The sequence below is a fragment of the Centropristis striata genome, chromosome 15, assembly GCF_030273125.1.
Source record: "Centropristis striata isolate RG_2023a ecotype Rhode Island chromosome 15, C.striata_1.0, whole genome shotgun sequence".
Classification (NCBI taxonomy): Eukaryota; Metazoa; Chordata; class Actinopteri; order Perciformes; family Serranidae; genus Centropristis; species Centropristis striata.
Window position 1 is genome coordinate 16743576 of NC_081531.1, and position 133971 is coordinate 16877546.

The 133971-nt window shown below is 38.1% G+C and overlaps 6 protein-coding genes across 11 annotated transcripts in view; 3 read left to right on the plus strand and 3 right to left on the minus strand.

Annotated features, from left to right (window-relative positions):
• Window positions 1–3090, plus strand: part of lrrc32 (leucine rich repeat containing 32) — a 9585-nt gene extending 6495 nt beyond the window's left edge. The window contains 1 exon segment of the mRNA XM_059351356.1: window positions 1–3090. This exon segment is cut by the window's left edge and continues 766 nt beyond it. Within this exon segment, the coding sequence (XP_059207339.1) occupies window positions 1–1076 (1076 nt within the window). The 3' untranslated portion in view covers window positions 1077–3090.
• A 12832-nt stretch (window positions 3091–15922) lies between these two features.
• Window positions 15923–32260, minus strand: emsy (EMSY transcriptional repressor, BRCA2 interacting). 4 transcript variants are annotated; one of them, XM_059351339.1, is made up of 21 exons: window positions 32049–32260; window positions 30095–30203; window positions 29846–29945; window positions 29641–29715; window positions 29071–29246; window positions 28828–28983; window positions 27681–27940; window positions 27373–27601; window positions 26707–26922; window positions 26407–26556; window positions 26138–26311; window positions 25918–26054; window positions 25663–25737; window positions 25180–25353; window positions 23489–23669; window positions 22899–23066; window positions 21199–21354; window positions 20655–20821; window positions 19003–19551; window positions 17604–18005; window positions 15923–16988 (listed from the first exon to the last, which is right to left on the minus strand). In XM_059351339.1, the coding sequence occupies exons 1-21, from the start codon at window positions 32049–32051 to the stop codon at window positions 16806–16808; spliced, it is 3840 nt and encodes a 1279-aa protein (XP_059207322.1). In that variant the 5' UTR covers window positions 32052–32260; the 3' UTR covers window positions 15923–16805. The 4 variants fall into 4 exon arrangements, with proteins under 4 accessions (XP_059207322.1, XP_059207323.1, XP_059207321.1 ...); XM_059351340.1 differs by having other exon boundaries at window positions 15923–16976; window positions 17604–18008; XM_059351338.1 differs by having other exon boundaries at window positions 17604–18008.
• A 1582-nt stretch (window positions 32261–33842) lies between these two features.
• On the plus strand, window positions 33843–68405 carry LOC131986403 (rho guanine nucleotide exchange factor 12-like). Of its 2 annotated transcripts, none has more exons than XM_059351336.1 (38): window positions 33843–34516; window positions 42987–43078; window positions 45694–45792; window positions 46102–46151; window positions 46497–46554; window positions 47739–47929; window positions 48517–48594; window positions 48727–48846; window positions 48951–49073; window positions 49784–49909; window positions 51653–51751; window positions 51948–52058; window positions 52473–52571; window positions 52704–52746; window positions 53557–53662; window positions 54154–54291; window positions 54389–54421; window positions 54789–54903; window positions 55185–55299; window positions 55475–55711; window positions 56002–56152; window positions 56973–57142; window positions 57221–57367; window positions 57932–58017; window positions 58899–59024; window positions 60293–60407; window positions 60523–60623; window positions 60796–60873; window positions 61029–61104; window positions 61286–61453; window positions 62416–62503; window positions 62584–62667; window positions 62755–62849; window positions 63545–63838; window positions 63994–64227; window positions 64759–64952; window positions 65738–65810; window positions 65891–68405. In XM_059351336.1, the coding sequence occupies exons 1-38, from the start codon at window positions 34485–34487 to the stop codon at window positions 65902–65904; spliced, it is 4359 nt and encodes a 1452-aa protein (XP_059207319.1). In that variant the 5' UTR covers window positions 33843–34484; the 3' UTR covers window positions 65905–68405. The 2 variants fall into 2 exon arrangements, with proteins under 2 accessions (XP_059207319.1, XP_059207320.1); XM_059351337.1 differs by having other exon boundaries at window positions 56976–57142.
• A 1260-nt stretch (window positions 68406–69665) lies between these two features.
• tlcd5b (TLC domain containing 5b) lies at window positions 69666–73161 on the minus strand. Its single transcript, XM_059351372.1, has 4 exons — window positions 73068–73161; window positions 72518–72543; window positions 71282–71477; window positions 69666–70661 (listed from the first exon to the last, which is right to left on the minus strand). Exons 3-4 carry the CDS (start codon window positions 71469–71471, stop codon window positions 70114–70116), a joined length of 738 nt encoding a protein of 245 aa, XP_059207355.1. The 5' UTR covers window positions 71472–71477; window positions 72518–72543; window positions 73068–73161; the 3' UTR covers window positions 69666–70113.
• Window positions 73162–74362: 1201 nt separating this feature from the next.
• Window positions 74363–87554, plus strand: rcc1l (RCC1 like). 2 transcript variants are annotated; one of them, XR_009395697.1, is made up of 12 exons: window positions 74363–74554; window positions 75456–75741; window positions 75955–76084; window positions 76194–76322; window positions 77004–77070; window positions 77478–77532; window positions 77806–77890; window positions 78345–78526; window positions 79941–80028; window positions 81425–81598; window positions 84269–84446; window positions 85899–85992. XR_009395697.1 is itself a non-coding variant. In XM_059351361.1 (12 exons), exons 2-12 carry the CDS (start codon window positions 75457–75459, stop codon window positions 85974–85976), a joined length of 1359 nt encoding a protein of 452 aa, XP_059207344.1. In that variant the 5' UTR covers window positions 74363–74554; window position 75456; the 3' UTR covers window positions 85977–87554. The 2 variants fall into 2 exon arrangements, 1 of the variants encoding a protein (XP_059207344.1); XM_059351361.1 differs by having other exon boundaries at window positions 84269–84354; window positions 85899–87554.
• A 5606-nt stretch (window positions 87555–93160) lies between these two features.
• On the minus strand, window positions 93161–115563 carry castor2 (cytosolic arginine sensor for mTORC1 subunit 2). Its single transcript, XM_059351367.1, has 9 exons — window positions 115182–115563; window positions 108312–108382; window positions 105533–105726; window positions 99109–99241; window positions 98861–98984; window positions 98097–98207; window positions 97071–97153; window positions 96126–96220; window positions 93161–95343 (listed from the first exon to the last, which is right to left on the minus strand). Exons 1-9 carry the CDS (start codon window positions 115292–115294, stop codon window positions 95281–95283), a joined length of 987 nt encoding a protein of 328 aa, XP_059207350.1. The 5' UTR covers window positions 115295–115563; the 3' UTR covers window positions 93161–95280.
• Between the last annotated feature and the right edge of the window lie 18408 nt (window positions 115564–133971).

Genomic DNA, 133971 nt, shown 5'->3' on the forward strand with positions numbered 1-133971 from the left:
CTGAAAGAAAGACAAATGTTTATTTTTATCACCTTAGATACCTGGACATGAGTTACAACCAGCTCAAAAGCATACCAGAGTCCTTTTTTTACTGTATGGGATCAATTGAGGTCCTAAATGTGAGCAACAACTGTATCAGCTCATTCTCTATCACTAATGAAGGCCTTCTGCAGACAGTGAAGATCATCAACCTGAGTTATAACTCCCTGCAGAGCCTGACATTTGGGGAAAACACTCTGCAGTCCCTGGAAAAGCTCTTTTTACATGGAAACGACCTCACCACTCTAGACCATCAAATATTTCAAAGACTTCCGAGCATCAAATACCTGCATCTCCAGCAGAACAATCTGGAAATCTGTTCCTCGCACCAAAACCACGAGGATCCTCCAGGTTGTGTCTCCTTTTCTTCAATAAGAAGCTTGCAGTTCCTTAACCTGTCTGAAAACAGTCTGAGGACTCTGCCTGCAAACTCATTTGCTGACACTCCTCTGAAGTTACTTGACTTGTCCTTGAACCCGGGCTTAGACATGGACACACACTCCCTCTCAGGTCTGGAGCATTCCCTGGTCCACCTCCTCCTGAAGGAAAACAACATCTCCAGTCTGAACACAGACTTGTCGTCGCTGAGGAGTCTCAGACACATCGACCTGTCCACGAATCAGCTGACCGCTCTACCCATGTGGAACAAGGACTCCTCCATAGAGTCACTGAACCTGCAGAACAACAACCTGGTCACCCTAGAGTACAGCACTATGCACGCTCTGGAGCACTCACTAAAAACTCTCTACATGGGCTCCAACCCTCTGAGTTGCTGCAGCAACCTTGACTTCCTCGACATGGTCCAGCACTCGGCAGTGGTTGTGCCCGACATTGAGACTGTGACCTGCGTTCACGAGGAGTACTCAGAACTGGTCTACATTGCGAAGGTGACCAAGGAAATGTGTCACAGATCCCGTGTCCAGAAATATGTTATTGCTGCTGTACTGATAGTGTTAATTGTGATGATTGTGCTGGGGCTGCTGGTTAAATGCTGCCAGTCCAGGAAACGAAAGCATAACAGGAGCTTTAATGCTTAAAGTGAAACCATGAAGGAATTTTATATTTTTGGACTTGGTTCGTGATTTTAACCAAAGACAGTAAAAAATATGAATGTAGTGTCTTCGATGTCACCCAAAGTCTTCTGAAGGGAGAATTTAAAGCCTTGATTGAAGTTTACCACTACCATCTGTGCCACTAGGGGAAGAAGTCTGGGTGAAGCTGAGATAGGACTTTCAAAAAGCAACCACAGTGGCTGCCTGATACGTGAGACACCTGCCAATCAAGAAAATGTGCCGCAATATTTCCTATATGAAGACAATAGACAAACTGTTGAAACCAGGACTTCTTGTGGAAAAGTTTCTTGCGGTTAGCATCTAGTGTTCATTTCAGGAACTGCAACTTTAAGATCTCTTGAAATCCTTTTTCCTGTTTGTTTATTAAGCCACACGCTAACCAGCAAACGTTTATTGAATGTAAAAGGATAAAACACTTCAACACTGTTGACCATGCCATAAAATGCTATAAGGAATAGTATGACTTTTTGGTAAATATACTTATTCACTTTCTTAATGAGAGTGTTGTGTCTATCCTGGCTCTGTCTAAAGTGAACAAGACCACCTATTGTACCTTTAATGCTCATTAGTTAGTTTTATCTTGTGTGTTTAATTTGTACACGGTAAATCCATGAAGTTACTGTCTCTTGATGACTGCCGCTACTACAGCAGTATGAACCCAAAATAAACTAGACATACGAGTCATATCATCAAACTTTCAGACAGAATGCAAATAAGCATATTTCCCAAGATGTAGAACTGTTCGTTTAAAAAGGCTGAATAAGGTGAATGAGAGATTTAAATGAGTGTCGATGCTGGAACAAAGTCAGATGTCTTCACTCAGTGACGTTCAGTGACGTGTAATAGTATCTGACAGTGGAATTTTCCTTTAAGCTAAAAATAAAGAAACAAACACTACAAAAGGTCATGAAACAAAATGCTCTATTCATGGATGATGAAGTATGATTAGATGAAGTACTGTACGTGTGGCTTGTAAAAAAGAGTTTTTGTAACACAATCCTGTCCCTTTACCCTTTATGTAGTTTGCACTTTAATTGTCCTCTTGTTTGTGTGAGTTTGTGATCTTTTTCTGTGACTTTTAACACTAAGAAACATTTGTGACTATAAAAAAAAAGCTGGACATTTGCAGTATGTTTTCTGTATTGATCCCAGGCCTGTGGTGCTCCCCCTGGACACAATAGCTATTAATTTGACATGAAAATACCCTCTAGGGATGAAGATGAAAGCTGGACTAAGCACTGAAATTAATAACTGTGATGCGCTTAACAAAGAAGTATAACATACATACTGTATATTTTTAGATTTTAAAAAATGAATTCCAGCGCTGTATTGTAGTGGGCTACACTGGGATCCACAGTTTCATATTATCTTAATGTGCTTGATCATAAAATTATTATTAATATTACTATTATTATTGTTATTTTGTACACGTCAAGCTGATTTGTAACTTTTCTCATCCTGTGATGTTATTTTGTAACATAATGTAAGCAATATTTTGTACCAAATGAAGGCAATTTTCTACACGTCAACACTGTGTGCGACATTATTTGTGTACAAAAACATTTTTCTCATTATTCATTATGACTTTAGGGCAAATTTGGCTTGTTTCCTGTTGTCAGAAACACATTATGAAGACATTTCACTTAATGTGGTGGTTATATGACTGTGCTTTTTAGCAGAGAGTTAGATGTGAAGATACAATAGTGTCATTCTTCTTATGTAACTCTCTAAATCACATAAATGTATTTTCCAAAATGTGAGTGCACCACTGTGAGTACACTATAGTGAGTATAATAAACACAGCGTCTAAGGGACTTAAGGAGGTTTATGAGGAAACAACACTTAATGATATAAGATTAAACTGAATGTAATTTTGTAATATGTGTCTCTTGATTATTAAACGAAACCTTTGTCTGCCTCTTATAGTCTAATATGAATATGTCATATATTATTTATTACTTTGTAATGTGTTGTAAGATAATCCATCAAAGATACAGACTTTAGTTTTTATTTTTAATAACTAATTTTGGACTCATCATCATCATATAAACAACGACAAGACAAAAGACAGAAAATAAAGATGGAATTTTTTTCAAACTGTGTGCCACACACTTCCTCATTCCACGGAAATTGTTTAGGCTCACATTCTTCTTTTATCATAACTAAACGTATAGTTTTATATTTCATAGCATAAAAATATTTTAGACATTCCATTTAGCATATTTTGCAAACTCAAGCACAAATTATTATTTTTTATCATATATATATCATCACACTAAAGCCTGTGACAGGGTGGAATGATTCAAAGTCATATGGCCAAAATTATACATTCAAAGGTAAAATAGCACTTAGCAAATGAAAAAAAAACAGGTTTTTTTTTGGTAGTAATCAAATGTGATTTGTTTTCTGGGGACGTCACCGGGTTTTTTTTTTGACCAATGAAAAGTCAGGAATACCATTGAGGGCGTGGCTTTTATTTGACAGATTGTGTGCACTTTGCTGCTCGCCATTGTACTTTGAAGAGTTTGTTGGAAAAAGTACGACTTTGCGCTGAAATTACAGTAAAATGGCTGCTACTAAGTTATGCAGTTGGTTAGTAACACGTTATAAACATGTGAAAGCAAAGATATGTAGTGAAAATTTACTACCTCTCTGAGTGACAAAAGTGGATTAAAAACCAAGTCGAAGTTCCGTTTAGTTTTCTTTATTATCAAACATCAGAATACACCGCCTAGGTACAGCGGAGGAGAACTCAATTTCGAGCCTGCTGAAAAGAGGTGGTCCCGAGTCCAATGGAGCCCTCAGTTCTCTCTGGCTTTTCTGTCTGTGTGTAAGATCATTTAATTTGAATGTTCCAGCCCATACGCAACGCAGCGGGAACGAGCCTGCTGCTAAGTCTACTTTTTAACCTTAAAAGGATACAACCTATACTTGTTTATATTCAAATTCCAACACTTCTACTGTCTGACAACTCCCAGATCTTTACAGTTCATTATTCTGGTTTGAGCCAGTTGTTACAGTTCTGTTCTGAACAAAAGGTCGGACTTTGGCTTCTTTAGTAAAACAACTCTAAAAGTAACATAAAATATACTACAGATATTTAAAGAAACCATGGTTGGAGGAAGAAGAAGTATATGACACAACTGAGCTAGCAAGACGCTAGTTTAAGCTAAAGCAGCCGTGGAAGGAACTGCCAATTTAACGGCCGCCAACCGCCAGCACCAACAACCTACAACCAACGACCAACAACCCTGACGAGCTCGGCTTTACCGCCGCCAGCACATTGGAGATAGTTGCCGAACTCTCTGTCACCTGTTCTTTCATCATGGACGTACTTGACAGTTTAAATAAATGTTTAAAAGTGAGAGTCAAACTTTCAATGACACCTGACAATGTGTTTGTACTATGAACTGGATTAACCCTCTGGAGTCTCCAAAAGCTCCAAATCCACACTTCTTCATCACATCCAGACTAGAAAACAAAGCAGCGTGGAGCCCTACTGTAAATTTACCTCTAAAGTTCTGGCTGTAAACTTCATGAGGCCAGTTTCAGTTTGATGATCATATACCAAGTAAAACTGGAGACTAGACCAAATATATTTTGTATAAAATGATAGAACTGGATCTAACCATCTTATATGTTATATATGCAACCTTTGTTCACATTTGCAACATTTAATTTCTTTCATTGAGCATAATAGTGTTTTGAAAGTAAAAAAAAGATTCAAAATCACATTTTATGTTGGACAAAAGGACTAAAAAAGACATAAAATGACCAAAAAAAGACACAAAATGACAAAAAAAAGACACAAAACGGCCAAAAAAGACACAAAATGACAAAAAAAGACACAAAATGAGTAGACAGAATGACCAAAAAAACCCCACAGAAGACACAAAATGACCAAAAAGACAGGGTTAAAAAATGGTAAAAATAGCCCAAGACTCCATAGAGTAAAAGCCAGTGACCAGAACTCCTCTGAACTACATGAACTACAGGAAGATTCATTGGATGCCACGCCTCCCCTGCAAGACAACCCAAGGTAAGGTAATTTTAAAGCTAGCAGTATATAAATAAGCTCCATCTTTACCAGTGGCATTATTAAAATGATGTGCACATAAATGCTTCAGTAATTAGTCCAGTATTACATTATTCTGAAATGGGCCATTCTACATTCTCTTGGTACTTTAAATATATTTTAATGCTAATACCTTTGTAATTTGTAAAACTGTGTATAAAGAACTTTTACACATAACAAAGTATTTCTACACTGGTATTGCTAACTCTTCCAGCACTGTGAAACAGATCCTAAATTCAGATGGCTTGTTTGAACCCACCTGCTAGCTAAATGTCTGAATACTGTGACCATTAATAATGAATATGATGACAACTCAATGTGCATTGGAGTGTTGAGATTGTTGCATTGTTTGTCAGTATGTGTTGGCTTTGCATTTAGGTGGGTTAGTCCTTGTTGGATGTCATGTGAGATGGTTAGATGCTTGATTGTGTTCATGTTTATTTAGGCCTTGGTGGTTTCCTTTGGCTTTGCTGTTTAGGTCTTTACATCTCAGATGACATTTTTTACTCTGAGAGCTTAACTCTGCCAAATGCATATTGTAGGTCCTGTGCTCATGATCTGCTGCTAATATTGCGAAATAGGTGATAGTAGTAGGGCTGTCACAATATCATCAGATCATTGTGGCCAAAAGCATTCACAATAACAATATTATTGTAAGTACATGACAAAGCGTAAACGGAAAGAAGTTGAAATGAAGAAATGCTGGACTGTTTACACAATATTATCACTTGTATATGACTAACATGATATCAATATTACATGTTTAAAATATCGTGGCTAAAGTCAATAACACAATATGTTGATGCTCGTAAATAGTAGATTTGATGTAGAGGGATGACAACAAAAACTTTAGACATAATTTTCATAGGCCTGACTTCAGACTGGTAGACTACTCTGGAACTATTCCTGTTTTTTTTTTTTAATTATTATTATTTTTTTTTTAAGTCAAGCAACATATTTAGTTAGCATTTTTTAGCAACATAACTTTTTGTGCTGCCACATATGTACCATATTTGAGATTTAATCCCACATAATTCTGAATGCAGTCCATGTAACTCATCAAAAGGAGAAAAAAAAACTCCAGATATTACCCAGATATCAGTAACACAAAAATCAATAAGCTACAAGCAGATGAAATAACAGACAAGTGTAGTTAGAAAGTTTTATGTTTACCACCATTATGTTGATTTAAAACAGTGACCAGTGACTTATATTATAGTTTGTGAGTTTGTATAGTTTGATGAAGTTTATGAATTGTGATGTTTCACTTCGACACATTATGAAGGTGGCCATTTATGGCATCTATTATAGGTCATTATATCAATATAACTTATCCTGTCATGTCATACTGTGTGTAATTAAGTCCACCACCATAAACAGAGCTGCATATCCACACTAACATCTTCTATTCACATTTTACAGTGGCTGTTGCATTATATATTATGATCACTGACCGATAACCATCCACATGCATGCGACAGCTGGTACCATAGGCTGGTATATACGAAGCTGTCATGGTTTATTAATGCAGCAGAATTTGGGCTAGGATAGGATACGATGGTTTTCTTGAGTCCAGCTTTAAAGAAAAAGGTATAAATGATAGGAAATAAGACTTTCTTGTCTCTGACATAAATGGTTATCTTAACTTAGCAATAAGACTGGAAACTGGGGGATGTTATTATTATTACTATTATTATTGTCTTCTATTATTGTCGTGACTATTTAATGTGATAGTTAAATCCCCAAGATTTGAAACCAAGTTTTGAGGGGCTTAAATAAACTGTTCACAACATGGTCTGTTAATTAGGTCTGACACAAGATTTCACCACATTACACTACACTTGGTCAAAGGAATCCATCATAATGTTATCACAATATCCATAGAAAATTTGTTTAACATAATAATAATAATAATAATAATAATAATAATAATTCTATACGTCAAATTCTTCCTTAATTTTGTGCATTGGATTAACATAGTATCATATATGTATTATTAAAACAATATCAATATTTCATTTTTTAAAACATCACAGTTACTGTCAATACCAGTGTATTTCGACACCCCTACTGTTAATTAGACAGATAGCATATTTATTGTACTTTAGGTGAACTGAACCTTTAAATGAATAAATCAATCAAAATCTTTGTAAGTTGAAAGTGTTTTACTGACAAGCTGATGAGAAGAATATTTAAACAAAATAAAAAATAGCTTAAAAAACCAATAACATTTAAAGCAAATGATGAATAAAACAGATAAGAGGTTTCCTTTCATTGTTACATTTGATCAGGTCTTTCACCCAGAGCTGAGGCTTTTAATTTCATACTATTGACCTTTCTCCAGCCTTTTTTACCCCAGCTCCCACATCCCTCCTGTGTTTACATTGGATTAAGGCTTTAAGATTGAGAAAGTGCTGTTCAGCATGAGAAGCAGAACTGTCTAATGAAAGGCCTTTTACCTTCTGTGACTCAGATCCTCCATCCTCTCCTCCCCCCAGGAGGGAGAAACGCACTTACTGAAGCTAATTTGCTGTGCTGGGTGGTACAGGAAGTTCTCCACAAGCTGTCGGCTGTTTTACGTCAAAGGGGAAAATGCCTATTTATCACTTTTGAGACAGACGTGCAAATCTCACAGATGTTTGCCAAAATATTCAGTTAGAAACAGGCTTTTTCTAAAATGAATCTCTAAAATGAGAAAATGAAGTATCAAACTGGTTTACACTTTATTTTCTAGAGTGGCAATAATGTCAACATGTCATTGGGTGTTTGTGTTGTATTTAAATACTGCCCTGAATCACTCTATGAAGCTGTTTAGACACCATGAAGTGTTTAAAGAACAAGATGCTGTTTGACTTGAGCTTGAAGAAGCTCCTCCATGCTGTGAAGCATGTATTTGATAAAATAATAAATATAGTTTTGTCTATATATTTCTGTTAGGACTCTGGAATATAGTGAACAAGACTTTGAAGCATGGAAGTGTTATCCATTAATGCACTGAATCATAACGTACATGTGGCTCAAGCTCTCGTTTTAGATGATCGACTGGAATCTGGTTGGATTTTTAATTGAGAATTTGCTTATTTAACTGTTGCTCAGTATGCAGCAACAGGAAACCCAGATGTAATCTACATCCTTTTTATCTTGTATCTTGAACTGTCTAGACTGTGTTTATGTGAGGGAAAGTTACGTTTACTCACTCCTCTAATTAACAAGTACAGCCCTTCTGCTTCCATGTTGCATAACTGATGATCTAAAGTGAGGTGTACTGTCCCACAACTTATTCCTTTTTATCAGAGGCCTTAGATGGAAAAAATGTGTTTGAATTTACCCATTTTGATGTTAAATATTGATGTGACGCTCTATTAGTGAGATTTTCTGGGGTCTTATCAATTCAAGGAATGGAGCCATAATACTATCTGGATTTCAGTATCGTTGGCCAATTGAAGTTTAAAGACAACCTGCCTATTCTGTATTATTTACAATTTATTTAATTGTCTTTTCTGCCATTTGATCAAATTGGCGTATTCTGTACACAACAACATCTATTGCACAGCTCCGGTCCAGGGAGAGGGATTCCTCCTCTGTTGGTCCTCCTGAGGTTTCTTCCGTTTTTTCCTACTTTCCTAAGTTTTTTAATAATAGTGCTTCCTTGTCCACTTTGAGGGTCTAGAAAAAGTTGATCGTAAAGCCTGTTTAGGCAAATTTGTAAGTAGTGATATTGAGTTATGTTGGGATATGAGATCTTGTGTGCAAATTTGACATTTTGGCCAGATGGTTTCCCTAGAGGAAGGCTGATGGAGTGGCCAAAATGGAAAGTGTGCATCCTCTTGGGAGCATGAATGTGCTCTGTAAATTCATGACATTTTGCCATCACCAGATAAGTGACTGCATAATAGTTTGTTCACAAGATCTTTTAATAATTGACCTATTTGACAATTAAATCGAGACACACAGAAAGAGAAACAGATAAACTTTTTTTCTGTAAGGTGTATTCACTTAAAACAAATCACAAATTACTGAAATTACTGAAACATAAAAAAGCCTTACTTTTTATGGTTCCAGGAAAATCTACTACTGGAAGATCAGATTAGACTACTGCACTCTAACTTTGCTTATTTTCCCAGCATGGTATCACCTCTCAAAGGCAAAGTAAAAAATAGACAGCAGTGGAAGCTCCTCTTCCTCAGGGTGAGGTTCATTCAGCCACTGAATGTGAACTGTGTTCCTCCCAGTTCAAACCTACAGAGTTTACATGTATGCAAAACATTGTAGCTTCACCCTTTCCCGACCCAAAGACAAAACAAAGTGGACTCCAAACTACCAGCCCCTCACAGCTGTACCACCCTGCCGAAAGGCATCATTTCCTTTCAAAGACTTTTCCTCAATTCCACCACATTTTTCCCTCTTGTTTATGAGATGAGCAGAGATAGAATCAGAGGAGGCCTACGGGAAGTATTTGTGGTTCCTTAATTGGAAGCAGACCTCAGTCACTTTTCCTTCTCTCTGTGACCGGGCATTGAGTCATAAATAAATATTATTAACCTGTATTTATCATAGTTTAGTCATGCTGAGATCAAAAAACACTTTTTTATGGGGTGGCATGACCAATGAGGAGAAATTAGTCATATAGTATCGAAAAGAAAGTGAGAAGAAAAAAAAAAAAAGATTTGAGAGGTGATTGTCTAAACACCTGCTGTAAACAAACAACAAGCGGAGTATTTATGGGTTTTTTCAATCAACAAAGTATGTGTATGACTATTCACAGGTGAAAACTTTGTAATTTCCCAAATGAATAATCTTTTGAAATAATCTTTTAAACTAGCGTGAATGATAATATGGTTCTCTATGTGAGGGTCAAAAATGATGTCCTGTTGATTTCATGAAATTCTAGAAAACCCCATTCAGCACAAGATACGTGGCTGCCAAGAAAAGATTGAGCTTAGTGAACCGTCCCTTTAAGATTCGTATTCATTCAGATTGTTGAAGTGCAGAGCAAGCTTTTATTATCTGCTTTAGAAATCAGTAAACTCTTTAGCGTGTGCTTGGACAATAACATGGGAAATTTGGCATGACATTGTGTTTATCTCACAACCATATGTGTAAAATCTTTTTCTGCTCATAAAACAAACAGTCTCCAAACTCACTCAACCTGGACTCTCAAACACAATGTTCTTGGAAAAACCTCAAAGCAAATCAGGTAAATATGCCCTTTAATTTTTTGCAGCAGAGGCAGAACGTTTAATACCATTGTCCTGAGTGTGTGTCCTGTTTCCATTTTGTATGCTGCCCTCCTCAGTGTTTGAACACAGACCAGAAACACAACAGCTGTTCAGCTACACTCGAGATACAACACAGCTGAAAGTTTAATGTAGAATCCACACATCAAATTCATGCAACTACAGGGGAATAAACACAAGTAGGTCACCTCTGACCTTTCCCATGGTCCTTGGTGATAAATCGGGATAGTGAGCGCTGTGTGGGAGCACTGGGATTACTGTGGATGAATAATAGGATGCTCTCAGTTTGCCAGTCAGCGAGCCTTGAGATCATGGAGCAAGGCACAGCCAATCACACACAAACACACAGAGGTCAACACGAACATCCATCTCCAATGAGATACTCCCAAAGACAGTTCCTTGACTTGAAGCAGATGTAAATAGGACTGAATCATCATCACTCACACATTAACATTAGCATTGTCTGGTATGACTTATGAATACCAAACATCATTTCAGTTCCAGCAGAAAAAATGTAAGACCTGGTAACCCGAAGGCAGCAATTCACTTTTTGTTGCCACACTAACAGCTATCTGTTGGTTCAGACTGAAATATCTCAACAACTGTTTGATGGATTCTCTTTAAGTCTTTAAAAGACATTCTTTTTCTCCAGACGATTAATCTTACTGACTGTTATCACCTGACTTTTCCCTGAGCACCATAATGAGGTTCACATTTGTGGTTTTGAGTGTACTATTTCAACAACTGTGGGCTGGCTTGCATTTAGAATTTTGTAGAGACATTTATGTCCCCCTCAGGATGAATTGTGAAACTTTGGTGAACCCTTAACATTTCATGTAGCACCATCATGAGGTCACCAATCTGTTCTTCTTTGGTTCAAATACCTGCTAAAGCAACATTCCCATCAGCCTCAGCTGTACTTTATGCTCTGTGCCAATTATCAAATGTTAGCATGCTAAGCTTTAGCAACGTAGATAGTAAACATAAAAAAATTGTATGATAGCAGTGTTGTGACAATGACCCTGTTTCCATTTAGCAGTAACATGGTCTGAGTGATCTGAACACAAGTGGACAGCTCTAAATACAGGTAAAAAAACACTGTCAGGACGCATTGAGATCGGATGTCAAAAACCACATTTGGAGGTGGTTCAGGCCGCCTGTGTCCACATTCAGACAGTAGTGAGAACAGGTATGTGACTCTTGTCCACATTAGGGACCGCCTACTCAACTGCCGCCCCCTGCCTGAGCGGAAGTATATACTCACCGAAGGCTTTGTCCAAATGGCTGGACATTTCCAAAAGCCCCAAGACAAAAATTACGAGTGCATCTAACTTCTTCGGTGATCTGGTTTGCCTGGAACAAGCCAAAGAATGTATTGTTTTGATTTCTTCTTCTTCTTCTATTGACTGTTATCACCTGACATTTCCCTTAGAGCCATAATGAGGTTCACATTGTGGTTTTGAGTGTAATGTAACTGTGGGCTGGCTTGCATTTGGAATTTTGTAGAGACATTTATTTATTTTTTTAAGATATTTTTTGGGCATTTTGTAGCTTTATTGAGAGTAGAGATATTTAGAGTGAAAGGGGAAGACATGCGGGAAAGGGCTCCAAGCCGGACTCAAACCCGGACTGCCCCCTTACGAGGACTGGGCCTCTGTGGTATGCACTCCACCAGGTGTGCCACCGGGAACGCCCCCAGAGACCTTTATGTCCCCTCTCAACTTTTCATGTAGCACCATCATGAGGTCACCAATCTGTTCTTCTTTGGTTCAAATATCTGCTAAAGCAACATTCCCATCAGCCTCAGCTGTACTTTATGCTCTGTGCCAATTATCAAATGTTAGCATGCTAAGTTTTAGCAAAGTAGACCGTAAACTTGATTAAAAAAATGTGTATGTTAGCAGTGTCGTTGTGACAATATTAGCATTAAGTTCAAAGTACCACTCTGCCTACACCCTTACAGAGCCGCGAGCATGGCCTTACACTCTTCATGGGCTTCACAATTCCTCTTTTTTCACACTTGACCCCAAAGTCAATTTTGTTTGATTTGTGTGAAAACGGTGTACCGTCTGTGTTACGTACTGAAGCATATTTGAATGGTGAGCGACTGCTTAGCTTGAAAAATAGTGAACACACTACTTAGTGATGAAGGTCTAAACGAGAACTATATAAAGCAAACTGAACTCAAGTTGGTGAGATCCAATGGAGGCTTTTTCCCCCCCAACTGATACACTCATACAAGTCTTAAAGGTTTATAGTTGTGGTTCAACACTAAACTGCAGTGACTCACAGAGCTCTCAGGTTTTTCTTTACAAACTGATAAATTAAAATAAAGAACCACTGTGGCTCTTAAAAGCCCTGTGAAGCTTCATAAATGTAATTAACCTGCTACGGTGAAACATTTTCGGACTGTTAAAACCAATACTTTCTCAGCAAGAGGAACCAGTATCTGTAATGACATTGCTATGTAGAACTGAAGGACTCAGCTTGGACTCACCCTGACTAAAGGGCAAAAATAAGAGAAACTGAGTAAACTCAAGATCAAGGAATGTTTATTTGGCCTCCATGATAAACAGCAGACATGTTGGAGGAAACCCCACCCTTTTACACTCATAATTTTTCCGACAGGGTTCAACTGATGTATTGATAATAACTATAGAAACAGACCACCGAAACACAAAGTACCTTAGTGTATTTCAATGATGAGTCATCTATCGAATGTTTACTCTCAGCTGGACTTGTTTAGATTTATTATGTTTCACAGTTCCTAATATATATTTTTTCTTTTTAATACTTTATAGAATGTATTTAAATATCTGAAGAACTCAGTAATACATTTGTCAGATCATCTTTTAGTTTCTTTTTGTGAGTTGATATTAATGTAATTGATAGGATTAAATGGGCACGAAAGCATCCTATAAATGAATCAAAACCAAAATCATATTTTGGCAGCCTTTGTGATACCAGCAAATGTGAAAATGTTGTCCAAATATAATATCGTATCTTGATGTAACTTGATTAACACGCAACAAGTATATCCTGAATGTATGGATCTTTGGCACACTGCACTCCAAGTAGTTCATTCATAAAATGAAGTAATGAATACAACATTATTTTTTTTATTTTTTACATGATTAAGGAAGTGGGATCCTGTGAAACAAGGGGTGACATTATATTGGTAGTATAAATGCTCCAATATTTGAATCTCTGTCTCTTATCTCTGTTGGGAGAAATTAAGTGCTAAATGTAAAGCACCCAGTAAGTACACGGATGGATGAAACCGGTTTGATTAAACTGTTGTTGATGCTATTGTTACCCTGCTTACCACATTGGCTCCTGTAGTTTATCCCTGCAACCTTTGAATTCTATTTTCTGCATTTTCCACCATGCAAACTTGTGCATTTCACATTAACATTGTAAACACTTTAAACCTTTAAATATTTCTTAATGCTTGGTCACACATCTCGTAATTTTTTAGATTAGGCGCCCACTACATATAGGACTTTTTATTTGTTTGAAATTAGATTGACTGAACAAGTATGCATGCACTAGTCTGTATACATCAGACCATAGTGACAGTCAAATGGTCTTAATCCTGTGTTGCTTGTTTTCTTTATTAGCCATAAACACAAGAAATCTTCCTCAGCGTTGAGGAGCTGTATAGCAAAGTGTGTAACCTTGTTTGGCATATGCTGTTTGTCTGGTAACACTTTCTTCTTCACAGGAGGTTGTTTTTGTTTGCCGTTTCGGAGATTACTGCAACTGAGAATGCGTTGAGCTGTTCCTTTGGGCTTGCTCATAGTTGCTGATTTTGGACAGTTACAAAAATGGTTGAATATAGCCTGTAAATACTGGAAAATTATGTGTGTTTGGTACCAGATAACCTCAGAGGCTAAAAGGATTCAAAATGTATTCGCAAAGACTAAAATTTACTTCTCCCTTGTAGTTGCTTCTCAGTCAGGTGAGTCAGCAGAGCAGGGTAAACGGTGTTATCCTGTGAGACTCTGGCAACATTATCCAAGCAGGGGTGCAGGGTGGAGGGACAGTAAGTCAGCATGCTCCTAAACAGAGCCACATGTCTTTAGGTTGAGGCCAACCAATCAGACTATGCAGTCTGGATATGAGCCCCCAGGAGCCTAGTGGATCACTTTCAACAAAAGGAGGAAAAGCGCCAGTGTGGAGCTGGACTTTACCAGGGAGTGTGCATTAAGACTTTTACAAGTGTGCAGAGCCAACAGAAAAAACCTCTAACACCACCACACAGTGTCCAATAAATGCAAAACTTGGCTCAGATGGTCATTATAATGCAATAAATATGTTTTTATATTCGGTAGGAGCCACCATAAATTCCAGAAATGTTTTTTGGCTTGCAGAGCCATTTTCAGGCCAAGTGTGAGTAGATATATAATGATTTTACACAGCCAAAATTTGCTCATAACATGTAATAAGACCTTTTTAAAAAATCTGAATGTGTAACAATGTAACCTGGAAAGTGGAAAAATCACAACAGCAGCAGCAAAGACTCCTGGCAGACTTTTTTTTTAGGTCTTTAAAATGCTATTTGTGGATAAATCTAGGATTTTGAAAATTAATTAAGGGGTCAAACCGCCATATGCTCACTTAACAATCCTCTGCTTTAACCTCAAACACAAGTATCTGTCCCATCGGCACCATGAACCAGTGAAACACCAAAAAGTGAAAACACCAGAGCATGCTTACACAGCCTTCTCTGTGACAGGAAGCTCCTAAAATTTCAGTGTCAAAGTGCTTCTTTGTATTTCAGGAAGGCCCCCTGAAAAGGAACTTCAGTAGAAAGTTGTTTTCTTTATTCTAACTTCTGTTAGGATTTTCTTTGAGTCCCGCAACATGTGCAACTTTTAAAAAATAAACAAAAAAATCACAGCAAACTGCCAGCTTTAGGTGTTTTTAAAAATCCTCCACTCAAAAATGTTTGTGTGCTTGTTGCTACTTTACTCTCACATATTTTAAATATGACTATTCCACAAAACATGTTTGTTTTTATTCACAGTGCAAAAGCCCAGAAAGATCAACCTCTTTCTAAAAAGAAAAGTTGCTTTTCCACTGCACAAGGACAAGTCCAAATATATATATATTGAATTGCTATACGATACATATATTATATTGATTTGCGAATGAATTGAAAAAACACCCCTGTGTGTACCGGCCTTTAGATGAGTGTGTAACAAGCAAAATCTTATGAAATAAGATTGGAAGCTAATTGTGGCCAACTATGCAACTGGATTCATCTTGTGTCCAGCATGTATTTTTAAACTGAACAATACTTGCATATTCTGTCCATATAATTTTTTAAAAATATTTTGCCTACATAGTTTTTATGGAAAAATATCAGGCAGACTATTAATCAAAACAGAATATCATGTCAATTTTAAACACATATGTATCGCTCTGAATGACATCAACACAGCATCACATTGTGACTCCCTCGTTTACAACAAATCAAACTGTATAAACCAACATGTTCTATCAGTGGATTTATTGTGCAGATTAAATGTTTTTTTCTCAACTAGACATCTAGTTTGAAAAGGTATAAAAGAAATGCATAGTTCAAACACTATGCAGAAGCAAATGCATTCTTGGCGAAAATTCTCACAGCAACTTTTTGAACTCCAGAATATATCTTACAAAAAAGGTACATTGCTTAATGCTTGTTTTAAAAAACAACCATTTCATCACTTAGAATGAACAGTAACACATATGTTATCCTTCCTCCAGGACTCTTTTCTGGTTTATGTTCATGCAGCAAATTCAATCTGCTCTAGTTTTGATATCCCTTCTGAAAACTTAAATCCCTTAATGGTTTTAAGAGATTTTTATGTTACAAAGCTGCACCTCAGTCAAATTAAAATACTGTTCATCTGGTGGTTAAACCTTCAGGTCATCAGAAGATGATGTCCATCAACAGGAGATTCACTTTGTACAAAAATCAGGGAACGTATATTTGAAATACTCTGGACAACATAAACGCAGGCTTGCAGTGTTTTGATCTGGCTGTTATGCAAGTTAAATGATGTATAATGGCACAAGGTACAGTGCCAAAACTTCCAAATAATCAAATTCATGAAAGTGTAAGTGTCTTGCAGTTTGTTTGGAGAGGCTGCTTTCCAACACTATTGGGCTGCGCTACAACTAATCCTTTCACTTCGCTCCCACATCCAGCGCTCCTCACTGGCAATAAAACCCACATGTGCCATTAGTTGTGGGTACAAAAAAAAATACTATGAACAAACTAATATTTTACAGGAAACATTTTTGCTCTTTCACTATAAAAATAACAGCCAGAAAGTGTACTGTCCACTGGCTCGTAGGCCACAAACCATTAATGTCTCTAGCATGGAGTGGCTATGGTTGGTCAGGGGGACTGGCTGCTGTGGCCTCGTCATTGCTGCTGTCCACCTCCTGCTCCATGGGACTGTCCTCCTCCAGCTGCTGGCTGGTGTAGTTGGTGATCTCCAGGAAGCCGCTGGGCTCCACCACCACGTTGGACTGGCTGGAGTCCGGCAAGATGGAGTACTGAGGAATTACCTGCATGCGTTAGTCACAATTGGGTTTCAGTCAGATCCAGTATGATAACAAAATATAAACTGCTAATGATTTTGTAATTTTACAATATCAATTAAGTTGCTGTTTCCGTTGAATTACATTTTAAAACCTATTTTGTCATATATTATCAATGCAATCTGATTTATCTGCAAGCTATCCTCATATTTGTTTGTGTTATTGTGTAACTTTGGTGTTTTAAAGGGTTAGTTCTTATTTCACCAAAGGCACACAATATCACAAACAAACCGACAGTTCAAGGAAGCTGTGGACCAGCAACTGCTGTGTTCTGTAAGGCATGGTCAAATTAGTGTTTTTGTCAAAGCAGTCTGGTGGCTTTAAAGGGAGCACAGAAAATGGCTTTAGTTCCATGTTGGAAATGGCTAAGTAAAGGGGTGAGAATATTCTCAATATAACTGATATTGATTTTCTTTTAGGTGTCTACAATAAAAAAAAAACTATCCTTTAATATGTGACTGACATACTCACAAACCTGTCTGCACCTCAAATATTGCATTTAGTTTTCATTACATTTTAGACAACGACTCAACCTTTTTTGTATTGGGGTTGTACATTCATTATTTTGTATCAGTATCTCACCTCAATGACCTCCAGGTCTTCTTTGCTGCTCTGTGCTGTGAGACCCTGCATGCAGCTGAACTGCTGGGGCTTTGTGTGGGAATGATGCATGGAGGCCCCAGAGCTGCTGATGAACTGGCCAGAGTCCAGTGTGCCTGACACGGCCTGGACCTCCAGGGCTTTCCCCAGAGGGCCACAGTCACTGGAGGAATCCACCACCATTGGCTCTATGCTGGGATCGATCTCCGCCTCCATCATGGAGATCTTCAGGATGTCTGACACCGAGGACTTATCTCCTGAGGGCCTGGAGCTGGACTCTGGGATCAGTTTGGCAGTGGCCTCGGCACTGCTGAAGACTGGCGTTGAATGGTGGGAGCTGCCGAAGGTGATCTTGGTGACTGTGGCGCTTTGTGTGATGATTGGCTGCTGAGGTGAAGATATTTGAATGAGGAAAAAACACAGAAAATGGAAATTAAGTCAACTACAACAATCACCCCTTTTGTGGTCACAAACAATGCGTTCTTATGCCTTTGTGCCTGAGACAGCCATGGTGGGATGCATTATGTTTACAGTTTATGTCTGTCCATCTGTCTCATTCTCAAAAACTTTCACTTGGAATCAAGAACGAAATAACACGATTTTGATAGTCAAATGTCAAAGTCACTGTGACCTAACAAAACATGTTTTTGGCCATTACTAAATAATTCCTACTGTAACTATGACAAGATTTCAAATAAATGTGTGATGATGATAATGTTCTCAAAGACACTTTTTTGTCCATTATTTAACAACATAACTCACTGAACGTAATGGGAGCCATTGGGTCGGATGCCGAATTGTTGCCACTAATCTTAAAACTGGATGTAATTTCTATGCTGTCTGGTTAAAGATGTGTCTGAAACTTCCAATATTCAAAATGTGTAGCTTCTTTAGAGCAACATTCAAATTTGAAGCATTGACTTCTACCATGGCTACATACGAGTCTGTACAGACATGGATGTAAAGAGCAACTTGATTGGTTGGCAGAGGCATACAACCACAAGGTGGCAATTTTGTTTTTTATAATTTACTGTTAAAAGAAAGAGAAAATGTATTTTGGGGAGAAATAAGAGGCGGGAGGGCCTGAGGCTGTGCCCTGTTCAAAGTAACCATGGCAAATGTTTTGTTGAATTTGACAACAAAGGTAGGAAAAACCCCGGCACTAAAACTTGTACAGGTTTTGCAGATGCCTTGAGACAAATTCATTCAGATGAGTGACAGAAGTTTGGCCAGGAATTTCAACCTTAGGGCATTTTATCTTTATATACAATTAGGCACCTAAAAGGCGTGTCTTGTGCTTAAATGAAACAAACAAATGCCCCAAGCTGTTTTTTTCTTGCTCCTGGTAGTGTGGCACAGTGCCAGGTGTAAAACCACTCACCTGGCTGGAGGCAGTCTTTTCAGTGCTGACGGGGTGGTGAGCCTGCAGTGGAGGAGGGTGGGACATTGCTGTGTGCAGCGGTCTGTGGTGGGATGTGGGTGCTTGCTGGAGCTTTGGGAGCTGTGGCGTTAACAGGGGTTTGGTTGGTGTGCCCGGGGTTGTGACCTTTGCCCCTGCTTGAGCTGGTGCAGTCAGGGGTCTGTCTTTGGGGATTTGCGTTAAGGCCTGGGGTTTGGGCTGACTCTGTTCTCGTAGTTTTGGGAGTTTCTTAGTCAGAGGAGTAGTGGAGGAAGAGGAAGGCTGGCTGATTTGAGGTTTGCTCTGTAGCTGTGGCGGTGGCTGATTGGAGGTGGAGCTGTGCCGGCTCTGTTCTGCCTCCGCCTGGCTCGAGGAAGATGACTGAGTGGCTGAAGAGTGGATCGTTTGCTTCATGGGATCTGTAGCTGGTTGGCTGGAGCGGTAAAATAAACCTGTTTGGGGATCCAAGGTGTCGCCTTCCAGCTCGCCCACCTCTAGTACGGTCTCAGTTTTACTGTGGCTGTCAGAGGGCTGAAACACAGTCACAAAGAAGACTAATGAGGGATGTTATCAAGAGAAGGATGACATTTTATTCATTGGAGCCAACAAGGGCCACTGCAAAGGCAGAAATAGAACATGACATGTATAAGATTTTAACATGAAGCCAAGCAATTAAACTAGTCCCATATTTAAGGTTTGGACTCAGGTGCCACTGACTCCTAAGCTTAAAATGTTTAGGACCATTTCCATCTCTTGGGGGCTTGTATTATTTGATGAATCCTGATCTTATGATATATTTATTTAGCTCAAATTGTAATATTTGAATAATGACTTAATTCACATGACCCCAGTGGCAACATATGATCAATGATATGATATGAATCATAATATTGCCATTTAATGTTTATAGCCATCTTTTAATATACAATATGACAACAGTGATAAATATATGTTTTTGTTAAACAGTTTGCAGTTCTGCTCAGTGATGCCAATAAATTAGACTGGAAAAAGGTCAGTTGTTATAAACAGAAACTAACGTAGCACACAATGGTAAAACATTCATATCCAGTGAATCACTGTTATCTGTTACCTTAAAAGGTCACCTCATCCAACTTTTATTTTTAATTTCACCCAAATTCTCCCAAAACATGATTTCACTTGTTGCTCTCACTTTAGTGGTAGTCCACAGACTTCTCTGTTGCCACTTTACATGGAAACTACTTTCTAAGGAAGAAATGGTTCCTATGAAAAGTATTTAGAATGAACTCATGGTTTGTGGTGCTCATAGAATTTCTAAATGCATTTTTTAGGGTTGTGAGCACCACAAACAAAATTCCAGTCACCTCTATTGTATCGAGGTGGAAGCAGAAGTCTTGAGACTTGGGACCATAAAACTATTTGCTTGGTTAAATACCACTAATGAGTGAGAAAGTGTTTTATACTTGGGTGAACTGGCCATTTAACCCAGAATACATAGAGGCAGACCTCACTACATTATAGTCCATGTGCTCTCTTGTTATACAACTGTATCTTCAGGATTTGTTTACTTATTGACCAATATGTATATCCTAAGACCACTTTAAGTCCACTTTAGTTTCTGTATATACACAAGAGGATCAGACTAGTGTCCTCACCATGTGGCTGACGTGTGAAGCTGCGGCTGCAGAGGAGATGGCAGCAGCCGGTTTGGTTACCACGGTGACCTGGCTGCTGATTTTGTAAGGCTTCCCCAGCTGCTGGCTGGAGGACATGACCACGTTATCATCCTCTGAGGGCACTCCCACTCTGCTGCTGACTTTACCTGACGGGAACCACAGTCGTGCTGTCAGATGAGCATTATTTAAATGTATGACAGGCTAACCACACACATGCATAACAAAGCTTGCTTGTGTGCTTCAGTGTCAAATTTTAGGTTTTAGTTTAAAGTTTGGTTTGTTCCACTGAAATTATGAGCCGATTGTTGAAAATCAAACTTATATTTCAGTAGTGGAAAGAACATTTTTTCAAGTGGTACTTTAAATATATTTTGATGCTAATACTTGTGCCTTTTTACAATTTTAAACAGAGTATTTCTACACTGTGGTATTGCAACTTTTACTTGAGGAAAAGATCCAAGTATTTCTAACACCACTGATATATTTCATACAGTACGTCACAAAGCAGACTGGAGAGGTGTACCTGCTGTGACGTACTCAGTGCTGGGTTCAGCCTCTGAGGTGGAGGGCCTGGGGGACTCTGGGCTGGGTTTCTTCTCCTGCGCCAGCTGGATGGGCACAGCCATCTGGCTCAGGTCGATGGTATGCTGTCTGGGTTTGGGCTCTCCCTTCTCTTTCACTGCCAGGAGGGGTTTAGCAAAGGGTTAATAATAAAGTGACATTAATATTACAGTTACAACACTCAGCAGCAGGGTGGTAAGAATAACTGTGGAAACATACAGGATATTTAACTAATCATGACAACAGGTAAACATGGAGGAAATGTTAAGTTTGCATCAATGGCAAAATAAAACAGAAACAGATCCTGAAAGAGGGAGGCTTCTTACCAACATATTTAAAAATCTACTCTCATATAAAACTTGTTTCATGTAAACAAATGGTTCTTTGTGCAGTTGAGGTTAATAAATACCACTATAGGATAGGGAGGCAAACACTGGCCAAACATTACTGTTGGCTGATATTTGCCTTGCTGACTGCCAATGGCTTATTGGCAGATAACACTCACTGACAGCACTGGCTGATGTTTTCAATCCATGACAAAGAGCTTGTGGTTAAAACATGTTGACTTTATTAAAATCTATGAATAAAGATTTTTTAAATCTTAATAATTCCCCCACTTGTTTGTTAATCTTTTATAGTACCGGTTTGGTTGTGAGCACCTACAAACTACAAGGTGTTTTTAAGAAAATCAACAATAACACTGGACAATACATCAGCTAATAAGTGGACCAGTTTAACTGCTCTGGTTTCGTCTACTTAATCACAGGTATGACGTTTATTTATAATCAGGAGAAGGGGAATGTCATCGGAAATTTAGTAACGCGATCCTCCGTATGACTGTCTAAAATTGTTCCCACGTTCAGATACTATGTGGGAATATTTATCAGTCACTGTCTACTCATCAACCCAGTTCCACAGGTTTATAGCCCAATGAGCTTATTGTGAAAGCAAAGCCTCAGACAAAAAACATTACTGTGGAATACTTGTTTGTTTTCAATACCAGCAGCTCTTGAAGGGTTGTTAATATTTGTGAGTCAGTTGAGTTTCAATAAAAGGTTAAATCTGCTTGGCTAAAAAAAAAAAGTAAATGGTGTGTGACTCTTTGATCTACAGGTCAAGGTTTTGCCTTATCATTATAATTTAGGTGGAGCACCCAAGCCATTTAACTAACAGGTGATTTTTCCCAGATATGATGATTGAAGTTGGTCATTTTTTGCAGGTTTTGTCGTTAAGAGTTTTAAGATTAGATTAGATTACACTTTATTGTCCAAAGTGGCGTAAATTTGTCTTTGGCTTCTCCTGTACATGAGATACAAAAATGACACACAAACACATATAATCTATGAATATACATAAATACACATAAGTTATAAATAAATACACTAGCAAAACACTATACACCAATAATAACACACAGCAGCAAACAATTGTGCAATGGGTGTTGTTTTTGTATTATCTGCTCTAGCTTTCCATATATTTGTACACAGCTATGATAATACTGATAGTCCAAAATGATTACACATTTTTCATTGAAAAATGTAACATTTTCTTTTCAAACGCCCCACCAAATACATGTACCAAAGTCTTCTACAAGCAGGTGTTACAGCCTCCTCCCACCTTTCTCATTTACATCTGCAGCCTTCCCATGACATAAAGGCTCACCTGTTGTCTGTTGCAGCTCTAGCAAGGCTTTAATGGTGGAGGTGGCAGACTGGGATTCCCCACCAGACACCTCCTGGTAGATAATAGTGGGGCTGGACTCCACAGATACTTCCTGCTCTGTCCAATCCTGCTCTCTGGAGGACACCACATGCACTACAGGCTGAGGTTCTGAGGACGGACAAAAAAAAAAATGGGACAAATTAAAATGTTTAAGAAGACAGGCATTAGGTTAGGGTTGCTTTCACAGGTGTAATGTAATTTTATGGATAGCAATGCCATTATTGATTCTGCTCATCAGTTTGATTCTTTAATTCCTTTTTCGATTCTGATCAATATTGTGTGCAAAAAAAGTGTAAACCAACAGTCTGTCTGTCAAAGAAGCCATGTTTTGCACCATTTCTTCCTCTCTGCAATGACTTCTCCTTTGACTTCATTGTTTTGCAATGCGCAACGGTCAGAAAAACAAGGCTCGTCAATTCCAATCCTGAGCCATATTAGCCATATTGGCACCCAGCTGAGTTCAGCAGTAGCAGCTGATTCATCTGACCTTATCATCTCTTGTCTATATGCTATGGAAAAGGGAAGTTTACCTTGAGCGCTGCCATGGGAGGCCTCACCGGCTAAGCTGCCTGAGTCATCCTTTGTGTCCTGGGTTGAGGAGTGACTGAGTTCTGCTGAGCGGGTCACCTGCTGCAGCGCCTCAGTGACCAGCTGCCTGGTCTGTTCGCTCACCACTGCCGTCTGGAAAACTGGCTTTGGCTTAATGAGAACCTGGAAGGATACCAAAGAAACATACAGTTTTCTGTAAAGCAGCTGTTCCCAATGGTTGGTTTGCATCAGGTGTGGATGGCTAGATTGACTGATATGGGAGCTGAAGTGAAAAGGGAATGTTTTCCCATTTCGCTGTGTGACTGGCAAGCCCGTTTTGAAGTATATAAGTATATATATATATATGTATATATATTCCCGTCTGCTTTATTTGTTCAGTAAGCAGGTCGTAAATGCAAACCTAAGACAAAATATCTGATAAACAGGTGCCATTTTCGTCACTGGAAAGTGTTTTATAACTTCGGTATCGAAATCAACTTGAAAAATGTGTCAATTTTAAAATTGTTGTTGCCATTATGTCTGATATAGCTTGTGGTTTCTCTGAAACTGCACAAATGATGTACACTATACTGCAGAGCTAGCTGAGTCCCTGACCTCAATTTCCCTTTGATGACTACAAACAGAAAGTAAATTCAAGCTATATTTAGACTGAGGTAATGACTTACATAATGAAACTATGACATACTGTTTGCGAACCCACACGAAGAAATCAGCTAAATCTTATTGCAGTAATTTAATATATGATAAAAATGCTCATTGTAAACAGATATGTTTTATAGATTGCATTATCTCCCACTGCTTCAAGTGAATGAAAGTACTAAAGCAACAAAAAACACCTGAAAATTAGTTGATGGGATTTACCCTCTCAGGACATATATTGACACCTGTGTGTTATTAAAATCCCCACAATGGAAGTATTGTCGAGGTTTGGGGTAGTTCATTTCATTCTCACTTCTCAGTGGATGTTTCTTTTTAAGTCACGAGATATATTTTCAAATCCCACATTTAGCCATTCGATCGTAAAACAACAGCAGACTAGTTTGCCCGGCTTATTGATAAGACTCATTTCTCTCCCTGAACAGGGGAAGTATGTGGAGGAAGAGGAAAGGTCAGTGTTAAAACCCCCCTACATTTTGTCTTAGCCTAAATAACTGGGGATTTTTTCATTTTCTGATGAAACTGATACACATTTATGTTAATTACGAGATCTAACTTCTCTAGAAACTATAACATGGAGGTGTCAACAAATGAATGACTGAGTGCTGAAGTCTCCTTCTTGAAAAGACTGAAATGAGCAACAAGAAAAAAACCTTTGTCTTATTTTGGCATTTTTTCTACAATTAAAACTGCTCTTTTGTAATGATTTAACATGTGTAGCAGACGTTACACATGTGGTTACATGATGCCAGTCAGTAGATCATATGAATATCGTCTGATTAGTCGTATGACAAACTCATTGGCCTGTGGTTAACCAGGATATAATGACATAACATTATAATTTCAAGCCTTCAAGCTATTGAGTGGAAAATTCCCTCAATGCTAAAGGAATATTGAGATAGACTGATTATATTTACAAATTAAAAGATTTACAGGTACTGTTCTTATAAAGAATAAAAGAAAGAAGAAGGTGCAAAAGCAAAGACTAACATGTGATTTGTGGGTGGTGCCTCACCTGTGTCTTGCCCTGCTGGCCGTAAACAATCTTGGTTGGGATGATCTTGGTGGCGGTGGACTGGGATCCAGAGCTCATACCTTTAGGCTGGGTAACGATCATCTTGGTAATGGGCCTGGAGGCTGTGATGATTGCTGGTTTGGTCCCTTGAACAGCCTGCAGGCCCTTTTCGCCCTGAAGCACACAGCACAGAGTTCATTAAATATATCTGACTCCAGACAGCAGCAGCATGGGAGATGCTGTCAATGTAAAAATACTCATGCATAACAAAGTTTCTCCAGGTCTACACAAGCTTTGAGTCGCCATCAAAATTCATAGTAAATGTCAAATTTCCCCAAGGCTGACTCAAATGACCACCTGTGGGTCCCAGGGATTCTTGAAATTGAAAACCAATCAACATCATTACAGAATCATTTTTAAAATTCTTTGGTTTATTACCAACCATTTTCACTATTAATCTACTGATTATTTTCTCACTCTTACTCTCATAATTGATCCGTCGTTTGGTCTATAAAGTTCACAGAGCCCATGCTGGTGGTGTCTTGATTTCATAGAAAACTAGAAAATATTCAAATTTGAGAAACAGGAACAAGTGAATAATTGCATTTTTTTGGCAATAGTGGCCAATTTATTTTCTCTCACAAAATATTTAACAAGCACTCAACCCAAATGTTCTGGCTGTCTTCAGAGAGATTACTGATGATCAATGAATTATCTCAATCATGATGTTTCACTCACCCCAGCGTTTAAAAGTGTGGTGACAACATTCTTGCCAGGTAGTCCTTGGATGGTTGCTCCTTTTCCTGTGGTTTTCTGAACCACAATGACGTTTGGCTTTGAGGTCATGGGGATGGTGGTGATCTTAGTTGTTGTGCCTGGAGCAGAAGGAGGACCAAATTTTATCAGAACTGCACATGTGATGTAAAATCACAGCGATACTAATCTCTACTTGACTCACCAGAGACGATGTTACTACTGATGATCTTCCCGCCTAGAGTAGCCAGAGACTTGGGCACCACTGTAATGATGCTGCCACTGGTGGTCTTGACATAGGTGGTCCCACCACTGGAGGCTGATATTCTGGCGCCGAGGCTGGGACTTACAGTTGGTCTCGTATAGGTAGTCTGAGTGGCTGCATACAAAAATATAGTGCTGCTTTTCAATAACCAGGCCTGAGTATCAAACCTCACTACTTTGTTGGGCACATTTTGGTTTTGCGTCACTCACCTGTAGGCTGAGTGACCAGTTTGGTGGTCATGATGGCTCCATTGCTACTGACAACCATGATGGGGGATGAGCTGCTGCTGGACAAAGCCACCGATGAAGGCTTGGGCAGGATTTTACTTGGCTGAACCTGCTGAGTAATTATCTTGACCCCTGTGAATGCACACACAATACAGTAAGGTTTACATGCACACTAACATTTCATGATTATTAAGATATTAATACATGAAAAATAGATCAAGAAAGAAAGATGGGGAAAGAGACAGACAGAAAGCTGGACAGATTATGTTAGGTAGGCCTTACCGGACTCTTGTTTGATCTGAATGGTGGGCTTGGAGCCTGGTGAGGTGTTGGTGGTCTGAGTCTGGCTGACACTACAAACTCCTACAGATGAGCTCTGCTGCAGCTGTTTGGGTGACTGCTGTTTCGGGAACTGGGCCAGAATCTGAGCTGGTGATCCCACCAGGGTCTTTGGTGAAGGCAGTCTGGCTGAAGCTACCTTCACTCCAGCTGAGGCACCTACAACAATGAAAACCGTACTGCTCAAGTATTTTTCCACTAATTGGCTGTTAAGCACCCTTTCTTCAAAACATTGTCATTAAGATTGTTTCTTGCATGTTGTTTTGTTTGGATAAGACTTTTTTTTACAGAGTTATTTAGATGAAGCAAGTACAATTAGTACCCCACTACAGAGCTGAAACAATTTGTTGAATAAGAGTAAGCGAAAACCAAAAACAGAGCTAAAAGAGAGTAAACAATTTAGTTACTTTTACACATTCCATGTCTCATAATACGTGCTAACTTTGCTTTGTGTCTTTTGGATATACAAACATGCTGTTTGCTAACACATAAATTAATAAAGCTTTTGATAGGCATTAACAAACTGACAATGGGAGTTTAAGGGTATTCCTCTAATTTACTCATTTGAAATTCCCTAAATACTTCTGTTGGTGCAGAGGAAAAACCTACATGTTGTTGACATGACCACTGAAGGAGTAGAGGAGACCACTGTGGTTACTGCAACAGTGTTGGAGGAAGGGCTGGCGCTGGCTGGGAAGACCACTGTTTGTTTCTGGGTGGGTGCGGACAGCATGGAGGTGGAGACCAGCTTGGACAGAGCAGCGTTGTTGTGAGCGTGAGACTTGGACAGGATGTTGGGCACAAAGTTGGAGCTGGGAGAAGTTGTCACGATGATCACCTGAAGGAAGATGAGACATTTAAAACATCTGTACTGTGTAGAAAGATGTGTAAAGAGTGTAGGAACAAGCATCACTCACCTTCTGAGTGGTGGTGTTGGTGGTCTGGATGGTGGGCTTGGTGAAGGTGATCTTAACAGGGGACAGGTGGGGTGGCAGGGAGTTGGCGATGCTCTGCATGATGTTGCTCATCTTGGGGCTGCCACTCACCGGCACCGTGATGTTCTTGGATACCGGCGGGGACACCTTGGAAACTTCCTTCAGCATCACCGGTGATGAGCTGGAGGAGTTTGTTCGCCTTCGCTTGCGAGGCTTTTCGTCTTCATCTGAACAGCTCACACCTGCAACAGAAATAGAGGATGGGAATTCAGGATATTGCAGTAGTTGTATCTTGGTCTTATCAGTTGATGTGCTAATAATTTTCTTAATTAACTGCTTCGTCTATAAAACTATAAAAACTGTGTAAAATGTAGTGGAGCCCAAGAGGACGCAGTCAATCACCTTGCTTTGTTCAAGCAACAAACAAAACCTAAATATATTCAATTTACTATATAGAAAAGCAGTACATACTTATGTTTCCCCAATTGCCAATTGAATTTCTGGCATCCAATAACTGTTGCGGCTTTAGTTCTGTTAAAGAGTTTGTTTGTAAAATTCAAACTGAGAATCAATAATAGTTGCAAGTTCTCCAGAGAAAAATTAAAGGTAAATACAGAACATGTTTAAACATCTCTCCTGTAAAATTATGATCTGCAAGTCATTACTTGGCTCTATCAATCATGAAATCTCACAAATGTAACTGTAAAAGGAAAACAAAATATAATTCTCATTACATCTCAGTGTTAACCTGATTCCCTATCATAAATAAGCCTGTTAGACACTGCTCATACCAGTTTTATAATGTGCATGCACACTTTGGCAGCAGATGCTTGTGGAATTGTCAAACTGAATCAAACAGCTCCTACGAGACGTTGTGTTTAGGAAAATTAAATCCCAGCCAGTATAACGTCAGCATTGTGGAGAAAATTTCTGAATCATTTTTCTGGCTGCAAACCTAAGACATCAAACACTGCAGAAATACAGTTCCTATCAAAGCATGTCTGTTATTTTTATTCCATACCCAGGAATGAAAATAAAAGTATTGTAGTGCCCCCTTCGGTCAGATAGGTGCACTTGTTAAAATGAGCAGAGCAAAAATTGTAATTGATTTGATGATGCTGACACTCACTTTTTACATAGACAGTGCTCCCGCTGGGCAGCACCACCACATTGGATGAGGGACTGGGTGGTCGTGGTGATTTCACAGTTGCTCCTATGGTACCACTGGTCGCCGTGGCGCTGGTGGAGGTGCCGGTGGTGCTTGTATAGGAGTAACATACAACGACTGCAGGGAGGAAATTAAACATGCCATTCAATGCCTAATCTGTTTAACAAAACACCCTAAAATGAATACAAAGTGATGCAGGCCCACCTTCTTTGTTTCCTGTTTCAGCTGGCAACAGAAGGGATGCATTCTGATTGGCTGTGGCACTGGCCACAGCATTAGCAGTCACAGTAAAGGCTGTCTGAGGGACCAGCCTCGGCATCAAGGGTACAAGCCGGCGTCCTTCAATGGACCATTCAGACGAGCTATTTGGACCTGACATACTGAAAAGGATGTTCAGTAATTTGACATTAGTTTTAAGAACTACAATTCCAGTCCAGTGGTGAGAATATGGGAAAAAAACATGATTCGGATTCTATCCTGCTTCTCAAGTGCAGATATTGATAACTGATAATATCACATTTTAGTATTTTCAAGTACATAACATGTAGTTTATGCATACCTGAGGGTAAGAATGGCTAAATGGAGTGACCATAGATGGATTTAATGTTCTATAGCTCTGACCTAACCAAATCTGACATTTCAGCTGTTAACACAGCAAAATCAAACATAAGTTCTGACTCTTTAAATGGTCACTTTTTTCTATTACAGTACTAACAAACTGTAAGTTACTGCACATGATAAATGACACTTTGACGTGGCCTGTTATCCACTTACTGATATGCAATGGTGGTGAGACGTTCATCATTGACAGCCCTGCGTACTTCTGCACGATGACGCTCTGTTGAGATACTGGGAGGATGAGGGGAGGGTGGGTGGACAAAACAGTAAAGCATTTTTTTTAAAAAGCAAAGTATATGTGCAAAACTTGGACAAATTATATATCTTAATCATCAAGTTATATAATATTTGAAACAGTTACCCAAGGATTTTAGTGAGTTCTCCCAGCAGATCCTTCTTGTCCTTTGTCAGGTCTCCTTGAGCTCGCAGGGCACTAATAACCCCAGCATAAGCCTCCAGCTCTGAAAAACACAAATCAATCAAACTCAATATTAACTTCTTGTCCTGATTAAGATTCGTACACCACTTAGTTGCATGAACTAATTGTATAAAAACCCTGTTTACATACAGCGATGGTCTTCCAGTATTTATTTGAACTGCATGACCTTACCAAGTTTACGGAGAATTCTTTTGCACTCATCCCTGCCCAGGTCAAGGATGGTGGGCCATACCACAGGCATGGTACCAGTCAGCACCGGTTTCTCCAGCTGAATCATGAGCTAGGATGAGAGAAAACAAAATATTGCAACATTAGACAAGATTTTCGCGAACTACACCATACAAGGATTGACAGGTCTTGACAACGGCACTGTGATCACGTAATTGTGGGATTAATAAAGTAATCTTCTTCTTCTTCTATGGTTATGTGAATAAAAGTGGATGATCATTCAATGTGCTTACTTTTTGCAAAAGAAATAAACTGCTCCAATTATTGTTTTTTATTTATTGTAACTGTGTTGATATGGTAATGATTCCTTGGCACATTTCAATGAAGTGTAATCAAGTTTAATTCAATGAATATTCCAAGTTCAAGGAAGTTTTCTCTCAGAGGAACTGTTAGTAATTACTGCTTAGTAATTGCTCATGAGCAACACTCACCAGTCATGCAGCTTTTATACAAAACACAGACCAAAGAAAAGAGATGTGTGGGAAGTGAAGAGCAGAGGAGGGGTGCAAACAATTAATGTTATAGTTACGCTGAAGTTTTATTATTGTCATTGTGGCATACTGTTATTATTGTGGGTATGCTGCTGTCAATTTTTGATAAATTAGCTAAATGATACAGTAACATGTGCCTTTATTAGTACACTGCCTTTAAATTGAATGACTGTTGAATTTCATTGAAGAACGGAGTGTCTCTGTGTCTATTTCCTTATTTGTTTCTTGAGTGGACAAAAGGCTTATTAAGCGCTTTAAACACTATATTCATAGTGTATATTGTTTATATTTATCTATTGTTTATTTTTAATTCTGTCTAATATAAAAAAAACATGTTAACAATCAGAGAAAGTGGAAATAGCAGCTCATTAAGATACCTCGAAGGCAAGATGCAGGGGTGGGCAAATCGACCCTAGTACAACTACATGCATTTGAGCATGAAATCTTAAAAGTGCAGTGTAAAAATGCACAAAATTAGCTCTTGCAATTAATGTTGGTGTGCTGTTGTTGCACTGGAAAAAAAAAGAAATCACAGTAAGTGGTTATTTTTTATTTGCTTCAAACCTTTTGTATTCCTATTTATACTGTTGTACATGCATTTGAGCATGAAATATGTTAAGTTATTGCACTGTAAACATATTTAAAATTGCAGTTTCATCATATCTGGTTAAGTGCACGGTCCTATATGTGGCCCTGTGGTAGTGTCGATGAAAAACTGTGGCCCCCTCCAGCATTTAAGTTTCCATCCCTGGCATGATGAGTGTCTTGGGAAGATAAACAAAACACAACAACCAGGATGGAGTGAAAGAATAAGACTGCTGTTAGACTGTATTTTCATACTCTGAACAAATCCCAGGAAACAACCAAAAACAACCGTCTATCAATACTTATTGCGATAAAATCCTAAACTTTCTTACTGTTTACACTGACCAGTACCGCCCACCTCTGGGCATCACAGTTACTACAAAACATTGTGGGCGTGAAAGGCCAGCCACACAAAAAATGCGATTTTATTTGGTTCAAATGCAGCCTTTAGAATGATCTATAGGCTGAACGTAGGAAAAGGGACAATAATAACAATCGCGTATTTGTTTTTATTAAGTGACGATATTTAAGCCAGACACACTAGGAAACATTTAGTTGTTACATTTTCTGGGTCAATTCTGTCAACACAACGAGAAACGGCACATACTGGATATGCTTTCATCAAATTGTCCCATGCAGAAATATGCATTAACCTTAAAATACAATCATAAAATATCCAAAGCATGACTTAAGTTCTTTGCAGGGCGAACCTCCAACAGAGTGACATTATATTTTCGTTTAACGCGTAATGGAAACCTTTGCAATGGACGTTAGCTTAGCTTGTTAGCTCGCTATTCCGATGAGCCAAATCAATGTCTTACCATCCGTTAGCAGGGCAACTTCAAGGCCTCGTTAATCCCCAGATCCATACAAACATGGTTGAGCATAAGATTGTTAGCTAAACTATCGCATCGTGTAGTTGTTCTGCAAGAAAGAATGAAACAAAGAAACAAAAGCTAAACTACTAAAATGGCCCAATCTACCCAAAGATGGTCCAGTGTTTACGTTGTCTGCTAGCTAGCTGCGGCTGGCCTGGATGGATGAGTTTCTTCTTCGTGTGAGAAATAAGGATCTTCTCGCTAGGCGCAGTGCTGCCACCTACAGTTACATAGACGGGCTACTTTACTAATCGTCACCCTGTTAAAATAATCGCCTAACTAAAGTTTTGCAGTAAACACAAAAAACTTCACCAAAAGTGTAACAAATCACATTTATTGATCATTTCACTCAAAAAGAATGTTACAAAGGATGGCTATTGGCATAGTAATAACACTGTGTGTAAATTATGTAACTAACATGTTTTGAACATGCATTTGTGACTTAAGCAAGATATGGTAACGCTCATGTCACTCTTATATAGACACCTTAGAGTAAGTGTTACCATATCTTGCTTAAGTCACAAAGGCATGTTCAAAAAATTGCCTAAGTCACATTTTATTTTGACTTAGGCATAATAAATCCGCTTAAGTCACACACTTGACATAGGCCATTATCTTAAAGGGGTAAAATCACATGATCTGATCAACTGAGGATGTAGGTGATTTTACCATAGGCGGCCGGCATCATGAGGAGATGATTTAGGCAAAAAAAACAAAACAATTTTGACAAAAAATGACATAGGCGATTATTTTAACAGTGTGACGTAATCACAAACGAGAATCACAAAGCAGACAAAAACAAAAAAGGAAAAAACAATAAAAAAACATAAATATCAGAAATTTTAAATCCTTTAAAACCCTTGTGCCTTCCTTTTTCTTAGAGGCCAAATATGTCTGCGTAGCAAAAAAACTGCCATAAAATTATATATTTAAATTATTTAAATCACTGACAGTCTGGGATATGTCAATCATTATCCTCAACACAAATTTAGATGCATTGCATGAAATACTCAAGGCTCCATAATTCAGCAGAAATAACCCGAGTGCATGATTATTAAAAAGTAATCTGTTGTCCATGGAGGTCAGCTGCACATGAAAATGTTTAATTGTGAGCAGTGCTGGATTGGAAGAAGTGGTCAGATCCTTTACATAAATAAAAGTAGCACAAACTTACAGGTAACATTCCTGAATTCATATTTTTAAAGTACTGTAGAAGTGTGCACCAGAATTATGTTGAAGTACTAAAAATACTCATTCTGCATGTCTGAATCATGTATATTATATATGTATAATTATTAATGCATTAACAGACTAGGTATCACTTTAATCTTCCAGATGGTAAAGGTGGAGCTAATTTAAACTACTAGCTTACGCCATAAAATGCACCACAAATAGTTATTTAGATTGATTTTATTAGTAATCTGAATCTGCAAAATATAGCTGAGTAAAATGTAGGCTACACTAGTTCCCTCTGAAACAAGAAGCACAAAGTAGCCTAACATAAATTATTTGAGTAAAGTACAAGTCCCTCAAAATTCTACTTATGTTATTGTTTTTGATTACTTTCTTTAAAGTGAGTAAAAGTCAAATAAAACCATAATAAAATCATCATGTTTAAATCTGACAGTTAAGCGAAGTACGAGGAGTCCCTGAACGCAACGGGATGGAAGGTGGGTTTTTCCTCCTCTTTTGACTCTTTTGGGGAGGGGGGACAAAGCATTTCCTTTTTTCCATTTGCATCACACTGTGGGGCGAAAAAAAAAATAGATTGTCGTACAAATTTAGCGAGGATTAATGTGACCGGAGCTGGAGGAGGATGCTACAGAAACTCAGCGCGGTGGACTGTGGACGTTCATTTTGGATTTTAGCAGCCAAAGTTTGACGCAATTCTTCCCTGGATAATCGAGAATAGGCTGGAGTGTCATCGTGGAAGTATTTTCCAAGGAAAATAGAGATATCATCAACTTGGACTTGGGGGCATTCTGAGAAAGTTGGTAAAACATTTAAAGCAAGTTGTGAGCAGTAGCTGACGGTTTTCCAGATGTCTCTGCTGATGCAGACAGCGGCTGTCTAATGAAACACATTCACACCCCAAAGAAAGAAAAGTAGCACTTTTCTGTATGTCTTGCAGCTTTGTGGAATTTGCGGAATACATGACTTTATTCTTCGTTCTCCACAGGGGTCTTTCAGGCAACACTCTTATCAGAATAACGGGATTTCTAAACTTTGCATGCTGAAAAAAACGACTCGTCGAAGTTTCTGGATATGGACGGACACCGAGGAGACAAAATAAAGGGGCCGTTTTAGTACATAAGAGTCAGACGTTATAATGAAAATGTAATTTGGGTGAAATCGTCGGAACTCGTAAGGGAAGCCTCAATGAGTGGCACACAGTCAACACTCACTGACAGGTAAGCTAATTGCTCCTTTCAAATTATTTATTTTTGTCTTTGCTATTTTAACCCAATATGTATTCACGATCTATGAAGCGGTTTTATGAATGGAAACACACCTAACTGTATTACGCCGAATTCTGTTTAAAATACGTTTTAGCGTTTATCTACTCGCAGGAAAACACAGAACGAACGTTACAATTTAGTAAAGTATTTTTGGTAAATGTGCCAATCTATGCAAAAATACCAAAAGTTTCTGCAAAGTATTAGTTTTTATCAAGCATTTAGCTTGTCCTCTTAACGTCGCATTGTGGTGGGAGAGGATGGCCTCTGGTGGGGAATGTGGTTTAAAAGTGAGGTTTTAGTACATATAAAGGTGCTTGATCTATTCAATGCATGCCGAAATGATTGTAAGCCTTTAGCATTTCCTGTGACCTCTAAAACTAGCTTCTAATGTAAATGTGTTATTTGGGGATACTCAAAATGTACAGATTTCTCAATGGAGTTCGTAAAGTATTCCCTTCATAAACCACCCCAAAAAGGAACAAACCGGGCACGGTTTTTCCCAATTCCCCCAAAGGTGACAGGCTCCTTTCCCGGGCCGGCAGGGTGCATTTTCCTGGAGTGATTCATTCCTTGCTTGTGGCCCCTAAGAGGTTACCTTATATTGGAAGTTCCTGCACATTTTCTGTTCATAACCTGCAGGACAAGTGCACAAACAGAATCTGAGACAATTTCCTTTTGTCTGGCTTGACTGAGGGTTGACTGATTGAAACTTCTCTTTGTAAAAGTGTCCTTTAGTATTTATACAGTGAAACAGACCCACAGAGGGGGGTGTAGCAGACTCTTTGATGACTCTATATTCTCCACAGTCACACGATGTTATCTGTAATTGTCAAGAGGGCTAATGTGTCTTACTGACAGTCTTTTGCAACAGGCTGCAGCATTGTACACAAAGTTAAAAGCTGCACAAACCTGTACATGTCATTGCAAATTAATTATATGATCATATGACTTCCCCTTTATTGATGACAGAAGAAAAACAGTCTGACCTGAAAGAAGAGTAACATTTATTTTGTGACCTTTTGACGTCTGGTTCTTGGCAGAGAAATATGTCCCTGTTAAAGGCTTGCAGCTATGGGGTTTGTTGGTATCAACCTGAAACATTTCCTGAACCATATGAGGTGAATTGTTTTTCCTAACGTTAATGGTTGACTTTAAGCTTTTCAGATTCCACCCTACATAAGTCACTTGTGTATTTTTACACTCAGTAATCAGGAGTTTCCTCTGAGGAAATGCCAAAACAAAGGCACACATGACTGCTTCGGAAAGTCAAACAAAGTCATTTGATTTCTTGACCTTCAGCTTGCAGAGAGGACTGAGTTGTTCGTCTGCTTTGCTGCATTTTTAACAAGACTGGGCCTCCTTTTCAGAAGTTTTAATTCTCTATACGGTTTCCGTCACAAAATCCACATAAAGACCATATACAGTTAAAACAGACTATGGAAGTGGAAAGCATGACACACACCAAAGGACAGTGTTTAAGGCAATCTGCCCTGAAATGGATTTCACAGATATATCTCCAGTGTTGTGCAGCTCATGCTAGATTTGCATGATGTATTATGGCATGGCATGTGACTTTAATTCTTATATTTTTTCCACATATAAACTAATCCAAGTGATGTTCCAATAACTAAACTGTGTTTCAGTTAAATACAATACATGCACCAAATGTGTGAGACCAAACTTTAGCAGCTAATATTGTTCATTTTTATTTACACCCTACTTAATATCATAACTTTGGACACATCACTTTATAGAACAATCACACTGTGATTCTACAGAAGTAGATAAATTATATCAGTTCAACTATAAGCTGCATTTAGAATATTTTCACTCCTTTGCCTTGCTGGCTAACAGGCCTTACCCATTATATCCATCCATCCACCAGACTCTTTTGACAAAAACATTGCAGAAGTTGCTGGTCTGCTGCTGCCCCGTTTGGTGAATTTGTTTGTGTTATTGTTTGACTTTCTTAAAATGATAACAAAATGGTAAGTGGACTTCATTTGTGTAGCAATTTTCTTGTCATAGTGACCACTAAAAGAGGACATCAACAAGTTTAACTATTCACACTCACACACAGATGGGACAGCCATCCAGAGCTTTCAGTATCTTGCCCAAGGATTCTTTGACATGTAGACTGCCATGGCCTGGTCATGGCCAGGGATGGAACCCCACTCACAGTGAATTCGATTTTTTTTAAGTGGCTGAATTACAATTTGCTGCTGCCCCCGTCCAGAGCAGTACATTGCTTAGCTTCTGTGCCAGTACGCCCGCCTGCTTCTCCATACTGGGGCTGTGCCGACTATAATCCACTGACTATGTATAGATACCTTATGCATACTAATTTTTAAAAATCCTAACTATTCCTTTTAAGTACAGTACTTACAAGTTACGTTCCACCAATGTTGAAGCCTGTTGTATAAAAAAAGGGTTTAGTTGCCTGGCAACACTTGTGCCAACTCCAGCAGTGGTTAGGTCACCACTTGGATATTGTTCAAGGGTTTCTCAGTGAGAAGAATTCAGTTTGAGCAGCCTGCTAGGTTTCTCCTAACATTTGTGATATTTTACTGTCAGGATGTGACAACCCCCAGCATGGAACATGTTCTCCTGTCTGACTAGCCTCAAGGGATAAACTAAAGATGCGGTAGGGCTTGTTGGGCATACAGTACTTTTACTAGCAGAGGTAACTTAGGCACAGCACAGTTCCTTGAAGGCTGAATAGAAGCAGTCAGCTTTTAGGCCTTTAAAGGAAAACTACAGTTAATTACAACATTGGATTTTATTTTAGCAGATCTGGCCCTTGCTTTTATCAGTTCTGTTAACATTGTACTTATCAAAGGAATTGCTGAGATCACGAAACACCACAACATTGATAAAATGGGTCCAATAGGGCAACAAACCAGGTTAAAAGCAGTCAGTAAAATAAATAAAAAAAGTGTCTATTATCCATCATAGATTTATAGATACTCCCTCTTTTTGTAGTTGTGTGATCACATTATTTCTTGTGCAACTAGGGATTATTAGCATGACATTTCAGGTGAGTGTACTTTGAGTTGCATCTTCAGATAAAGTGGTTCAGGTCATCTGGCTAATCCATCAGTTTGTTTACAGCCTCTTTGATTTTCTTTCCCTGTGGACATGTTTTTATCAGCTTTCTTATCTCCCGTTCATTCCAATAGACATAACCTTCTTGAATGACTAAATATATGATAACTGTCATCTGACTTTGCCCAAATGCCCAAATGTATTTGATCTGATATTCAAAAGTCAATTACAGTGTTCCACATCATTTAAAGTGGATTGCAGTGCAGCCAAACCCTGCTTGTCAGCAAGCATGGCTGACCTTAAGGCAAGTATGGAGGGTAAAAAAAAGGAGACGTCACATGATCAAATAGTGTCATATCATTGCGGTACCGCACATACACAGTACATTCTGGTCTGCGCTTGCCAAAATGCTCTTACAAAAGGTGTGCAGAGGTCAGGTACAGGATCAACCCAGGAGTTGATCGTGTAGTGAGATGCTTCCATAGTGAATTAGGACAGTAAATACATGCAGACACAAATGCAAGTAGATTTGGCCCATGGCGTTCTTGTCGAGAAATGAGGAGGGCTGAATGATTGCATCAAGATACTAGGTTCAGGGCGTTCCCGGTGGCGGTGAGTGGGCGGCCCGGGTTCGAATCCGGCTCGGAGCCCTTTCCCGCATGTCTTCCCCTCTGTCTCCCCCTTCACTCTGTCTCTTTCAATAAAGCCCAAAAATGGCCAAAAAATATCTTTAAAAAAAAGATACTAGGTTCAAAAATGTTTTACAATATATATTTTCCCTTGTCTTTGTCAAATCAAAGAATATTTTTTTTATTTGTTAGGTAAGGTATTATCTATGCAAATCAATGTATATTTCCTATTTTCTTGTAAAGGTGAAACTGAAATTATCTTTTGTCCTAAATAACTAAAAACTGTAAAAACAAACTTCCTCTACTCCTGTTCGCCTTCTATATGTCACATGGAGTGTAGGGCAGCATGTGTGCACATGAAGCCCATGGGTCCAGGTGCTTCCGACCATCTGGTTAGATAGATTGTGTGGCATTTGCTGCTTTTGCGAAATTGCAAAATACATTCTATCACATTAAGATATCAAATTTAATGAGATTAAGTGGATCAAATGAATGAATAGAGAACTGGCCCTTCTCCACTTGTTGAGATGAGACACGTTTCTTTCATCTGTCCGCTTCACTGTAAATATGACTAAAGCTGACAGGCTCCTTCATTTGTTTATTTAATTAATTAAACAGACTTTAGCCAAGTGTAAGGGTGATGCTTATATTGAGGGTGTGTGATCAACCTGAATGCCAGCAGGCCGTGGACCAGTTCTTTTGCTCTTTGTTACACAGTTTTGCTGACCTGTGTGTTTTCCCGCCGCCGAACTCCCCCTCTCTACCCTCTCCGCCCTACCCGGGCTCTGACGGGAAGTGGTGACATCACTGTTAAACAATGTCTGTCAGGCCCACCAGACCACTGGCCCTTCCTGACTGACACTGCTGCTGGCGATACATCAGTGCAAGATGGCTACCAACCATGTACAGTACAATATAACACTCACAGTCGCTTTTTGTTTATTAGAAGTTTTCTCTGCAGAATAATTGAAGCCTTCGTTTATCTTATTTCCTTATTAACAACAACATTATTGCCCATGGAGAGCGTAAATCCTACTAAGTATGTTGTTCGGTTGTTTGATGTTGCAGCCTGACATTTGTTTTAATCTTCATCGCCACTCAAAATGTTCACAGGAGAAGTGCACCGGCGTAAATGAGTAAAAACACTCCCATTAAGGTCAAAACAATGGATTATGTTATGACATGTAAGCCTATGACATCTGAGCATTTAAACACAATGTGACAGGCTCATTTTCCATCTTCAGATGAATTATTTGGGTTAAAACGAAACAATTTAATGCACCACAGCATTTGCATGCTCCTCCCAAGTACAGTGTTTGAAATTAAATGGTAAGCGGCAACATTTATATACCCAAAGCATTTGAATGTTTGTTTCTCATGTACCCTTTTTGTTCATCCTTTTTTTTAGCAATAATTCTAATGTAAGCAACAGGTCACTTTACGAGTTTGTGATTAAATACAATTAAATCCTATATTTCCAAAACCACCTATTTACTGGTGAATAATTCAGACTTTAAACTGTGTCTGAGGAGTTTGTAGTGAGGCTTTCCCTACCACTTACCTTTGGATCAATACAGTTCATATCTGTGTAGTGCTGGATAATGAATGTTCAGTACTATACTACACTACTATACTACAGTACCAATATAAGTCAAAAGAAGTTGCTCCAACGGGATATAGCCTTCAGTATTTAAACTATATGTTGTCAATTGATCAATATAATAATGAGCTTATGAGCCTAAGGAGCTAACCAATATTTAATTTGGTCTGAGACAATATTGTCTGTATTGTCTGTTCTGTATACCAGTGATATGATCCTTATCAATCAGCTAGTGTATGGATTCACACACATTGCAAAACAGCCTTGAATGTTTTACAGCCTAGTTATTAAGCTTCTTGGTTAGATCATTTCTGGGAGTTCACAAGCTTGTATTACATTTGGATGTTTGTGGTGATGCAGTGGTGGGAGCCGCATGATCTCAGATGCAAATGCGCAATGATTCATTAATTGGAACAAACATGACAATATTCCCTCTCAAAAGCTCAAATAATAAAACAGTGAAGTTATTGTTTACTTAAAGGATGAGTCTGCTGAATTGATCCTACTGGCAAAGATTGTTGCCTGTGTACAGAGCTTCATTGTTGCCCCCCAAACGATAAAAAACGAATACCTTTAAGGCATCTACTGAAATAACACAGTTCCAAGAAGTATCCAAACTTTTTAAGATAAACAATACCTGCATTTGATCCTGTTTGTACCCAGATCTAGAAAAACATGACTACTTTTTTGTTTTTTCTTGCAGCCAATCACTGCAAGCTTTTTTCGAATCAAAGTGGCATGTGATTGGCCCTCTACTGCAGCTGTACTCCGAGTATAAGGCCGGAGCACACAGTTTATTACAAGTGATCAGAGAAAACAGAACAGAAAGAAGAATAATCAATTACAATCGAGACATTAATGATTCTGTACTTCACTATATCTCACTGCTTTTATAATAAACATGAAGATCTGCTGTGTTCTTCTTCCTCAGTGGGCTTTTGTTTCTAACCCTCTGGAGCTCACTACTTTGCTGTTATCACCCCAGAGGAATTGTCTGGTATTTTTGGCATTTGAGGCACAAGTAGATTGCAGCATGTTTTTTTCTTGTTCCTGCTTTGGTAACTGCGCAGTTAAAAAGTAAAGAAAGTCTCAACAAATAACGAACAGACATGTATCCCAGCCCGGGTGACACTAATACATTAAGTAAATTAATGATTCCTCTTTATTATGGTGTCAGTAAAGTTTTCACATGGATAGGAACACTTTTCTTTTTGCACTTGTGAATTGTTGAACTTCTTGTTGAACCTTTGAACGGAACAACAGAAACATGCATTCGATTTTAATGACATCCACAGAGGCACGCCATATCGCTGCACGGTTGGTAACGGTCATGGATCAGAGCATAGCGTCTGTCTATCTGTCAGCAGGATAACGGAAAAAACTCTGGCCTTATTTTCATGAAGCTTGGTGGAAGGGTGTAGCATGGGCCAAGAAAGAACCCATTAAATTTTGGAGCAGATCAGAATCACAAGACCGATACACAAATTGTTTTTCACTTTCATTGCCATATAGGGCAATGCCTTTGCGGAGGACTATGCTCTCCAAGTGCCCTTCTAGTTACATATTGTTATAGCTTTTTATGTCGGCTGATGAGTAACAAGAAATTGCAGTGAAGAAGTGCCAAAAATGTTCTGAGGAAATTTTAAAATCTCTCCAGAGAGTTCTTACAGGCTTATTTTTCAATTGTAAAATTTCCCACTCAGTACATACATTGGTCATGATTCTTTAAAGCTGCTATTATCATTTTTTTTAATGAACAGATCTTGTAAGTGATGTTGGCTGTATCTGAGACTGGTCAGCTGGTCATTGCTGATCAAGTTGGAAATCGTCCAATTCTGGTAACTGGCCAATAATTGTGTTTCTTGTAAGTTATATTCACTCTAAAGTAATTTCAGGTACAGTAGATCAAAGTTATCATCTGAATCAAATTCAAAGAAGTTAAACATTTCAGGTTTGAATAAGTGCTTCATGCATGTTGCTAAAAATATCTGAAGCTGAAAGCTAATTCTTCCTTCTTATCCACCAGTCTGTACTTAGCTGCCACCCACTGAGCAGGATGCAATCTGTCCTTGTCTCGCCATGTCTTATCAACTGTTAATCTCCTCCAACCACAGCAAGGAGGCTCCCTAAGTGGTCCTTCCAATCTCAGAGCAAAAGACAAGGTTACCACCCTAATATTCTCATACTCACATTCTAGTCTGTAATTGTGACAGTTTTATTGTGTCTCAAAAATTTGAATCGGTTTCTGCTATTCAGTTCATTTTACACATGTTGTTGCTTTTCTGTCTGAATCTGGTATCCCAGGATTTAAGTTAAGTCATCTTTTCTCTGCACCATGAGGTTAGTTTGGACAGGATTGTTCACACACTCTGGGAGCTAAGCTGAAATTTCCTCAGCCCTAGTCTTCTGTCTTCCCTCCAAGACACTTGTGCGCCTCCTCCTTCCCGTCTCCCTCCTCCTTTTCTTTCCCAGCCTTCTCCCACATTCAGGAAACTGGACTCTAGCCAAGAACCCTAGTCTCTGTTTCCGGGAATCTGTCTCACAAAGCCACAGTATAGTAAGTTGGCTCTGACGTGGGAGCCATTGTTAAAAGCCCAGGGCCCCCATTGTCCAAGGGAGGAACAGCAGCACAAACAAAACTCCCTCTTGCAGAACGAGTAGGAGGAGCTGTAGGGGGACAAGAACCGGGGAACCTCTGCTATTTATATATGGTGGTCCCACGAGGGATATACATATTAAACTAATACCAAGAGAGAGAGAGAGAGTACATGAAGCCTCTTGAGGTCATTTGATTCAACATTAGACATCAACAAACTTTATCTTCCCACTCTGACAGTGGACATGATTAGAGAATACTATACTAGTTGTAGTTGGAATGGTAACATTTTTAATAGTATGCCATATGAGTGGCATAGAAGGTTGTTGGAATAATAATTACTGTTGACATAACAATCGACACTAGGAGTATATATGTGAATATGTATGTTGTTTACAAGATATTCTATATTCTCCCTTTTAATCTTAAACATCTCAAACACAAAATCAGGTGTGCATTGAAATAGTTTAACTCCAGTTTTTAAAGGTATTCTTTGATTTTGCAGGTTCTTGAGGTGAGTGTGTGTCCTTACTTTGCCATATGTCTCTCTAGGACCCCAAGCATTCTCAACAAGGACCCCACAGACAAGAAACCCAAGAATGAGAAGTCCTCTGTCTCCCTCAAACATGAGTTTGACCCCACAGGTAAAGAGATAAACACACAGATTCATTTCAGCCCTCTACTTTTAATGCAAAGCTTTATTGTCATATGTATTCGCTAGGGGTTTCACACTTTTAGTTCTGAAAAGAAAATCGATCAAAATCAAAAGAAGGATTGCAGAAATGGAAAATTTGACAATATGGCAGTTCTAAAAGTATGATGGTTACATAATACCATGCAGCCCAAGGAAGATTAAAAATGTAAATGGCAGTTGTCAGATCATAGAACCAATTATCTGTTGATCTTTACAAATCAAGACTTAATAGTCCTACAATGGCATTAGTGATGAAATGTGCTAAAAATGAATTAAGATAAAAGGAATGGATTTTGAGAATTGTGACAATGGTAACATGCACACAACAATAACAGAGAAGCTGTCAACGGCCATAACAATAGGACCTCTTAGATATAAGATAATAGATTAATTAAGAAAATATATGGCAGATTAATCAATAATGAAAATAATTGTTAGTTGCAACACTAATTAAATTAACAGCTTTGAGTTCAGTGTGTAAAAATTAGCTTTGATGATAATTACATTACATTACATTTACATTTAGTCATTTAGCAGACACTTTTATCCAAAGCGACTTACAGGAAGAATAAAATAAGAGGTTTATATGACGTTCACACAATGGCTTACTGTAGCAAATGGCAGTGGCAACCTACGCCTCCTGAGAGACTGGAGCCTAAATCCAGTGCCTTAGACCACTCAGCCACACTACCTACTTCTTAGGCTGATCTTCTGTAATCTTGAATAAAGATTCTATCCAAGATTTATTTTTTCGCCATATATTTATTTTAAACTTTAAAATATGAATTGTCCCATTGTCTGTACCACAATGGCTGGTGCAGGGGTGAACAGAGAAGTTGTAGGCAGAAACAAGTTGTAAAGGTGGTTGCCTGGGTTTCAGGGTTGACATTAATCCTTCCTGCCCTTTTCTTCACCCTGGAGGCTCCTTCATGGAGGCCAGAAGACAACCAATTATCCACTCAACTCTCTCAGATAATTCTTTGAAGTGGGAGAAGGAAGAGGAAAACCAGGCAGATTGTGATTCACTAAACTTCCTCAGTGGCTCCAGGAAGAACACCCCTGATGGGAGTTTCTTGAGCTGGCCTTTGCAGATTTCTGGGTTAAGTTTAATTTATTAGGATCCTCCATTAGCCATTCCCATTCGCATAGCTACTCTTCCTGGTGTCCACATTGAACTCAAAATACATTCAATACAAGAAATCAAGATATTTAAAAAAAAAAAAAAAAAGGAAAAAAAAATCTTAATGTAAAAAACAAACAAACTTTCTTTGGTAAAATGATAAAGAAATAAAACAAGTGCCAAGTGTCAACTCTGATTAGACCATAAGAAGGGTAACTTGTGTATTATGTCACAGCCAACACATGGTGTTGGTTAAGTTAGATTGTAGGAATATGAATACGTTGACAAATGGAGGAACTGGTTTCACTGGATGTTAGTATGTCTTTCTTAGTAATTCTCCACAGCAGGCACTTAAGATTTAGGTATGTGTGTATTTTGAGGAACAGACTTTGCGTCTACTGTACATTTGAGTAAGATATTGATATGCTGTCAATACACTGACCATCCAGTCTGACCACATAAGTTGTGGCCAGTCTGACCAGTTTGACTACACTTGACACATATATGTTTCATCTGTGTATGACGTTGACTATGTATGTACAATGTTTAGCAACTTGTAAATGTTCAAGAATAGCTGGCACCGTGCCATGACAAGTATGTAAGTGTCCAGTCTCTGCCACAATTCATTCATCTTCTGTAAGCATGGCAGAGATGAGTCCGACGTCGAATGGAATAAATGCGCATTAAACAAACACTTCTCCACTTGTTCTCTTCCTCTAATAAACCACAAAATGCATACTATCACTGGACCACAAGGGCTTGGCAGATTCAAATGGGTACAATAAGCTATGAATGTGGTCATGGGCCTTCCCAAACTGTCAATACAACAGAACACAGGGTGGGATAATAGAAATCAACAAATTGAAGGAGTCCTGTGGAGTTTTGGACTACTAGTGGCACTATGGGGCAATTTGATTTATGACCTGAGTGATGCAATGCTCAGTCCTACACAAGTAGCAACCAGTCAGGCCAATGTGGAGGTGCCTTTAAACTGCATTCTCTGCAAGAAGTTGAGTTGAATATTGCTCTGCTCAGCCCGGTGAAGAAACTACGGTGGCCTTCATGTCAAACCGTAAAAAGGTTCTCTCTGAAGCCAGTGTTTGGTTTGTCTGTTCTGGGCCATTGTAGAAAGCTAGTGGTGCAATGTGGTGGACTCCCCATGTAGATATGATGGGCATATTCGAAATTAAACAAAAACACCACTGTAAAAAAAACAAAAACAACTATTGCTGGTGAGTCTAGTTTTTGTTAGAAAGAAAAATGCTTCTATTAAAAGCCCTCTCCTGTTTCAGTCTCTTGATTTGTCACTTCCTGCAGAGAATTTTTCCCACAAGATGAAGATTGCACCAAACAATAACATCATACCATGAAGTTGGATCATTTGCAACTGGTTTTATCTTATGGCACAGAATAATAAGTATAAAGTGTGTTTGTGCAAATGACAGGTCTTGTCCAGCGGTGTGTGATAATCCAGAGAGATGAAAATGGCTTCGGACTGACCGTAAGTGGAGACAACCCTGTGTTTGTGCAGCTGGTAAAAGAAGGTAAGTCTCTCTCTCTCTCTCTCTCTCTCTCACACACACACACACAGACACACATGCACTTGCACATGTATCGTTCTATAATTGAGCGTTCATTACCACAATACATGCCCTAGATCTAGCTGTAGCTCTGACCCTAACCAAAATATAAAAGAAGTGGATGTAACCTCTGGGCCTGAAAGTGAATCCAATGAAGAAATGCCTTAACCCTGCATTATTTTTAATGTCCAGCAGGGTATGAATCCATGGACCTGACCAAACAACATTTGTAGAAGCAACATCGCTGACTGTGGTCTGTCTTTTGTATTGTAGATGGAGCTGCAATGCGGGCTGGCGTTCAGACAGGGGACCGTATCATTAAGGTAAGACTATTTCTTTCTTACTTCCAGGAAAAAAATCCTAAACATCAAAAAATCTCCTTTTTATTAGCGAATCATGACTTCAGGCTTCAATGTATAGGACTAGCATTGCCTTCACACAATAAAATAAGTTTATTTTGAAGGACATGCAGGAAGTGACAGCAGTAACTTTTAGTCATCAAAATAAGCTCACTGCAGCAAATAAACAGACTGAAAGAGAAAACTGTATTTCACGTCTGGCCCATACACTACCACTTTGGTTTTGTTTTTGTGGTAGCAAAATGAATAAAGCAATATGCCATGGTCAGCTGTTTAAAAAAATCACCCAGTGTTTTTTTTTTCTGACAGGTTAATGGGACCTTAGTTACACATTCAAACCACATAGAGGTTGTGAAGCTGATCAAATGTAAGTATGCTCTTCTAATTACACCATTTTCTGCATCAATTTATTCGTCTTTATGAAAAGGAAAACACATAATTCAGTCGCCAGGTGACCATTATACATGTCCACTGTAAAGCCAGTGGGCTGTCCATCGTACAATATCCCATAGCAGCGAACAGTGTCGTTATTCTGCTGCTTAGTGCTTGTAAGGACACAGCATAGCAAATAATAAACATTAACTATGTGGTTGTCATCCCCCAACTCTGCCTGAGAAAATGCTGTATGCACGCTGTTGTTTATGTACGTATGTTCAGTGGAGCAGACAACTCCACAGAGTTCTATACAGTCTATGGCAGAATCCTGTTATCATTTCTTTATGATATTTAATGTAATCATGAAGTAGCTGTGGCAATCATTTTGCAGAGGCAGGCCACTGGAAGGTCCATCTCTGTAGCTGCTACCCCTCAGCTCACAGGAAAGTAGTCCCAGCAGCGGGGAGTGAGGCAGAGGGACCACAGTCTAAGAGCACTTGGTCACATTCCTGTGCCTTCCCTCCATGTTGACATGATATGTCTTTCTGATTTGCTGCCTCCTGTTTGGTGCAGGAGAGAGCTCAAAATGTTCACACTATTGAGCTTCACTATGTGCAAGACAAAAAAATTCCGATAATATTAAACATGTTTAATCAAACAATTTGTCATTATATCAAGGCAAGGAATAGACTAACTTAAGCTAACTGGGACTGAGTTTATGACCACCTGACCACAAACGATCAAGGTCACTAAAGTGTTGCACAACTCCAGCAAAACTCTCATGGTTTTATTTTGACATTGGACATTTGTCTGAGAGGGTGAAATCATTTGAAAAGTTGTTTAATATAAAGCAAGCTTTAGCTAATAAGACCTTAGTTTTTTGAGTAAATAAATAGATTAGATTTCATTCTGGGAGAGAGGTTAGGGGTTTTCCCATCTACTTGTGCGCACAGCTGGCTTGGACAAAGCATATGATTCACAGCATAATATATCAGCAATATTTTTTTTCTTTTGAATCCTTTTATGTGGTCAAATGTTCTCTCAGCTGGTTTTGCTGATCAGATGTTCACGGTGGCTTGAATGGATACTTTTTATAGATGTATCAGCATTTCTTTCTCTTCTCTTCACTTTCCTTTCATTTCCTTTCATTCCTATCCCATGACTCCTCTCTGGCAGCGGGTTCCTATGTAGCCTTGACAGTGCTGGGGAGGCCTCCTGGGCTTCCTCACATCCCACTGGAGGAGGATGAGGAGGGAGAAAAGAAGGAGGAAGGAGCAGAGGTCAGCCCACCCACCTCTTTCTCACCTCAGTCAGGTGGGGAGCACTGCAGCCCTCAGGAGCACATCACCTCCTCTCTGCCTGATGGGGTAAGGAAGAGCCCCCTTACTCAGACCACTATCAGTTTTGACTATTGCAGTGAAGAAACAAGCAGACAGACAGACATAAACATCTTGTAAAGTACTGACAACAACCACTATCGTAGGTGTCTACACACACACACACACACACACACACACACACACACACACACACACACACACACACACACACAGACTCACCAGGTGAAAACTATACCAGCTTCATGCTGTCACGGCTGGTAACAAAGTTTATCCTCTTTATTATTTTTCTGTTTAAACTTATCAACAGGTCATTCAGTCTGTCAGTGAGTCCTGAGATTTTGGTTTAATAAAATTTGTAAAAAAAAAATTGTTCCTTATTAGAAATATTTCAAATTACTTAATCATATACTATATTTATTTATTAAAGTCCATGTTACCCTTTTTTCTGTTTCACTTTCAGTCTAATTACTATAACTTCTCTTTTTTCCTGTGTAGACCTCAAGTACTTTTTAATCACATTTGCATATTGCAGGAATTCTGATGTAATGCTGTTTTTTCAGTGTATTTCTGTTTTCTATTTTTGCTCAATGTCTCCTCATTATTTCATCTTATAGGATGAGAACAAAATTATGCACAATCAGAAGGCTGACTTGCTGCAGAAGATGCTAACCAAGGAGCAACAGGACCTGCAGGTGAGTGTATGATGCAGTGAGATTGTGTGTGTGATTATGAAGGAAATTGCAGTTGCACATTTGTCCATAATATGGCCCAAACATCTTTAAACATCCTTGTTCATGTTTGTCTACTACACTTTTGGATTGAAGGCAAAGGAGGAGGAGTACAGCAGAAACCCTCGGCCTAAACTACTGAAGGAGGTCCAGGAGGCCAAGAGGCACATTTCATTGCTGCAGGATCAGCTCAGCAAAGCAGCAGCACCATCACAGGTAAAAAAAACAAACCAAACTAATCTAAGTTTTTTTAATCAACTGACCACATTTAGTCACAGTTATCAGACCCAACCCTGCTAATCTTTCTGTGTGTTTTCCAGGATGGAGCCACAGGGACCAGGAATGGTGAGGTAGAGGAGGTGGACGGTTGGGCTCCTCTGAGGGAGCAGACTCCACCCCGGGGTGATAACGTTAACAACGGGCTCTTGACCAACAATAACTCTGTAAGTATAATGAGAGATGACAGCAGTGAGTGTGGTGAACCATATTACCCAGAAGTACTGTATTTTGTCATAGTTTTGTGCCAGCTGCTCAAGGCAATGTTGGTAGATGGTTAAAGTATTCTTTGATTGTTACTTGATGGACAAGAATATAATTCAGTGCAGATTTTATCATTATTTTATAAAAGTAATTTCTCAAGCTAAAATTGGTAAAAATACCGGTGATTATTTTCAGTATCTATGAATGTGCTCATGTGTTTTCCGGATTAATCGATTAATGATTTGGTCTATATATAATATCTAAGTGATATTAGTCAATATGTTCTATGTAGATGCTCCATTTCCCTCAGCTTCAATTTCAACACGATCTTCTGTGTTTTTAATGACACTTAATACTGTATAGCAGTGTTTTATGGCGTTTTTATGACTTGGATCAGGTGCTGCTGCTGAACGAGGGATGTTGTTGAATATAATATGATCTAATGTTACCACAGGAAGCCTCTGTGAAAAACTGCTTGCACAGACTCCTTTGTAATAACTTCCCCCCTTTTTTATCACAACTTCTATAAATAGGGATAAAATGGTCCTACTTTCCAATCTCTGGGGATTTCCCAGTATTCAGCACCAGACTAAACAATCTATTTGGCTTAAGTGTTGTGTTGTTCTGTGTGTGTATCAACGTGTGTGTATGGTGTACTATCTGTGTGTATTAGATGCAGAGCAGCCCCCTGACAGAGGGTCCTGGCAAAAGAGAGACGCCCTGTCAGAGCCCGGACATCAGCCGCAGAGACAGCCTCAACTTCTGCCCTTCGCCTGATACTGACGACACCCCTGACACAGTAATATACCCGCACACATACACAGAGACACACCGTCAGCCGATCCTGTAAAAGGTGTCTTAAATATGCACTTGTTTGCTCAAACAGCTGATGGTAGAGCAGGGAAAAAAGACATCATTCTCAACAGTTTATGATCTGATGTCGAAGACATGAGGCCCACAGATGCCCCATGCAGAACAAAGCATGCAATCACCATGGATTTGACCTTGTGTATGTTGCAGTCATTTCGTTTTTGCAATGCTTCGTCTGCCAAAAATGTCTCTGCTATTACCCTGGCGCTGCATGTTTTGTGGTTGTGCACAAGTTGCTGCAGTGTTAGTTGTCTATTGTCTATGAAAGGTTTCATCAGCCAGCTTTTCAGAGGATCAGATGCGTCACAGAGGACATAGTACCCCACATCACGTCCAAAAATGTTCTTTGTTTCATCAGGGAGTAGCAATCCCATATCCACTAGAATCCACAACCCTGACAAGTGGAAATTCTTTAACCACTGGGCCCCACCATGCACTCTGAAAGTTGGAACCACGCTTTCCCACCACTCCGTTGCTCTATTGTTTACCCAAATGGATGATATAACACAACACAGTTTGTAGTACCTGCTTATCTGAAACACACACCACAAAGGTGCCAATAAGTCTATATGGTCTATAATAACATTATTCACAGTTGTGATTCACTAAATATATTAACTTAACTGTCAATCTCTGTAACAACTTGCAAAATCAGTTTACAAGCTTTAAAGAGATGTCCTCACCAAGAACAATAACTATAAAGATAACTATATTGTTTTAAAAATCGTTCAAACTAAAGTGGATGGCCGAATCCACACCACAACTCCAACAACAACAACTGTAGTGAACGATATTGGGATGGGATTGGGATCAGAGTGAATAAAGTGTATTGTTAAAAAAATTGTTTTCGATACAGCTGTCAAGAAGGAGAAAATTAGCTTTGACTCGCTTTTGGAGCCAGCCTCAAGTGATCAATTGAGGAACTGCAGTGTTTGGCACTTCCGCATTGGCTTTGCTTTTTAGACCCAGAGGTTGCCCCTTGACGTCAACAGACTAATTTGCCTAAGCTGGGCAGGTCTTTAGACCGCAGTGGAAACGCAGACAACAATGGGCTGAAGGAACCTTTTAGTTCCTTGCTGTCCTGGGTGTGAAGGTCTCAGAATCTTTGGGTGTAAACCTGGCTATGGAAACAAATGAACAGCACTGTTCCTTGAGTTAGTATTAGTGCAGTATGAAAAGGAATAATGACTGACTCTTTCTGATTTCATTCTGAATTTCCTCATATAGACTATACTTGGACATGTTACACAGAGGTTAGATTCATGTTTCATTTTAACAATATGGAGAGAAAAAGCTTTGTGGATGAAGACTAACTAAGTAGCTAACCAAGTTTAATTTATTCCTTACACTTTTGTTGTCCTTGTGGTTTTTTGTTTTGGAAAGGCCAAAAAAGGACCATTATTTAAACTCTTTGTGTTGCTCTCACTACAAGCACATGCACACTGCTCCAAGTTTTGGAGAATTCAATTTAGGCAGATGAGGTTAGTTAGGTTACAAAGCTGTGATTGGACAATTATTATTCGGGGGAGGGATTTATCAATGAGGGTTTATCAATCAGTCAACTGGGAATTATTTATTATTATTATTTTCCAGCTAGTCATGCCAACATGCAAATCTAAATACATTCTGCCTGTTAATGTAAAACTTGTTTTTATGCCAATTTATCACTCAGGACTCTAGTGCTCAGTGCATTGTGAGTGGCCCTCCCTATCTCCTCCACCCCCAGATCATCGGAGCAGAAGATGACTACTTTGATTCTCAGCAAGAGCAGGTATTTAAAGAAATATTTCTTAAGTAACTAGCAGACTAATCATTAAAATGTAAAACATAAGCATGATGCTCCCAGTAATGAATGGTGTCGTCACGTCAGGCATCCGGGGACTCCATGTTTCATTACATTCAGACCGCTGAAGTGTAGTTCCAGGAGCAGTTTGTGGTATTGATCTGTGTCTCTCTCTCTCTGTCAGATTAATGGGCTTTGTAGCTGTTTCCAGAGTATAGACTTGCTGAAGACTCGGCCAGCCCACCTTGCAGTCTTCCTCCATCATGTTGTCTCACAGTTTGACCCTGCACCTTTGGTAAATATGCAAACACACACACACACAATACAGACTAAGGTATAATAATGAAAGAACACCGATATCATCTACTTTAATTTATTGTTTTATTGTTATTTCAATTGTTTTCTACATGCAGTGGCTTCAAACTGTAACTGCAAAGTGAATTAATGTATTCTAAAGAATATATACATTATTAGGGTTCACTGTTTGATTGAATAAGTTCCACCTTCACTAATTAAGTGTGAGGATTGTGTAATTAGAAGTCATAGTAGATGTCCAAACATGAAAGTGATGTGGAGCACAGACCCAATATTGTCATCAGTACTGATGTAACAACAGCCATATAAAGCCGTGTTGCAAAAAATACGAGTAAATTCTAATTTCTTACTCTCTAACTTCTTCTTCTTCTTCTTCTTCTTCTTCTTCTGTTAGCTCTGTTATCTCTATTCTGACATGCACAAGCAAACCAGCTCTAAAGAAAGCAGACGCTTCTTCATTGAGTTCCACTCACTCTTTATGGATCGGACAGCAGTAAGTCATTCTAGTGCTTATACTTTTTTTTTTGCACTGTAAGTTTTTTTTCTCTTCAACCAAATTTCTGACTTATTGAGTACTTTGTATTTTTGTTAATGTAACTTTTTTCGTTTTCCGGTTCTCCCTCAGAATCTTAAAGTACCAGTGCCAGAGACAGTAGCAGCTGAACTTGGTAAGGAATTGGAAGAATGCAAATTTCTGACTTGAACGTTGAGCACTGATCTCATGTAGTTCATCTGACTTCAACTAATTTTCATTTTTAATGAAACAGTCCTCTCCATTTTTTTCATTATGTGCAATCATAGAAGTAATCTTTAAAAAACAAAATATAAAATGTTCAGACTTTTTCTGTGGAACATTAAGAACATTAATGTGTACAATAAATTTAATGGGAATCTTGATATTTTGTGTACAAAGTTTCCTCTAATATTTGCACTAAAGGCAAGTCTATAGAGTGTGCAAGATGGAAATGGTTTTCTGCTTTGAGGAGCATAACTGTGACCAAAGACAAGCTGCCATTTAGGAATTAGTGTTTTGTGTGTACGAATAGAAATGTTGACCTGAAAGTGAAGCAAAATAAAGGTCATAAGGTCACTGTAAACATCAGGAATCCTTTCCAACAGTACATGAGACACAGCTGAAAGCTTATGAGACAGGATGAGACATTTATTCATTTTATCTGCTGTTACTGATTCACATTCTGCACATTCTGGGTAAAGAAATTAAACCAGTGTTTTTTTCCCCAACATACATGTACAAATTTGTATACAGATCAGATCAATTTGGGGTTTTGTTGTAAACAACAGATTAGGAGTCATTCAAGTAGTGTTGGACATAAAAGGCGGATTTACTTTCTTTTCAGGAAGATTTATATATGTTATCATGACTGGTTTCTTAATTAGTTTGGTTCATGCATGCAGTCATTTAATTTAAGTGAAGAGTTGTGATAAGATAGTATTTCTTGGTATGTGTCTCTGCACAGAGAAGCGGAGGCTGGAGTTAATTCCAGAGGAGCTCTGCAAACAGTACACCCAGACGTTACAGGACTCACTTTTACCAGACCTACACAAGAACCTGGAGGACTTCAGGTAGGAGTCAAATAACTGTATAACCATTCCAGTGGTGGAGAAAGTATTTAGGTACTTTGCTTAAGTGAAAGTATTTATACAGCAGTGTAACATTGAACATTTTACTTCACTAATGAAAGAAAAAGTATTAAAAGTAAAATAAAAATGTGCCCTGTGATTGCCATGCTATTATATATTTTAACATTAGATTATGATTTATCATGCATTATTGTAATAGCAGCATTTTACTGTTGTAGTTTTAATAGTTGTGGTTTAAAAAAAAATTGTATCATACTGCAACTAAAGATTTTTTTGCCATTATGGATTCATCTGATAATCAGTTTATCCATCAATGCTGTCATGATTACCCAAAGTGACACCTTCTCAATGTTTATTTTGTCCAACCAACAGTCCAAACCTCAACATTATTACTTATACTAGGGGTGGGAAACAACAGAGGCCTCAGGATACGATATTATCATGATACAATGTATGTTGAATTGTGTGTGCAGACAGAAGCGCAGCATGGGTCTGACTCTGGCTGAGGACGAGCTGTCCAAGCTGGACTCAGAGGGAGAAAGAGACCAACAGGCTGTGGAAAAGGAGTGCTCCTGTGCTGAACACATCCTCTCCAAGATAGAGGATATCCTGTGAGCAAACGCAAACACGCACGAGTATATTCAACTCATATTTCCCGATTATGATTTTGTGTGTATTTGCTTGCTAAGCCTGAGTTTCCTGCTGCAGGTTGACGTCACAGCCCACAGAAGAGGAGAAGTGGTAAGAAGAGGGAGTTTTTGGTTTATTATGTCATCCATCAGCTGTAGGACAGACTGCATCATATCTGTGTTTTAGTTTCTGTTCCAGTATTTTACTGTAACTATATTTATACATTTTGGTGGGTAAAAGTTTCTAAACTTTGTATCTCACTTGCACTATATTGCATGAAATTACATCATAAAATGACAATACTTTGAGTCTCATCTAGGTAAAATATTATATAATATTACCTATTTGAGATGTATTAATATGACTAATACTACGTTGTTGTATAATAAAGACATTTGCAGTTGAACAAAATATTGCCATACAATAAGTAACAATATGCTTTGTTTGATTCTGCATTGTGTGTCCTGTGATGTTGCAGCCAAACAATGCAGTATGTGATCCTCACCTATATGAAGCATCTCGGGGTGAAAGTGAAGGAGCCTCGAGGCCTCGAACATAAACGAGCACGGATCAATTTCCTGCCTAAGATTAAGGTCTGGTTCCTTGTTCAGAAAAATGCATATTTATGTGCTGTCTGTCCGTTTATCTTCGCCAATAAGCCATCAATCTATTGCTGCATTCACTTGCAAATTGGATGGTCCCATTTTCCTAATTGGGAAGTTTTTCTTCTGGCTTCATTGTGTTCATGAACTTAGAGTGTCAGTGTTTTCCATGGAATGCTATATATTTTTATATATCAATACATACAAAAATATGATCATAACATTTTGTTAATGATACTACAAAGCCAAAAATGTGTTACTTTAACAAGCAGAAGAGTATCAAGCCTGAGAAGGAGGGCGAGGAAAAGGTGGAAAAGGTGAAAAAGCCTCGGTTTCCCAGCATCCTCGGCCCGCCTCGGCGTCTGAGCAGAGTGGACTCCACTTCAAGTGAGGAGAGAACTACAATTTATTATTTCGTTAATTGTTTTAAAACTTGCCACTAAATGTAGAGCGAGGCAAAGGGTAATAAGAAAAACCCAAGTCCAGTGACTAAAGTTTGAAACTAAACTGTTTGTTTGCCCATGTGTTTTCTGCCCTTGTGAATACGTGTGTTTGCTTGCAGTCGGTAAAGCCGTGGAGTTGAACAAGCAGCGCTCACCAAAGCAGCTCTCTCAGCCAGCCTTTGGCATCCCTGAGCAGCCTGACTCCTCTGCCTCCAATTCTGGACGGAGCCGTGGTAATCAGCTCAGTGAGGGATCGGATGCAGGCACACAATCTTCTCCCTCCACCACCACCTCCCCTACACACAGCTCACCCAGCGGGCAGGCCTCAGATACTAGTGGACAAGACTCCGACTCCAGTAAGACTAAACTTTTTCTCTTCCTAGCCTAATTTTGTGATTCTCGGGACAAACTTTTTAAAATGGTTACCAGAAAAAAAGATTTAAACTAATTCAAAAGGATACTGCACAAAAACACTAAACGAAATAAGTAACTACTGGAATATTATTGAGCTGTAACATAACATTTTGTGAGATGAAAAATTGAACTATGACAAAAACGGAAAACATGAATATTTGCATGGAAACTCTAATAGCATAAGTTAGACCTGACTTTCTTAATGTCCCCTGCTTTCCTCTTTACTCTACAGATATGTCCCCATTCTGCATCCTGCCGAGACTGGGCGAGGGTCCACAGCCTGGCGACCACCAGGACGGCGTCTCCACTCCAAACAGCACTCAGTTTGACTTCAGCCCCTCCAACCTGGAGCAGTTACAGGAGGAAGACCAGGAGACTTTCAGGTATTTTTTCTCTCAGAGGTGCTGAGAGAACATTATTAATAATGTTGTACAAACAGACAGTAATGGCCCTATTGTAAAAACCACAATACCTTAAAGCAACTACACCCATGTCATCAGATCATTACACAATATACTGTAGAAAAATGTATAGCCCATGTGATTATTGCAGGTATGGAACAAATTGTTGCAAAATAACTGACTTTCAGTTTAGGAACATTTTAATGCTGTGTGTGTTTTTAATTCAAAACTCATCAGCATCCAGGATATTCAGTAAAAAGATCAGTACAAAGCATTTCATGACCTTTAATTACAAGTTCAGTTGGAGTTCATCTCGAGAGCAGATAAAATGTAGGGCTGCAACCAACAATTAACTTCATTATTCATGAATCTGATGATTTCTTTTTTGGTCTTTTAATCTGTAAAATGTCAGAAAATGTCTGTTAGCTCAAACTGATGGTATCTTCAAATTACTTTATTGGTCCAATCAACAGTCCAAAACCCAACGATATTCAGTCCATCACATAAATCAAATAAAGGCTGTAAATCCACACATTTGAGAAGCTGGACTCAGCATTTTTTTTTTGCATGAGAAATGGTCAAAATAGATTAATTAATCCTCTCAGCTCTACATTGGTTGTCACAGTAGGAGAGACGGTGGCATGATTTTGTCAGATTAAGCCACGATAAAATATGTATAATAATAATAAAAACTTTTTTAGACTGTTTAGTCCAAGAAATAAAGATTAGCATGACACCTATCCCTTTATTCTACCACTGTAATCTTTTTTGAAGCCTCCCTTCCTCTATGTGTGATTGGCAGTAGGATGGAGGTGCAGTGTCCGGTGAGTTCAGGGGAAATCCAGAGCGAAGACGACCAGGGAGGGGAGATGGAGTGTATAGAAAACCCTCAGAACTGGCAGAGTCTGGTCAGTCGAGACGTCCTGGCGACTTTAACGCCGCAGGAGATTAAACGGCAGGAAGTCATAAATGGTGAGTCACTGACATTTCACAAATTTCAGTGTGACGTGAAAATGATCAAATCTAAATATACGTTCTGTTCACCCTCAGAGCTATTCTACACTGAGCGTGCACACTTGCGGATGCTGAAGGTGTTGGACTGTGTTTTCTGCCAGAGGTTGAACAGAGACGGTATCCTCCCCCCTGAGGACATCAAACACATATTTATAAACCTGGAGGAAATCATTCAGCTGCATGGTAACGTCACTCACACACTGCTAATACCCTGCATGCCACAGATAGAAGAGTGCTCTCGTCTACATAGCACGATTAATCTGTGGTGCATGTCTGAATACTAAACTAAAAATTATGTATTTGTAATAATATATTTATTATTATTGTTACAGCATGTCATTTTAAATGTTATTTGTAGTTTTGGTGTGACTGAATTATTATTTATTCAAGAAAATATGAAATATGTCCAAAACATAATCAATAGGCAATGTTTTTTTATTCTTATTAATTAAAATAACATTTCAAAAGAATATTTTTATAATTCCAATGTATTTATTAAGGGGTATTTTATTTTATTTTATTTTATTTATTAAATGTGTAATTATGATATCAAATTCCCCTGAAATAAATAAATGTGGAATTATAAAGAAAACCCCTCTGAATTTAAATTAAACTAATTAATAATTTAATACAATTTTTATAACATGAACCCCCAATGTAATTTATTTATATTTACATGTATTTATATTTACATCAGAACACACTAAATGTTTGTATTTCAGAACTTCTTCTCTCTTTGGTCCACAGTTTCTTTAACAGAGCAAATGATAGCAATCAGGAAGAGGAGTGAGACGTCGGTGATCGGTCAGATCGCAGATGATCTCCTGTCGTGGGTAAGACCCGTTTTAATTCATGCAGGAGGCAGATTAAAAGCTTCAGCACAGCATGAAGTGAAATGTTGACCAGCCTTTATGATCCCAAGCATTTGCAAGAGAGGACACTTATGGGATATGGGAATAGAACTGAGCAAAGGTGCATCAACATGAATTTATCAAAACATCAGGGAAGCATGCAGGAAGTTTTTAGTATTTGACAGTGACAATGCTCATTTATTAACAGAAAAGGGCTTCTGTTTCCTGTGGACAAATGTTAAGGGCAACATAAAGTAGAATAAAACAACATATCTTGTAAAATTCGAATACACAACATAGTAAATATGCAAAAAATGTAGTACAGTGAACGCTCACCAATAAATAATAGGACAGCGTAACAAATGATAGTTAGCTAGTTAGTATCATTAATAAAAGCCTGTATCTTACATTTTGTATAAGCCTGATTTGAAGAAGGGCTTAGACAAAATACTATATTTTATTGAAAAATGTTTCCATGGTAATAATACAAATGTATTAAGAAGCTATAAATATCATATTGTAAAGGGTTTCTTCTAACTTGTTTTATGTAATAAGTAGTTTTTTTAATTTTTATACATGCATTGTCACATTTTGGTCACCAAATCAATAAATAAATACATAACTACACACACATCAAATGTATATTCTTACGTTAACATGCACCATAATCTACTCTGTGTGTGAGTGTGTATGTGTGCCCTGAATGTGAGAATTATGTACAGGGTTAGTGCTTTACATCAACATTGAATAATTAATATTTATATCATTCTATGCATTAAAGTTACTCTGAGTAAAAACACCAGCAAGGGTAAATACTGTATAAAAAAAAAAGTGAATGTGCTGTGTTTGTGTGTTGACTCCAGTTCAGTGAGGAAGAAGAGGAGAAGATAATACGAGCAGTGGGAACTTTCTGCAGTAACCAGCCGTCTGCACTGGAGATCATCAAGAGCAGGCAGAAGAAAGACCAGCGGTTCACGTTATTCATGCAGGTCAGGAACAACAGAACACAGTTAACCCACAGTCTACTGCCAGGAGAGTACTATGAAGAGAAAATCATAATACTTTAAGGACGTCAACCTTTCAGCTGTCTATGGTCATACTACGTAATATTACATACATAATACGCAATGAGAGGAAAAGTTCAGATATAATAATTTGACAAAATAATCTTTCAAAGCCCACAGTGAGATGCAGTCTAAACTCCTGAATAAAGCTCTTCAGTGAACTTTGAGTAAAGACTCTTTTGTCAAAAGGCTATTAAAAAAGTTGAAGAATGATGTTTTACCCGTAACTGTGCAACCCCAACTCCAAAAAAGTTGGTACGCTGTGTAAATCATACACACACATACATACATACAATAAAATGCATCAACATTCAGAGTGTATATTTACAAAAAAAAAACGCAAAGTTTATCAATTTCAACATGAAATACATCTAATGATATATACATGATATATGTCACAAAGACTTAACAAATTATAACATTCTGTTTTTACTAACCTTTTAGACAACCTTTTTTACAATCTGGATTGTATAATGCAAATCATTTTATTCTACTGTAATACATAAAGGGTAATTAAACAAATATCATCACTGACACTGAATTTAAAGTGTTTTTAACAGTAGTTTTGCAGTGCTGTACTGAATAGTTTAAATGTTCTTCATAACATGTCTATTCATTATCCTTAAACCCTGTTTTTCTGCACAGTTGCAGATAAAGATTAGGTTACACTAATATTATTAGTATTATACTATTTGTAAAATTAGATTCCAGTGGTGGCTGCTGAGGATTGTTAACAACCTGTGTGATCCAGACGTTTCCAATAACTCCAGAGTGTTATGAAATCAAAATTTATTGAAAACAGATGAATGCAATAATTTCTGAACATCACAACATGTTTTTATCCAAATAAATGTTCTGTTTAATCCTTATTGTTGGCATTTCTATTTTCAAAAGTTCTATTAAAAAATGTTGATTTAATAAAAAAAGATGATTTATTTTTTTTAGGATTTTCTTTTTTAAGGCGATGGCGTAATAGAATATTACAACCTCAATAGAGGCTTCAGATATATATATATAAAAAAATATATATATATAGACATTTGGTACATTACCATAATTTTATTATAACTGTATATATGTGTTTAATCACCTTTGTTCAACAGGCAGAATATTACAAGCTCTTTATTATTAGATGTGTTTATTGTATCATTTGTTATCAGTTATAGAGGTTTTTGTTATGTCCTTCTTTTAAGGAAGCTCAGAGCAACCGTCTGTGCCGCAGGCTGCAGCTTAAAGACATCATTCCTGTAGAAATGCAGAGAGTCACCAAGTATCCACTCCTACTGGACAATATTGCCAAGTACACAGGTATAAACAGCTTTTTAACCTCTGATATTGGTCATAAGGTGGAGGTGGTGTATTTTACCAGAGATTTGATTGTTCATCAATAAACTGTTGGTCGTGTTTGTTTATCTGCCCACAGGAGATGGTGAAGAGAGGGAAAAGGTAAAGAAAGCTGCAGAGTGTTGCAAAAAGATCCTCAACCACGTCAACCAGGCTGTCAAAGAGGCTGAGAACAAACAGGTAAATGCATTAGAATCATTGTAAAATATATATTTGACTTGGATGAAAGCCATATTTGTGCGAGGTTTGGTTATTTTTTCAAAGATAATAACCAACTTTATACCAGCTAAAACATTTTCTCCAATTTCAAGGGTTTGAAAAGCATTTAACGAGCTGTGTTGTTTCTCAACAGAGGCTAGAGGACTATCAGAGAAGGTTAGACCTTTCATCACTCAAACAGAGTGAAAACCCCATGATCCTGGAGCTGAGGGTAAGAAACTATAATCACCCCTGATTCTCTGAATGTTTAAGTTATGATTTCAGCATAAAAGTCTCCCCCATGGTGCCTGAAATTAAAAAAAAGCTCTAAGTGTATATCTGATGCATCATAATCCTGTTTGTTGAAAATTGATTCTTGTCCTGCAGAATCTGGACCTGACCAAGAGGAAGATGGTGCATGAGGGACCTCTGTCCTGGAAAGTCAATAAAGACAAGACAATTGGTACACACACACACACACACACACATACCAGTATATGACAAACCTTAATATATGGACTTTTAGCAAATTTGTGATACAATGAAATTAATTGAAAGAAAAATGTGGGTTAAAATCATCAGTATCATCCATATATTGATACACACACACGTACAGTTTTATATCAGCAGTGTCTTCCTTTCAGAACTGTACACAATCCTCCTGGAGGACATACTGGTTTTACTACAGAAACAGGACGAGCGTCTGGTCCTTAAATTTCACGGCAAGAATCCCGCCAGTGCTGCTGACACCAAACACATCTTCAGCCCCGTCATCAAGCTCAACACTGTCCTGGTTCGGCCAGTGGCAACTGGTAAGAACTGCACTCTGAAATGTTTTTGATCCTGTGTTTTGCATTCTAAACACGTTGATAGATTTTTTGTGTGTTTGTGTGACCACGAAGAGCCTGAATGCAGCACAATTGCCCTATCTTGCAATGTCAACAAAAGTGTCAATTTAATGGGGTCTTCCTTGGCCCTTAATACACCCTTCTACCAAGTTTCATGAAAGTCAGGCCAGTAGTTTTTCTGTCATAGTGCTGACCGATCGATTGAGCGCAGCAACAACATAACCTTCTTGATGAAGTTAATTACAGAACAAAAGCTTGCAGTTAATGATTGTGATCCAGCATCTTGCTACTACTGTTCAGTTCAGGGTTGTTACCCCACCTTCACCCAGTGTCAGCTGTGATCTAGCTCCTCCACACCCCTCAATAGGACAAGTGGTTACAGATAATTTATGGAGTACGTATAGAGCCTGACAGAAACAGGATTTGTAGGAACAATAACGATTCCAATTTTAGAGGGGTAAATTGTAATGATTACGACATAGAAAAGTCCAAATACTCATTGAATCAGCTGCTATGTGGATTGTGCACCAAGCTTGCACTGATGTGAAGCTTCTTGGAAGGCTGCTGTCTTCAACAAATACCTTTCTTTAAGAATATCTGACATTATTATTCACTGTTATACGTTGTATATACATTGTTAACTACATCACCATGCTTGGAGAAGTAGTCACACACCTTACTACTTGTTCGCTGTTGCTTTTCAGCCGTCTGTGATGATAACACCATTTCTAAATCACCCTATGTATCATTTTTACGCATGCTATGTTCTGTAAAAAAATACATATATATACGCCAATATGATAGATACATTGATAGATATTTATGAAAGGCTAATATCGGCATACCAATATATCACTCTTTCTCCAATTATGTTACATGTTACATGTAACTGCTATGTAACCACTGCTGCTTTTTGTCCCCATTAGACAACAAGTCTTTTTTTGTCCTGTCCATGTCGGAGAACGGGGCTCAGATCTACGAGCTGATGGCTCAGACGGTGTCTGATCAGAGAGCGTAAGTGTTGCACCACAAACAAAAACTACATGTCACCTGTTTCCTGTATCTCATCCTGCTGTATCACTCCATTCATCCAGGTGGCAGTGTCTGATCACACAATGTGCTGATGCCATGAAGGCCAAACCTCACAGCAGAGACAACACACCTCCAGCCCAGACTGAGTAAGCCCACTGACTGCAGCAAATAACTCTCTGATATTGGTGTTAGATTTTTTTTTTGTCATTGTTTCTAATGCGACTGTGTTTCAGTGCTGAGCGGGACGCTATTGAGATCATCAAACACGGGATGCCGAAGACGAGCAAAGATCCTAACGGCACATCAAGTGGAAGCATCCTTTCTTCAGGTACTGTAGCAGTGGTTGAATGTCTTCTTTGGACAGTTGGATAGATAAAACAAGAAGACGTTACCTCCTTGAGCTCTCTCTCTCTCTCTCTCTCTCTCTCTCTATATATATATATATATATAGACACACACACACACACACACACACACATAAATGAAAGTTCTTTGTTAAAATTTGGCTTTTTTTAACATGTATCTTTGTATCATTGTTAATACACAAGAAATGTACACTTAAAAGTACATCACACTGAGTTTTATAATGTTAAAAGACATATGAAATACAAACTGTTCCCCCATTAAAAAAAACTATAATAGTAATAATTTATATAATAAATAAAATATTTTTTCATAGATTTCAGTTTTTAGAAATGGTGTTGTTTGCTCTGTGATACTTTAACAAAGACTGAATAGATCCCTTTTTTTTTATAGCGGACCAGCTTCTAATACTATACTTGACTTTGTGGTTATTAGAATTTTTATTAAGTATATAAATATTAAGTATAGGAAGGTCAAGTCTTTTAGCCAAGAATAACGAGTTGGGGGCTTCTTGCGCTGCATGTTTGTATGAAAAGTGCTATATAAATAAAGTTTACTCAGCATAATTGTCCTTTAATTATAATAATTATTGTTTTACATTAAGTATTTAACATTTTGCAATGGATTTAACACTACAGTTTGATTTAAATGTTTTCCCAGATAAAGATGCCGCCTCTTCTCCAGATATTCAAGCTCCACCGAGTATTAATCCATTTGATGACATGAAATCTGAAGACGAGGAAGAGGAGCTGGTTGTGGCAGACAGACCGGAGGAAGAGGAGGAGAATGAAGAGGTGGATGAAGCAGAACTTGAGGCTTTCCTGGACGGGCAGCTGGCAGAAGGATTGCCTTTCCTGCAGGAGGAAGAATCACGTCAGGCCGATGCCGTTGAAATCCAAGAGCACAACTCATTCGGCATACCCTCCTCCAAAGGCGAAGATGCTCTCAGGACATGTAAGGGACATGTTAAAGAGTCACTTCACCCAAATTACACAAACATTACTTCCTCACTCATCTCTACTTCTGTTTCTTCTGCCTACGTTTTGAGAGCATAAAAAATTACGATATGACATGTGCTTCAGAAGATAACGCGCGTTTCTGTGTCGTAGTGGCGATGCTGAAGCAGGCTCTTTTCAACCACATGATGAACAGAGAGGCAGAGGAGGAGAAAGAGGAGACACAGGAGACCAAGCAGAGTGCGGCCCCTGGTTGTCAGCTGAGTGCCTCTTTGCCTGGGAGCCCCGAGGGGCCCTCTGAGAGCCGAGTATCTACAAATTCACAGAAAGAAAACTCTCAGCTCCCTTCAGGACCCACAGAGCTTTCAGAGACGACTCAGCCCAACGGTGAGCGATATTTACCTTTTGTAATGTTGGAAGGAATAAACAATTTGGGTGTCACGCTTATTCCCTTTCTAGCAGAGAGTTAGATGAGAATTTTAATGCCATGCTTATATCTGTCTCGTAAGTATAAGGCTACAGCAAGCAGCCAGTTAGCTTAGCATTAAGATAGAAAAAAAGAAGAAAAAAAACCCTTCTGTTTAAGCAAACAACATATGGGAAAAAAATGATGAGACCACACTTGTTTTCTCCTGATTTCTTGTTCATTTAATGACTGGTACAACTAAAGGTACCTTTGTTTGGACAAAAATAATGAACAACAAAAATAGCTCATAAGAGTTTAATTTAGTTCAGTTTACGTGATAATGATTTTGGTTACTATCAAGATAGATTGAGCTGTTTTTGTTGTTATCATTATATTTCTCCTAACAAATGAATCACATGACAGATGTTGGAGAGCGGTTTCAATCTAGGTTATCAAGACTTATTTTTTTAATAAACATAAAATATTGCTCCATGCTCTTCTTCTCCACTCAGGTGGTTTTGTTGTTCTGGATTTCTGCGAGGAAAGCACCACCGATGATGATGGGGGAGTAGGAGGTGACGTGGGTATCGACATGAGGAAACTGCTGTCCTCCTCCTCACAGGCAGGGGGCGCTAGCGGACCCAACCTCAGCAGGCAGCTCATGACCCACCTACGTCTCCTACAGGCCGACCTGCAGTATCTGAAGGTACTGCACATTAGAGATTTCGCAGGAATAATAATAATAATAAAAATAATAATCTGTGCATCAGGTTGTCTGGGTCATTAAAAAATAACATTTATGATTATAGCGGATGGATTGTGAGTCGGTTATATTAAATATTAATTATATATTTTAAGCATCATTTTTCTAACCTCTGTGCCACCAACAGCCTGAAAATATAATCCAAAACAAAATATTCACTCTCGCTGGTTTCTGTGACATGTATGTGTTAGCCGCGCTTGCAAATATCCCACATGGTATATTCCTCCAATCAGAAATAAGCTAAAGTAATGACATTTAGGCCTTAATATGATTTTTTTTTTAAAAACAAACAAGGACATTTGACACAGGACTAAAAAGATATCAGACAAAATTAACACTGGTTTAAAAAATGTTCGCGACTTAAACTATGAATGTTAAAAATGGATTAAAATGCATTGTATCAGGATGGGTTGGGGATATTCTGTTTAATTTAGCCAATATCTGTGTATTCTTGTTAGTTAAGTATGAATATGATTGGTTAAATAACTTTATTTGAACTACAAATTACAGGGCTAACTGTATGAATGTTACCCTTCTGTGAGTGAATGAATGTTTGTTTACTTTATGTGAAAAAACAATAAACACATGATTAAAATGCGACTAAAACTAAAAAGTATTTTTGTCTCAAGACTAAGATTAAATCTAAAGTAGCTGCCAAAATTGACACTGAATAGGATTTATTAACAACTACGACTTCATTGATTTATTTTTTTATTTTTTGTCTCCAGGAGGTGGAGATGAAGTATAACGAGCTGCGACAAACACACAGTGACACCGCTACTGACTCCGATGACAACAATGGTGCGTTTCACTGATTTTCATCCATCAGTCTTTTCTACATTGACAGTGAACCTTAAACACTTTTGTTTGATATTTTTCAGATGGGATTCAGTGATGAAAGACTTCCTGCTCTGAGTTTCATGCCAGTACATGAATACTTTCTTCTGGATGAATCTTCGACTATTTAACACTGGTGTTGCCGATAATGGAGGCTTATTGTCAGATCTCCCACTTCAGGCATGATGGAAGTGGAAGATGTTATCATCAGTATTACAAATGTTTCACTACAAACTCTTAATCCTCCTGAGGAGAGACTCTGTGGAATAACCTGAGGACAATTCAGTCGCTTTTTTGCTATAATAATAATCAGCTGCATAAGTTATCTTAAACACTGGAGATATGAAATGGAAAAAAGAGTGTGTGAAGTCACACACATGTACATTCAAAGCAACATGAAGACAGCAACCAGAATGATTCTCTGAGGATCAACAAGGTAGATTGTGTTGTTCAGGACTCACTGCTGTAAGCTTGATATAAAAGTCAGCAATCACAAATAAGAGACAACCTCTACTGTATATATACAGTTCATCGTGCCACATAGTTTACATATTTAAAGATGAAGAAACTTCCTTAACTGTTGAATGCCAAAATCTCCTTCTACTGTTTTTTTTTTAAATTTGGCTATAAAGAGGCTGTATCATCCATTCCCACCCTTCCTAAAGGTCTCTTTAAGTACTTTATGTTGTATGTATTTAGCCTAGCTTAGCATAAAGTGAAATTGAGGAGGAACAGCTACATGGAACCAGGCTAAATGAAAAGAAACCTACCAGCTCCTTTTTATCCGTAAAAATTAGAAATATTGGCTGACTCTACACAGCCGAAGAGTCTTGGGGATCTTTTTATTTCTGTGGTGAGTGCCTCTTCATGGACCTGGATATAGTTCTCAAAGCGGAGCAGAGGAGAGGAGAGAACCACACACTAATGTGCTATGAGTTTTATGGAGTGCACTGCCCCCGAACTCCATTAAAAAAATGCATTTTAAATGCAACATTGCTTGACAACAACCAGTTATATGCTAATTTAGGCTTAAAGTACTCTGCCTAATTTGGCATGCAGTTAACACCAAGTGTTGATTCTGTTGTTCTTCACCATGGTTTTAGAAGACATGTGCGTCAGGCTTATTTTCTTTTAAATAAGAGCCATGTGGTGGATCTAATTTATGTGAAGAGTTGTCCATGTAGATTTTAAAAAGTAACTGATGAATTAAACTGATTTAAAGACACTTTAAAGTGTTAAATTTGAAAAAACAGAATTTGGATGGAATTGCGACCCGACTCCTACCTGCCGCCCTAATTAACTTTAGGGAAATAATTATGCAAAACGTCCAGCATGTAACCCCCACAAAAAAAAGGGATGATACATTTACGTGTCTATAAGTATTATTGTAATTAGTGAGTTTTAGAGTTGTTTATTGGTGTATTTTTAAAGCTTGAACAGAGCCAGGCTAGCTGTTTCCCCTTACATCCAGCCTTTGTGCTAAGCCCGGCTAAACACGATAGTGATATTTGATCTTCTCGTCTCACTCTTGGAAAAAAGCACATAAGCATATTTGTCATAAATGATTGTAAGAGGGTTGTGCACACCCATCTCCATCATACCTTTCCTGTTATTGTTATGTACTGTAAACAGTCTTCTAGGTTTGAATGTCTGAGCAAAGAGTATACACATAAAATGTCTTTAAAATCACGGATTTTAAATTTCCTATAGCACTTGAATGTAGCATTATATATATAATATAGCAAACAAAGATCGAGACCACTGTTAATTTGTTGGTAAGTCATTATGAACAGGCAAACAACACAGAAGGATGAACACACAGATGGAAAGGAGACCTCTGTAACATGTTTGTTTTAAAGAAACTGTCGTTCAAATGGAGATTGGCATTGTGCAGTGAGGAAACAGATTTGGCTTTTTTTTTCTTTAGATCATATTTGTTGTAACAGGCGTGCTTACTAATGAATGCACATAGAAATACAATCTTACAGCAATCTTTGGCAAAATCTTGTTTTGCTTCAGGCCTCCATCAGTAAATCTGCAGCTATAAAAAAAACCCATTATAAACATTTTGTGTAACTCCTGGAGTACAATACAAGATAGATGCTGCAAGTTTTTCAGAGTTTGTGCACATGTGAATTTATTGAATTGAACTGTATTTTAGACTTCATTTGAATTTGTATTCCACACCTTTTTTTAAATTTTGCGTGTCATCAAACACTAAAAACTACTTCAGCCTCTATTCCTCTGAAGAACTGTGAGGAGGTTTTTCCCCAATGTCAATACTGCAACAAGCTACTAGAAATATTCAGCCTTTGATGAGAAAACAGGTCGGTGTCAAACCTCTGCACTTCACTCTAATAGTTGGACTGAAAATAATCAGATATTCTCTAGCCACAAGACTGCACAGATTACATAATGGCTGTTATTTCTGGATTAAATGTATGATATATGAAATATTAAAAAGAGAAAAAAAAGAAAAGCTGAAATTAGGACAAAAAAGATTATGGACTGTTTTCAATGTAAAGGAATATAATGTACAATAATTACTGTATATCAAAAGTTTTGTTTGTGTTTTTTTTACACCATGCAATCATGTAACATTTTCACACAAACTACTTAAAAGAGGGTAAAGTATCCATAGAGCATTAATCTGTTTTATAAATGATATATTCAAAGTGTTTCCTTATCACATTGCTATTAACCCTGTTATTAACATGTTTGTTGAGAACACAAATAGCTATTTAAGATTTCAATTTTATCTGTTGTTAAAAAATATGAATGAAGGCAAAGAAAAAGTGTAATTTTTCTATTTTTTTGGGTTTGATGATAATGGAATGCAATTTAAGTCAATATTAATTAAATAAATAAATACATTTTCATATTAAATAAATAAATGAGGCAATAAATGTGGCAATAAAAATAAAAGTAAATATAATAAATATATGAATGAGTCAACGTAGTTCAATAAATGAATAGATTAAAAGTTCTTTGTTTTAATTTTTTGTCCACTTTTATAATTCCACATTTATTCAGGCGACATTTATTCCCCTGAAATGAATAAAAGTTGTAATTTGTAAAAAATAAATAAATAAATGATTAAAAAACAACATTTATATGAACATTATGTTATATGTGTATTGCCTCACTTATTTTATGGATTTTTTTTCATAGCCATATTTATATATTTCATAAGTATATTTATTAATTTATTTAATAATTACTTAAATGGTATTCCATAGTGGGGAACAACTTTTTTAGCATAAAGACAGTGTTTATGTGGGATAAAATGAGAGTCAATTACTTAAGTTACACACTGCATCATTTGGTTTCTTCTATTCTTTTAATACGAAATATTTTTCCCACAAAAGAACAAATATATTGACAAACTATCTCACTGTTTTCACAGATTGTAACAGATGATTCTGTTGCAGCTGAAAACATTTTATTGTAAATAAAAGTGAACACAGGTTCGGTGAGGTAAAGTTAAAAATATGACTCGTAGCTACATGAGAACTTACATATCTTCCTATAAATCTGGCATTATGGCAGCGGTGTCAATCACACTGGCATTAAAACCTTTTCAGTTAATGTCGTATGAATGTTGACACACCAAACAAAATTTTTGTCAGATGAGTCTGGTGGCTTCGAAGAGCGTGATACATACTGCTGTATACACTGTAACGTACAAGTGTATTCTATATTTGGAATATTTTTACCACTTTATCTTGCCGTCAGATGGCCCTTTCTAATGGGGAACTGAAGCTGTCGCTGCTTCAAAGCCACCAGACTCCTTTGACAAAAACACTAATTTTACCTCACAGAGTACACTGATCTAACCAACTGCAGCCTTGATCGGTTAATTAGTTTGTGCTTGTGTTTGTGAACTAATGCAACATCCACAGTAGTAAGTTGCTTTGTTTGTTTCCTGTTTTTTCCGAACTAATTCCACAACTAACATTGTCTCACACAGTGCAAGCATTCACATTAATCATAAGCTTACTGGATAGCCTACTGTGGTAACCTACATCACTGCTTTTTGCTAAGGCTGAATGGGCTTTTTCCATTTGAGAAACCCAGAAAAGTAGATAGAGTCGGCCCTTAAGTACAGTGTTTGAGTAAATATGCTAAATTTACATTTCACCATTAAAGTAAAATCCCTTATCACAATTTTTTGTGGACAGTAGCACCTTTGAAATGGCAGAAGCACACAAGCTTTGCAAGCCTTTGTCCCTCCAAGAGTTGAATTCTTTTTAAAAGTTGAATTCCTTCAGTGAGCATTATCTGGAAGTCCGTCCACCATTTGTGCATTGATTTCTTTGAGCTTGTGGTTTTCCAGCCATTTTTTATACTTTGCCCTACTTTTCTTGTAGCCAAACCTGGCTATGTCCACCATGAACACCCAGGCCAGTCCGTACATGGCCACGCCACCGAGCTTCATTATCAGTGTGGTCCTGGGAGATGTGAGCTCGCAGTAAAACATCACCGTGCCTACTCCCACACGCACGGTGGCGAACAGTAAAATAAAGAGCAGGTCAACGGCGTCGCCTAGCAGGCTGTCGTACAGGCCCAGCTGCCGGAGGAACCAGCGGGTCTGCAGAAGGGGGTTGGTGATCTCGCTGCCAAAGATGACGCCGCAGGTCTCGCAGCCGGACACTCCCATGAACAGAGCCAGCAGGATGCCCACGATGCTCGCAGCGTGGTGGGCCAGCATCAGGGGACCCTCAGTCCGGTAGCACACACACCAGCACATATCAAAGAAGAAGTAGCCCAGGCAGACGGCCAGGGAGGAGGTCTGCAGCTCAGTGTTTTCTGTACCTGTAGAAAGAAATAGGAACAGAGTCAGGCTGAAGAGTTATATGTGTTTTTTTTAATGTGGATTGAGCACTCATTTTTCACCAATCTGCAAAAGTACCCAGAGGGCTACTTTTTCAAACAAAAAAAAATTATTAAAAAAATATTTAACATTATTCTACATTATGCAAACATTGTATTACATTGCCAGCCAATTCAAACAATTAGAACTGAGAAAATAAAGAATAAATAGCTAAATAAACATCATTACTGTTCAGTCAATTGCTGACTATTTAAAAATAGTATAACAAAAGAAAATCTAACACGAATGCTAAATCACACCAAGCAATATTTTTTGAAAAAACGTTTTCATAACGGCACATATCGGACAGCTTAAACACAGATACTGATGGGACACCAATATCGGCCGATAATATCTGTCGAGCAATATATCTGTCGGGCTTCACTGATAATAGAAATTAATCTTTATTTGTATCCTATTCAAAGCATTCACAGAATGATTTACATTCAAATGAGTCAAACATAATCTTACAGTCTCACCAATACACAAATTATTTTGTGTCTCCATATTTCAGGTCACTGTGGCATTTAAACTGTTTTTAACCACTATGTATACCACTGACCTGCATGTGTGAAAGGCCAGGGTCCGTCTATGAAGAGGACGTATGCTGTCAGCAGCACTATAAGGACTCCGTGGGAGAAAGTGACCAGCCGGCAGTTCCACTCGGGCCCCCGCTGAGAGAAGATGCAGCAGAAGGACAGGTAGAGACAGAACCAGCCAATCAGGCTGACGATCACTGCCAGGACGGGCATGGCTGTCTGTACAGGACGAGAGGAATGATTTCAGCATCATAGATACAGACTCAGTTTAAATGTCATGTGTGTTTAATTCAAATATGTTTTAAAATCAAGAAAAGGCGCATCAGTTTTATGAGGAGGTTATATAATATGCACTATGGGAAAGTGGGCCTTATGATGAGAATGGAGGCTACTATATATATATATATATATATACATACATACATACATACATATTATTTATTATTGTATTAAATTCATTTCAAAATGTTTTTTTTTAATTTTTTCATTATTTATTGAATTCAGTATTATTCCCTTTGCATTTTCCCCATTCATTTCCCTAAACTAATTTATTTATGTATTTTCTTTATACATTTTTAAATATATATTTTAATGCATTTCTTAATTGCGCAAATAAGGGGGCTGTCATTCAAATTATGTCATGGGGTTAACTTTTCACCTTTTGTTGGATAGACGTCAGAGTAAAATAAATTATTAAATTAATATAAGACTAAATTAAATCGCAAAGTAAATAAATAGGGGGATTAATACAAAGGTAAAATATGTTTTTAACAGAAATATCAATTTATGTCACATTCTTTATCAATTAATTAATGTATTTTTAGATTATTTTTTGGTACATTTAAAGTCATAATTTATTTATCAATATTATATTATTTTCAAATTATAAATTTAATTTTAAATATAATTTATTCATTTATTTGTCATTATCTATTTTTAATTTGGCAGTTTCCATGATCAAAATTTAACAATTTATTTAAATTTTTAGGTGTATAATTACTTGAAATAATAAATAAAAAAAAATCTTTATGCAGTACCAATAGGGTTTACACTTGATATTACTGCCATACTTATATGTGTAACAGTTGTTATTGTAACAGTTTATAACCAAACCACTTTTTTGAGAGGGGTAATTAACCGAATAGCAATATAAAATATAACACTGTATTGAAACAAACCATTGGCAAATTGAATCAATTTTGACCCACTCAACATTATTACAAAAGACAAAACTGTCATGTGTGCATACAGGATCTTACCTTAACTCCTCCTCCTCTCAGTTGTCCTAATATTCAGGATACATGTAATAAATAAGTCCAACACTTGCATGCTGCCTCAGACTCCATTACTGTTTATGTTCCCATAAAAGCCATAAAGAGTCCACCCAAGTGCACAAAGCTCAGCACATTTCAAACGAACACATGTTCACTCAGTCAAGATGACAGAAATGCCATGTGCAGGCTACTATGGACACTTAGTGGGTCCTTTATCCCTTCTCCCTGGTTCTCAGACTTGATCCTCTTAAAAGATTAGGGTCTCTTCTTCTCTGCAGATACCTGCTTTTAGATGAGGCGGCTGATACGAAGCTGCAGCTGTTTCACATTTAAGTAAAACTAATTGAAGTCTGATCATATAACAAATGTCCTGATGTCTTTGCATTGCCTGCTAACATAACAAACCATATCGTTATTGATATTGTGTTTTTTAATAATACGGATGAAATTCCCAAACTATCAGTGTATAAGGAAGCAGCATACAGATAACAAGTTTTCACATATGACTTTGCAGTGAAGCGAGTCAGGTGCTCACCTGGGCGTCCTGCAGCATTAACCCACTTCTAAAGTTGCTCTAATCTGACACGAGATTATTGGTCAGTCATGGATACTAAAAGCAATTCTACTCTACTTCAAGCTCTTGGTGGCTTTCTTCCAAATAGGGAAATGTGTCAATAGTATACACTGCATTATTTGTATACCTACATTTTGGCTGTCAGCAATCCTCCAATAATATAGTTCTTTTTGGATTTGTAACCCCTTAAAGCAATTGTTCTACTATTTGAGGTATATGCTTATTTGCTTTTTTGCTGAGAGTGAGATTGACACCACAATGTATGTAATAAATATCAAACAGCTGGTTAGTTGAGCATAAAAGTGGATAAAGAGCAGGAAACAGCTAGCCTGGCTCTATCCTCTAAACCTTATCAATTAACACATTGTATCTTGTTTGTTTCATCTGATGTAGAAAATAGTCCCACACAAATTGCAAAGAGTGGATTATCTATTTAGCTCCATCGTGTTGGGCACTTATTCTGAAAAGTGTTGATTTTAAATGTTTGTTTGTTTTTATGCTGTGAGCATTCCTAACAAAATGCAATTATAACTTACAAAGCTTGAACCAAAATACATTTATTTGACACCAGAAGATATTATTGATAAAATAATAATTTAGCTGTAATTTGAGGGAAATGATCCTTTAAATAGCCCAGGAAGCGTCTCAGAACTTGTATTTAAATTACTACAGTCATGGAAAAAAATTATTAGACCACCCTTGTTTTCTTAATTTTAATGTTCATTTTAATGCCTCATACAACTAAAGGTACATTTGTTTGGACAAATAAAATGATAAAAACAAAAATAGCTCATAATAGTTTAATTTAAGAGCTGATATCTAGTCATTTTCCATGGTTTTCTTATTTTTTTTTAACTTGCTTTAAAAAAAAATGCATACACACAGAACAGGTACATCAGACAGGCTCATCTACAGCAAAACACAATGGCAGGTTTTGTTCTAAACAAAGGGCTGGCAAAAATTAGGCTTTTCCTTCTTGATAATGATTTTGGTTATTATAAAAAAAAAAACATGGAAAATAACTAGATATCAGCTCTTAAATTAAACTATTATGAGCTATTTTTGTTATTATCATTATATTTGTCCAAACAAATGTACCTTTAGTTGTACCAGGCATTAAAAATGAACAAGAATTTGAAGGAAAAGGGTGGTCTAGTATTTTTTTCCATGACTGTATGTTGCACACTCCGGTTCAGTAGGTGGCGAACGGGTTCTATGATGTGACTAACGTCAACAGTAAAACGGACAGGAAGTAAAACCGTAGAAGAAGAATAGTTTTTACCCTTCCTGGGTTAGCTAGGTTAACTAAAGGTAAACAAACATGCGATAATGACATTGAAATATAATATTACCATTTCAACTGGTTCACTATACTTTCTGTACAGCAAGCGGTAGTTTTATTGGCGTGTGAAACTCTTATAAATCCTCGGACTTAACAGGGAGCAAAGGTAAGTTAACCCGAGCTCAGTGGCTGCATGTAGGAAAAGGGCTTGAACACGAGGCGAAACTCCCTTTATATTATCAATAATTTAATGCTCCCTTGAATATTGTCGGACTTTTATAATTTTTCAAACATGGCCTAGTATTATAAACGAATGATTTTGAGTCGCTTCATCATCCGGCATTAAATAAATACACCAAACAGCACTTACTTAAGGACAATTTAAACATATATTGGTCGTTTAACGAGTTCGTTGGTATCAGCCATAGTTAGCTGACAGGCTGGTGAGGTGGTTAAAAGAGGATATTTGATAAAAATGTAGAGCTGCTAAAAAGCCTAACATCAAGCCGAATTTATTGGAAACTTCTGAATTTATTCACCGTCTTTAAATTGCCCCAGTATCATGTTTTGTTCTAAACAAGATCTACAATTACACTACTTATCATAATAAGTGAACGAGGTTTTGCGTTGTTACCTTTCCCTCATTTCTATAACAAAATAACTTATAGACGCTGTCGATTAAAACTAAAGCTGATGTATTTTTAAAATGCATAATCAGACAAGCTATGTGTCTGCAAATTATATTTCTTTATTTATAAATTGTATTATGATTATTTCCACGATGTCAAATGTATGTTGTTTCTGCACAGGTAATGCAAGATGTTTGCAAATATTTGTCTATTTTTAAATTTTGTGTCACACTGATTTTACTATCTAGTGAAAAACAACTGTAATAAGGAAAATTTATGAGAATGGAAACTATAAAAATAACCTCCATGACATTGAATATTTGCTTGTGATGTCATTATGACAATGAAAATGCCTGTGATAGTGGATTTTTATCCATCATGTGTTAAAACTATTACCCACAGGTCATTACAGATGTGTAACTCTGTCTCTTTTTACAGGATGTCTTTTCCATGTGTGCGACTGTGCACTCGTCACATGACCAAAGGCCTGCGAGTCTGTGGTTATGCGACACTCAATAAAGCATCCAGACCCCAGGAGAAAAGCAGCAGCGGCCCAGTCTTTCAATATGTTGGCCAGCACAAAAAGCCCAACCACAAAGTGTTTGTATGGGGCTTCAGCTTCACAGGTGCTCTGGGTATCCCCAGCTTTGTGGTGCCGGACAGCGGCGCAAAGAAGCCCCGCAAATACCAGCTGACTCCTTACCGACTGGACACTGCAGAGCAGGTCAAACAAGCTTTTTTGGGGTTTCATGTGGAGCCACATTGGTTTGGCTCTTGATAATATACAACATGTGTCAGTAATTAGTATTACACTTTTGATGCATATTAGACTTCTGGTTGAAACAAAAACCCAAGATTTACACTTGTGTTTAAGCACAGAAGACTGTTGGTACGACAGAGTGTCGTAAACTCATTGGAAACATTTCTTCTTCTGTAGATCTCTTCTGCTGCTTGTGGTTACGGCTTCACCCTCATCGCCTCTAAAACCAAAGATGTGATCAAGCTGTGGGGCATGGGCTTGAACAAGGACTCTCAGCTGGGCTTCCAGCGCACACAACACAGCCGCCGTAAGACAAAATCAGAAACACTGCATGCTCGTCTCTGCTTAACTAAATCACAGTGCTGTTGTCCTGCAACTGGCCTAAATATACAATTACCAAATGCCCGTCTCTGTAGATCAGAGCTATGACTACGTGTTGGAGCCGTCCCCGGTGGCTCTGCCTCTCATTGAGCCTCTGCAGACCAAAGTGGTTCAAGTTGCATGTGGCCGTGCTCACTCTCTGATCCTCACCGACCAGGAGGGAGGTAAGAGACCCACACTTCCTGCACCAGCATGAAGCCAAACCCACAGTTAACTGCAGCATGCATTATTCAACCTTAGAATAAACTTTGATATAAATCACTCAGGGCTTTTTAGAGGCAACTTGTCAGTCGAGTTTTTGTCACAGCTTGTGGGAAGAGAAAGAAACACCTGGTGTACTGTTGTTACCAACCACCTGTCACTCCATTTCCTTTTACATCCTTCACCCACCACTCACTGACAATGAATGATTATCAGGCAGCTGTTAAACCTCTTTGGGGAAAAAAGCCAATCAGTGTCTTCTGGTACATTCAGTAAATTACCATACAGATGTTGTTCCACAAGCACCATTTTAAGTTGATAAAATCTCAGTTTTAAACACGCCTCTTTTTGTTGTTTTTTTATGTCTGTGAAAATCTTGTTTAAAAAAAAAAAAAATCATCATGTTTTTGATATTTGCCAAATTGATGCATGGTAAATTGCTGAGTGTTTGAGGTCTTAACAACATATCTGTTTTTTATCATTCAAATGTTGCTCTGGGACTTTACATGTCACTACAGCCTGGCAGCTTACATATGAGAATAAAATCTTTACAGTAGATAATGGTACTTTAGATAAAGGCAATTGAGTGAAACACAAAGTCTCTCACCCTCATCCATTTTCTCTCTGTTTTCTCTCTTCTAAAGTTTTCAGTATGGGCAACAATGCGTATGGACAGTGTGCAAGGCGAATAGTTGAAGATGAAGTCTACGGGTTTGTCTTCAAGCACTTTGTAGACAAACACAACTGTGTTGTGGCTTTAGTCAAATATTTCAGTATATTTTTAGTCTTTATTAGATGAGTTTCTTATGGCTCATTTGTTGTTTTGTCTAATGCTCGGCCTTTAAAGGAAAATTCCTGTTTATTATATTTGGGGTTTTCTTTTGGTAACTATAATTTGGCTGTCATTTCTCTGGTGTATGATATTACTAAGATTCAGATTATCAAAACCAATTTAAAACCAAATAAAAATGTCTTATTGACAGGTGCAAGAGTTTGCTTTGGATATATTGCTCATCTGATAGTTATGTTTCTGCAACAATGCAAGCAAGACATTAAAGGAAATTAGAGAGAGTCGGATGATGTGACCATGTTAATTTTGTTGTGTCATGTTCAAACAGTGGCAGTCACATCATTCACAAGATAGACGGCTTCAGTGGGAGCAGGGTCACGCAGGTGAGTGAAGGCTCTGTCATTCCTTCTCCTGTACCAGACCTCCAGTTGCACTCAAACCTGGATTCTCTCCAGATGTGGCTGGATTTCACCAACATTAAAATCACCCAGAAATCCATTCAGTATGCCAACTTTAATCCAAGCAGTTCAGTTTTATGCAAATGTAACCCTGGTGCAGCTGTATTGTGTGTATTTGAATATACATGTTATATATTTTAAAGCCATTCAAGTGAGATTTGATCACTGAAGATTTATCTTTTGTGTATTTGTTTCCAGGTGGCATGTGGGCAGGATCACAGCCTTTTCCTCACTGAGACTGGAAAAGTGTTTGCATGTGGATGGGGTGCAGATGGACAGACAGGTGAGTGCAATTCACAAAAAACTTGCCATTTTTTTGTATCCGACAAAGTCAGCAAGGACACAGTCAGAAGAGGCAAACCAGGCAAATCACTGGAATGTAATACTACAAATAGTATGATACTAATGTTAGTGTCACGTAATCTTGACCTGCAACTTTTCAGAAATTCAAGGTTTAAACATAATGAACAGACATACAGAAAAGAAAAAAAAACTAAGCAGCATTCAATGTCAACGTTATGAATCCAGTTTTGAAACTTCAAACTATTCGGTACAGCCCCGCACAGCACAATCTCATTTATTTTTAACATATGAATAGGTATTTAAAATAATAGAAGAATTTCTAAATAGAATCTATCATTTTTTTTATCTTAAAAATACTCAGAATTTTGGTTTTTGAGCAGCAGAAAGAGGATTTATTCATATTTATGTAACGTTCTTCCTCCATTGTATTCCAGGTCTGGGACACCACAACGTCAGCTCCAATCCAGTGGAGCTGGCAGGGGATCTGGCCGGAGTGGAGGTGCAGCAGATCAGCACGTATGGAGACTGCAGCCTGGCCGTGTCCACAGATGGACAGCTTTACGGATGGGGCAACTCTGAATACCTGCAGCTGGCCTCGGTCACTGAGACCACACAGGTGAGAAGGACTAATAGCCCTTTTCCTTACACATACCTTAGTGGTCAAAGAAGTGTTTGTAAAACGGTGGGTAAACATATGTAATTTTCTATAAATTCATCACAATAAAAGTCTTCGTGTTGCCTGCAGCTTTTCATCTAACATCTCACTGTGGCTGTTTCTGCTTGTATTCTTCCTGTTGCAGTTAGTAATCAGTTGCAGTTAGTTGTCTTGTTGAAGAATATCCACAAACAAAGCTCCGCTAATTCAGTGATAAAACTACTTGTTTCCTTTAAATTCTTCCCAATAAAAGCCCCTCAGCAAGATTAGGAAATGTTGTTTTTTCATTAGAAGCAACTTAACACGACTCTGCTATACAGCTGAATATAAACATAATACGGTAAAATAAAGCAGATATCTGAAAGTTTCAACAGCGATGCAGGAGAGAAGCTAAACTTCTACCGGACTAAAAGCTACAAAAGAACTGAGAACTGAACATGCAGACTTTTTAAAAACATCTGTCTCTCTGGTCTCCTGCACAGACATAATTTGAGTCTTGTCATGGGTTGGTCACGCTTGGCGAGACGTCACTTCAACCTCTTCTGAGGTTGGTCTGGCGCTTTGGCCCTACTCTGGAGCTGGTCCATCGCTGGTGCGACTCAAAACAACTCCAATGGAAAAACACCTGAATGCGTCGTCTGGCAGGCAGAAGTGTAAATATATGTGAGACAGATGGGAACACAACAGCAGAACTGCTTCAAACCCTCTGAACTGTTTTGGTATATCTGTACCGGGCCTCAGTGTCACTGCTCATGTGGCACAAAGAGTTGCTTGACGGCTCTGTTGGGTTCTGTTTCCACCCATCAGTCACCCATCCAGGCTGTCACACATCAAACACACGATATGATCTGGAAACCACTGGTGTCACATATTTCCACTCCAAATCCATTCACATGCCAACACTTTTCTCCTCCTTTGGAGAAATTAAGAATGTCTATACATGACTGATACATGCTAAATGAACAGTCAGCTCATAACTAGTCTTTCTGAGATTTGATCTTAAAAAAATGAAATCCTCACCATTGAAAAGAAAGAATATAGAGACCTTTTGGCGATGTGTTATTTAATGTATATGTGCATGCTGCAAATATGGGTACTGGTTTTACATTTTTTAAACTTTATTTTCATTATTATTTTTACCAAGTTTTATGTTCTGTCCTTTGTATTCTACTTTGATCTTATTTTTTTATCTAATTTTGCTGTTTTACAAAGTATGTTTTCTTTTCTTCTGGAAAGAAAGGCATTGCATCGTAAAAGGAAAAAAAGGCACTTACTAAATGGTTTATAGTATTTGGAAATACAAGAGAGCAGAAAACACATTTATAAGCATCAGTTATTCACTGTCATTGATCTCTTGTTTATCCTCATTTCCCAGATCAACTCTCCTCGACGTCTTCCTCTGAAAGGCTGCGGAAAGGTGGTTCAGGCAGCATGTGGAGGCACGCAGGTGGCCATTCTCAACGGTCAGTTCACACAGATGCACCCAGAAACACGAGTGTGAACATAAAGTGCAGAGCTGCAAGTTTAAAATACAGACTGTTTTTTGATTTAGCAAATTCATCATGGAAATGTTCAAAAAAGGACACCTAGTGATTTAGTTGACAACAGTTTTTTTTTTTTTTTTTTTTTAATAGTTTTTATAGTTTTACAGTTTTAGCTGCAAAACTCTTCAGTTTGCTGTCGGAGGAGTGACTCCACACATGGCCTCTAGGTGGCATCACAGATCACAGTTCTGGGTGTCTGGCTTCTGCAGACTTTTATGAGAGTGTAAGATATAAGCTGGAATATGTAACATGTAGCTACATGTATAGCTTTTAGCTTGAAGCCCGGCAGAGTGCTAATTGATTGATTGTTTTTCAGCAATATAAATTGAATTATAATTTAAAAAAAGATTTAAATAGTGTCAATATAGTCGTCAGCTGTAGGTAATTCTGGTTTTAGTCACTGCCTAACTTTCCTGTGACATGTGCTTGAAATCTAAAATACAAATCCAACCTGAGAGGTAACATAATGACAGGGTGCCAGCATACAGGGTCTCTAGTTTAAATAGAATTCCTACCTGGAGGACTTTTTGCAAAACATGAACCTCCTGCCAGAAAGGAATTAATAATAGGCAGGACCTGAATATATGATAATGATTTGCCTCTGGAGAACCCACACTGTCTCCAGCAGCTGAAGATTTGGTATAATGACTCTTCTGAACCGGTGTGAATAAGAACCTAATTAGGTTTTTCCAACAAACCTCTCTCTGTAAAGTAGAAGTTTTCCATTCTAGCTCACATAAATTCTCCCATTTCTCTTCCATTAAACACAGATTTCCCTTTTCTCCCACTATTAATTTACATATGTACATGAGTTACAGTGCATGTTGTCTGTTCAAAACACCTATAAAGTCAAAAACATAAGCCACAGTGAAAACTTCACATTGCATACTGCACCTTTAATTATTCAATATAGTGCCAAAGTTGAACTATATACTAATTTGAAGCAGGTTTTTAGTATGAATTAGTAATAAAGTGTACTCAAAGCATTATAAACAAAACATTTATTTTTTACGAAACTACCTTCCCACGAAGCAATGCACCAAGGAACTGGAGGGACAGTTAATAATATTAGCGAAATATGAAGTAGTGTGTGAAAGAAATATGTTTAACATCTTCAGAAAAATATTTTGACGTCTCTTTGTGAAATTTTAAGTTGCACTTAGATTGACATCCAATGTTACACGTTTTGTATAATTTCTCATAAGTATAAAATGGGTGAAAAAAAAGGTGAGATTGTATAAATGTATGTTATTTTGGTGCTAAGACACTGTGTCGGTGTATAAATATCTATCCATGTGACTCTGATTCTTTCCAGAAAAAGGAGAGGTGTTTGTGTGGGGCTATGGCATTCTTGGAAAAGGCCCAAATTTATCCGAATCCTCGATCCCGGAGAAGATTCCCTCCACGCTGTTTGGGCGCTCAGAATTTAATCCTTCAGTAGCCGTTAGCCGGATCCGCTGTGGCCTCAACCATTTTGCAGCAGTGACGGGTATGTTTGTTTTGTTACTTTTAGAATGTCTTAAATATTGTATATACAGTTGCAAGAAAAAGTATGTGAACGCTTTGAAATTACTTAGTTTTCTGCATTAATTTATCATAAAATATGATCTGATCTGCATCTAAGTCCTTGGTATAGACAAACACAACATGCTTAACCTAATACCACAGAAACAATGATAATATTTCAGGTTTTTATTGAACACATCCATTAAACATTCATAGTGATTGTGGAAAAAGTAAGTGAACCCTTGATTTAATAACTGGTCGTATGCGATGCCCTTTTCACACCATAGCTATTGCTGCGTGTTCTTCATGAACAATTTAGCCTTAGTTTCATCAGTCCACAAAAGATTTTCCCAGTAGTGTTGTGGAGGGTCAAGGTGCTCTTCGGCAAACTTCAGGTGTGCAGCGATATTTCTTTGAAAAGCATCGACTTCCTCCGTGGTGTCCTGCCATGGACGCCATGCCTGTTCAATCTTGTGTGTGTGGTAGACTCATGACTAGAGATGTTAACCAGTTCCAATGAGTCCTTCAAGTCTTTACTTGTTACTCTGGAAATTTTCTTCAGAGATCTTTCTGAGCATAGTTCACATGGGCAGATGCTCCTTGTGAATAGCAAACTCAAAAAGTTTCAGTGTTTTTTATGGGTCAAAGTATCCTGATCTCTACACCTCACTCCAAACTTGTTTAAAAACTCAAAGTTTGATAATTCCTGACTCAAATTAGCTCTTCATGGAGCCATTAGCCAAAGGGTTCACTTACTTTTTCCACCAGCATTATGAAGGTTTCATGGATATACTCAATAAAGACATGAAATATTATAAATGTATGCATGGTTTTAGGTTAAGCATGTTGTGTTTGTACATACCTGGGACTTAGATGCAGATCAGATCACATTTTATGACAAATAAATGCAGTAAACTAGGTAATTTCAAGTTCTGTATGGGCCCAGAAAAAAGTTTCCTGTTTAATGTCTTTAAGGAGAGCGGAAAAATAACAGCATCTCAGTGCAAAAAAAACAAACAAAAGACAGCAAAAAGGTTATTAAACATTTGAAAAACTTCCTGTGCAGCATTATCCAGCTGTTTTATGGAAATTCAAACACAACCATTGTTTGTGTGCGTGTGTGCACAATAAATTCCTTCACTTGTGGATAACCCAAAAATGCTTTATTTAGAAGCAGTTTGACAAAAATACAGCAAGATGGTTAAGGGCTAATTTGTTGCTTTCTCTTTAACTCTCATTATAAACAGTTTAAATATTCCTCACACATCTTTTGTGAGTAGTCGGTTATACTCCGACTATGTACAATTCATATTGTTTCCGGTCAACCACTCCTTTTAAAGCTGCATCAGAGAGGTCAATTCAGCATCACACCTTGAAATGCCAGATCTATTGATGCTACTTTTCAAGATCTGCTTCAGCTTTTTCAAATATCATCTTTATTCTCCTGAGCCTTTTTCATTCCCAAGGGTAAAAGAAGAAAACATAAAACTCATAAACAGCAAAGTCATTCTATGTCATCTAGACCAAAGTGCTAAAAGTGAGGCACAAACGTCTGGGGAAGCAGTTTACTGTTGCGTCAGGTAATTTAGTCTGTTTATGGCACTGAACAGAAAGTCTGCAGCTTTTCTTGGTTTTATCTCTAAAGCCGCAGTCTGAAAGAAGCCTGAACGGTCTCCTCAATGACAGGAACAGTGGAGGAGAAAACCCTTAAGTCAGTTTTTATTAGTCAGACTCAAACTTTTAAACAAGAAAACAACAGTACACATTAAGAAAGACATTTTCATATCCCTGAACTACCATTTCCTTATTTCAATGATTGTTTCTTTGATTTTCAGATAGTGGTTGACAGTAAATGATCAGGGTTAATTTCATTATCAATGAAGCTGTTATTCTTTTAGTCAATGAAATGTAAAAACAATAGTGAGAACATGTCACAGCTTGTGTCTTTTAAAATGTCCAGCTTTGGAGATAGATAAAATGGTGTGTGTGTGTGTGTGTGTGTGTGTGTGTGTGTGTGCGTGTGTGTGTGTGTGTGTGTGTGTGTGTGTGTGTGTGTGTGTGTGTGTGTGTGTGTGTGTGTGTGTGTGTGTGTGTGTGTGTGTGTGTGTGTGTGTGTGTGTGTGTGTGTGTGTGTGTGTGTGTGTGTGTGTGTGTGTGTGTGTGTGTGTGTGTGTGTGTGTGTGTGTGTGTGTGTGAACATGTAGTCACAGATTCAAGTTTGATTTCGTTCCCTTAGTAGTTATATATTTTCATATATTGGGGGGAAAACGCCACTGAATTAGAGTTATTTATTCATTAAAGATTGGACCCTTTAAAGTCTTGGATAAATTAAGGGAATTCTCATCTGTGTGACTCACCTGCTTTGTTATTGTGTCTATAAGAGATGTTATTCACTCTTTCTGTTTGAATCTGTAAAAATTGTGTTATAACAAAAACAAACTGCTATCGTTAGGGGAACATTGCTTTTTTAGACATGGTTATACTGGAATATTATGAATTCTGGTTGTTATTATTTTTTGTTATATTCTGCATGTCTCAAAGATCATCCCATTAAAAGCTCTGACTTGTTACAAACTGCAGCTGCCCTGTGCTGACGCTCAGCAGGCGCTTGGCCTCACAGTGTGCTGATGTTTGTCTGATGGTTGCGTTGCAGAACGAGGCGAGCTCTTCGTTTGGGGGAAGAATGTGAGAGGTTGTTTGGGCATCGGGAAGAGAGACGACCAGTTCTTCCCGTGGAGAGTAAGACAACACTGATTCAATATTAGTCATGCAAACAAAAGAGTCAACCATGCAGCTGACATACTGTGCAGAAGAAAACAGCACACCAATTTGTGAGCAAAAGATAATATGAGTTTTTGTTTGAATCATTCTTTCTTTCAATTATGATAGAAAGCTCATTCAGTACAGAATGCATTTTCCTTGTGCAGAATAAAAACTGGTTAGAGTTAAGAAATGTTTTTTTTTTCATTGCAAGCCCACAAGTCCTTTAAAAGCTTTTAATGGAGTCAGCTAAACAAATACAGTCATGGAAAAAAGTATTAGACCACCCTGTTTTCTTGAGTTTCCTTTTCCATTTCATTCCATTTCCATCCATTTTCATGCCTGGTACAACTAAATGTACCTTTGTTTGGACAAATATAATGATAACAACAAAATATCTCATAAGAGTTTAATTAAAGAGCTGACATCTAGCCATTTTCCATGGCTTTCTTGTTAATAACCAAAATCATTAACAAGAAAATCATGATAAATGGCTAGATATCATCTCTTAACAAAAATAGCTCATGAGAGTTTAATTTGTTATCATTATATTTGTCTGAACAAATGTACCTTTAGTTGCACCAGGCATTAAAATGAACAAGAAATTGAAGAATGCAATGGCCTAATATTTTTCCATGACTGTAGAGTTGATTGAAAACTGCTGTTTTTGTTAATATATTATATGTTTTTGCATCAAAAAGAACATGATCTGTGTAAAATATGTGTGAAGGGTCAAAAAGTCTGTCTGTTGCCTGCACAGATCTCTGATAGAAGTCTCACAGGCTTACATTAATGTCGCCTCCAGACATTTCAACAGAAGATGAGGGTGTAGGGCTTATACTGCTTATTGATGTTGCACAGTGTATGATCCCTTGGCCACTTGTAGATTAATCTTTTTAAATAGTTAGTTTGAAAGAAAACACATGTTGCAGAATGTCCACTTTTTCCTAGTTTTTCTTATGTAAATGAACCCTTGTGGATTCCTTTTAAAACAATCCCTATTGTTACCCTAACCCTTAATGAGGAGATTATTACATGTAGATTAATATTATTTACTATATACTGGATGCTAGGGGGGTTTTGGGATATGTCAGTCATTATCATTAACACTGATTTGGATGCATTGTATCAAACACCGCAGTGCTTCATTGTACAGCAGCACTAACTCTGGTGGAAACAAGAAAAATAGCTTGCATTTGCTCCGTACGGCAAACATGAGAAAATGGCTGGTGGAAAATAGTAAAAACCTGAATTTTGAAGGCAGTGCTCTAGATTAAAAGCCTGATATAATAGAAGGCATGATTTTATGATGTGATTGCCGTAGGACCAGAAATTGTGGTTTTAATTGGTTTCAGTGCTTCAATGGGACATGTCCTCGCCTGTCCTCGATTAAAGACTTATTATAGGAGCTGAGGATCAACTTCCAAATAAAAACAAACAAACACAACCTTGCCAAGGGTCAACATGATGTGTAAACCCGAACTAAACCGAAGAGTGATAAGCTGTGTGTGATTTCTCGCCAGGTGACTGTTCCTGGTCAAGTGGTGGACGTGGCGTGTGGTGTCGACCACATGGTGGCGCTGGTGAAGTCCGTCCTGTGAGCTCCTGCAGCAGTGGATGAAGGGCTGGATGTTTGGCTGAGCCTCCTGCTGACCCCCTCCCCGCGCTTCAGGGAGCCGATCGGGGGCCGTGCTGGAGTCTCGAAGCCAGCTGCTCTCCACAGGAGACGGACCCTCGTGTCCCTCCGCCCGGCAGTGACGTCAAGCCGACAGCGGAGCGGTCGATACTGCAGCAAACTGTCACTGACACTGCTCACTTTACTCTGCATGAAGGTCATTCAAGAAAGACAAAGGATAGTTTTCTTTTTTTACGAGACCTAAAATGCATTTCTGTATATAATTGTGAACTGATTATCTTTGAGGTAATCAAACAAAGCAGGTCCTCTAAAGGAAGCAAAGAAGATATTTATTTCCATTTTTTTTTCTCCAATTTTAGCGACTAAACAATGAATTAAAAAAAATAGCAGTTGAAGCTTCAATTACAATTTGGGTTTTAATGTTTCTATATGATCACACCCAAGTTACAATTATCAGAATAAGCTTTCTAGAAGAAAACACGGGCAGCGTTTAGCTGGTTAATATCATATTTTTTATGTTTTCACCTACACAATCACTGTGTGACTGTGTGACTGTGAGAGAAATGTGGTTTGTTGTTGAAGTGATTCACAGTAGAATCAACAGGCTTGTACAGTCTTTGGATTATCTCTCTGTGGCACTCTGCAGGCCGATGAAATGTTTGTGAAACATTGTAAAAGCCACTGTAGAACTGATTATCTCGCTGCCAGCTGCAAATAGAGCCGATGGCAATCTGCCAGGGAGAAAACACGTTTTGTCAAATTAATTTGACAACATGAACTTGTGTCATCGGCAGTGCGTGCATGTTGTGCATATGGTGTTTTATGCCGTGTGGCATTCTCCCGGTCTGGATGTTTTAGAGGATGAACCCACTTTTCCCACAGTGTTAATTTGATGCTAATAAATACACAATATGCAATGGATAAAATGACTGAATTCACTTACATGAATATATGTTTTAGTCTCCACATCAGTTGTGTTTTTAATAAAAACTGACATTAACTTACAGTGCATGAATTTCTTATGATTTGATGGAAAGTACTGTCATTCTGGCACTAATTATACGAAGAAACTGAGATACATGGTTCTCATAGGACAGATGCAACAAACAGATGGTGCTCTCAGAATATGATTCATTACTGCAGATTAAACTACCCAACAGTATATAAAGGAGTTAAAATAAGCATGACCTTAAACATCTACATCAGCAGAATGCAACATACACGTTAATGCAGCAGCAACATTATCCATAAACATAATTTTCAACATTTTTGATGATCTTGAAAAGCAGATTAGCTGAAGTGTCCTTTTTTGTTTGATTATTTTTTTGTTTCCCTCATGCTAAATGCCATTGTTTTTTACAGTAACCTTTAAGAAAACAGTATTAGGAAATATCTGATTATTTGTTTGGATTGAACTTTAAAGCTCTCTGAAGCTGATCTTCACTGTAACCTTGACTATGGTTTACTGATATTAACCGCTGAATGTAGCATTTGAAGAACAGTTTGATGGTTACAGTGAGTGTAGCTGAAGTCAGTGCAGTCAGCCTGCTACTGTTGTTGCTGAGCTCTCCCCACTGACTTCTTGTGTTCTGGCACCATTCATCATCATGACAACTCGAGGGCCCGCAGAGAGTATGGAAATGTATTTATGACAAAACTACTGAGTGAGCATAAAACACACAACCTGTGAGAGCACAGGGACAATTTGTAAGAACAAGAAGCTGATTTTATTCACAGTTTCCTCCTGCTGTTTCGTCACATTGTGAGCATTAAAGAATGATGGGACACGTCAGTGGTGCCACTTTGTTCATCTGACTGTCAGCAGAAAAACTACTGGCCTGATTTTTATGAAACTTAGTCGAAGGCTGTATTGCATAGACCAAGTGGTAACATTATGGAGCAGATCCAAAAAATGTTAAAGCACTACTAGAATCCAGACCTATTACAGCGCTACTTCGTTTGATATTTTCTGTCCAACTGAGTGCTAAAATAATAGCAGCAAACACTTCCCCTGTAAATACTGATGAGCTGTTGCTAACTGTTAATGTTTGACTGTAATTATTAATGCAACCTCTACTCATTATTGACTGATTTTGAAGCATCACTAAGTGCTGACTCACTCATCCTTAAAGTTTCGATTTTCTGTGTCTGTAGGTGAAGATCTCCACCACTGACCTCATAACTCAACAGACTGTGAATCAATGAAGCAGAGCAGAGAGATGCATTTCAATGAGCAGTGAAGAGATGTTCTTCTGTTTGCAGAGTTTTGATTTGTTACTTTAATTGCAGTGAGTGTAAACTGAGAGTTAATCAGGGGCGGTAGGTATACTAGAATATTGTACACAGAACTTACTTATGTAAAATTCTCTCATTAGTATGTAGTAGATCTTTAAAGACATTTGGAGCCTGTAGTGTGCATATTTAAACAAAAGTATTTGATCTGTAATAATACGTTTTTAATCACGAATTTATTTTACTTGCAGAAAATATTCTCTCAAAAATATTCAGTTTGATTGCATATTAAAGACATAAAGGTAACCTCATATGCATACTTAAGTTCTGTGCTTAAGTACAATTTTTAGTATTTCCACATATGTAACTTTACCCTTCTACTTCACTGCATTTTAGGGGCAAATATTGTACTTTTTACTCAACTAAATTTAGCTGCTATCTTTAGTTACTTTTCAGGTCAAGATTTAACATGAATAATAGGCTCATAAAAATAAAAATATATTAAGTAGTTAAAATTAGCCCTACCTGGACAACAGTAAAATGCTGCTTACATAAATGCATCAAAAATGTAATCTATCTATAGATTATTATTAGTATATGTATGTATACTTAAGGCTGTGCAATTGGGCAATTAGTTGAAAGGGGTGTGTTAAAAAAAAAATAGCAGTGTGGCATTCAATCAGTGAAGTCATCAATTTTGTGAAAAAACAGGTGTGAATCAGGTGGCCCCTATTTAAAGATGAAGCCAGCACTTGTTGAACATGCATTTCTCTTTGAAAGCCTGAGGAAAATGGGTCGTTCAAGACATTGTTCAGAAGAACAGCGTACTTTGATTAAAAAGTTGATTGGAGAGGAGAAAACTTATAAAGAGGTGCAAACAATTATAGGCTGTTCAGCTAAAATGATCTCCAATGCTTTAAATGGAGAGCAAAACCAGAGACACGTGGCAGAAAACGGAGGACAACCATGAAAATGGATGGAAGAATAAGCAGAATGGCAAAGGCTCAGCCAATGATCAGCTCCAGGATGATCAAAGACAGTCTGGAGTTACCTGTAAGTGCTGTGACAGTTAGAAGACGTCTGTGTGAAGCTAATCTATTTACAAGAATCCCCCGCAAAGTCCCTCTGTTAAAAAAAAGGCATGTGCAGAAGAGGTTACAATTTGCCAAAGAACACATCAACTGGCCTAAAGAGAAATGGAGGAACATTTTGTGGACTGATGAGAGTAAAATTGTTCTTTTTGGGTCCAAGGGCCGCAGACAGTTTGTGAGACGAGCCCCAAACTCTGAATTCAAGCCACAGTACACAGTGAAGACAGTGAAGCATCATGATATGGGCATGTTTCTCCTACTATTGTGTTGGGCCTATTTATCTCATACCAGGGATCATGGATCAGTTTGCATGTGTCAAAATACTTGACGAGGTCATGTTGCCTTATGCTGAAGAGGACATGCCCTTGAAATGGGTGTTTCAACAAGACAATGACCCCAAACACACTAGTAAACAAGCAAAATCTTGGTTCCAAACCAACAACATTGATGTTATGGAGTGGCCAGCCCAATCCCTGGACCTTAATCCAGTTGAGAACTTGTGGGGTGACATCAGAAATGCTGTTTCTGAAGCAAAACCAAGAAATGTAAATGAATTGTGGAATGTTGTTAGAGAATCTTGGAGTGGAATAACAGCTGAAAGGTGCCACAAGTTGTTTGACTCCATGACACACAGATGTGAAGCAGTTATAAAAAAACTGTGGTCATACAACTAAATATTAGTTTAGTGATTCACAGGATTGCTAAATCCTCGAAACAAAAAAGTTTGTACAAAATAGTTTTGAGTTTGTAAAGTCAACTGCAGACACTGCTACTTTTTTTTAACACACCCCTTTCAACTAATTGCCCAATTGCACAGCCTTAAGAGTGTGCATATCACGAATGCTGGGTCTTGTTGGTTTTCTGAGAATCTACTGCACCTACTGGTAAATTGTAGCAATAAAAAATATACTAAAAACCTGGATTAATCTGGTTAGTCACATTGGGCTGCTATTATTTTGAACACTACTGTATATACTGTATACTATATATATATATATATATATATATATATATATATATACACACAACAATCTGAGTGGGTTCTACTACATAACGAGTACTTCTACTTTTGCTACTTTATGTATATTTTGATGCAGATACTTTTGTGCTTTTACTTAACTAAGTTTTGAATGCAGGACTTTTACTTGTAGTGGAGTAATAATGCAATGTGGTGTAATTTTACTAAAGTAAGGGAACGGAATACTTTTTCCACCACTGCATACAACTGATTACAGTGGTGTAATGTAGCAAAGTACATTTAAGTTCAGTTCAGTTGTTTACTTTACCTGATTATTTCAGATTAATATATTACTGTACTTTTGACCACACTATACTTAATTTTTAGTATACGATTTTATGGCCTTTAATGACAAGTCAGTGAGCCGCAGAGTTGAACTGTGGGATTATGTAAGAAGAAAGATGATCGTGATAAGGGGAAACACTAACAGACCATGTCGTCTCCTTTAACCCTGCTCTGCAGAGGGGGTTTCTGCAGCTGGAACAGCCCTCCTCCTCCTCCTCCTCATCCTCCTCCTCCTCTTCCTAAACCTCCTCCATCTGTGTGCTGATGTGAGCTGAAGCAGAGAAAAAGGTGGTGTGTGAAGGCTACAAGGACCTGGCTGTTCTCTGCTTTGTTTACTCAGGTCAAATAATACAGACAGCTGATATACCTGCAGGCCTCCCTGCTGTCCTCCATGTGCTGCAGGCAGGAGTGAAGAAAGGGGATCACTGGAGTCTGGTGGTGAAGACACCCACTGAAGGGCAGGTGTGTGTACTAAATGTTTTTTTTCCCACACGAAGTTATGATTAAAAAGACATTATAACTGCAGGTGTATGACCCCACTAGCGCCCTCTGGAGGCCTCAGTTACACCTCACAATATGACAGATTTTGAATGATTTGGGTCGACTCATCATCATTACAGAAACAGTCCAGCTGGCTATTAAATGTCAAACTTCACCATTAAGTCTGAGCCTAACTCCACCTACGGCAAAATCAGAAAAAATGCTAGAAGTGAGCAAGGGGCTCAGAGGAATGCAGGGAGGGTCTGAGAAGGGGGCTTTGATATGTGACCTGTTAACTTTCCTTTCATAAAATTTGATGACATAGATAAATCACACACAACTAGTGATTCCATGTCAGCATTTGGGTTTGGGCTGATTTAAAACAGTAGAGGGCGCGTCGAGCCCCCCCTTCAGTTTTAAAATGTGTAAAAATAGGATTCACATTTTAAACTTGAGGGGCTGGAAACATATCTAGTCTCTCTCCCTCATTAAGAGATTCTGCATTTAGATTACCACTGCTGCTTGCACTACATTGATTGGTGAACACTTGCAACCATCTAGTCTGACTCACCGGATGAAGACTGTGGGTATAAGCCTGCCATTGGCCAACAATTTCACGCACAATGCACCGCCAGAGACTATTGTAAATTGTTTGAAGAAATACAAACAAGCTGGAGAAGGGTTTTTTTTTTTTTTGCGTGTTTCTCACACCTTATTGCAGAATACTAATGGATCCAACCACACCTTTCTCCAGCTGCAGAGGTCATGCTGGCGTCTATTTTCTCCATGAGAGGAAACATGTTTGAGCCTTGAAAACGCAGATGAGGAATCTGTTGTGCACTAAAATCAGTAACTAGCAAACACGTCAGAATGGTAATTTTATTTAGCATCTCTACACTGTTTCTTAGTTTGTAATTAGCAGTAGCTGACACAGTGTTAGTGGCTTTTCTTTGGTTGGCTTTTGAAGTCGTGACATGCCAAATGTAGTTTGCCAGGTATACGCAGGAATTAAAGAGGGAAGTGAACAAAAATCTCCTCCTTCAGTAGAGGAATGTGGAAACACAATCAAGTTATTTGGCAGTGAGTTATTGCCCCAAGCAAAGGAGTTCAGGTATCTGTGGGTCTTGTTCATGAGTGAAGAGGAAATGTAGTGAGATGGACAGATGGATTATTGTGTTGTCAGCAGTGATGCGTGCCTTGTATCGGACCGTTATGTTGAAGAAGGAATGGAGCCAGGAAGCAAAGCTCTGGATTTACTAGTCCATCTATGTTCCAAACCCTCACCTATGGTCATGAACTTTGGGCAGTGATTGGAGATCGTGGATATAAGCAGCTGAACTGAGTTTCTTCCGTTGCTTCTGGCTGCTAGCTCAGACATCCAGAGGGAGCTCGGAGTAGAGCCGCTTTCTTCTTTCACGTCAAAAGTAGCCAGTTGAGGTGTTTCTGGCATCTGATCAGGATGCCTCCTGGCTGCCTCCCGTGGTAAGATGCCCGGAGCCAGACCCAGAACAGAGATTTCATATCTTGTCTGGCCTGGGAAAGCCTCGGGCTTCCTCCTGGCCTGGAGGAGCTGGAAAACTCTGGTGGGGGAGGGGTGTCTGGAATACTTTTACTAAGCCTAGATATTGGCGCATTACAGACCAGGGGCTCACCCAAAAGATAAGGATTTCATCCAACCATTTCTTTACATTTAAGGATTGTGATATTCTCTGGTCAGTTTTTCATAAATGTACCTTTATTTTTTTACCAATATTTTATTTGAAAGAATGACCAGTTTTATTTTATAACTGCTTATTTTCATGCCTGCAGTTCTGAGTGCCTCATGTCTCAGAGGGTTTTCTAAGTGTCTTTTCACTTTTAGGTCCTTTTAACTAGATGAATTGCTGATGTCACAACATTGTCACAGAAAGTCTCGGCAACATCACTGCTGCTGTTTGTGCTCGGCAGGTTATTATAAGCACAAGATGACATCCTCCACTTTGAGCTTGTTTTCTAGTATAGTACTGTCACTCTTGTATTTGCATTCTTGCAACTCAAAGATCATATTTTTCAGTCTGTAGTTTATTATTTTCTAATATCTGAGTCAAAAGAATGTGATTTACAGTTAATCTTGAGGCTCTGACAACCACATTGTGCAGAGATGTCACCAGTTTATTGATTTAAAGTACACATTGGGAGCAAATAACAGTGAGAGGACAATCCCCGTTGTTAAGTAAAGACAGTAAAAATGACACATTGGTGAAAACTGAGCTCCAAAAAGAAAAAAAGAAAAAAAGCTTGTTTATTTTATTTCTTCTCCACACAAGAAGCTCCAAATGAAAATCTTTTAACTTTTTTCTTTGAAATAGAATCAGAAGAAAATGCCACCTTCCTCCTGTTTTAACACTGATAAATACAGGGTTTCTACTCATCAAATCTGATCAGAAGAAAGGTTGTTGTTGTTGTTAGGTGCAAGGTGGTGTGAAATAAAAAAAAAATGAAAAGAAAAAAAAAACATTATCACCAAATGCTTAAGACCAACAGAAATCTCCCCATGTGGACAGGATATTTCTACAGTAAATAGCCCTCCCCTGTTTTCACATCAGTACAGCAGGTCTGTGGGGGTGGAACCTGCATTAAAGTGCAGACTGGAGCAGGAGAGGGGCAGCTTCAACACCTACAAATGGACACCAGGGCTCCTTCCCCGTGTGAACCATAGCTTATTCTAGTACATTGTCAAAGTGGCTCAGTAATTTATTACTACTGTGATGCAAACATTTCCATCATTGCATTTAATCATCAGGTCTTATTGCGGGTTCACACTGTGAGCAGCACGATCCGTGAAAACACGTTTAAAAAAAACAAAAACAAATATACAGTAATGCTTGTTACAGGAATAGTTAGAGCTTTTTTTTTTAAGATAATTTGAGCTTTTTTGCCTTTATTAGACAGTAAAGGTGCCAGGATTAGATTAGACTTTTGTCTTAAATTCATAGGGAAAAAATAGAAAATAAAAATCTGAAATAGAAATAGAAATAGATTAAAGTTTTGCATTTTGTATTGCACCTATTGATGGGACCCCAAAACTGAGTGAAAACTCTGAACTCCTGGTGGCGCTAAATGAAAGGTCAGGGAAACATCAGTAAGGTTCGTCCTCTGGAGACTTTGAATATCTCTTTACAAAATAATTCACCATCTTATTTATTTTGACCACTTAAATACCCAAAGGTATTCAAGTACTTACAGTTTAAAACTTTGAAAAGCGAGCTCATTCTTCAATTTAATACACCGGATGAAATTTTTATTTTATTTTTTTACTTTAAATTTCTTTTCAATTAATCAACTACTACTAAAGTAATTGATTAATACCATATAAATGTTGCTCTCTAGCCAAAGAATCCATTTAAAATGACTTGTTAAAAACTTGAGTGACTCATGACCTGTTGCCCACAGTGTGAATGCAAATCAATTTTAAAACACTAAAATTATAATTTCCTCTTCAAGAGCTTGAATTTACTTCATGTGTCACCAGGCCAAGCATCTGAATTTAACAATAGACTCCAACAGTCGGATCATTGCTGTAATTAGATGTTCAACAGCTACTAAAAGCAAAAATAAAACACTCAACCAGGCGCCGTGTCATCGCTGCCTGTCTCAGAAATTGTCTCCTACAATTGCACACATGTAAAGTATTTTGACAAAGGCATCAGTTTAGGCATTCAAACATCTTGGCACTAAGAAATGACCTGCGGAAAACAAAACAAAAAAATATGGAGAGCTTAATATTTCTTAATATTGTTTTGAGAGTACATTCGTCATCCTTCCATGAGAGGAATTATGTAACTAATACAGTATGGTGCTCATGAGGGTCAGGGAGTGGGAAGAAGCAGCTTTTAGAGAGGAAAAAAACATATTCAGTCTGGTAAACTAAAGCAACAATGACCAGAGAGGGCAGTGGAGGGCCCGAGTGCCAAGGAGGGAAGGAGGGGTGGGGGTAAAGAAAACAGCCGAGTAACAAAGGCATCCCTAACACACCATCAAACTCCCCCACCCCCCGGTTCAATCCCTTCCTTTCAGAGCCGATCCACAGTAGTCCGCTAATAAGCTTTTGGCACTTTTTGGACATGATAAACGTTTGAACGAAAAGACTTTTGAAAACAGTCATTGTTTTCCTCCAGCTTCCTTCACTGTGCCGTGCTCTTGGTCCGCAGAGCTCCGATCACACTTTGGATGTTTTCTTCGGGAACCTGGACAAGACATGTACAAGGGTTCATGACAATCTGACAGCAGCATGTTACTACAACTAACGATTAATCTGACAAATATATTTTCAATTAAAAGATACATCCTTTGGCTCGTGGAGTCCATTTAATGCTACTTTATGCTTCTATTCCACTACATTTTATAGGGAAATATTGTACTTTTTTACTCCACTTCATATATTTAATAACTTCAGTTACTCTGCAGATTATTCAGATTATTATTTCAAAATATAAATCAACTAATAAATTATGATATATTATTATAGATTTATCTAGCCAGCAGTATATCAAGAATCTGAAATGACATCCACCTTTACCAGCTGCAACATAAAAGCGATGAACACATTAGTGCATCAAGAATTATAACCCAATATATTAATATGTATGATACTGAAATGGGACATTCTCTATAAACTATTTTAATTTGTTAATAGTATTGTACATTTCTGTATGATTTTGTACTTTTAAGAATTTTATCTTGACAAGACTTGATTACTAATGACTGTAGTATTGTTACTTTTATTGATATTATCAATATATTATTATTAAGTTAAATATCTTAATGCTATTCCACTGCTTGGAAAATCCAAACATATTCAATTCATTATAAAGTAAGAGCAGAAACCATCAGTTGTTGGCATTACTGCGTGAAAAATGATTCATTAGTTATCAAAATAGCTTTCTTTTGTGTATCGACTAATCGATTAACTAATTGATCGTTGCAGAGGCTCTTTTAATCAAAATAAACTATAATGAGAGGTTCCTACCAGGGCATGGTCAAACTTGAAGGTACTAATGTAGTAAGCTGGAATGTCGGCCGTTGCCAGGGGTTCTGATATTTGGGCCACGATGCCGCACTCATCTGTGGAAAAAAAAGCTTAGTTAGTGCGCAGTTAAATTAGCTCCATTTCATCAAGTTTGTGTTCATAATATGACCACTTGGAATGGCAGAAGATGGGTTTCAGATTGAATTATTTGAACTTAAACCGACCTACACACCTTTTTTTTAATTAAGATTGGTTTATTCGAGGGATGGGCATTTGGAAGGAACCTGCCAACTCGATTATCTATAACGATAACGATCAATTACTCGATTAATTGCTATATTTTTATACATACTCCAGTATGTGTGGGCATAATAAAATATATTTATACAGTACTATGCAAAAAATTGTTTTGATAAAGGACGCCTTTACTTTGAAAAAACGAAAAGAGACCTCATGTTGATAATAATACTAAATCAAGTGAGGTGATACTGTAAAGATAATGTGTTAGCCCCCAAAGAGGCATGAGGTTAGTTTTTACAGTAATCTTGCATAATTAAGTGTGTTTTGTGTTTAAATAAGTTTTGGATCAAATTAAACCTAGTAATTCATGCTAGCAAGGTTTGATACAGTAAGCTAGTTTTTCTCCAATTAATACTCTTGTATTTCTGTGTGTTTTATAATTGTTACTGCAACTTTTAGTTTGCAAACTGTAGATTTATCCAACTTAATTTTCAGCTCATCTTTCAGTTCAGTGAGTACTGATACGCAGTCATAGATAAAATAAAAATAAAAAATTACACATAGCAATTAAAGATTCCACGTGATCAACCAAGTTCTTTGATTAATTATTCCCATCACTAGTTTACACACACTGTTTTACTATGACTGTTAATTTTACCAACATGTGGCCTGTTGCCAACTAGCGTTTTAGCAAATAAAACTCACCAAATCCTAAAGGTTGTCCCCCGATGCGAACCATTTTCCAAAGCTCACCAGAAGCACTGGTAAACAGGACATTGTTTGGAAACCTTGAAGAGAACAAAATTAACAGATTACAGGACAATATATACAAAATGGCGAAACAGAATAAATGATTAAATAAAAGCTAATTAATATACTAGTGCTAATTAGAATGCTATAATTGAGGTAAGGCTGTCAAAATGAACATGTTAATTTTAAATATTTAACGGATTAAAAGAAATGTACGTAATTATCAGAAGACAATGGTATTGATTGACAGCCCCATGTAATATGAAAATAGAAATTATTTCCCAACCCTGGCTCTGCTTTAAATCACTTCTTTGATTCGCTTTAGTTAACAACCAGCAGACACCTGACACACTTATCAGATACTGCGTGGAGCTGTGGCAGCAGAAGAAGCTAACTATTAACCACTCAGATGGACGTCAGCAGGTGAATTCTTCTACTGCCGCGCTGAATAAGAGAGCCATTGTAAATTTGAGTAAAATGGGTGACCTATTCCTTTAAGGCAACACATTAGGTCTTACATAAACCTTGGGACAAGGCTGACCTACATGCTGCAGGAGCAAAATATGAACTTCATAAAACAAGTTTGGTCCTACTATTAACACATAAAGACATAACCGATGCCTCATTTATGAATGGACAAACTCTGATGTGGTGCTAATAGAGGTGCAACCACAGCAGCTGCTCAGGTTTCTTTACGGCCTTTCTGCTTGATTAGAGAGTATACTGTGAGAAAGAGGGGGACACAGCGGAGAATAAATGAGTCAGACTGAAACCCACTGTGACTTAAGTACATTGTATATGCCCAACTGCACTGCTAGTGCTTAGCAACAAACTATTCGCCCCCTCAAACAACAATCATGAATTTGTTCCCCCTGCATAAACATAACATCCTAGTCTAACTGAGTAAAAGAAAACAGCATCTTTAAAAGAACATGTGTGGTAAATTACACAGCAGGAGCTATATAAATACTTTCTTTTTACCTTTGAGTTGTCTGTTCGTCCATGACCAGAGAGATGTAGCCCTCGATCAGGGAGAAGGAGAAGAAGCGGATGTGGCTGGAGTCCTCGCTGGACGCTCCGGGCTCCTTTGTCCTGAAGAGAGAAAAAGAAAAAACACACTAAGTGTGGTCCAATCATATTCAGGTAATCTCACAATTAATGACCTCCATCTTACATTCGTGTCCTCGTAGGTTTCACACGTTTTTATTTAAACCACCTAAGAGTTTCTGCTGGCAAATGGCAGTGGTGGAAAGAACCAGTGTCAATTTTGGGGTACTTGAGTATTTCCACTTTCTGCTACATTTCAGGGGCTAATCTTGTACTTTTTACTCCCCTAAAACAAATGACGCTCCCTCCAATACTTGGAAACATTTCAAAGGAAAAAATGTCTGAAACTGTATAAGTCTTAAGGATTCATCCTCTGAGGACCATGAATGTTTGTACAGATTTCATTGTCAACCAATTTCTGTCGTCTGTCTGGATCAAAAGTGGTGGACAAACTAAATTACTTTACTGTACCAAAATGTCTTAAATTTAAGTAATACAATTATAAATCCTGCTACACAACAGCTGAGGAAAACAATTATGTTTCTTGACTGGTGTTTACGTCAAAACTTAAAAACAAGCATAATATAAGAAGACCACAGAGTCTCTCTTGTTTTTTCTCCTTTCACTTCTACAGGTGTCTTAAAAGATGTTGTCCAAAAGCCTTAACTTTTCATCCACTAAATCGTTTCATTTCTTACCCTCCAGAGTAAAACATGACATCCATGAGCAGGGTGGCTACAGAGGGCAGTGTGTCTGGGTCCAGGCTGGTCACACAGAACATGTTGCTGGGACTAGATAAGGGGTGAATGATGGGCCGGGGCACTGAAAAACAAAAATTATCAAATACATGACATCTTAAAAGAAAATAACACACAATGTGTCATGGGGTCTAGGAATAACCTGAATACAAAGATGAACATAAATGTTGTTTTTTTTTTTTTTTTACCAAGTTTAGGCTTTACAAAGCCGTTGGTGACTCCCAGATCGTGAGCAGCAACCGTCTCTCCGTTGACCACCCGAAGCAAAGTGAATTCGGAAGACAGCGTGTGCATGACCATCGGCAGGTCTCGCTCTCGAACCTGAGGACAAAAGAAATGAACGAGGTGAGTTCAGAAAAAATGTTGAAAGGTGCTTCTATGTCTGAGAAAACATTCCTAGTTTCACATATTCCTGCAGTGAGTTAAGTGTTGAAATGCTTAACTTCACTTTTCAGTGTGCCCACTCTCTTTCCCTGCTTCTGTTAATGCCTTTCTACATTTCAGTAAAATAGCTTCTATTGATCTCCAGTGCGTAGAGGGCTACAGAGGCAACAGCAACACAGCAAATTATAATATAAGCAAGAGTTCTTTACACTTAACATATTTTCTTTATATAAATGTACTGTAAGTTTTATATGTGTGGCAAAATGTTACGTCATTTCTGATCTCATATGAGTACAAGAGTACACGCAATACAAGGCAAGTTGATTTGTATAAAACCTTTCAGAGACAAAACAAAGTGGCAAAGAAATTAAAAAACACAGCAAAGAGGGGAAAAAAGTATTTAATTCAGAAGAGAATGAAACACAATTAAATAAAATCCCAGAACAACAAAGAAGAAATACAGCTCCAGCTCAGTAATAGACTGCTCCAAATTAAATTCTGGAAAGAAGTCGGCTACAGGAGAGAAATAAGTCAAAACCACAGGAAAAAGGAGAGGTCAGGTGAATTTAAGAAGTGAAATACTGACAGTATGATCATTTTATCACTAAACGACTCTTCAGTAAGACGTTCATCATCTAGTCCTGTATAACTGCGATGTCACTAAAGGTCAAAAGGTCACCAAAGAATGATGAAGGCCGACTTTTACACACGCAGTCTATCCCTGAAACATTCAGGAACATTTCCCGCATGTTTGAACAGAAGCAGGCATCATAATCAGGGAAATCTACACCACCAGTTTCCCACCTCAAGACCTTGTAACATTTCAGGGGAAATGCCGGTTCAGCTGTGTTGAGAATAACAGCAGAACATTGCAGGGACGAGCATGCAAAGGGTTACGTCCATCTGATGAGAGACGCAACCAATCATAAGACTCCGGTGATGACATATTTGATTCTGCGATTACATTAAATGCATGTGTCTGACTCAAATAGATAGATAAACATTACTTGTCTCACAAACTTGTTAAATATCAATTTGATTAAAAGGTCGCCTGCAATCTAACTGTAAAGTGTTTGTGTGCGTGTGTGTGTGTGTGTGTGTGTGTGTGTGTGTGTGTGTGTGTGTTAGCGTCTGTGTGTGTGTGATAAGCTTGGCTAAGCAATTAACTTTATGTTCTGGCCTGCAACTTTTGAACCATAAAAAAATCCTTGCAACTTTACGATAAATTTTGAGCAAATGTACCCAGTTTTGGACATCTCTGGACCAAGTAAATTTTGGAGTTGGTGAAAGAAAGAGTAACAGAGTGTTTCCTTACAGAGGGTGGCAGGTAATGCGCCAATTGAATTTCTTTGTGTGTGTGCGTGTGTGTGTGTGTGTGTGTGAATAGATGGAAAGGCTGAAAACTTGGTGTGTAGCTTCTCTGAGCAGCTTGACTCAGTCAGAATACTCATGGCTCGGTTTAAATGAGTGTATTCAACATTTGGGTCAGGTTTTACCGCTTTATGTAACACAAAAGATCCTAACAGTGCAAAAAAACCCACACATCTTAAGCTGGTCTGTCTTTTGGTCTGCTCAGAGATTCGGTAATGCAATCCGACACAGCGTGAGACAAGGACAGAGAGAAGATGGGTGGTAGGTGTGGGTGACAGGGTGAACGCAGCAGGGTTTTTTTTTTCAATCTTTTGATCTGATAAAGCAATAATTAGGTTTGTGGGTAGGAGACAGGAAACAGGCCCGGGTATGATACCTGGAATTCCAGCAAGAGGCTGAGCCGCTGATCCCCTTTACGTAACAGATTATCAACATCGATGCAGGTTTTTTTCTTTCATTTTCATAAACATGCCAGAGCGGCTCAGCAGACCTTGTTTTTCCACTAAAGCAAGGCAATAATAAAACACTCCCTGTGGCCAAAAGAGAGAGGATTTCTTCCTAAATCAAAAGGAAGTAGGGCTGTGAGAGGTACGCTTTATGCAAGGTTATTGCTTTTTCATGCCAGGCACTGTGCACGAAGACTATTGTGGTTGCATAATAGACAAATAATGCAACTCTTAAGGCATGCTGTGAACCTGATCAATAATCTTATCAACCTTCCAACACTGTGACATGACGATATAAACATGTCTATCATAGATATTTTTCAACTTTGTTCCTACACAGTAGGAAAAAACAGTGACTGAACTGCTAGCTGAAATATTTATGTCATTCGGATGTTGCTTTATGTTCTGTAGCGTGAGCAAATTATAGAAAACTGTTTTGCTGGCTAACCCATCACTCTGTTTAGCAGCAGAGAACAAAAACATGGATACCTCTGTCTTGGGGAGCTATAGCATTTATTTTTTCACAGACTTCATCACACAAAGCACAAACTCATGTCTCTAGAGCCGATCCCAGCTGACATTGGGCGAGAGGCGGGGTTCACCCTGAACAGCTCGCCAGACTATCACAGGGCAGACACATAGAGACAGACAACCATTCAAGCTCTCATTCACTCCTATGGGCAATTTGGAGTCACCAACACAGTGATAGAAAGTAGTAAGTATATTGAGATGTACGACACAATTTCATTTTATATTAAAGTACCAATATGTCCTGTTGCAACCCACTGTATTTTTTAATTTTTATTAGCTACCACTATAGTTGTTTATACATTGAACTGAACAGTTGTTTAGATACTGAACTAAACTCAGTTTATGTGCTGAACTGATTCACTTACTTGAGTCAGGGTTTGAGGCACTTTAAGTTATTCATTCATTCATTTATTATCCGCTTATATTAACCGCTTATCTACACTCGGGTCGCGGGGGGCTGGAGCCAATCCCAGCTGACATTGGGCGAGAGGCGGGGTACACCCTGGACAGGTCACCAGACTTTCGCAGGGCTGACATATGGATACAGACAATCACGCTCTCATTCACACCTACGGGCAATTTAGAGTCACCAATGAAACGAAGTGGGAGGAAGCCGGAGCACCCGGTGAGAACCCACGCTGACACGGGGAGAACATGCAAACTCCACACAGAAGAGCCGCAGGCCGGAGCCGGCCCTCTTGCTGTGAGGCAAGAATGCTAACCATGACACCACCGTGTAGCTGACCTTTACATTTGAACTCCAAAATGTAATCAGTTCTTCCTTGAGTCCAAGTGGACATCTATGGCAAATTTGAATGAGTTCCCTCTAGGTGTTACTACTACAAGATGGTTTTCCAAGAATGGAACAGATGGACAAACGACACGACTATATGATGAACTGGCTTTCGCTGGTGTTAAGGCCTAAAAATTCACCGGTGATGGCTTTACAAATTGGCCTCATGTTTTCTTTTGGCTCCTCATGGCCTGTTTGAAATGGTGACTCTCTTGCTGTGAGGTGAGAGTGCTAACCACTACACCACCGTTAGATAGAGAGTCTCCCTTTAACCCATTGACGCCGGGAAAGCATTACCGCATTTCTACCATTAAAGCCGGGAGCGCTGTTGCGTCACTCTACCATTAAGGCCGGGACAGCGGATACGTCATTTTGTAGTATTTGTATTTTTTTCCACCTATTTTCGGTCTCTTGGCCAATGAAATGCATCAGAATCATGATCAGAATACATGCGGGAGTGTCGCAATGCAACATCGGACTTTTCCAGAACTTATAAATCATGGAGGAAGACGACTATAGCGGAGGAGTTCAGAAGTAAGTGACGGAAGAGATCTGATGAAAACAGCGCCGATCATTTAATTGCTGATCCGGACTTTGAACCCTCGGAACCAATCGACCGGCATTTATGGATGAGGAATATGTTTTTAGACGACATATTTTCACCAAAGAACAGGCCATCTGGAGATAATAATATTATTAATAATATATTAATATTAATAATAATAATAATAGGCTAATTGATTGTGATGATGATATAAGAAATCATGACTGTTTATGTCTTATATTACTTTATGCGTCGTTGAGTACCCTGAAAAGTGTAATATATAAAATGCATTATTATTATTATTATTATTATGATAATTTTATTTTTTATTAGAGTAGGCTAATGAGAACTATGTCTTGTTCTTCCAGTGGTCATATCATGTTTGCATCTTGCTAATGGGCATGTATTAGTATTATGCATAGGATTTTATATTGAGTTTGTTGATTTAAAAAAAAAAAATGTATTGAAGGTTTGGACAAATAAACTCAACTTCGTATGAAAGCCACGGGTATAAGCTCTCAAATACTTTTTGAATTTCATTTTTATCTGCTGCAGAGGCTGAAAAATTTATTATTTAGTAGCTGTTGAATCTCCAGAAAAACTTCAGGTTTTAGGGGGTCATTTGAAAATCGCCCATAGGTTTTCCAGGCATTTTTTTCCAGGTGCTTTAGGCCTTAATGGGTTAAGATATGATTCACTATTTTAAGTGTTAATTTGATTTTTTTTTTAGTTTTTCATATAACAAAAACAAAAACAAAAACAAATAAATACAAATATAAAGCAATCGGCTGGAGAAACATGGATGGAAGGTTATGTCATGTATTTAAATTTTGCATGTCATTATGAGTAGCCAAATATACATTACACAAACCATCACAGACAGCCACAAAAACAAACAAACAGTGTCTTCGACAAAAACAACCATAACAACAAGAACCACAGGGGGTAGGCCATATCATACATAAATTAAAATAAATTAAAAAAGAGAGATCATAAATGATACATAGAGATAAGTGGGGGGAGTCCACCTAGAGACAGTATCCACAGCAGCATCATATTATCTCACTTATGGTCCAGCAGGCCCTTCAACACAATAGCAGTTAGTCTCGTACCAATATAAGTCAGGAATGGGGACCAGATTCTATAGAAAGCATCAGTCATACATCTGGACCTATATATTAAGTATTCGATGGGTAACATATCAAAAATAACTTTATGCCATCCAGCTATTGTGGGGGGTTTACAGTCTATCCACTTCAGCAATATGTTCTTCCTTGCACAAAAAGTGAGAATAGAGATAAGACTTTTGGAATGTGCACTTTTAAGTTGTGTGTCTGCCAGTCTAAACAGTAGACACAACAAACTTTTTTGGGTTTAATCATTATTCAATGGTATACTAAAAATCCATGTGAAAAAAATTACTTCTCACTGTTCTCAGGTCAAATATTTATATGTGATTAAAATGCGATTAATTAATTACAAAGCCTCTAATTAATTAGATTATTTTTTTAAGTGAGTCCCGGCCCTAATATATATATATATATATATATATATATATATATATATATATATATATATATATATATATATATATATATATATATATATATATATATACACAGACAAAAAACAGTCAACAAAAGAAATATGAAGAAAGTGTGTGTGGTGGTAGAAAAACAGTTACAGGAGTCAGTGAGAATGTCTGAGAGAGCAGCTTTGAAGGCAGGGATGGGGATGAGCTGGTCCAGTTTGGGGGTTTTTTGTCGAGGGTCCGGGGGATCCACTGCTCCATAAACTTGACCGCATCGTTGCCCTCTACCTTTTCACATAATCCCAGGATCCTCAGATTCTTTCGGCGACCTCGGTTTTCCTGGTCCTGAAGACGCTTTGTTAGTTCCTTAACTGACTTCGTTAAGCTAGCGACCTGCTTCTCTGTTCCGACCGCAGTATTTCCACCGCTAATATCCTCCCCTCGGCCTCATCGAACCGGTTGCCAATCTTGTGAAATTGCTGCAATATGTTATCGTTGATACTGTACAGCATACGGTCCAGTTTGTCATCAATCGCGCTGGTGATATTAGCCGTCATTACCTCCATGACTTTTACAATTGCTGGGTCTACTCCAGGTATATCGCCTATGTTGTCGCCATCTTGGCAGGGTAACTTCTCCATGGCGGTCTTCTTGGCCTGTTTCGGAGGCATTTTGCCGGTCGAATTGCCCCAAAAGTGCTCCAGAGACATTACACAGAGTCAACACTCCATATTAGATTTGTTAGGTTGTTAGAAATAAATTATTAATATCGAAAATGAACGGGTGTGCCGGAGCTCCTGCAAAACGTGGCTACTCTGCTTGCATCACTGGAAGTCCCCCTAATTAGATTTTTTTATTAAGCCAAATCCAAATTGAAAATTGTAAATTAATGTAATACCATCTCCCTATTCTGAGGGTGGTCAGAAATAAAGATCTCTGAATATATTTTACGTGACTGGTGTGATTCAGATTTCACATGCCTACATACGGGAACATTCTTATAAAAACTCACCAGAATGAAGTCCGTCTGATACGTCGACAGCATGAAAACAGAGATGTTGTGGTCGGCCAGCGGTGCAATGACTGATTTAGCGATTTTGGTGACTCCGATGGGTTGCGAGTTGGAGGCGTTGCCGCCACCTGACACCACGTTGAGGGCCAACCATGTGGCATCAGCAACACTGATGTGCTCTGACTGGGGCAGCTCTGGGAATGGACAGAGACATGTTATGTAAAAAATACTGTAGCAGGAGTAGGAGAACCCTGATTTAGGAAAATGCTAAAAGAGGCTTGACTCATTTATTTCACAGCTGCATTTATAATGTATGACAAGGATTTAAATAGTACCCAGTTCATAAAAGAATTGTAGTTTTTAATCACTGTTTGCTTGGAAAAATGCACAAGTAACACTTTTTTTTAACACCAGTTGGGAATAAATAGAAAAGAGAGAAGAAGTCAGGATGAACAATGAGCATAAGTAATGAGTTCCTTATTTTGTATGTATTATAGTTCCTGTTTCTCAGTGTTTATACACATGCATTTTTTAAATATTAAGTGCTTTTGCCAATGCATTTTCATAATCCGGAATTATCCAATATTATTCTCAGCCTCCGCTCTTTCTGTGTTGGAGTGAGTGTTGGAGCAGACTGTGTATTAGACCAGATTTTCCGCCTATTTCACTAATTTCCAGTCTAGACTGTGGTACCACCCACTGTTTGGATTTATATTTTATATTTTCAGCTCATTTAGAAAAAGTCAAGAATATGTAAGATGTGAGTAAAACATATTTGTAATAATGAGGCACAGTGTTCCTCTGAAAGAGTATTTACAAGCAATAAAACACAACCTTGCTCAATTCAATTAATTCAGTGTTTATGTGGTATGACCAGTAGCTTATGGTGGCTAATTTGGTGACTTATGCTTTGAAACTATCATAATATTCATTAAGGGTTCATCATTCACTGAAAATGTATCACTTTTTTCAGTCATTTTCAAGCAGAATGCAGAATATTTACAGGTTTCAGGCTCTTCATTAGCAGGATTGCAGAAGTTTTACAAAAAACTGCGATGCACATATTTAGCGGGGTGTGTGGGCATCCTCCTCCAAGTATTTTTTTTTTTAAATGTTTTTTTTTATTAAAATTGCCCAATTTCACATAAATGTGAACCGTTATTATTACCAATTATAATAAAGGGTTTGCTCAACCCTGAAATATCCCTTCTTTTATCAATTCTTTAAGGGTCATAACTGATATTAATGTTAATATTAAAAATATTTTAAAAAATCCCTATTTGCAGCCCTAACTTCTTATAAATGTAATTTAAAAAAACCTGTTAACATGTAACATATTACAATAATGTATGTTATATTAAATGTCTTTGGAGTGGAGAGAAAAATGTGTATTTATATTTACACATACGTACTATATTTATTTATTTACTTATGTAGATATGCTGCAGAACATAGAAAATGAATAACTGTCAGGCCCTGATGATCCAGTGGACCTCATGTGTAAATGCGCACATGCCTCTTCCTCAGTTTGGCGCCTGAGCAATCCAGTCCTGATGTGCTGTTATAGGTGTACACGTGTTACAGGCGTTAACGCATGTGTGTTATTGTCCTAAAGCCAACACTTCAGACGCATTAACGTGTGCATGTGTAGACTTGAAATAGTTGTCTCATTGGTCTTTCTTGGTGATACATGAACTGCTTTAATTGTGAAGCGAAGCAGCTGTTAAACTCAAAATTTGTCATCATGAAGTAAATAATTATTTGAACATTGAGACGAGCGTGCGCACGGCGTCTGCTACGTTCGCACGTGGCACGGCATGGCATGGCACTTTTCACCCTTTATTATCTGGTGTATCGCAATACGCATGTCTGTACGCACGCCTATTTATCAGTCTTTATGCAGGCACAGGCGACGCATTTTAGGTGTTTTAGTATAGTTCGCTTGCATAAAATACCCGTCATACTCCAGATACACATGCTTCACACACAATTAGAGGTTAAAGGTCATAGGTTGCTGTATAAATAAATACTTGAAAAGGAATGATTGTTGTAGGCGTGCTCCTTGTATATAATATAGTATCATAACATTTCTAGTATTAATTGTTTGAAATCTCTGCAGAATCTCATCATAGTGTACACACACCGGCACTAGCCCCCGTGGCCCTTTCAGAATTTCCCCAGAGGAAATTTTCTAGTTATTATTATTATTATTATTATAGCATTGTTATAATTATTAATAATAATGTATTTATCTTATTACTATCCAGAGCTGTGTACCATATAGAATGTCATTTACTGAAGAAATTAAAATAAAAATGTAACTTAAAAAAATTGAAAAAAGTTAACATGTAATAGCACTACAAAAATATATGTTCAGCGCCTTATGGGAGGTTTTAAAATTGTCAGAAATGTATCTAACATTGCTTGGTTGAGTTTAATAGTTTAGTTCAACAGGAGAGAGAGCACCTACACACTCAGCCAGTCACCAGTAGAAAATACCTGCGCCAGTTATGCAACAAATAGCCTGTAGTCTCCAGGGTAACCAAGGAGGGTCACCCTGGAAAAGGGTGTGTAATGACATGAATTCACTAAATCAGCCAACCACAAAACACGGCGACTGGCAGCTTGGCCTCACATCCATAATGACAAAGTGTGCTCAAACAGTGGCTGAAGCTCTGTGGTGCTGGAGAGAATCGGAGATTACACAATGTGATCTTTTCCTGCTGCCCCGATCTATGGTTGCCACAGCGACTTTAAAGATCCACAAAGAGAGGCCCACCTTTAAAGCCTTCCTCATCCACAATTATGGTGTAGTCCTCTGGAGTCTCTGTCAAACTGAAAAACTTGCATCTGAATGGGAGAAGCAGAAACAGAGAGGACGGATCAAACAGTGGATGAAGCACCGTGTTACATTCACTACATCAAGTCTGTCTAACTATTACTGTCTCTTTTAGCTCTGCTAGCATTCATTACATACACATCAAATTCTGTTTGGAGACAGTTTTATATGAAAAGATGCATCAAAGAGATGTGCAGGGACCAACACAAGACTGTAACCATGCCTGTAAATGTCTTCTTCATCATTTTAGATTAGATATGAGGCCCATAACCGAGCTACAATTAAAGCATGGTGCTATATGTAAACCTGAACAATGCCAAGTGCTGTGAGAGGAATCTCTAAGCTTAAGAGAGGGTTTTGAATACACCTCAAATATAAAAACTAATATTTGTTAAGCTATATAGTAGTAGCTCTAGGGTCTTGTAGGTCTGTTGGTCAGTCAATTTTTGATGGACAGCCATGAAATAAGCAGTGGTGAAAAGGTATTCAGATCCCTTACTGAAGTAAAAGTATGAATACCACACTGTGAAATTACTCCACTACAAGTAAAAGTCCTGCATTTATAGTATGTATTAATACTTTCAGTACAAAAGTATCAAAATGTACTTAAAGCATGAAAAATAAAAGTACTTGTTATGCCGAATGGGCCCATTTTGGTTGTTTTATATACTCCAAATATGTTATTAGATTATTTTTATTGATGCATTTATATAAGCAGTGTTTTCATTTTGTAAAGATATGGCTCATTTTAACAACTTAATATACTGTAATGAGGTTTAACAAAATAAAATAACAGTCAAATCACTTTAAATGGATCATGGTTTTTTTTGTTAAATCCCTCAAAAGTAACTAAAGCTGTCAGCTAAGTGTAGTAGAAGAAAAAGTACAATATTTGCCTCAAAATGTAGTTTTATTACACTAATTAACTAATTACCTGAGCAAAAACATGCAACATGCAATGCCACTGCAAGTTATGTTTTTAGAAGAAGGGAGAAAAAACATTGGTCCACCCATCCTTATTTAATAACCTGGAAAATTCAGCACAGTTACAAGTGTTTTCATGTCGTTAGTGTGTGTCATATCATGAACAGGGCTGGGTATTAAGCCTTTTTATGTTTCTGGCACTGAAAAATGTGTCTGTAGCACAGAATTTCTAAAACCATTAAGCACAGAAAGCTGGCATCTAATGTCTGCTCAGATTCATCATCTTGTTCACTTATTCAGTGATCAGTTAGTTCCTGATTAGAATCAAAATGTTGCTATTTTAGCCTCTATTTATTCGCCAACACATGCCAAAACTTCTGTGTTCCCTTTTGTGTCATATTATGAAATGTCCATATTGTTGTTCCAACTGTCAGGATTCAATGCACCAAACCAAACCGGTTCAAAGATAATGAAGAATATTGTTAAGAATCAGCTTGTAATCATATCCAGCAGACAGTTGAGCACAGGAAAACCATTACACTACTGTAATAATCACATCTTTACAGGCCAGGGACTGAATGCTCGCACATAATATTTGGCTGAAAGGCGTGAAAAACAACAGGGGAATAACAGAAGAGACTCAACAATGCTTTCTGCATTTCCTCTAGGAATTAAATGAGCTGTCGAGTGTTACTTTGACTCTCAGTGTGTTTTTGTTTTTGAGCCAGAACATTAGGATGATGAGCACTGGAGTTTTTGTCGTGTGGTTGAGTTAATGACAGTTTCCATGCAGATCAACAGTGAAATCTCTGCAACAAAATGCTGCAGAGACTGAGTATATTAAAGCGTCACTGAGGGGGAGATCACTGAACTATTAGCCTGCATTACTCACATTCTGTGTGCACACAAGGAACTTCACAGGGAGTCTTTAAATTAGTTTAAACTGCAAAGCATTGCAAACAGCGGAGAAAAACTAGAACAAACAAGTCTATACAAACCACCGCACCGCACAGATGAATATAAAACACAATCCAAAACCAAACACTGCTGCACCAATTCTTTTATTTTGTGAGTTGTTGATGTAGATGAATGAGCTGACGTTAAGGGCTGTCTGGTGGGAATGTATGCAAAAACGAAAGAAAAGACAGACAAGAGATTTGACGACAAAAACTGCCAAAAGATGGACACAAGTAAAGCTACTTTAATTTAGTAAACCAACATCTAAGCTTATATACATAATATGTTCAAAACAGAGAGGATGCTCTATGACAGTATGCTGGTGAAGGAGCTAAGTGAATGCAGGAGCCACTAAGGTGCGCCAAGGTTGATGCTTCTACAACACCAGGCCGAGGTGTGCAGAAAAGACTCAGATAAAAGGAAAATGAACTAGTAGCAAAACTGGTGTCATCTGAGGGACACGCATGTTCAGCAGTGAAATGATATAAACTTATTGAATAATTTAAATAAGGTGCACCACTTAAGACTTTGCCCAAATCTTGAGTCCAGAAGAAGATTTGACAGAGCCAGTGAGACAGAACTCATTCAATAAAACATGAAGAAACTTTTGTTTCAGTGTTTTTTACTGCAGATATTTCCTCCCACTTACTACAACTATAGGCCTATGTAGCGAGAGCAAACTGCACACTGAACTGATGCTCTTTTTTAAAATTACAATGCGCTAACCTTCAATAGAGGTGGGAGTAACGAATCACTCTTGTTGCTGTAACGAGTAATTTTGTGAGTAATTTCAGTGTACGTTTTATTCATTTATTTTTGCTGCAGTCGGTTGCATCTACCTCATTGGTCTCAAACTCGCGGCCCACGGGCCAATTGCGGCCCTCCTGACGATATTTTGTGGCCCCCACCTTGATATGAAAATTTAATGTGAGTTTTATATGAATGGCACTTTACCGTTTTGTGGTAAGCTTGCGCACTTTATTGCGCAAGCTGGAGCTTTGTTTCACTTGTTTCTTAGACGACGTTAACAAAAAGAAAGGCAGCTGCTACCGAACCGTTTATTATCTGCCGTGTTGTTGTTACCGGAAGAAGTGGAAATGTTATGTAATGTCATTTTGTGTCTCTTTTTGGTAATTTTGTCTCCGAAGCAGGTTTTGGACTTCTTGGTACAGCAGACCGAAGCCGTGCAGACAGGTGAGTCCAACAACACACCTGTCTAAAGAGGAGGGCATCAGCCTGACGCTGTGTGTGCAGCTCTCTTTCAGCTATAATGTGTTTGTTTGTGGCTGCAGTCGCTGTGCAGTTTATTTCGGGTTTTTTTTTTAAACGTTTGTCTTGTCTGCAGCGGTGATTCTATGAGAAATGGCAGGTTATTTAATTTCTGTTGCACCTGCCGTGGTGCCCGATTGTTAATTAGTGTCTGTTATTTTACAAAATTGTCAGTTCCTTGTTGTGTCGGTGATAATCAGTATACACAGGCTACATTGTGAAATGAATATATTGTTGGTTTGGACATGAGGGCTCAGTGTGATGTGTAGCACAGGTCCAGATGTTAATGCACCACTGGCGGACTCCGATGAGAGGCAGGGGCAGAAATTATAATAAAAGGGCACCTGTTGTATAAGGTGGGGCACCCAAACACTGAAAGGGCACCTTGGAGGGCACTTTACCACCTTTTGTCCATTAAGAGGGCATTTTGGAGGGTACTTCATCAAATTTTATCTACCACTTTGCCTTTTTCTTAAACGTTGGGGCGCCCCTCGAGTCCACCAGTGTAATGAGCTATATTTTGTAGGCTAAATGTGTACTATACTTTAATAGGTCTATCATCTAACATCACCATCAAATACTTTTTTTTCTTCCTACCTCCATCTTTCTCTTTTAAAAATGTAACACAGAAACGTTGATACAGAGTTAATCTTGACTGACCCAGTCCTTACTTTTCTCTTTCTGTAACTTTCCCTTAAATTAAAAGCACTTTTACTTGAGTGAAATATTCTGGTACTCTTTTAATATCTGATGGGGATAAACAAAGTCAGCTCTTTTGAGGTGCTGCTTTATTTCCTACCATCCGAATCCACAAATGAAAAGTATTAATGAGTTGGCTATGCCGCATAGCTTCAATTAACTGAATGCCTAATCATCCACACAGACTGTGACGTATACTTAAAGTAGATGTGGATACAGTCAAACCAGTTCTTTACATGAAAATCATCTGTTCTGGGATTTAAATGTTGGTCAAACTGATAAAAACTTTAAAAAATGTTGGCATTTTCATAGCTTTTTATCTAAGCATTATGAATTGGTCTGAGTAATGTGATGATGAGCCTGTAGTGGAGATAGGGATCCAAGAAATTGTTAGTCGACTAACATTCATACGTTTTTTGTCGACTAATCAACAGATCCATCAAAACTAAATTTCTCCATAAAGAATGAGGTGAAAGCACCTCTTTAAATCTTTATCAGAGATGTGCTAAGATTCTCATTCAGCATGAAAAACGCAGAAAAATGACTAATCGACTGAAGAAAACTGAGACCAAAACAAATCAGGCAGCCCAAGACTTTTTTGCTTTTAACTGACAGTATCAAAGCTACAGCAATATGTTGTGACAAACAAGTTGGTTAAAAAAGGCAAAACCACGCTTACGTGTTAACTTCCTTCCTAAGTTCTACCTCTCCTATTTCAACAACAAATATCAAATTAATGAACAAAGGAATATTAAATCTTTCTATTAGCGGCTGAGAGAGGAACTGGTCAGGCTGATATCTTAGCTGATGACAGATACTGTGGTATCAGCTTATACTCTGTATGCTAACCAATAAGGAATAAGAAATGTCTCTACAGAAATGCTTGAGTTGATGTTAAAGGTTATTTAGAAACTGGCTTTATTCACGTATCTCATTAGCAAGCTGAATGGAAATGGCATATTGATAAAAACAAGTTTTTATTTGCATGACTAATCAGCTGTTTCCACTGTTGGTGTCTTCCCTTAATTTAATCAATTAGTCTTTGTCTCCGGACGGCATGCAACTTGGCCAACAGCAGACATGAAATAACAACAAAAACTGATGACTTGTCTGTTATTAAAATGTTTCAGTATTGGGATCAACCTTGTCCAGTGTTGGTCAAGACATACTCTGAATTATGTTAATAAACATGTCATCCAATAATAGTACAAAGTGATGTCACCCATTCTCACAATTTTGTAGAGTGATTATCTACAGGTTTAAATACCCTAAATTAATGGATAAATCTGAGCTTTCAGGGAAGTTCAAAGAGGTCAAAACTCCAGCAAGAACTTTATTGTACAACGTTGCCACTCTACTTTCAGAGAAGTTTTCCAACCTCAGAGGTGCAATTTGGATAGATTTCTAAAAAGGAATGAACATTATCAACAGAATGTGAAGAAGTGACAGTTTTGACGTTATGTCGAAGATTTCTTTGTATTGTGTTCCAAAGTTATTCACTGAAGTAGATGCAGTTACTGTAACTGGTGATTTAAACCAGCAAAACAAATCAGTTCACACTTTAAAAAGCTGGGTAATCACAGAATATGTGTTAAGTTAAGTTGCAGCAACTTTGACCACCAGAAATGCTTTAAAAAAAACTTGCTGATGTAGTTTGACGAGAATAAAAAGCTGACTTTGATACTGATTTTATATAATTTCAATGCCCTATGCGTGTGTTTAGCATTTTTTTAATGACTGAATAATGAATAAGAAATGAGTAAATTACTAATTGCATGTTCGAAAAGGAGTGGGAAGAAGTGTAAATTTATCTAATCCCACACCCTCTCCATCATCTGTATTATTTTAGGTAATAAGACAGCAGAAGGCTTCCATAATTTGATTTGTCAAACATTTATCTTATCTATTTTAACTTGTACATTGATTTATTTTGTCTTCTATAAACATCTTCTACTCCCATGAAATGCATAGATAATATTTTTTCTCCAGGTGAATTATATTAAGTTTAAAAAATGCCTGATGTTTTAAAAGTCAATAATGTTATATACAAATGTTATATAATCGTGTTCTCAATATTGACCAAAAAATAATGGTGATTATGCTTTTTATGTATCAAGTTTGTTTTCTTAAACTAGTATTGTGAGGAAGAAAATAAATTAGTGGCATGGTGAACACCTTAGCTGGAGCCTGAGAGTAACATCCAGTGAGTGATTTCATTTGCATGAGGTAATGAGTAATCTGAAGAGACTGTGTTTTATCAGTAACTTGTCAGCACAGAGGGAGATTTGATTATCAGCTCAGTGCCACACTTGGACTACTGACTGACTTTGCCTGTTGTAAAATAACCAGTGTGTCAGTGAAGTGAACTAATTTGCTTGGGCTAATATTAATAGACCGTGGTGGTAATAAAAGCTGCACAACAGAGTAAAAACAAGTATAAGGTTAGGCCTGTTGTCATGTCACTGCCAGGGCTATTTAATTAAAGTTTCCTCCGGCTGAATGCCCCACAGTGAATATCCACTTCACAGGACAGGAGAGGCAGTAAATGCCCTCTGCTGCTTGTTCAAGTTTGGATGAAAACATGTTATAGAGAAGGAAAAACAGCCTGCACAAACACACATGCAGTGTCACACACACACACACACACACACACACACACACCCGCTGGCGTCGACCCAGCTACAGATGGCACAAAGCTACAAAATGACACTACAGAACAAGGATAGGCCTGGAAACTGGTGGCAGAGATAAATAACAAGCTGCGTTTGGAGGCATTAATACAACTACACGGGCAGCAATGAACACCGTTACCTTTTAACACAAGCATAGAAGTGCATTCAGCCCCTGGCATTAGTTTGCTATAATGTTAACAACAGCAGTATCCTTCCAGTAAACACGCACAGCTCCGAAAAACATAAATGACACTGTGTATTTGCATATCGTGTCTAGGAAGTTACGTACCTTGTTTTGGAGGCCAAGAAAGCGAGTTTTATTAATCCGTGAGTGCAAATCTGTATCCCCTCTTTTTCTATACTCGCCACTTTCAAGCTGTGCTCTAAAATATGAAGCTCCATCTTTTACGTCTTCTCATTTGAGGAACGACTAGAATGTAAAAATATACTAAATACTTTCAAATAAGATGCATAAATAAATAAATAGACGCACACAAGGCAGGCGAAAAGGCGTATTAAATAGAGAAAGAAAGAGCGAGGCAGGGTGGAATAAAGAAAGCAGAGGTAAAAACGGACCTGCTGTCAAAACCCGCGACGCAACCGCGCACACTTCCGACAGGGTTTTTTTCAGAATAAAAGTCCCCAGTACACGCTAATGCGTGTGCATTAAAGAAAGCCTAATGTTAGAGGAATAGTTTGACATTTGGTTAGAAATACCGCCCCCACCCACCCCCGGTTTAGAAGCTAAAATAAAAGCTTTTAAGTTGACATATTTTAGATTTTTCAATTATTGCTTTTTTAGTGTGTTATGTCGTATTTAGTGTATTTTCTTGTATTTCTTGCACTAGTTTTTGTCCAAATGAGGAGCAGTGCTCCAAATTTTATTCTATAACAATATACAACGATAATGAAGGCTTTCTAATCTATTTCTATTCTATTACTTCCACACTATGTGGCCCACTGAATATGTGCCATAGGTGTTTTTCCACTGGCCCTGCCAGAAAGTTCCTGCTCTGCTCACACACTTAACATTGTGATAATGTCACAGACTTTTATTTAGCTTTTCTAGGCTCCATTTAAATTTTACAAATATAAAACCTTCATGGATTGAAAATTAAGAAATAGAGTCGTAATTGACCTTGTTTACAGTTCCAAGTGTCCTGTCAACAGATGTCTCTTTTATAATTATAGTTCGGAGGGGGATTTTTCACTGCATTACCACCATTGGCTACTGGAAGTGATTGCTATCAAAGCTGAGCATTGGCACTGTACCCAGTTCTATACATCCATGCATTTTTTTATCCTTTCTCCCAGTTATCTCGTGGCTTAATTGGGATGGCACAAGTAAAATACAAATTAATAATTTTTTATGAAATTATTAATATATAAACATAATTAAGCTTTTTTTTAATTGGGAAATGAAATGGTATTTTTTTGGTTCAGCAATTTCCTTGTAATTCTCCATGTCCTCCGGTAGGGAAAAAACCGTTTAGTTATTTCACAGTTTTATATGTCGGCCTAGTTGTTGACAGACACTGACTAAAAATAAAAACGCACAAAATCTGGTGTTTTTATTCTATAGGAAAAACATGAAAGCGGAAGTAATTTCTCTCGCTAACTTCCGGTAGCTTGACAGACCTTTTAAATGAGAGAGCAGAGGACCGCTGGTCCCCATGTTTGCTCTCCGACTGGAATAGTTAGCAGCTGGTCGGACTGAAACAAACAACTTGCCATTCAAACTAAAGGGGCGGGTCTGCAGTGGAGCGGGGCATAGTGGGAAATGTTGTTCTCTGGCCTATTTGTTAGTACAGGGCGGTCTGGACAGGTGGATTAGATAAGAAGGCATAAGATGTAACTGTATTGTCTTTGCATATGTTTTAGCAGCAGTAGAGAAAAGCTGAGTGAAATAAATCAATCAATAAGAGACAAAAACTTGAGGACAAGGTGCAGGTGCACTGTTGTAGAGTCCTTGTTTCAATGATTAACAATCAGGCTGAATAGCATGGCAGTATAAGACGTATTGTTGTCCATGTTGCAATAGAAGACAAATTAACTAGCTTCAATAAAACTGTCATGTTTTATTTCTGGTTGTAAATCCATAACAGCATTATCACAAACACATTTATGTGCAGCTACTGTTGTCGTCCCAGCAAAGAGAATGGGTAGCTAAAACAAACATAATAACTTTTTTATTTTGAAAATATATATTTTATATATGCATTCACAAAAAGAAAGAGACAGAAGCCCAATGCTCACACTACCTGAACCCCCACTCCCCAACCCTGCCCCACCTCAGTCTCAGGTAACAAAACTGAGTACACATGTGGGGAAAATACAATAAAAACGAGTATAATTACCATTATTACATTTTTACCGCATCCTTTTGTAACCTGGCCTGTCTATTCTCGAGGTATAGCAGGGGTTATCATCTCCGACTGTGTGTTCGCGTAGGAAGGCTCTGAAGCCTGCAGGTGTGTTTTTATTTAATAGATACTTTCTATAGGCAGCTTTAATCAAGCAGTTACTTTCTCATGCTGCTTCATGTTGCTTATTCTTGTCTGAAGTCCTTTTACTGGAGAAGAGTGGAGTGGGAAACAACAACAACAACACACTTGGGTGCTTCGAGAGTACCAGTCAAACGTCATTGTTTGTTGCCAGGTTGTCACTCCTATGTATCGGAAAATTTCTGCATTAAGTTGAACCTTTTTTAACTTACCCATGTCAAACCCGCTGGGGGCCTTTTGAGTTGCCAGAAGCGTGTTTATTTCAAGTTATTTCAAGTCAGTTTCACAGTAATTGGCATCCTGTTGCATCTCTGGTGTTTAAGTCTGGTTGTGTTAATGGTTCTCACCTGCTGGGAGGCCCAGTGGAAACCCACCTATTCACGGCTTGTAGCAGCACAGTCAGATCAAACTGGGCTTCGCTGGAAAATGGTCCTTGACATTTTCTTTAAATGAACGGGACAGTGTTAGCCTGGATGTTCACAATTACTGAGCTCCCCAGAGTGTTTTTGCTCATTAACAGCATACACAAGTCATATTTTGCTTGTGTCTTTGATGGATTTATCAGCTCCATATTGTCTGACACTTCTTTGGTCCACTTGTTGAGAGAAATGCAAATATCACACCCAAGGCAGAATAAACAGCTGTGCAAAAGCAGGCAATTGCTAGAGATTACCATAAACTTTGACTGCAAACTTGTCAGGAAAGGATTGTGGAAAAACTACAGGCCTGATTTTAATAGTGACAAAGCCTAGCCGAACATAGTTTTCTGATTTTCACAAATGTACAGGTGCATCTCAATAAATTAGAATATCATAAAAAAGTTTATTTATGTCAGTAATTCAATTCAATAAGTGGAAATAACACATTATATAGACCCATTACACACAGAATAAAACATTTAATGTCTTAATTTATTTAATTTCTTCTAATTATGATGATTATGGCTTACATTTAATGAAGACCTAAAATGCAGTGTCTCATTTTTTTTTTTGATATTACAAAAGACAAATAAAAAAAAAGCATGTTTAATATGGAAATGTTGGCCTCTGAAAAGTATGTCCATCTATATGCACTCAATACTTGGTTGAGGCTATTTGACTTGAACTACTGGAAATTGACTTTTCCATGATATTCTAATTTAATGAGATGTACCTGTATGTGAAATATTTCCAATTTACATAAATGCACAACTCATTTGAACATAATTAAAATAGTTTGGGAAAATTTCCTAAACTATTTTAAACTATTTCATTATGTGAACTATTTAATTATGTAATTATTTAAGTGTATCCAAACATGCAGTATGTAGTGGTTGCGCTTGCAGATTTTTCTAGACGTAGTTGTTGTTGTTGTCATAGAATTCAGGCTAAGGGCTTCAAGTTGCTTCTTGTCCTTCTTGTGTGTTGAGTATTTTGGCCCCAGAGGAAAAAGCTGTGCACCAACCTTAAATCCCTGCTTCTAAATCTCAAGCCTCCAAGCGAACAATCTTGGAGTGCTTTTTAATCCTGATTTGAATTTTCACTGCCACATCACAAATGTCACCAAATTTTGTCTTGCATTGCAGGTATTACAGCATTTTCTCACACAGACAGATGCTTAAAATGTGGTTTTGGTCTTTTTTAAAAAAAAAATCACATAAGCGGGCACAGCCACTGCTCCTCCATCCTAACCCCAAACACCTCATGTCTGCATTTTATTTTGGATGTCTTAAACCCCTGCCCTGACTGGTGCCTAATAAATCACAGAAGCACTGTGGTGTTAATTGTCTCTAGCTGAAGGGCTCTGCCGCAAAAGTATTTCCAGCCAACACTCTAATTACAAGAACAATTAGTTGTAACAGCCCACAACAAAGTATTAATTAAGCAAATAATGCCAGCTCTGCGACCACAACAGAGTCAACTTATTTGAACTGGAAAAACAAGTATTTCCCTCGTGACAGGTAACTATTGTTCTGCTAATCTTCAGATGGGAAAACAAATAGATCCCTGTACAAATAAGCACACAAATTAAGATATTAAGTGTGTACTATTTAGTACACTGAGACATTTCAAGCCCTGAATGGGATATAATAATAATAATCATATTTTTTCATTGTGATGCATGTTTACAAATCATATTACAACACACAAGCTGGTGGGTCTTGAGAGAAACATTCAGCTACATTAGTGATTTCTTTTTGTGGTTTTCTCTGTTGGATATTAATATACTGTATGCAGGGTGGAATGTTTTTACACTGTTTTTAATTGTTTTTTCAAATGCAAACACACATTTTCTTGTGTGGGAGACTCGAAATGTGTGTGTGTATGTGTGTGTGTGTGTGTGTGTGTGTGTGTGTGTGTGTATATGTGTATGTATATATATGTGTATATATATATATATATATATATATATATATATATATATATATATAAATATAGGGTTTAAACATTTTTTTTATAGACTGAAAGAACAGTCCATTATGCAGCGATCAATTCCTACCAACGTTCATGGAACGTTTAATGCAGCTCCATGTACTTCAACATTATATTATGTATTGATCACTTGGAAGTGGGTTACAAGTGTATCTTTTATTGCACTGTACCTGCTAGTGAATAAATAGACCTTGAGTGGACACCGATGTGCTATCAAAGCATTAAGGTTCACTTTAAGGGTGTTTTGCCCTAACCTGATGGTCATTAAGTTGACACTTTTATCCACTAAGTTACTTCTGGCTATCTTTACACTCCAAGAGAACCTTAAAAGTCTCTCAGTTGTACGAATGCAGGTTTAAATGCTTGTGCCTTTTAGCTGTATAATTGTTATACTTGTTCCAAATTGCCACATTTGAAGGCAGGGTGAAAATCCTGCCCTGATTGAGCCAGGAGGTGGTCATAATAGAGCTTAGTGTACAGAACAGGCAGTCTTTTCCTCTCCAGCTGGTCGCTCTGCTTCCGTCCAGCGTCCTTTTTTTAGCCTTAGAAAATTGATCGCAGTGGTTGTTCCATTTTATGTTGGCCTCCTCCGGCTCCATCCTACTGCTTCCCCCAATGTACCTCTATGAACTTGGGTTTTTGTTGACTCAAAGTGATGAATCGTACAAATGTGCTCGTTTCAGAGATAATACCAAACACTCTCCCCTTGAAGGCGTTCATAGTGTTGCACTTATAGGGTTGTAGGCCGCACAAGTAAAGTGACAGAGGTAGTTGTGTGAAGAGTGAAAATAGAGGGTTTAAGAGTATCCAGGCACCAGCAGGTCAAGTTTTGGATATCTCCACTAGCTGAAGTAATGTGACTTGAGCTCTAATAAGAGCAATGCTTGTTTTTAGCCTTTGAAAAACCAAAAACACAAGAGAATTAGCGTAAGGAAGGGATTACAATATATTTAGCTACAATTATTAGCTTTAATGATTAACTAAAGTCACTTTCACATATAAAGTCTGTTGGACTCTGTGTTAATCCTTGGTGAAGTTGCAACATGTCATGCTGTTGATGCTGCGTTTTTTCACTTTTATGCGGCATTGATCCGATTGAATCCATTAGCCACCATTCTATTGCTAAATAATTTGAAGACTTTGTCGTTTTTTTGTGAGTAGCCCCAAGCAGCTGTGTTCTGTGGTTGTCTGACCATATTTCGATAAAGGTCTTTACTTCATCATTAGACCACGTCCATCCACGAGACATTTTTCAAGCCTGCTACTAAAGTACCTGGTGCTAATTCTCAAATTTCTGCCCAAATTCAACCCAGAATTCGCTGTGTTTTGGTTTGCTTCCTTCCTTTGGTTTGGACTGTTTTCTCACCTGCAGCAAACAGAAATTTGGTGCACTTAGAAGCGAACTGAGACCCCAATTTTTTAGGAAACCATTGTTCAGTTCTTTGGTCTGCACCATAGTTAGTTTGGTGTATTTTGTCTGATAGTCTGTTGGGTTTTTTCTGGTGTGAATGCTTTTAACAATTAATTAATGAATTAAATGTTAATTTCAGGCGGACCAAACAGCTCAGGTGTGAAAGCTACCAAACCAGGAGCATTTCATACTTTTTTCTGGGTTTGTTATTCTACATTTCTCCTGGATGCTACTTTATCAGAGCGTAGCATTAGCACCTCTGTCTTTATTTGATTTGGAGTTTACCTTTCAATGCTTCGTGTGATCAGGCCCTCATGCTGTTGACGATACTGAGGACATGCAGCTTTGGCCTCCGTCTTTTTGTATGATTTAATGTATAGCCATCAAATGCATATTTAATACCCGTTTACAGGGTTATTTTTAAGAAGGGGTGATCATTTAGCTGCATTAGAAAATTGGCCACAAGCATTAAAACATTAAAACGTAATCCAGAGAGCCTTTTCAACTTAATGGGAGCTAATGGTGAATTGCTTAGACACAGCTGATAACATCAGCTATAGACATTATAGTCATTTTAAGGCAGTTTAGCAGTCTGCTTTTGTTTACTTTGATTACCGTTCACAGAAATGTCTCTTTTCAAGTAATGCAATATCAGTAAATATCAGTCAATATAGTGGGTATGTCCCAGCTAAAGTCAATGAAAGTCTGTAAGGGTTCAGTGCTCAGGGCTTTAAGTTGACACTGGAACTGGGCCACTTTCCCATGCCTTTTTATGTGTTCTTGTGTCCTTCATAAGACATTTGATATTGTCTCTTACTGCCAAGACACAGATCCACAACAATGGTGTGCCAGCAAAGGAGGATGAATAAAAGCCCTGCAAGTTTACTCGCCAGCTGAGGTCACATCATGTGAGAGGCAGCAGTCAAGAAGAAAAATGGATTCAGAAAAGATACATCTCCACTGAGCAGCTCTGTAGTCTTCTGTGGACAGACATGTGACGTCTGACGCACAGAAACGTCTCCAAGTACAAAGAAATGTCCAAGAGAGTGAGGCACATTAATATGCCGAGAGATTTCACCACAAGGTCACAATATCAGCTTCCAAGTTTCAAAGACAAAAAGATAAATTCACAGATTGCTAGAAAAATTCTGCTACAATTTATTCAATACTTCAATACTACAGAATTAACTATGGTGAGCAGATAAGAATAGGTGAAATTCGGGGTGGGGATTTGGTGGTGGTTGTGTCTTGGCTGAACCCTTCACACAGATGACAGGTATGTTATAGTCATTTTTAATGGCTTCCCAGCAGCTAAGCCCATGCTGGGTCTAGCTGCAAAGTGCATGATTACATGAGCTGGAGTTGTTGTTATAAAAATATTATATTTAGTTTGTGGACTTCAGACCTGCTGTTGGAGGCAGAGTGATAGATAGGTGCAGCTGCTGCTTGGCATAGAGGAGCTGAAGCGCTGACTTAGGCCTTTGCCATAAAAACTTGAAATGTATTATTTGGGGAGTAGGCTGTGGAGCTGCAGAAATACCAAGTAAATAAAAAAATACTTCCTCCTGCTCTCACCATACACGTAGGCTCACAGCTATGTAGTGAACTAAACACACTTCCGATAATAAAGGTTTAAGACCTTTTTACACAATGTTTTGGTTGCTTTGGTGAGCCTTGAATGCTGCAACATGAAAAAAAGTTGTCTGATTCTGTTATATGTTATTTGAAATGGTATCACAACACAGGAAAAGTCAACTTCATTTTTACTGGAGAACAGTAAGTACATTTTTATAAAAGAAATGGAATCAATGTAATTTAATCCTGTTCAGAATGACCCTGACTATCACCATGTAAAGTTCAATGTTGGTTATTTTTACTTAACCATTTCTGAGAATATTAGGGGAATATAAGAGGAAAGTGAGCTTAATTACATCAAATAACATTCACAAATTCCTTATATTCCAACGGTTTTAGTGGTTGATGCTTGATTCCTTCAGTGTAACAATAATGCTGAGAAAGAAGAACAAAAAAACTATACTAATTATTTTGAGCCAACATGCTTATGGTAGCTGCGATCAAATATATCGTTGTAGTTGCACTGGAAATATCTCTGTGTGACGTCACCTTACTCATGTTTAGAACATGAAAACTTTAAAAAATGGAAATCTTGTCGGAGGACGCTCATTCTCAAAGTTGGATCTCCCCCTGAGGGGTAGAATTAACACAGGAGGAGGTAGAGTGGAACATAAAATCATGCTGAAATGACAGCCAAAGGCAGCTGAGCGAGGGACCGTTTTAAATTCTGGCAGCAGCACGATGATTGCTTTACTGAAAAGTCTTCAAAGCAAATCACAGAAGCAGCAAATGACAGCTGACAGTTTGCGAAGTGGAGAGTGTGGGAAAAATCTACATGTGGCTCAGGTGCGATATGGCTGAAAGATATTGAATGGATTATTTTGTCATAGATACTAATTCTGTGGTCAAGAGGAAAGTTTTTCAGTCAAACTATTATCATATATGAAGTCATAAATATTACAGTTGTGGACTGTACAGCAGGTGTATATGTGCAGGGTTTGTCCCCTAATATTTCCTGCACTGCATGAAAAGTGTACCATGTATGGACAGAAACATTAATTCCTGACAGCAGCAGGCTTTAATGCCAAACAGACCGACTTCCTACAGCTCCCAGACTCTGAGTCACTGTTCTTTCTGAGCACAATCAGCACTTTTCTAGATGCAGTTGTCCTTAAAGGTGTACGAAACAACTTTGCGCACCAGTGACCCCAAATGGCAGCGAGAGATGGGAGTGAGTCTGATGACTTCAGCCCACATAAATCCTGTAATGTGACAGAGGAAATATCACAAACATGCAGTTTATTATGTTGATGTTTTATAAGGATACGACACTGACAAGAGGTGAAACTTGGATTAGACGGCTTGGACTGTGTGTCCTGCCAGTGACCATAAAACCACTAAAACATAACGAAGAGAAGACATTTAGAGGGCCAAGAAAAAGTACACCAATGAGAGTAACAAAGGTATAATGAGGCCTGGTCTACGTGCTGAGCTTATTTAATCATCACTGGAACAAGCAGTGTGGATACTTGGATACTAGTTCTATTTTAGCTGCAGCCAAAAATATTCAGCATTTATAGCTGGATACAGTTTCTAGAAGAGAAAACCTTTTTGACTGACTGACCAGATTGCATTACTGGATTTACAGAAGTGGTTTGAAAGTACAGCGATGGATAAAAAGGTGACCTAAGCTTTGGCCTGATGATTGTACCAAAGGAATTATTTATTTGCATACAGAAACCACTATTAATTGTTAACTAGCTTCATAACAATCCAATGGGGTCATTCAGAGGGTGTAGCAGGCTCTTCTGTCTTAATGTGGAGTATATCAATAACTTATTACATGCTTTCTGTGGTCACTTTTGTTAATGAAAAAAAAAATTGAGAATTTGGTGGAATTTTAATGATATTCAGGTGCATTTACTGTTTAATCTTTCAACTATTTGCTCTTGCAGATGTTACAGATCCAACCAAAACAAATCCATTAAGAGCAGTTTACACATTAAGGAAGGTTTTGCAATAGCACAGTTCTCATGTAAGACATGTTTCTGCTGTGAAGAAGTCACCACACTGTCTCTAAATGTTATTGACCCGCACATAAATGTACTGCAGTCCAAATGTTAGGGTTCTTGGTGCACCCGTTCAATATTTTTAAGTTGTGAGTTCTAAGTAATAACTTTTTTTTCTTAAAGTTCAATAAGTGAATGTGTTTCTAAGTGATCACAGCAAGAGCACTTTACTGACCTCCCCCTGAGTTTAAAAGCAGTTTCACACTAAAAATACTGATTCCTGATATGGACTAAAAGCTTCCATCTGTCACCATGTCTATGTGAGGTGTGATAGTCATACTTTAGTCACTTCCTATTGAATTTTCTTTTTTCACTCATGTTTCTGTCGGATTAATGACCGTTTAATGACCTGTTATCCTCGGCTGAAGTTCAAATGTTTCTCGTGTTCGTCCATTCCCTGACCTCTGTGACTTAAACATACAATATGTAATGTTGTGCCACTAGGTATCTCTCAATCAAAAGAATAACAAACATTTTAACTTGACAAATAACTTGATTAAGATCACAAACGACCTCTGCCGTTAATACAAATTAATAGAGGTCCCCAGGTGCCATGGTCTTTTTTTTTTTTTTTTAGCCTTTTTCATGCTAAACCTACATATACCTTTTTAAATTATATAACTTTCGAATACCTGCCTCTGATTCTAACAGGTTTTCTGATGAGATAAACCATAAATATATTTAAACACAGGTGCTGATGAACAGCAGGCACTATTTGGAAAGTTGCTTTGTACCATTTATCCAAAATGCGTGAATCTACCTGGGTGTCTGAATCTGACATTTTCCAGAAATAATACAATCATGTGCAGAGAGTCTGAGATTTGGCCTTTACTCAAGGATTATGAGTGCCATGTGTGTCTTGGATTTTAATGAAATTAATTTGTGGGTGTGATATTTTCATTGCTAAATTAAGAAAAAAATAGCAAGAGTTTCTATGCTGCTGCTGCTGCTGCTGCTTGGTGTCATTCAAGAGGAAACAGAGCCTCAGACACAGGCATGTAAAATAAGCTTTAATCTCTTCCCCGTGACCCAGATGAAATCCTGAGAACAACCAGGGTGTTGGCAGGGCTCAGGCCACGTCTTAGAAGTACCTTCCTCCACCAGTACACACAACTGTGATCTGTGCAAACAGCCTTCTCCATGGATGAATGGACTTTGTACAGCCTCAAGAACACAAAATACCAAAGCCTGTTCCCTAAACCGACAGGTTATATAAGTATCCGCTGCAGCTGTTAATCAGCAGTCACTGTGTTTTGAACAATGGAAATGACTTTTCGTATAAACTAGAGGTAATATCTACGTTGTTGTCAAAAGTGTTAACACTAGAGGTCAGAATAAAATAGCTAAAATGCTTCACTTGGATAAAAATGGGCTTTTAGACCTCATATATTGTATTCTGTCATCAGTTGGTTTCAGGAGCAACCACTACTTGTTCAGTAACTGACAAATCAGGAACATTTTTGACTCCTCATCCTAAATTCAGTTCTCAAACCCATACGTCCACATAGGTCATTTGTTCCTACCTTTTCATTTTCCATCAGGTAGGTGTAACCCTCCGGTTACAAGCCCAATTCTTTAACCTCTAGGCCACCGGCTGCCCATGAGTAAAGGAGAACTAGAGTTTTCTGTAGAAATTGCATTCTCTAGTGGTGGTTGCTGAATAGATGATGCTACGATGCCATGCTGAAGGGAATATTTTTAACTTCACTGAAGAGCTGACACTACACTGCAATGGTGGCTTAAAAGGGTAAAATTAAGTTAAAGTGGTAGGAAAAGTGCTGAATCATGGTTGAGGGTAATTCGTGATAAAAATATAATAGTAGTATGTAGAGACAGCTCTTAAGCTGTTTTGGGGACCAATATGGCATTTTTGTGATTGATACCAAATTTAAAGGGGAAAATTCACTGTTTACCCATATGGCCGATTCATTTTTTTTCCTGTGGATCATGCACTGATTTGCACCAATATGACTATACAAAGGTTCTAAGAAGGGCTGCTTTCTTTAACAAATAACTTCCTAGTCTACAGCACCGTCTTTGGAGACGTAGTCCTTTAGCTTACTGCCCATTTGCTGGCACCTGTTACATTACTATGTTTTTGAAAGCAGAAATCACCAGTTCACTTGTCACTTGCTCACACTCAGCAACCAGACCATGAATGTTTTCTAGTCCTTTTCACAGCAGAAATATTACACTGATAACCCTCATCATTCCAACATATTAAACATATAATGACTAAAGGTGAGGGACTTTACAGTTAATTTGCATATTGTATTAATTCAAAATAGAAATCTGTGTCTGTCTCCCTGCCTATCACCTCTACCCCGCTGGTAGTGTTTTATTTAATCTAGCTTTTCTGTTGTCTGTTAAAACTACATTGTTGGAATTGGCTGCTTTGAATGGGGGTCCCCCAGGATGCCAGTACATTGCCATTGTTAATTGAAACAGACACGGAAAACAAGGATATGAAGTCATTTCGAAAATTGATTTGCAAAGTGAAGAAAAATTGGAGTGATGAAAAAAGAAAATCCTGTGAGATATGATGAAAAATGTACTTATTAACCTCAGCTTTACACTTTATTTGACTACCAAGGTTTCCGGTAATAAAGAATGAGACTTCTTGCTAACAGCGACGTGAATGCAATCTCAGGAAAAACTTGTCACACATGTATAAGAGTCTTTAAAAGACCTTAATCCAAAATGAATGAATGAGGTTTGCTGGATCTCAGGTGCATCGTTGACATGCTGGGGCAAAGTCTAGAAAGAGTTGTGCAAGCCTGCTCCTATCTGACATTATAAATCCAAGATAAAGAGTTGTGCTCAGTCGACCCTTTATGAACACGGTCCTCCAAACACTTGGGAGGTGCTTGAGAAGACTCTGATTTTAAGGTTTCATGAAACTTGGTGGAAAGATGAAGCATGGGCGAAGGAAGAACCCATTAAATTTTGTTGCGGATCCAGATCACAGGGCAGATGTACAAATTATTTTTCAATTTTGTTGACATTGTGAGACGGGGCATGGCTTGGTGGAAGTCTGCACTCTCCAGGTGCCCTTCTCGTTATTGTTGCATCCGTCTTGTGACTGGCTCCACTGTTCTCTTTTCCCATTTCACCTGCAGAGGCCGAGTCCTCAGAGTTCAGCTGCAGGATTCAATGAGCCACCAGAGCCACTCGTTCATCATTTCATGCATTCTCCCATTTCTTAGATAGATGGCTGAAAGCTCAAATTTTCTCATTTCTGTTGTGCGCTAAGACATACATCACAGGTTCAAAATCTTACTGTTGACAGCAAAGTAAATGAGAATCCTTCACAGTTCTGTATACATCCCTAAAAGATATCCTTCAAATGTGGACTGTCTCACAAAGTGCCAAAAGTAATTGTGCATTTTTCCTTTCTTCAGCCAAGTTGGCTACATTATTTTCTTCACTGATGTCTCCTCTAACAATTATAGAGATATTATCAATGTGCATTTTATAATTTAGTGTGTGTTGGATCTTTGCCAGGTAATTAAATGAATGAAAGGATAAGCAATGATCCTTCTTTCTAACAATGAAATGTGGGAAGAACAAAAAAGACCTGCTGTCTCACAAACTTTCTCTTCAGTCCTTCTGTTTCCTCTGATGTCTGATGACATCAACAAAAGATATTACTGTCATAATCAAGAAGTAAGTTAATTAACAAGTTAATTAAGTGTTTTGCTTAAAAGCTGTATTGATTTGTTTCTGGGCCACCGGGGGGGATAACCTTAAAGACACACAGCTTTTGACAGGTTGGCTATTTACACACTCAGCAGACACATTATCAGTCACTGGGAGTTGTTGCTGTGGTCGCCTGATGAATTTAAGTCTTGTATTCACTTTCCTGTTACCTCTGTTCTGCTCTGATCTAAGTCCTGAGGGAAATAGCTGTCTCTTTAGCTGCTAAATGCTCAATTAAGTTCACCAGCTAGTCCCTAACTTTGTCTGTCTGCTTATTGGTGCTGGGTAGGTATAGTAGTGAGTTTATCAGCTTGAAAATAGCTGCCATGTTGCTGGACTGATTATCATCACTGTACAGTAAATATGAAATAAAACCATAAGATAGAAGAGCTAAAGCTGTTGGTTTTGGAGGCATTTTTCTCAGTATACATTTGTTGAGATCCTAAAGGTTACTCAGCATAGACACGCAACAACATTTTAGGTTAATATTCTGGCAACCAGTTTTAATGCTTGTAAACAAGTAGAAAAATATAATAATACCCATGAGCCTTAGCCACCAGTATTACAAAGAAGCCAGTTAGAGGCACGACTCAGCTCAAACCTAAGGGAGTCTAGGCTATTTTCCTCCAGAGAGATTTTTTTTCCATTTATGGCGTCGATACACAATATTTTTGAAGTTATTCGAGATAATAAAATACCTGTAATCTGTATGTCATTTTGGAAAACATAATAGTTCCCCAAGATCCTGTAGAGCCTACAATATATTCTATTCTACATTCTCCAACTGTCTTTGTCATTCTGAAACCATGACACTGACTATTTTCACTTCTAACACCTATTTGAAAAAAAGTTTTTGTACACTGTGTTACACACATGTGCTTGGGGAAAGTACAATCTTAAACAATGAGAAGAAATCCTGCACTGCTAAAATTTCCTACCACTGAAAAAGAGGAAATATGTCAGATATAACTATATTTTTATCTGATGATAAACCTACCACTGGATGGCTATATAGATGGTATTCTCCACTATTTTTGCTGCAGGGGCACAGACACTGCATCCAGAGCTTTTCACTGCCCAGGACAATTGTGATTGATTTAAGGAGATAAAAAGAACCCGGCACGTTTCTCCTGCACTAGCAGAATGATAATGACTTTCTCCAGCACAGACACAGCGATTTGGAGATAGGTCTGGCTGTCCAACAACATTATTTTCAAGTTACATATAGGGTAGGGATTTGGGGTAAACAGCATCACTAATCTTCTTACTAATCTTGCAAAAAAACTGGGATCTGAGCTGTCAGGTCAAATTGCACCGTAATGTGAACAAACATTTTGCCTTTGAGGACATTTTCATCTTATGTGTTGATTCAACCAGGAAGGTTGCTGCATCCAATCCTAAGAAATGTTCCACCTGCCAACTGCCCGAAATAACTCCCAACACCCCTTTCACATTACACACAGTCAATTAATTAGTTGTTTCTCTTAAAACGATTGATTAGTGGGGTTTAAACTGTATTGTGGTTGCATAAAAAACAGCTAACTGCTGTTATCTGTCAGTTTTCTGATCATTTTGGGCAAACTGGAGGATATTAGCGCCTGAATGTTCCTGACAGAGAGGTCAGACTTTTTCATTATTGTGCTAAAATGGGTTGCAATAGAGGATAAGGCAACAATGAAATAGGCAGTCACAAAGCTAATTGATTTTCCTTTGTTCCCTGCATGTGAGTCATAGCTGTGCAGCCTTGTGGTGTTCTGCAAGATTAATCTGGCAAAAGGCACAAAAAGGAGATCTGCACCCTTTTCAATTGTCTCGTCTTAAAGGGAAATACCACTTGAAATATTGCCTCTTTTCAATGGACCGGTACAATGCAGCTGGGCTTTGAATAGGAACAACTCTAAATGCAAGACAGAGTAGACGTTGGAGCACTATAATGCTTAGTTTGCTGAGTTTTCCAGCTTGGATGTGATTGAATATGTGTGCAAACTATAACCTTAATGGCTACAGAAGCTAAGGCCATCTGGTTAAAGATTAGGCTTTGCAAGGTTCCTTTTTTGTCATAATGGGACTTAAGATTTGTAAAGAAGTCATTTAAAGGGAAACTCCACCACCTTTATAAATAAAGATCAGTATTCTGACCAATAGTTGCAAGTGAAGTCAGCATATCTCTGCTTTAATTTAATTGGTTTGATTGTCTCCCAAAAGTGTCATACTAAATCACCACACTACCTTCTAATTCAGTTTAGTTTCAAATGTTGCATTAGTAATGTGATGTTATGTCTCATGTTTCCCTAAGTCATTGATTTGCTTTATACTACATACGCTGCTAAAATACAACATTCATTCATTACCATTACCATTACGGGCTGACACATCACTCCTACGGGCAATTTAGAGTCACCAATTAAACCTAAGTGCATGTTTTAGACTGTGGGAGGAAGCCAGAGTACCCGGTGAGAACCCACGCTGACATGGGGAGAACATGCAAACTCCACACAGAAGAGCCGCAGGCGGGAGGGGAACCGGTGACCCTCTAGCTGTGAGGCGAGAGTGCTAACTACTGCACCACCGTGCACAACTTTTTATCCTGGCTGTAACAATAATATCTCAACAACTGTTGGATGGATTGCCAAAGAATTTTCCCCAGATGATGAATTGTAATAGATTAATGAGATATCTTTATATGTAGCTCCATCATTAACCTCTAATGAAGAAAACATACACATATGCAGCAAAACAAAGTGTTTACCAAAAAACACAATCAGAAAAGCATGCATCTTTTTTTATGCCTTATATGTGTTATCAAACAGAAATGTGATTTTAATTTATTGACTTGCAGAATGTTATCCCAAATTGTGTGCACACGTTGTCAAATTGGTGATTTATCCCTAATTTGCTTATGTTTTGTCTTTTTGCATGTTTAAAAGTATTGCAACATACTGTATATAAACTATTTATTACAATAATCCAGGATTTAGTTATTCTTTGAAAAGCATGCAATCAAACATACAGAAATGGAAACAAGGAAAGGCACAATAACTTGTCCCTTCGGTGTGGGACTAAAATATAATTAGAGCATTTATAGTCATACATTCAACCAACCAGAATAATGCAAACAAGTGCCTGAGTGTTAAAAAGGAAACAAAACAACAAAGGAGAGATTTTAATTCACATCAAGTCACGCTTCCAGATAGTCAATACAGCAGCCAAACAGGCAATGCGATAGTGTTCAAAGGTACAAAATGTTGTCCAGAAGAAAGACTGACTTATAGCATAATCTTAGAGCATCCACAGTCGTGTATTTAGTTTTTTTTATACAGAAAACAGTATCAAACATTAGGCAAAGTCATCTCATGACAAAACCAAGACCATATGCATGCAGTTTAGTTTTTTTCCCATAATATTTAGCTTGCATACAAAGGCAGACAGATTACAAAATCATAATCACATGTCGGTTGTATTCATTACATATTCATCAGAGAGAGAGAGGGGTCACTGTTGGGTCAAGGATTATATTGAGATGCCAACAAGGTTTCACAGCCAGTTTGTGCATCACAAATCAATGTGGCTGAAGAGGCTGTTAACACTTAAAAAACAGTAGTGAGGGCCGGTGTGATGCATTATACACTTCATTCTCCAGCTTTGAAGGTGTGATATCGCTTGTCAAAATCAAATTTGCTTCCAAATGAATAGAATGTAGTGTGAAAGCAGTGCGATAGTTCTAATAACACTATTTCAACAATAAAACTAGGGGTTAAGAGGGTCAAATAATATATCAAATGGTCGTTAGGGTTGTTCGTCACTATGCACCAGCTGGAATTAGTGAGTTAAAATGCTGTGATTATAAAACTGGTCACACTGACAGCATCGACATGCTCCTAAACACAAACATGCCCGGCATATCACTTACAGTGATGGTGAGGTAATGACAAGAAGCTGTTAGGTGAATTGCAAGCCTGACAGGAATCCTGAACGTTACGTGAGGACTATTTGTATGCCGTGTTCCGTGTTACCAGTCAGTGCACGGTGGAAATTTACAAGAAAGGTGGGTGTGGGGGGCATGCAGAAAAGGTCATACCGCTGGTTCAAACTCATAAAATCACAAATACATGGCATGCATCCCAGCCTACTGGTCCGTGAGGGCAAATCAAGTTGGGAGTTTTCAGTCCTGGAAAGTTTTTCAGGGCTGCACAGGGACTCGGGGTATTAAACCTTAACATAAAATATTAAACGAAAGAAAAAACATAAATAATTCAACAGGCTAGAAGAAGTCAAAGTAAAATTTGTTATCATAGTGTCTGACTTGAGTGACATACTGTAGCCCCTGTAAGTGTGATCTTGGGCTGCGAGTTCAACCATCTCTATTCCCAGATATGTTCGCCCAAAATACAGAGCTGGAGATTTGACATATGAACAATATTAACAACACAGAGCACTAAGCTGCACATTCTCAGAGGATTTACTGTGGAATAGAAGGGGTTAAACATGTACATTCTGTTTCATACATTTATAGTGGAGCTGCTTACATAAAAAATAAACCCTCAACAGATGCAACAACATAGGAACAATATACATATACGGCTAGTATATTAAAAAACTCTGCCCTTCTCACCCTGGCCCTTCTGAGCAAAGCTTGCATTGCATGACTGTGACTTTAGCAAGGGTGTGTTCGCCTTTTCAGAAGCAAACTTGAACTTCAGCAACGATAGGCTGTTGTAAACAATACATGCTTTTTGATATTATTATACATTTTTTTAAAATATTTGACGTAAACTTTCCATTTTTAAAATTCTGCCCTTTTGACAAACAGCAGGTCCATTTTCCAGCCACATTACAGTTGAAAATGCTGCCAGCGAGTTTTTTTTTGTTGTTGTTGTGGAAACTCTTTTTTTTCTGTAAACAATAAGCTACACACACACACACACACACACACACACACACACACACACACACACACACACCATAGAGCTGCCCAATCATGTGGTGTTGTGGTTTTCGACAAGTGATTTTCACCAGGCGCTTCAGCCACCGAACTTCATTCTGCTGTTGATTACAGCTGGTTTCCATCAAGGAGGCTCTCTGCTTTCCACAAGTACGGCTGTGTGATCGCAGTGACTGTGTGAATGTTTCCTCTGTGCTGAAATTACCCACGGATCGTCTGAATCATCAGGTGCATATGAGATCAATTTTTATATTCATGACCTTTTTCCGCTTCTGGCTAATCACAGATTTAGTGCAGCTATTTCCTGATTATACTCTTGTTGCACACATTGGCACATCTTACCCTAGAAATCTGAACCTGTAAAAATCACTTTAGACCACCAACAGACGGCTAGCTGATTGGAAACCGCACTGTTCTGTACCTGTGATTAATCCCAATTTCTACTTGAGTTTCTACATGCATATTTTT

Excerpts from the sequence above, each read along its gene's own strand:
- rcc1l (XM_059351361.1), top strand. The coding sequence starts at position 75,457 with ATGTCTTTTCCATGTGTGCGACTGTGCACTCGTCACATGACCAAAGGC. Across the intron at positions 77,071-77,477 it reads GTTGAAGATGAAGTCTACGG|TGGCAGTCACATCATTCACA; the intron begins GTTTGTCTTCAA and ends ATGTTCAAACAG. Across the intron at positions 84,355-85,898 it reads ACCAGTTCTTCCCGTGGAGA|GTGACTGTTCCTGGTCAAGT; the intron begins GTAAGACAACAC and ends ATTTCTCGCCAG.
- LOC131986403 (XM_059351336.1), top strand. The coding sequence starts at position 34,485 with ATGAGTGGCACACAGTCAACACTCACTGACAG. Across the intron at positions 54,422-54,788 it reads CCCACAGAAGAGGAGAAGTG|CCAAACAATGCAGTATGTGA; the intron begins GTAAGAAGAGGG and ends GTGATGTTGCAG. Across the intron at positions 62,850-63,544 it reads TGGAAGCATCCTTTCTTCAG|ATAAAGATGCCGCCTCTTCT; the intron begins GTACTGTAGCAG and ends ATGTTTTCCCAG.
- emsy (XM_059351338.1), bottom strand. Across the intron at positions 28,984-29,070 it reads TGAAACAGGAAACAAAGAAG|TCGTTGTATGTTACTCCTAT; the intron begins GTGGGCCTGCAT and ends TCCTCCCTGCAG. Across the intron at positions 26,055-26,137 it reads CAGTAGTAACATCGTCTCTG|GCACAACAACTAAGATCACC; the intron begins GTGAGTCAAGTA and ends CTTCTGCTCCAG.
- tlcd5b (XM_059351372.1), bottom strand. The coding sequence starts at position 71,471 with ATGCCCGTCCTGGCAGTGATCGTCAGCCTGATTGGCTGGTTCTGTCTC. Across the intron at positions 70,662-71,281 it reads CTGGCCTTTCACACATGCAG|GTACAGAAAACACTGAGCTG; the intron begins GTCAGTGGTATA and ends TTCTTTCTACAG.
- castor2 (XM_059351367.1), bottom strand. The coding sequence starts at position 115,294 with ATGGAGCTTCATATTTTAGAGCACAGCTTGAAAGTGGCGAGTATAGAA. Across the intron at positions 99,242-105,532 it reads ATCAGACGGACTTCATTCTG|GTTCGAGAGCGAGACCTGCC; the intron begins GTGAGTTTTTAT and ends TTTTGTCCTCAG. Across the intron at positions 98,985-99,108 it reads CTTTGTAAAGCCTAAACTTG|TGCCCCGGCCCATCATTCAC; the intron begins GTAAAAAAAAAA and ends TTTGTTTTTCAG.